We start from the raw sequence: 103,573 nt of genomic DNA, 5'->3' as shown, positions 1-103,573 counted from the left end.
GGAGAAAAGATGATATATATCAACTTAAGTTTTCTCCCTTTCAAGTATGATATTTACTTAAATTTGCCTTTTGGAATTTTTCTTAAAATTTTTGAATACGTATGGAGTCACTTGTTTTTTTTTTTAGCAATTATTTTTTTTTGTAATTTCAACCTTAACTTAAAATCGTTCAGAACACACCAAATCAGTTCGTACTAATTCGTTGTCTTCGCTAAAAATTATCATAAAAAACAGCTCTTGGCTCAACTAGGTTAAGCTACAAAATAAAACTAATATCTATCCCGTAAGACTTATGAAAAATTTTAATTTTATTAATTCAAACGTTTTTTAAAACGAGGTAATTATTTTGTCTTAATAGGCTAAATTTTGATTCTGAGAGTAATACTTAGAAATTTCAGATTTTATCTTCACGTAAGGAAGTGTAAAGAAAAAATAATTATGGAAGATTAAAAGCGAAAGTTGATTTTTAATACCTTTTTAAAGCGGTATAACCTTGTAATGTTAAAAATAATAGTAATAAGAGTATAATAAATCAGATTCTCTTAAAAGAATATGCACATCCGTAATTAGTTTATTAGCTATATTTGAATTCTACATCACCTTCGAATCCACTGTAGGAATCGCTTGACAGAAATTCTTCTACAGCTTTAACAAAGAAAAAACTACTTGACCAAACCTATTTTTACGTTATAAGATGTCATTCGTGTTACAACACTCTTTTGTCATGTTATTTTCTACATTTAAATGAGGTATTTACAAACTGAGAAAATTTTATTGTTATAATTATTTATACTACTGAACTAAAGCGGGTGGAACGCAATAGTTCACGCTAATGAATAAGTTATGTAAATTTAGTTGCACCTTCATTCTTTGTCCTACCTTAATATTTATCTTCAATAGATTTTTACTCATTTTTATAAGAAACATGTTGTAAATGTTGCTTGATGCTTTTTTTTAACTGAAAAATTTATTTTGTTATCACCACTTATAATTTCGATCAACTTCAACAAAGAAGGTGTTCTAAATTCAAACCTATGATTTTTTTATAGGTATTCAACTTTTGCAACCAAATTCGCAGACTGCGATGTTTCATTTTTTATTTTCCGGAGAATTTTTTTATGTTTTCCCATCCATTAGATAAAATTAAAGATTTTTTTCTCCTTAAAATCCTAATAAATTTTGGTTTAGTTGCTTTTATACGGATTTTAATACTAGGCAGTGGATACCGGTGTATACATTGGTGGTAGGGGTTCAATTAATCACACAACTCAAGAATGGTCGGCCTGATTCTCTACAAGACTACACCTCATTTACACATCGTGCACATCATCCATCCTCATTTCATTGGGCCATAGGGGAATTGCTTATTGCTCATAAGATTGCAATGTACGGATTAGGAATAATAAATAATAAATTTAGACGTTTGAATATATTTCATGTTTTTCATTATTAATTAGTAGTGAGGTGTTATAGAGTAACGAAATTTTACCCAAATTTATTATATTATAAAAATAATTATTTTTATTAGGAGGCGATGGGCAGACGAAGACCGGGTGACCATTGCCAACTCGCACGTTCCTCGCATGGCAAGATACCTGGGACCACGAGACCAGAGGACGATGGACCGCAAGGCTTATCCCTCTAGTCAGACCGTGGACGGAGCGACGGCATGGAGAGGTGGAGTACTACATGACCCAATTTTTAACGGGTCACGGGTACTTCCGCGCTTACCTCCATGTTATAGGGAAAGCGCCATCCCCCGACTGCCTGTATTGACCCGGTGTACGGGACGACGCTGAGCACACCTTTTTCAAATGTGCTCGGTTTGCGGCAGATCGAGGGACACTAGAGGCGGATTTCGGAGCACTGAGTCCCCACAACGTGGTTGCGATGATGCTCCGTGACCTGAGCAGCTGGGAAAGTGTAGCCCGATTGGTCGGCAACATTTTCAGGGCCAAAAAGGTTGACCTGGATAGTCCTGAAAATTAGGTAGCAGCTAATCAGGCTAGTATAGGAGGAATCGACCGGAAGTAATGTGTTAAACGGTTCCGGGTCGAGTCCTGGTAGAAAGGGGGTGGTTTTAGTCGGTAGTCTGCTGATAGTGATTGGATAATACCATCAGCAGGAGCCCGACACTCTGTGCGTAAATGCATTTCCACCTCCCTCCGCAAAAAAAAAAAAAAAATTATTATATTCAAAGAATTTTCATAAAAACCTTTAAGGTTTAGTTTAAAAATTTTAGATGAAAATTAATTCATATTTTATATAGTTAAAGTTTAATAGTAAAACATGCAACTAAACTACGTTTTACATCGTTTATCTGCATTCCTTGTCTTATTTTTATCAATATTTAGCTCAATCATCTTGGGATTTTCTTACCTGCAGCTTTTTATATTTTTTTCTAAATAATAATGATAAATGTTAACAACATAAAAAGATGCAGTTAAAAAGATAATAATATTAAATTATCTTAAATTAGACTTTTTAAGTCGACGCTAAATTAAATGATAAGTGAGATGTAAATAGTATTTCATTCTGAATCTAGTACAGACTTTAAAAAAATGTAATTAAAGAATAATAAAATTTCGGTTTAATTTTTTTCCTTAAATTTTTATTTTTTTATTGTAAAATAAAGTTTAGACAGAGTTAAAATAAACAGAGTTAAGTTAAAATAAAGTTTATTTCTCATGTTTAGACAGAGGGTTGGTATTAAGAAAAGAAATGTAAAGGGGAAGAGAGAGAGAGATCGAGGCAGAGAGTTAATGTTTATATTGATTTATTAGATTTTTTATTTGTTACAAAATTATGTCCTGCGTTACAGTTGAAAAATAGTTCATTAAATCTCTTTAAAGGATTTTGTTTGTTTGATGATCTATTCAATCAGGGAAAAAAGTCAAATCCCTAGCTACATTCAAAATTTATTTATTGTCATTAAACATCAATCCTTTCTGGGATACATTAAGCTTAAAACTAAACTATATTCAGTTATTTTAAGTTAAATGTTACTGAAAAAATTTGATTTTCCAGTAAAATTTTCTCTTATAATTTGGGATAAATAGTTACTTATAGGGTTATACTCCAGGATGAAGAAGTATCCTTGGTTATTATCTAATAATTATTCTTATTAAAAGGTATTCTTATTTTATTAAGTAAAATTTTACCGTAATACAATCTAGTTGTATGAAATGATGTTTTATTTATAAAAACATAAAAAATTACCCATTTAAAATTATTTTGTTAAAAATTAGATAATGATAATCTGACATAAGATTTATCTGTGTATTCAGAAAAATAACTGTCAATATATATAGTTTACCAGGTGATCAGAATGACCGCACAATATTTTTCTTAATCAAAAATTCTTTTTATATATTAGATTAAAAAAAAGAATTTACTGCATTTCATTTAACATATACAAATGATATTTGGACATTTTTTTTGTCTTCAGTCATTAACTGGTTTCATGCAGCTCTCTAAGATTCCCTATCTAGTGCTAGCCGTTTCATTTCAGTATACCCCTACATCCTACATCCCTAACAATTTGTTTACATATTTCAAATATTGCCAGCCTGCACAATTTTTCCCTTCTGCCTGTCCCTCCAATATTAAAGTGACTATTCCAGGAAGCCTTAACATATAGCCTATAAGTCTGCCTCTTCTTTTAACTATGTTTTTCCAAATGTTTCTTTCTTCATCAATTTGCCACAACTCTTCATTTGTCACTTTATCCACCCATCTGATTTTTAACTTCCTCCTTTAGCATCACATTTCAAAAGCTTCTAATCTTTTCTTCTCAGCTCTCCTTTCGTCCAAGTTTCACTTCCATATAAAGCTATGCTCCAAATATATACTTTTAAAAATGTTTTCCTGACATTTAAATTTTTGATGTAAACAAATTTTGATGTAAACAAATTATATTTCTGACTGAAGGCACGTTTCGCCTGAGGTATTCAGCATTTTATATTGCTTCGTCCATCTTTAGTAATTCTACTTCCCAAATAACAAAATTCTTCTATCTACATAATCTTTTCTCTTCCTATTTTTACATTCTTATTAATACATTCAGGGATACAGAATCTTGGAGAGCTGCATCAAACCAATCAAATGACTGAAGACAAAAAAAAAAATCTTTTTTTTCTATAAATGCCAAGTATGTTATTCTGTTTTTCTTTAATCTTCCTTCTATTATTAATCTGAGCGTTAAAATTGCTTCCTTTGTTCCTATACTTTTCCTGAAACCAAATTGATCTTCTCCTAACACTACTTCCACTCTTCCCTCAATTCTTCTGTACAGAATCTAGTTAAGATTTTTGATGCATGACTAGTTAAGCTAATTTTTTTGTATTCTTCACATTTATCTGCTCCTGATTTCTTTGGTATTATGACTATAACACTCTTTTTGAAGTCTGATATAACTTTATGTACTAACTTGAAGTCTGATGTAACTCTCATAAATATTACACATCAGTTTGTAAAAATCTATCTATCACTTCCTCACCTGCACTGCACAGTAATTCTGCAGGTATCCTGTCTATCTCAGGAGCCTTTCTACCATTCAAATCTTTTAATGCTCTAATAAAAGTCAGATCTTAGTATTGTATCTTCCTTTTCATTTTATTCAACTTCCTCTTCCTCCTCTATAACAAAAGTTTCTAATTCATTTCCTCCATATATCTCTTCAATATATTCCACACACCTATCAACTTTTTCTTTTGTATTATAGATCGGTGTACTATCTTTATTTAACACATTATTAGATTTTAATTTATGCACCGCAAAATTTTCCTTAACTTTCCTGTATACTCTGTCTATTTCACCAATGATTATTTTTCTTTCCACTTCTGAACACTTTTCTTTAATCCACTCTTCTTTTGCTAATTTCCTGTTTATAATATTTCTTAATTGTCCATAGTCCCTTTTACCTTCATCATTAGCATTCTTATACTTTCTACTTTCACCCACCAGCTGCAATATATCCTCTGATATCCAAGGTTTCCTACCAGTTCTCTTTGTTCCATCTAAGTTTGTTTCTGCTGATTTAAGAATTTCCTTTTTAACATTCTCCCATTCTTTTTCAATATTTTCTACCTTATTGTTTTTACTCGGACCTCTTGCAATGTCCTCCTAAAAACTCTTTATTTCCTCTTCCTCAAGCTTCTCTAAATTTCACAGATTCATCTGACACTTTTCAGGATTTTAAATGCCAATCTACATTTCATTATCACTAAATTATGGTCGCTATCAATATCTGCTCCACGGTAAGCTTTGCAGTCAACGAGTTGATTTTTAATTCTTTGCTTAACCATGATATAATCTATCTGATATCTTGCAGTATCACCTGGCTTTTTCCATGTGTATATTCTTCTATTATGATTTTTAAACTGAGTGTTGGCAATTACTAAATTATACTTCGTGCAAAACTCTATAAGTTGGTCCCGTCTTTCATTCCTTTTGCCCAGCCCATATTCACCCACAATATTTCCTTCCTTGCCTTTTTTGATGATTGTCTTCTAATCTCCAACTATTATTAAAATTTCATCCCCTTTTATGTATTTAATTTCTTCACATACACATTCTACCTCATCACAATCATGGGCAGTTGTAGGCATATAGATATTAACAATCATTGTTGGCTTAGATTTTGATTTTATCCTTATTTCAATGATTTTGTCGCTATCCATTTTGAAATACTCTACTCTCTTCCTTATTTTCTTGTTCATTACAAAACCTACTTATTTGAAGCTGTATTAATTATTCTAGAATCACCTGACAAAGTCATTCTCCTCTTCCCACTAAACCTCGCTAATTCCTACTACATCTACATTTAATCTATCCATTTCCCTCTTTAAAATTTCTACCCTATCAACCTTTTTTAGACTTCTAACATTCCATGCTCTGACTTGTAGAATGTTATTTTTTAATTTTCTGGTGACCCCATCCTTAGTAGTTCCCACTGGAGATCTGAATGGGGGACTAGCTTAATTCCAGAATATTTTACCAAGGAAGGCGCCTCTATCTTTGTTATGTGAAAATACAGAGAGTTACATTTTCTTGGAAAAAAAACAGCTGTAGTTTTCCATTGTTTTCAGCTGCACAATACTCAGAAGTTTGAGTGATGTTGATATGGCCGTTTAAGTCCTCCTGATCTTCATCCTTAACTACTGAAAGTGCTGCTGCTCTCTTTCAGGAATCATTCCTTAGTCTGGCTCTCAACAGGTACCTCTCCGATATGGTTACACCTTCGGTCCAGCTACTCTGTATCACTGAGCACTCAAGCCCCCTCACCAGTGGCAAGGTCTCCTGATTCATAGGGGGAGATTTGCACATATACTTTTCAATTAATACCTTAACAAAATTGTTGCTTTATTCTTTATTAGTTCTATTTATTTATTACCTTCAGATATTTGCATAAATATTCTTTCATATATTTATTATTTTTACACATTCCTATTAATAATTGATTTAAACCACTTCTATTTTTTGTTTATTAATTTTGTATATAGTGATGCTGTTCTGATCAATACTTTTCCTAATATTTCCTTGATATTTTTAAGTAAACTCTGCAATAGTAATTTTTCCTGCTTTGGACCTACTTATTCTTGAGATATTTTTTATAATTTACAATTACATCCTTATCTGGAAGAAAGTTATTTTAAAACTTTTATTACATGTTGGAAAATTTATAAAATTTCAAAATAAAATTATAGAAAACAGCACAGGTTAACTTTAACGAGAAAAATAATGCAGTTAAAATTTTACAGCTGATGGCTGTTGAAACACTTTTAAGTGTGGATATCTATAAAAAAAAATCCAAGCAGTTAAAATAAGTAATATGTCACATAAATTATCTGGTTCTAGAAATAAGATTCTCAAAATACTGAAAAAACCTATTTCACTTGAGGATTATATAGTGGAATGCAATTCATATTTATTCATGTATATGTTGTTACACTTTAAATCATATAGAAAAAAAAATTTCTCTTGGCTAATGTTATATCAATAAAATTAAAAAATAAAAAATAAATAAGTAAATCAAGTAAAAAACAGAAAAAAACAGCAGGTAGCACAATTATTAACATTCTAATTCTTTATCAATTATCATTAGAGCTCAATTCAAAGAACTTAGCCGTGTAATGAAAACAATGATCCTGAAAGTAACAGTAACACAATCTTTCTGAATGAGAAATTTGAGTCAATTATCTAATCTCAATATAAATTATAATTTGCTGTAAAGCCAAAATATTGCCAAGTCTGGTCAGTGATTTTAATATCATACAATATAAAGTTTATATTGCTAGTGTTTTAAATCAGGAAACTTTTGTATAGATTTAAAAATATTTTTATAGGTTTTTTTTTATTCTTTTTAATAAAGACATTTTATTGGATAGATATATAAATTTTGTTAACTACCTCATAGATACATCACAAATATATCAATTCTGTCAAACATTCATTAAATCTAGATTTTATTGTTATTAAAAATTGTTTAATTGCAAATAATATATTAGATCTCAAATGAAAAATGAAGTTAAGTAAATATGGATGTGGTAAGTAGGTGGTTGTTAATTTTTTCTAATAATCTGTAAATAGTAAACAAGGACAACAGAGTATAAAAAAAAACTATAGACCTTTACACAAAAAGATAGAAAATTGGAAAAAAGTGAGCATAAAAGGCAAAAAATGTAAAGTAAAAAAAGATTTGTATAATTCATTCCTCAATAACTGAGGAATTATATAATAATATAATTCCTCATAATATAATAATATAATTCCTTCGGTTTCACAACAGAATCAGTGTTTAATTACACAACCTATTTCAGTTGTTTTATATGCCAAAATCATTTGCTAAAAACAGGTAACAAAAATACCAGAGCTCCTTTTTTTGGGAGTAATAATTTTTATCTGATCCCACTTAGATATAGAAAGCAAATGTGTCACTTGTAGGTTTGAATATACTGACTTTGGGTAGGCTTGGTATGTTCTTGCGTAAAAGTATATTAAGTTCACTGAAGAAGACAGAAGGAAAGAACTTTCTTCTTCATTAAGCTTGAGAAGGGGAACACGTTATTACTGAAAGTGTGTAGTAACTCTCAAGAATAACATAAACTGATAACATATATTTATTTTTTTTTAATTTAGAATTTGGTGTATGATGAATTGATAAATGTATGAATTTGGACTTAATTCAATATAATATCAACAGTTCATTTGGACTAGGCAGTAGTCATTTGACTACGTTTACAAAATTCTTTAGATAACGTGTACAGCATGATGATCATCTACTCTTACAAAGAGATCCACAACAGCATCTTATGAAGAGGGTATACAGACTTCTCTTTGAAGAATGATAAAGCTGATAAAGCACTATTGGCTGATGAAGACAAGAAAACAGTCTTCAGGTTCTCTTTAAAATAATAACATACTGAGTGGCTGAAAAGTAACTTATAACTCCCTGTAACTTTTTTTATAATTGCGATAACTGGATGTGGTTTTCAACATTCTTCCTTGTACCAAGGTGCTATTTCAGTGAACATATATTTCACTCTACGATTTTTGGGTAGTGAACAACTCAAAGATTTCAAATTGGACCAATGGTCATTTTATATATAATTTTAAAGAGCTTGATGAGACAAGAAAAATGACAACCCAATTGAAAATGACAATCAAAAATGTGTTTGTTTCAGATAGGTAGAACTATGGTTGTATATTCCCCTTTATTTTTTTTGTTTTTTGAGGTATTCTGTTCTCTCTTAGGGAATCTTCTCTGATAAGAAAGACTAACTCAGTCAGCCCCGATTTGAAGTATTTGGCCTTCAGGAGTGGGGGGGGGGGGGTCAGGTATAGCTCAGAGATTTTAAACAGGATATACTCTTTTGCCATTGTTTTAAAGGTCTTTGCTAGACAAGCAAAAACAGAGTCAGAGAAAATGGATTCTAACTATTTAAACCAATATGGTGACCATAAATGTAATTATATTAATTAGAAATTAAAAAATTAATTATTAAAATATTTCAAATACTTTTTTAATTAAACTTACAGTCTTGAATAAAAATAATTAATTTAATAATTTTACTCATTTTTTAACATTAAAATTTAATTTCATAAGAGATTTTTAAGAGAATAAATTTTATTTCATAAGCTAATAATGTCAACAAATGCTCAACAGTTAAACAAAGGTAAGTTAAATTTTTCAAAATAAATATTCATGGTTGATTTTATGATAAGTAAATAACAGATGTTGAAGTGTAATTGCATAGTGTTATTTTTGGATGAGGTTTTGTGTTTTTTATTAGTAACCTAAGTCAAAAAATAAAAAAAAAGTAAAAACTTGAAGAAATCAAAATTTAAAAACCTTAATTTAGCTTAAAAAAATTTAACCTGACTTAGAAATCTGGTTTTGTTTTTTAACATAATTAAAAAACCATAATCTATGAAAAACCTCTTGAGTAAAAAACAATGAATTTTTCAATTCAAGAAACAGAAATAATATTTTTATTTGGAGAAATAAAAGCATGCAAAGGAACAACTAATGTATTTAATGCATAGCATCCTAATCATACAATTTCCAGGATCAAAGTCACAAATTTAATAGAAAAATTTCAACATATTGGTAGCATTTTATTTGATAAAAAGCCTGGCCAACCCAGCATAGATGAAGTTATTGAAGAAGGAAATTAGCAGAAATTTCTGTTAATAATCAGCAATTGGCAAAAGCAATTGAACGAAGTAATAATTTATATTGGTGATCAAGGCAAAAAGTATTAAAAAAAAAAATAAATGCCATTGGTACAAGAACTTATTGAAGATGATTTTGATAGGAGGGTTGAATTCAATGAAATTTTGACACAAAGATTAAGAGCAAGAACTATTTCTTATTTATATATTATTCGCTGATAAAGCCTCATTTACTTTATATGTAGTTGTTAACAGACACAGTAAAGAAAATCTTTACTGTGAGGTTTTTGTGGTCCTGGTCCCACGAAAAACCTCACTGGTATTGTGAAAGCCATTCTCAGCATTCAGAATGGTTAAATGCATAGGATGAAATACGAGGTGATACACTTCTTGGACCATTCAAAACTTAGATGGTGATGTACTGTGCTTTGCTGAACAAGCAGATAATTCCAGTTCCCAACAATTTGATTGAGATAGCTCGTAGACCAGACAACTTTATTCATGAGAGATGTGTTTTTCCACTTAGAGGGTGGTCCTTAGTATTATGCTCGCAACATGAGAAATGCATTGGACCATCAGTTTCCAAATCATTGGATAGGCCAATGTGGTAGTACTGAATGGCCAGCCAGGTACCTGACCTGAATTCCCTTGATTTCTTCCCGAGGAACCATTTAGACCATTTATAGCTAACAACTGACTTCTCTTGAAGAATTAAGGGAATGCATTGAGATGTAGAATGTAGGAAGATATCACCAGAAAACTTTCACAATGTGAGAGATGCTTTCAAGCAGCACCTGTATTCCTATATGAAGGAACAGGAAGGGCAGTTTGAAGATTTAATATGAGGTAAGATGTAGTAACACTTCTTAACTGAAATAATTTTATTAGGCACTATTTTTAATTCATGAGATTATAGGACTTTTTTAAAATAAAAGAAGGATTACTTATACATGAAAAATTAATTAAATTTTAAATTATTTACTTAAATAAAATTCAACAAGACTAAGTTTAATTAAAATAAGTACTTGAAAAATTTTAATAATTAATCTTTTCAATCTTTAATTAATGTAATGACATTTGTGGTCGCCATTTTGGTTTAAATAGTTAGAATTTTTTTTTCTAATATCATTTTACTTGTCTCTCAAAGACCTTTAAAACAACATATCATATGACAATATATCCCGTTTAAATTTTTTTTCCCTGGGCACACAACAAGGTGCTAAAACACTAAATTACTATAGTAAATAATTAAAAATTAACAATTAAGATTCAACTTAAAATTTAAAGGCATATAAAACTAGGTATGCCAACTGTGAAATAAAAACAATATTAAAAATCTAACATAAAGCACAAAATTTCTGTACATCAAAAGGCAAAAAAAATATTACAGTTTTAACCAAATATTTGAATTCAGATGAATGGCCTTAAGAAATCGTAAAACATTAGATAATATTGATACATTGTTGACCAAGATATTTCGGATGTTAGCCCCTACTTTAAACTTCTGACACAATGCTGCATAACAGATACAGTCCACAAAGATGCGGTGCACCATTAGTTGGCAGTTGCAGCAAACACTGATGGGTGCATCAGTCTGATTCGTGAGGTGTCCAGAATAAGTTTAGTTACAAACCCTATTTACAAATGATAAATAACTTCCTCTTGACAGTTATTTCCTGAATGAGGAGCTCCATGGTGATACAATGTTCTTAACTGGATGAAATTTATTGTTGGTGGTAGCATTCATTTCGCTTTGTCACTCATCATGAACCAACCTCTTTAGAAATACACAAACAAGATTGTTTAAATCAATACATTTAGTGAAAGGAGGCTACATACAGGCCTCTTTTACCATACGATCAGCGTGCTCATTGCCTGAAATTCCAGTATGACTAGGGATCCAGCAGAAGCTCACGGTTGTATTATGCTGAATCATTTTAAAGATTAAAGACTGTATATCACAGACTACAGGGTATCTGGAGTACATCAATAATCGCCTACAAGGAACTAATGGAATCTGAACAGACAAGTACATTCAGAATGTTGGGCTAAGTTTATTTAAGGCCACGTTAATAGTATACAGCTCCATGATGAAAACACTGGCAATGCTGGGAAGGCCAAACATGTATAGTCTACCACAAAAACACAAACAACAGAATTATCATGTCTAGAGCTGTCTGTATAAACTATAGCACCAAGAATCAAGCTATTTACAATATTAAATTTTTTTTTTGTAAGATAATTGGAGTCTTGTCCCTTTTTTGATATCAATCAAAACTAAAGCAACAGGAGGATACTGGAGGTAATTTAGAGATAGGTGTATTTAGAAATGCCAATGAGCTCTGAAAAAGGCTAGCAGAACAATAAATATCATACCTCATATTGATTAACATGCTGGTTGGAGAATACCATATCAAAGGTAGTATGATTTGGTTGTGCTTTAATATGAGCTACACAAGAGCATATCATTTGGTTTTGTCTACTCCAAAGAATTGGCTCATCACTGTCCACTCATCTATAGCAAGACATATAAGAGCATCTTTAGATTGTAGTCCATGCGGACAAACTGAAATAGCCCCTCGGGAAAAAGAAGAATGCTGCAAACTGCATCCAGGTATCTCAATTATAAGAAAAGGTTAGAAAGGGTAAGTTACTTTTCAACCACCTGGTATAAATGGTTAGTTGTTTAAATTTAACTATATCAATCACTGGTCACCAGTTAACAATTATAAGAAGTTCTAGTGTTTACTATACAAATATTTGTTAGCAACTGATGGTATTATAATTATATCTCAAATTGCTTTGTATTTTGATAGTATGAAATATTAATGATATTTGTAGTATTAAATGATGAGAAATATAAAAAAAATAGTAGTTAATTGTTCTTCAGTGGTATCTTCAAATTTGATGTAATTTAATTTTATTGTTAACGAAACTAAAAAATAAGGTAGGAAAAATAAAAATTGGGAAATGCACCATTAACATCAAATGACAAATGGCTGGAGTTGTTCATGATATCACTTTTAAATGACCAATAAAATTTTCATATAACTTACTTTTTCTTTCTTTTTCCTGTTTAGCCTCCGGTAACTACCGTTTTAGATAATTCTTCAGAGGATAAATGAGAATGATGAGTGTAAATGAATAATGAGTGTAAATGAAGTGTAGTCTTGTACATTCTCAGTTCGACCATTCCTGAGATGTGTGGTTAATTGAAACCCAACCACCAAAGAACACCGGTATCCACGATCTAGTATTCAAATCCTGGCTAGATCTAGTAAAAATAACTGGCTTTACTAGGACTTGACGCTGTAACTCTCGACTTCCAAATCAGCTGATTTGGGAAGACGCGTTAACCACTAGACCAACCCGGTGGGTTATCATAAAACTTACTGGATGAATTTATTTTTATCAGTTGTATTTTTCTCTGAAATTTGTTATATATTTATGACATTATCAAATTAAAATGAGGTTTTTTGGAATATTTCATTTTAACATAGACATAATCAATAAAACAAATTTATGAACATACGCTTTAATTACATGTTCTCATGTAATATATATATATATATATATATATATATATATGCTTTCAACATATATGAAAGAGTCAAGAGTTATCTGTTTGACCTATATTTAATAAAATGGATGTTATTTATTATAGCCAGGTGAACAACTGGATAAATTTATCTCATAAATAAATAAATATAAATAAATATTTTATTCTCATCATAAAAAAAAATAATACATATCACAGATCATGTCAGGGATGGGTAGGTAGGCAACTTAAACAAAAAAATTAATTGCTCCAGTATTTGCCTGGATGAATAAAAACAAAACTGTTTAAAAATTTTGTCAGAGCAGCATCACAGAACTCATAATTATAAAACAAAAAATGGCATTATATTAATTAAATAAAATAAAATATAGATCCCTATTAATTAATTAGAATATAAACATATGAAATAATATTAAGGTAAGTAATATAAGTATATAGATATATATAAGTATATAATAGGTATATTAAGAGATAGTAATTATAAAATTATTTGAGCACATATTTATATAGACATTGAGTGCAGATGCAAAACTTTGTTTAGGTTTTGTTTATTTAAAAATTCATTGCAGAGCAATATTTTTTCTGCAGAAGAAAATCTGTTGTGTTTTAAATAGAATTGTGAGAAGATATTTTTTTAAGAGGTTTGGTAATTTATAAAACATTGCAACAGAAACATTAAAAAACCCTTTTAGAAGTATTGAACATAAAAAGAATTCAAAGTATTGGGTTATACAAAAAAGTGTTACTGTCTTCTAATAGAAGTGGATATTATTATTTAAAAATAAGTGACTTCACTTTTGTTTTTCAGCAATAACTGCACATTGATAAATAAAAACATACGGATAAGTTACCACTTTTGATTTTCTTAATCAGTCTAAATGATCCATATTTTTAGGTTCCAAATAATGTCATAATGGTCTATTTTTACATTTTGAAAACTTGTTTTGACTTGTTTGAAGAATCTCAATATGTGGTTACATTTCAGGCAGGTAAGCATTATAAATATTTAAGAGTAATATTAAATATTTAAGCACATAAAACATTTTAAGTATAATATTAAGTACAGTATTCCATCATACATATTTAGTACATAATTATTGCATATAATATTTTTTTCTAAACATCTATTTCATTGAAATTTTATCAGATTAACATATCTCTATAGTATTTTAACAATTAACCTGATTTACCAAATAATTAGTGATAACCAGCTTACTGTATTTTCATACTGTACTATTGTTGCATGAAAATGTTTTATATTGATATTGAATTCTATTAATCTATCTATTTTATAATAATCATAATTTTACTTAATGTTTTTTTCTAACTTTCATATAAAGAATGCTTAGTATATATTATATCTACAACATAAAATTGGAGAATTGTTTGTCAAGCTTGTATAATTTTCTACAATTACATTACTGTCTCTGCCTCTACCTATGAAAAAGAGTTAGTTTTTGATATAATGATATAGAAGCTGAAAAATATCAATCATAACTAATGTTTTCAGTAAGTTATTCATTATATTTATTTCAATTTATATTACTGTAATCTGAATAGAATTATTTAAACTCTGTTTCAGTTACAAATTTTTCGTTTACTTAATTATTTAGGTTCAAAATTATTTAGTTCTCAGTGAAAAACTGCATAAGCTATCTTTCCTTTTTCGTAGTTCCGCTAAAACTGTAATTTTCCTTTACACTCAAAAGATCGCAGCACCATACGGACTAATTTATTTAGGTTATCGTTACAGAACATAAGAAATTTTCGATTTTAGAGGTTAACTCGATCATTCCTACTTTTTGCCTCATAATACGTGTATTTATTTAGCTTCTTAAAATTCAATAAATTCGTCAGTAAAATTCCAACTATTACTTATATTATAAAATTTAAATATAACCAGTCTCTTCTAAATACGATTATGAAGTTTATAAATGATAATGTTTATGATTATTTTTAATGTCTAATAAAAACTGAAAAAGTGCTCTTCATAAGTAAATATAAAAAATATCTATCATTGACTTGCTGGAATTTGATTTACACATTACACGTACATACATTGACAATATTACGATAGCATAAATTTGAAGCGTCAAACCTCCACTTAAAATGGCGGTTGGAGCACGTATTGACGATCTTGTACAATCTGTGTCATTATATACAGCTAGACCATTATTTACTCATGGAACAATTTTGCCATTTATATTTTTATATTTATCGTGGTTGTATGTGTGGATATTTGTTTGCGGAATTGAAGACTTTAATGAAGCCGGTTTTGTGGGAATGGGGTTGATTGGTTTGCTACAGATTTTTAGTTGTTTGTGCTGTTATTGGTCTGTACACGTGCAGTGTTTTCTAACGTGTCGAAAAGTAAGTACATTCATCTCCGAAATTTTTATTTGATAATATTGTGTTAGCTTTATCTTCTCATTCGATTCTTTTGTGACCATCTTTTAAATACAGATTGCAATCATAACCCTATCATTTTGCTTATCACTTAGATGATAATAATACACGTTTGGAATCTTGTGCAAGTCCATCTATTTCTTGCGTGGCATAATCTCCACTAACTTAGTAAAATTTAAATTGAATATTATGCCTATCTTGTTGCCTGTTTAGTTGAAATTGAAATTATGTTCATAAATTAGATAAATCAAACTATTGGAAATTATCAATAAAAAAAAAAATCCTTATTACATAACTTAGTTTTACATGTATGATTTAATTCAAGATTAGCGGGAAATATTAACTTGAATGATCAGAATTTATAGATTTAGCAGATTTTTCATTAATTAATTTTTTTTTCCAGTGAACAAAATTTACATGTACAATTCCTTGATTTTCTAAAATAAAGCATTTTAAACCCAAGCGTCCTGACTGACTTATTTGTTTAAATTATTATTCACAAACAATTAACTACTAAATTATTTGTGAGTTCATAATAAATGTTAGAAGTCCATATGTTATCAAAACGTATTAGGAGATTTTGTAGTTATTATTTATAATTATTTCATTATTAAACATTTGTAATATCCCTCCAACCTCACTTCACATCATTTACTTGCTGAACAAAGGTTTTGGTAATAACTGGAAACCATAAAAAAGTAACGTTTTCCTCATTTTATGTGAATAAATCCCATGTTACTATACTTTACCTATACTGAAATTGTTTTCTCGTAATATGTGTTATTAGTTACAGCACTTAATGTTTTATTATTGTTAGCAATGTGAATTAATGAATGATTCAAATATAAAATTTTTTTTTTTTTTTTGCTTCAGTCATTTGACTGGTTTGATGCAGCTCTCCAAGATTCCCTATCTAGTGCTAGTCATTTCATTTCAGTATACCCTCTACATCCTACATCCCTAACAATTTGTTTTACATATTCCAAACGTGGCCTGCCTACACAATTTTTTCCTTCTACCTGTCCTTCCAATATTAAAGCGACTATTCCAGGATGCCTTAGTATGTGGCATATAAGTCTTTCTCTTCTTTTAACTATATTTTTCCAAATGCTTCTTTCTTCATCTATTTGCCGCAATACCTCTATTCATTTGTCACTTTATCCACCCATCTGATTTTTAACATTCTCCTATAGCACCACATTTCAAAAGCTTCTAATCTTTTCTTCTCAGATACTCCGATTGTCCAAGTTTCACTTCCATATAAAGCGACACTCCAAACATACACTTTCAAAAATCTTTTCCTGACATTTAAATTAATTTTTGATGTAAACAAATTATATTTCTTACTGAAGGCTCGTTTAGCTAGTGCTATTCGGCATTTTATATCGCTCCTGCTTCGTCCATCTTTAGTAATTCTATTTTCCAAATAACAAAATTCTTCTACCTCCATAATCTTTTCTCCTCCTATTTTCACATTCAGTGGTCCATCTTTGTTATTTCTACCACATTTCATTACTTTTGTTTTGTTCTTGTTTATTTTCATGCGATAGTTCTTGCGTAGGACTTCCTCTATGCCGTTCATTGTTTCTTCGAAATCCTTTTTACTCTCGGCTAGAATTACTATATTAGCAGCAAATCATAGCATCTTTATCTTTTCACATTGTACTGTTACTCCGAATCTAAATTGTTCTTAACATCATTAACTGCTAGTTCCATGTAAAGATTAAGAAGTAACGGAGATAGGGAACATCCTTGTCAGACTCGCTTTCTTATTACGGCTTCTTTCTTATGTTCTTCAATTGTTACTGTTGCTGTTTGGTTCTTGTACATGTTAGCAATTGTTCTTCTATCTCTGTATTTGAACCCTAATTTTTCAAAAATTCTGAACATTTTATTCCAGTCTACGTTATCGAATGCCTTTTCTATGTCTATAAACGCCAAGTATATTGGTTTGATTTTTTTTAATCTTCATTCTACTATTAATCTGAGGCCTAAAATTGCTTCCCTTGTCCCTATACTATTCCTGAAACCAAATAGGTCTTCTCCTAACACTTCTTCCACTCTCCTCTCAATTCTTCTGTATAGAATTCTAGTTAAGATTTTTGATGCATGACTAGTTAAACTAATTGTTCTGTATTCTTCACATTTATCTGCCCCTGCTTTCCTTGGTATCATGACTATAACACGTTTTTTGAAGTCTGACGGAAATTCCCCTTTTTCATAAATATTACACACCAGTTTATATAATCTATCAATCGCTTCCTCACCTGCACTGCGCAGTAATTCTACAGGTATTCCGTCTATTCCAGGAGCCTTTCTGCCATTTAAATCTTTTAATGCTCTCTTAAATTCAGATCTCAGTATTGTTTCTCCTATTTCATCCTCCTCAACTTCCTCTTCTTCCTCAATAATACCATTTTCTAATTCATTTCCTCCGTATAACTCTTCAATATATTCCACCCATCTATCGACTTTACCTTTCATATTATATATTGGTGTACCATCTTTGTTTAACACATTATTAGATTTTAATTTATGTACCCCAAAATTTTCCTTAACTTTCCTGTATGCTCCGTCTATCTTACCAATGTTCATTTCTCTTTCCACTTCTGAACACTTTTCTTTAATCCACTCTTCTTTCGCCAGTTTGCACTTCCTGTTTATAGCATTTCTTAATTGCCGATAGTTCCTTTTACTTTCTTCATCACTAGCATTCTTATATTTTCTACGTTCATCCATCAGCTGCAATATATCGTCTGAAACCCAAGGTTTTCTACCAGTTCTCTTTATTGCGCCTAAGTTTGCTTCTGCTGATTTAAGAATTTCCTTTTTAACATTCTCCCATTCTTCTTCTACATTTGCTACCTTATCTTTTTTACTCAGACCTCTTGCAATGTCCTCCTCAAAAATCTTCTTTACCTCCTCTTCCTCAAGCTTCTCTAAATTCCACCGATTCATCTGACACCTTTTCTTCAGGTTTTTAAACCCCAATCTACATTTCATTATCACCAAATTATGGTCGCTATCAATGTCTGCTCCAGGGTAAGTTTTACAGTCAACGAGTTGATTTCTAAATCTTTGCTTAACCTTTCTTAATCTTTGCTTATCGCCTGGCTTTTTCCAAGTGTATATTCTTCTATTATAATTTTTAAGTTGGGTGTTGGCAATTACTAAATTATGCTTCATGCAAAACTCTATAAGTCGGTCCCCTCTTTCATTCCTTTTGCCCAGCCCGTATTCACCCACTATATTTCCTTCCTTGCCTTTTCCAATGCTTGCATTCCAATCTCCAACTATTATTAAATTTTCATCTCCTTTACATGTTTAATTGCTTCATCAATCTCTTCGTATACACACTTTACCTAATCATCATCATGGGCGCTTGTAGGCAATATTAAAATAAATGGAAACAAGTTGTTTTGTATATAAATAAATGTAGTTTTATGTATATTCCAAAATGTTTACTTAGAATTTAATTTTGGCGTATAGTTTTATATATCATTTATATTTTATATATAGTATATATATATATATATATATATATATATATATATAATCTTTATAATATTTTGAATGAATCTTGCTCCTTTGAGTTACAATTAGTTATACATCTTTTTCCTCTGTTCATGTAAAAGTTAGAATTAATAGTTGGATTTATAAAGAACAATTCCATGTATTAGAATATGATTTTTTAAACCAAAAAAATTTTTTTAAATAATTAGCTTTAAAATATACAGTTGTACTTAATAGTAATTTTTTTTTTGAGATTGGCAGTATCCACAAAGTACATATGAAACAACTTTGTAAAAAGCACTGATTTCTGTCAGTGATGGCAGGTCTTAATGTTAATGTTACCCTAATTTATATGTTTAATGAAGTTAATTTTTGTTAATTTTACTAGAAATTTTTTTTTGTAAATTTATTGAGAAAATACATTTTGGAAACATTAGTTTGCATAATCCTGTTTGCAGTGATGCTGTTTTCCTTACAGATTATATAAACTTGAATTAAAATGTACATGTTTACTTTTGTTTCTGCTTGTTGCTGGTGATCTGTTTGCTTCAGTTATGTATTTTATACCCATAACTTATTGATACATGAAAATAGCTTACTGGAATTTTAATCAGTGTTTTTTATTTATTATACTGGAAGTCAATTACTTACTAAAATCTAGCGTTAATATTTCTTAACTGAAATGACTACCAATAAGAGAATTACTTATATGTATGTGACTGAAACTTGGTGTAAGCTCTTAGTGGAGATGGGATACTCAGAATTATCTCAACAATGTACTACAAGCACCATCACTTGACTGTACAAACTTATCAAAATCCCTTGTAGGTATTTAAATAAATACTCTACCACAGATGTCTAAATAAATGCGTGTAGTGTCATTTCTTGAATACAACATTTAACAGAATTTAACTTGTGATATATTTCTTAAATATATATTTTTTAAACTCTGATTTAAGTTGTTTCTTTATTATATAAGGATGCTGTATATGAATCAGATTTACATTTAACGTTTTAAAGCAGAATCCATATTTCTTCTGTTACATTGAGTCATCAATAATGAATGTGTTAAGAAATATTTTTTATTTTTTTAAATAAGAAATTGTTTTTGTATTTTAAAGATTTTTTTGTTGTAGAAAAAATTATTCGTGTTAAAGCTGTGACGATTTTATTAATAGTAATTTAGTAATTTGTTGTTCTTCAGTAATTTAAGATGTATGTTATTGTTTTAAAATATGTTAGTGCTTCATTTTCAAAATAAAGTGCAATTTAACGACTATGTTCTTATTATGAACATAAGTCTAGTATTGTTGTGTTTCAAGACTGTTGGGATGTGAGGTGTGCTCATAGTAACAATAATCAAGAAACTAGTGTTAAATATAACATAATCTGGATAATTCAAATTTATCAATTACACTGGGGAACAAAAAATAATTTTTTGTCCCAGGAAGAAAATTGTGATTCGGATAGTATTTTTTCTCCTGAATTCAAATATGATATCGGTTTTTCCCCATCACGCAAGGTTTCTAAGAGACAGGAATTTGTATTTTCAAATATTTTAATACTTTCTGCATTCTTAAATACGCATTATTCAAACATTTGACATTTGAAACTAAGAAATGATGGTTTTCTGCTATATTTTGCCTGTGGAGCATCCCTCTTGATGGTCCAACAATAATCGGCCAGCATATTAGCATTCCATTTGCTTTGATATCTCTTTTCCATAGCTGAAATCTCCTGATGAAAATGTTCCCCATGCTCATCGCTCACTGTGCGAAGATTTTCTAGGAAGAAATCTAGATGTGAGTGCAGGAAGTGTACTTTTAATGACATATTACAACCCAAATTGTTATAACATTTGTTTGACAGTATCATGGTAATTTTCTGCCTTTTGATTTCCCAAAAAACTCTGAGTAACATTTTTGAATGCTTGCCAAGCTGCTTTCTCCAGTGGATTCAATAGTCCCTCAAACTTTTCATCATGAATTACTGATCGTATTTGTGGACCCATAAATATTCCTTCTTTAATTCTTTTGCATCACAAATTTTAGGAAACTTCTGTTTCAAGTACATGAAACCAGGAGTATTGCCCATGGCCTTGACAAAATTCTTCATTAATCCTAGATTGATATGTGACGGAGGTAGATTCACATTTTTAGGATTGCACAATGGGTCATGTTTCACATTTTTCTGTTCAGGAATGAGTGATTAACATTTAGGCCTTTCTTATCTTATGAATTGTTTTTCTCCTGCCCCTTCTATTCCATTCACACAAAAAAACAACAGTACTTTGTGTAACCAACCCGAAGACCAAGAATAAGTAATAATAAGCAATAATAATAAGCAATTACCTTAAATCACCATAAATATTCCATTCATACACTGTATATTGAAGCTGTTCCAACAGAAATTTAAAGTTTTCATATGTTTCTTTCATACTAGCAGAGTGAGCCACAGGTACTGATGGGAGTTTTTTGCTATTATGCAGAAGCTCAGCTTTTAAACTAACTTTAGAGAAATCAATGAACAAGTGTCATTCTGTTGGGTTATATTCATTACAAAGTGTCTCTCCATATGAGAAGAAATATCATTACAAAACACTAAACCATTTTCTCCAGAAAAATAGTCTTTAAATTTAGAATGGCGATTACGATAAGTACATATCTTTGTATTCTTTTGAAGAAGATTTCATTCTTTTAGCCGGGAAGCAAACATTTCAGACTGTTTTTTGGATAACTTTAAATCTCAAAGATTTTCGTGAGTCAGTAAATAAGGCTCAGATAAACTGCTTTGTTCAAAAGTTATATCACCAGAATCTGTTTCTTTTTCTTCCTTCATCTAATGTCACATGTTCTGGAGGCTTTGGTATGGGCAATTCTTCGCATTGTGGAACTGGTATCGTTGCAGATTGCAAGTTAGGGTACACCACTGTATGTTTTGATTTTTACATAATCCTTTTAATGTTTGTTAAGCAGAAATAACAGAAGAGTGATATTTGGGTTAACTGTGCGCCACATCCTTATGGTTTGCATATGTTATGCGTTCTTGCCTCGTAAATTTAAATTGCCCAGAAACATCCGTTGAATCCTGAGCAATGATAAGGAATGGTTAGGTCAAGTGTTGTTATTCCTGTGGAGTATAAATATGTTTCTTAAAATCTAATATATATAAAGTTATAAATGTAATGTTCACTAAGTTCTGGTATTTGTGTTATATTTTTTATTCTTGAGTGAAAGTTTTTTTATTATTTTATTTTATTCATTGCAGTTTAAAACTTAGAACTTTAATTTTATCTGTTTATTGGCCCCTTACACCCCTCATTGACTTTGTTAAATTTTATTTATGCTTATTTAAATTTATATTTTTGTTTTTGTTTTTATTTTGTGTTTTTTTTTTAAACAAATGTATTTTATTGTTAGGATTCTGATTTTGATATTAGTTGTAAGTTTTTAGTGGTATTAGTTTTGAGTATTTAGTGATATTTTATCTGTGGTTTTAAGTTTCAGTTGTTTTTTTTTAATATATTTTAATTTTAAACTGGCTTTAATTTTTAGTCTTTTTTAATTTATTTTTCTCATAGTATGTTTGTTCCAGGCGATGATAACGCCAAAGCATTTTTCTCCCTTCAAAAAAAAAAAATTTGAGGTTTCATGCTCATCATAGTCTTAGAACAAGCTATTTTTTAATTTTGTGTTTATTATTGTACTGAAGCCACGAATTTACATTGCTATCATTATTCAAATCAGAGCAATCATCCATTTAGTAAACATTATTAAAGTAATTCTGATGACCTCCAGGCCATTAGTTGCTGTTGTTTTTTTACAGATAAAGATCATAGTAAAAATTATCTCTCAGGATTCTTTGATAATACGTCATTTTACTTTATGGGATGTTGCAACCATGCAAATGACATCTTTAACGTTGATATGCTTAAAAACTTCTTAGGCTTTTCTTTCTTGTTCATGTTGGTGGCCGTAGATTGACAATTTTCTTTAAGAATTATTTTTTTATCCACAGTTAATTACTTTTAGTACCCCTAAGTTCCATAGGTTATAAACAAACTACACACATTAAAGGGTAAAGCAAAATTGATGCATGGGTAATAATATAACAGTGGGTTTAATCCCTCAAGATATTGTGAATTTAAACATTACATATAATTAGGCTGAATGCAAAATTAAAGACTAATTTATAATGATTAATAATAAGACTGTATTTTATTATTAATACCTACAATTTGATTTAATGTTATGCATGGATTTGTAAGTACAACATAAGTCTCTAGTATTTTAAAGTAATTACAGTACTATGTAATTTAATATAATATAATCTTTATTGAACCAGTATCAGTATCCAAACATTAAGATAACAGCTAGTAATTTTATTAGATTGTTACTTGTAAAAATAAAGAAAATTTTTATCGCTTATACAATTTCTGTTAGAAAAAAAATTAAAAAGTCATGGAAAGATTTATGTAAAAATCCAGATAAACTGCATTTTACATAGAATTATACTTTATTTTTATTTTTCAGTGTACTTTTAAATTAATTTAATTAAATTAGATATTTTTCAATATTATTAGATTCTTGTAGTTTAACTAATAAACTGTTGTAAAATATATCAATAAATAATTTCACATTTAAGTTGCAAGTTTCCTGTTGAATTTTAATTGCTCATATAAGCATTTAAAGACCTTTTTTAAATTGTTTTTAAAACTGTTTTTTTTTAAATTGCCTTTTTCCAAAATTTTACAGAAAATATTGATTTATGTTTAGTAAAGAAAAAAAGAAATATACATATATATATATATATATATATATATATATATATATATAATACAAAGAGTGTGTAATAGTGTAATATTAAATAGTGTAAACAGTACTCAGAATTTAATTGGTAAAGAAAAATTCCATATTTAGTTTTTGGTAATTTTTGGACACTTGCTATAGTTTTCTTCAATTAAAAATAAAGAAATTATAAACAAGTAACAGAATGAACCAGTAATAATTGTCAAAAAATAAAACCTTGCTTAAATTTCATTTAATGAGCCAGTAATCAGATAATAACTATCTAAGCAGAAAAGAGTTACGATTCTCTTATGACATAGTTCTTTTGGCTAAGATAAGTTAGAAATATTGAATGATATGGATTTATTTCTAAGGGGGTATTCCATTCCAATTAAACAAATTTTAAACATTTTATTGCATCTCTATTTTTGATTTCGATATTTGATATATGATAACTACCTACCTACCTTGCAGTGGCCAAAAAATATTTTTTTATATTTTTAAAAAGATTTTTCTTGAGTAACTGTTTTCTGATTTGCCAGCAGGTAAAAACAGTCATTTTTGTCACTTTTTCTCCATGAGCTGTAGCATTCTAATTTTACATTATACAGAGGTTGAAAAGAGCTTTTTGGAAAGAGTAAAGATGGAATTTCATCTTGGTGTACTCAAAATTCATTTTGTTACATAACCAATTATTGTATGTTTACTGAAGTTATATTTAAAAATTGTTGTTTTCAATTTTTTGGCCCAAAATAAATGAAGTGCTTAGGGTAACAGACCTGTTTTTTACCTTTTAACTCTTGGGTACTAGTACTAATAAAAAAATTGGACTGTTACTGAGTGTCCATTAAAAAATAATGGCTACCAAATTGTAAGATTTTGAAAATATCTCATTTTTGGTGCCCAGAAACCACATGTTGGGCAGTGGAAAAAATCTGAAATTTTTATAGTAGTAAGTACCTTTTATTTACTTTGAAAGCATATAAAATTTATTTTGTTACTCAAAGGCGTTGATGAGTAATGAAGCTATCAAAACCGCTAAAAAAACATCCTTCTAACTATGAACAATGTATCCAAAAAATTCACAGCATGTATTTTTTCAGATAATAATGTAGATCTACTATACAAAATATTTTGATATATCTATAATGAGATAGCTTATATTCTAGATAGTTTGTTATGTAAAGTATGATTCATACATACAAACTTGTGTTTAAACATGAAAGTGAATATACGTGGAAACATATATATATATATATATATATATATATATATAAATTTTTAGAAGGCTCGGTTACTGTTTTGATTTCAATATGATATGTTGGATTGTTGCTAGTGTTAATACTGTGGTATGTAATGTACACTTGTATATGAAGTAATTTTATTAGCCATGAACTTCTCTTTTATGTGATATCTTTTATTTTCAATTTTACTAATTAAAGAATTTTTTATTTTAGCTAAGAGAAACTGGGATAAGACACAGTGATTTGCAATTGTTAGTTTTATAATTTATACTATTTGTATTGTTACTGTAAGAACCCTTGCATTTTATAAAAATGGATTATGGAATGTTCAATTGGCATTCACACTGAAACAGTCTGTCACAAATTGACTTACAATAGATCTTCAGTATTGCATGATATTTTCGAGTTTACTGAACAGCAGATAACATTAATATCTTTAAGAAGTCGATGTACTGAAACAAAAAATATCTGTACTTTTCGTAAAACCGAATATTTAGATAAATATTTTCATATTAATGGGAAAAATTGCTCTTATCCATTTAGCTGTCACACTAAACCGGTTAAGAAATCTCGAGAAATTATCTTCGAGAAATATCTTTGACACATTCAACAAGCAATCCAAATTTAAAATTAATTCCAGGCAGAGCACTGTGTACAAAATGCTTAAACAAAATACAAAATCCACAAGATGATACAGAAAGCGAACTGGAATGTCAAGTTATACTTGAGCCTCAATGTGTTATAGTCGAGTCTGTGAATAAAGCTTGTTCAGCACTTGGGATTTCTCCCATTAAGGTTCAAATATTATTGAGCAGAGGAACCAATTTAAAAAAAATAAAGTACAGAAATAGCAGAGTCGGTTACCAGTAAATTAAACAATTACTTTGATTTAAATATTTCTACAGAAGAAACCAATTTAATAGCACAAAATTTTGCTGATTTAGGTAGGGAATATGAAGAATTAATCATTAAAATGAAGAATAAAATGAAAACAGTTACATTAACCCAGGAAGAAATTAATATTTCAAGTTTATTACCAAGCAGCTAGAACATTAAAAAATTCAAAATGAGTTTAGTGTGTCAGTATTTAGCCTGTCAATCCAAACAATTAGTTAAAACAAGTGGAAATTTGCCACATGCGGCAAAAAGAAAAACCCAGTGATGCACTTGATAAAAATGTTATTAAATGTGTCCAAAATGTTTACCAGAATGATAAGCACAGCCGAATGATGCCATGCAAGAAGGATTTTGTCTCTATATGACAAGCTGAGGGAAAGAAAATTAATATTAAAAAAAGGCTTATCTTTTGTAACTTAAAAGAATTGTATGCACCCTTCAAAGAAAAACCTAATTTAAAAATTGGTTTTTCAAAATTTGCTAATTTAGGACCTAAATTTTGTGTTCTGGCCGGTGGGTCAGGTTCTCGCCCTGTGTGTATGTGTGTTGACCACCAAAATGTAAAACTCATATTATTTGCTTTAAAAATGAAATTTGATTATAAAATTCTCCTTTCACCCTTAGTATGTGATAAAGAAAATGAAATGTGCATGTTGTCACAGTGTGAAAAATGTCCAGGCAGTAATGAAGTGCTCAGATTACTACAAGAGAGCTGGGATGATTTTGATTCTGAAATTATCTTCAAAACAGTGGGCTTCTGTTGACCGTTGTGAACTAACTAGTCAAATTCTTACGTTTGAAGAGTACTTAGATAAACTTACTGAAAATTTAAATAATCTAAAAAGGCATCATTTTGTTGCAAAGAAGCAAGCTAATTTCCGCAACATTAAAAAGTAAAACTTGTTGGAGGTTGAATGTATTATAATGGGAGACTTCTCTCAAAATTTGCCTTTTGTGATACAGGATGAAGTCGTCATATCACTAGTCAAAAACTTATACCACAGTACATCCATTTTTCATATATTTTAAAAATGAAGGAAAATTACAAAGCCAAAACTACTGTGTGTGATTAGTGAGTACTTGAAGCACAATACCACATTGTTATTCTGCTTCCAAAAGCAAGTTATAAATAAAGTGAAAACACTGTTACCATTTGGTAAACAATTTTTTTATTTTTCTGATGTCTCCTCAGTCTAGTATAAAACAAAAAAAATTGTGCTGCCATCAAGAAGATTTTGAAATCGCATCTGAATGGCATTTTTTTGCCTTGTACCATGGAAAACGACCATGTGATGATATTGGTGGAACTGTAAAAAGGGCTGTGACTAAAGCAAGCCTTCAACAATCAAATTGTTACACCTTCTGAAATGTACAATTATTCCAAAGACAATATTAAAAATATAACATTTATTTTCTGCTCTAATAAAGATGTTCGAGAGACTGAAGAATACCTCAGTTTTTGTTATCAGTAATCACAACAAACCCAGAAACAAGAACCTTTCACAGTTATGTTCCAACAAGTCAGAAATGTATTCTGAAAGTCCAGACAACCTCTGAATCAAAAACATTTGCTAGTATCAGCATACATGGACATTAGTGTTTCTGATTGCTTTATAGGTTACCAAAGCCAAAATGTAAAAATGATGTCTGCTGCGTATACGATGGCAAGTGGTGGTTAGGCGAAGTCATTGAAGTCAAAATACATGAAAATGAAGAGGAATATTGAATACACTTTTCCATCTTCAGGGTCGTGGTGCTTCAGTCAAGAAATCATTGAGGGATAATAAAACATGAGTTCAACTGGAAAATATTTTAAAGATTCTCATGCCTACAGAGCTTTTTTCTGTCAACTGCTGGAAGAGGACACAACATTACACCAAAGATGAATGAGGACTTATCAGTTCTACTCAATAAAAAATGGCAGGAGCACTAAGTTATGTTACTTAAATTTATTATCAAAAAGTATAAGATTTATTCATAACTTCCATTAGCAGGAGTAAAATAAGGTAAAAGTGAATTGAACAACTTGTTAATGTATTTGAATTGTTTATCATTTTGTAATTATTATTTATCATTCTGTAATTGGCTATTTATTAATTATCAATTTATTCATTCTAATGAGTTTAGTTGTAATTTTTATAATCTGCAAAAAATACATAACCTCAGCATTTTTGGATAATGTTATTTACGGTTAGAAGGAATGGTGCTTTTAGCAGTTTACTTGGCTTCATTACTCGTCAACCGTTTTGAGTAAAAAAATAAATTTTATATGGCTTTAAAGTACATAAAAAGTACTTACTGCTGTAAACATTTCAGGTTTTTTCCACCTGTCCCATATCTAGTGTTCGGGCCCCAAAAATGAGACATTTTAAAAATTGTACGATTTGGTGGCCATTTTTTTCTTAATGAAGGACACTTGGTAACAGTTCAATTTTTTTTTATAAGTACTTCTAGTACCTAAGAGTTAAAAGGCAAAAAAACAAGCATGATAACCTAAGCCCTTCATTATTTATTTTGGGCCCAAAATTTGAAAAAAAAAACAACAGTTTGTAAACATAACTTCAGTAAATATTACAAGATTTGGTTATGTAACAAAATGAATTTTGAGTACACTAAGATGAAGTTCTACCTTTACTCTTTCCAAAAAGCCCCTTTTAATCCTTTGTACAATGTAAAATAAGAATGCTACAGCCCATGGAAAAAGTGACAAAAATGGCTGTTACATGTTGGTGAGTTAGAAAATAGTCTATTACTAAAGAAAATTTTTTTTAGATATAAAAAAATATTTTTTTGACCACTACAAGGTGGGTAGTTATCATATACCAAATATCATCAAAATCAAAAATAGGTGATTCACTGATCATTTGTTGAATTAAAATCGAATACCCCTAAGAGAGAATTTTAATTTGAAAATAAAACTAAAACAAATGTGAAGAAATGTTACAGAAAAGAAGGATAATAAATTAACTATCAATCTAAGGAATAAAATATATACCAGAAGTTAACAAATTTTGTTGTTTAGGGAGTAAAATTGCAAAGGATAGATGAAGTAGGTAACAGAAGAAGACTGGTACAAGTAATGAGATCTTTCATGCAAAAACGTTTGTTAATTTATATAGAACTAATAACTGTAAAGGAATTCTTTCTAATTGTTCTTAAAATATAATTCTTTACCATAGATGTGATTCTTGAAAATATTTGTGTGTAGTTACCTCTTTTTTTGTTAGTGAAATGTGAACAATAGGAAAAGAAAATCTTTAAAGGTTTCTAAATGATTTTTTTTATATAAAAGATAAATTTGTTTATTAGTTATTTTATAAAAATATTCACAAATATTTTTGAGTAAAAAAAATATTTGTACACAGAACTAGTTAGTATTTTTACATAGTATTATGGTTGTAAATACAATTATTACCCTTTTCTTTTTAAATTACAATAATCATTTGCTTAAGTTAACTAGTGATACGGAATTATGTTTAATGTTTAGGAATGAACTAAGTGACGTTACTTACTATTAATTATTGTGCAATATCCTCAAACAGTTATTTTTAAAGGAAAAAGCAATCGTGATTTCTCTGAAGATATTTACCAAATCATTATTATCTTTAATTATTTATTTAATAATGTGTTTTCTCTTGTAGTTATTTCAACCAGTGTGCTATTGTAGAAATTGTTAAGAGTGAGTCAATGATCAAATTCCAAATTGAAAAATAATTCAGTTTGAAAAGAAATCATTTGTGCATTTCATCTGGAATACAAGAGAACTATTTTTTATTGTCTAATGCATATTATTTATTAACTAATATCCCAAGCGTTTCATTTTGATTCAAATGACAACTTATTTGCTCAAATATTACTAAAAATTAAAAAAAGGTTTGTCATAATTTACAAATGACAAAAGAAAAAATTGTGATTAATTAGTGTTAGGACAGTACTGTTTTGTTTTATTTTTTTTTGCTAATGTTTATCAACATAAATGAATGTTCAGTTCATTCTAAAATTAATTAGTGAGTGAAACAATACTTTGCAATAAATGAGGTTTAGCTGTTTGTCTTTTTACATAAGTGTGTCACAAGACAAAGTACAGTGTTAGCAACATTAACCCACCGGGTTGGTCTAGTGGTGAATGCGTCTTCCCAAATCAGCTGATTTGGAAGTCGAGAGCTCCAGCATTCAAGTCCTAGTAAATTCAGTTATTTTTACAAGGATTTGAATACTAGATCGTGGATACCAGTGTTCTTTGGTGGTTTGGTTTCAATTAACCACACATCCCAGTAATGGTCGAACTGAGACTGTACAAGACTACACTTCATTTACACTCATACATATCATTCTCATTCATCCTCTGAAGTATTATCTAAATGGTAATTACCAGAAGCTAAACAGGAAAAAGAAAGAAAAGTGTCAGCAACATCAGGGTTGTTACTGGTTTTTTTTTCTTTTTTCTATTGGTATTTCTTAATTTATTCATGTAAATTCAAATGTAAAATGTATTCTTATAAATAATTATTACTAAAATGTAAATATTGTTTTATTTATTTTATTATTATTTATGTTTTGCTTACTTTAATTATTATTATTAAATTGTAAAATTATTTTAAAATTAATGGTAGGAAGTGTAATTTATATTCTTAGTTAAAGATTAAAAACAGGACATTGTTCATTATAATGATCTTTTAATAAATGTTTTGGCTACCCTAATTGTTTGCGTTAGAATTAAAATTAAAAAAATTTAAGTTCTGAAAAATAATTTGTTTATTAGGTGAAGAAAATCATTTTTATTCTGGTGTGATACAAGAATAATAATAATCATGGGTGATAAACCTAATAGGACTGACCCAGTTGTGACACTGTAATGAGAAAGGCAGCAAGAAACGTCTTCATTAGTTTCTCCTACAATCAAATCACAAAAGACAAAATGTTACTAATCATGGAAACAAAATCTGAGAGAGGAGGAAATTTACTCTTAAACCGCAGGGCCTCCTAGGTTGTCATCCAACAAAATCTCTGTTTTATGAACAAAAAAGTATTTAATATAAGGACTGGAGTGTCATTAGCCAAGCAGAAAAATTAACATATGTAGTCACAAAAATGAATTGATTGAACATCCTAGGTTTAAGCAAAATTTGCTGGGTAGATCTATGAATCACTTAGAGATGAACCAGCTTGCATTAAAGTAAATAGATGAAGTACCTATTAGTAACATAAGATATGCCATCGATACAGTCTTGTTTGCAGAGAACATTGAAGACTTCCAAAGAATAACAGAACTTGTAAAAAGAACCACCTACTGCATGGATTAAATATGAACCCGAAGAAAATCAGAAGCATGTTTTTCACTAAATCCTCAAATAGTAACAATATGCAATTAAAAATACATAACGCTTGCATCGAGCCAGTACATAAATACAAATATTTAGGAACATTGATTAACAGTAGCAGTGAAAATAATGAGGAAATAAATCAAGGATAGAAATGGCCCTCACACAGTACATTCCATAATATGAAAAAATTATGCTGTAAGTATCTAAACACTAATGATTGATACAGTTGTATATATATATATATATATATAATTTTTTTTTTATCAGCTATTAATATTACCATAAAAGAAGACTTTTGAAATCTTTGCGATGTGGTTATTCAGAAGTGTTGTAAGTAGTCTGGTTAGTGAAGGTCATCATGAATGAAGAGCTCTTTTGTAGAATATCAACAAAAAGACACACAAATTTGTGTATTGGGCATGTGATAAAAGGGATCTATGTCTTCAACCAAAACACAGATTAAAACAGTTTGGTCTTGTGATGAGAGGAAAATATTATAGACTTCTGAAAGTGATTTTTCAAGGAAAGTTTATTGGAAAGCATGTGTAGGACAATGAAAAATATATCATGGCTGTGGAACATCAGAAATTATACTTCAAACCAATTATTTAAAGCAGCAGTAAATATGATACAAATATTCATGATGGGTTATGACCCTTGTTTGAGAATAGCAGTATAAGAATAAGGTTCAAAGTTACAATGTTATAATTTTGTTTCTTAATCCAACTATAAATTAAAAAAAATCAAATTGTAGTCTCCTAGAGAGTAAACGCTTGACTGGTAAGCATGAAAAAACTGTAACAACTCTTCACAGGTAATAAATTATAAATAGAATATTGAAAAATTAATATTGTAAATTATATTGAATATTTTTATTTGCTTAGTCCTTAACACAAACCCTAAAAGTACTACCAGAATCTGCATTTTTCAAACAGTTATACATATTAGTATACTAATAATAAAAAGTTGTCTAATATTTTATTTCATAAAAATCTTTTAATCATATGATCAGCACCTGTAACAAAGAACAATTGAACGGATATGGACATAAATGTATAATCCTCTTTGAGTAGGCACAGATGAATAGAAATAGTGTTATTTCATTATGAAACTTATCTTTTTTTAAGTGAAGCGTACAGAAAAGGTGGGACAAGGTATTTATGCATATTATCCTAGAGTAAGTGTTAAAATTAATTTTACTAAAATAGTTGATTCTGTTGTGTGTTGAATATTACTGCACAGATTGATGGAGTAGATTTTACATAAAATAAATTATAATTTAGGATAAAAAGAGGGAGGTTATTGAGTGCATTAAGTGACAGGCAGGAAAGTGCTTGTTTAGTAATCTCTCCAGCAGGAAGCTCATTTTATTTGTTTATCATCAAATCATTTGTTTTTATTCATTGTTATTAGTTCTTAATACTTGATTTTTTTTTAAATTACTGATTGTTCGATATGGTAAATAAATCAGGTAGTACACCATTTAAATGTTGCATTTTCTTTGTAAAGATTTAAATACTACTTCATCATTTTGGTGTTTATCTAAATAGAATAATTAGAATTATTAGTTATTATGTGATCGTGTACAAATTTTGTTGAATTAAATTTTTTGAATAAAATGTGATCTTATGAAACTTTATGACAATTGGACATGTAATTTAAAATTTGTTTTAGTTTATTATTATTTTTTATTATTATTATTATTATTAGTTAATTTTTTCTTCACTTAATTATTCACAATTTTATTTTGAAAAAACTATTTGATGTGAAAGTCATATTTAATAGGAATGGTTTGTATGTGTATGCGGACATACATGTATATATATTTCTTTGTTTATGACTTAATTATTCTTTTGTGAATATAGATTATAACCAATTACTTCTCTATAATTTCCTCACTTTGGTTGTTTAATATTTATCTTTATTTAATTGTGAAACTTGGTCATTATTTGATAAAAAAAAATTCTACGTGCTTTTGCTGAGGAAAAAATACCTTCTTTATAATTACCTGTCACGTGTATGTACAGTTTGTTATTGTTATTAAAAAAATTAATATTTTCTATAACTGATGTCTCATCCGGTATAAATTTCACTAAAATAAAAAATGAATTTTTTTTTCTATTACAGTAAGGTAATTATTTACAATTAGGAACTCGCCTCCAATTTTGATGAAATTTGGAATATATCTTATTTATGAACTAAGTTTTTTGTTGGAAATATCTTTCACTCGAGTTACATTCCTCATAAGTTGGACAGTATGCTTACCAAAACAAAAATGTTTCAATTCAACACTACACAAGTGTAAAATACGTTATTTTTGGACTAAATAATTTGGTTGAGTTTATTCATTAATTTAAGACTGAGGTGAGATTCACTTAAGACTAAATTAAGTTAGTTCACATTAGGTTAGTGAAGTACAAGTTAGGTTAAGTGCCGGCCTCCATGGCGCAAGTGGTAGCTTCTCGGGCTTTCATCCAGAGGTCCCGGGTTCGAATCCCTGTCAGGCATGGCATTTTCACACATGCTACAAATCATTCATTTCATCCTCTGAAGCAATACCTAATGGTAGTTAGGTTAAGCGCAATATATATTATTTACAGAGTAAATAACTTTGCTTTAGTGAAAATTTAATTTTAGTTTAATTGGCTGTAGGTTAAACCCACCAGGTTGGTCTAGTGATGAACGTGTCTTCGCAAATCAGCTGATTTCAAAGTCAAGAGTTCTAAGGTTCAGATCCTATTAAAGGCAGTTACTTTTATATGGATTTGAATACTAAATCGTGGATACGATCAGTTAACGATTTCAATTAACCACACATCTCAAAAATGGATAGATAGATAATATTTAGAGATAGATAGATATAATTGTGAGAAATTATTGTGTTTGGGAATGAAGGTAAAGATGATATTGTAAGGTTAGGAAATACGCCAATATTATACAGTGCTTTGTCAGCTCATACTTTTCTAGTGTTTAGTATGGACTTGCTCTTTGTGAAAGGTTTAAGATGATAAAAACTCTCCTGCCTAAGAGTAGGAGAAGAAGGCAACTTTCTGATGTTACATACATTTGACTGAAATCATTTGTAAAAGTTAAGTTTTAAATGTCAGTGTTGGCAGACTTGTGATTTATCTTTACAGGGTAATTAGTAAATGTTACTGCGTGTTGCTGTGGAGGGTGTATGTAATTGTTATATTTTAAAAGCAGTTAAAAATTGCATTTGAACATTCTACAAGTAGATCATTTTTTGATCAGAACAATTAAAATATTCCAAGGGTATTTTGTTTGGTGAATGAGTTCTCTGTGCAATCTTTTTGTTTTTTTTTCTGAAGGCTACATTGTATCCAGATTTTTTTAGTTTGTGAGATTCTTCTTTGTTAATTTACAGGGTGGTGTTTGAAATTATCCAACATTTGTTTTTGATAATAATTGTTTATATTAATATATATATATATATTTTAATATATATTATATAATTATTAATGTGTTTTTATGTTGCCAGAAGTGATAGCAGTTCATGTATATTAATTTCTTCTCTTTTCGACTGCGCTGTTTGTGTATCATTTCAAGATTGCTGACAAAGGAAGACTGACTGTTGAACAGCGCATTTAATAACACTGTTGAACAGTGCTTTTAAATGAAATGAAAAGTGTGATGCTTACACAAAGATGGTTTTGTTTCCCTTTTCCAACTCGGTGGTCACCCTCATTTAAAACAATACATAAACTTTATGAAAAATTTAATAGTCTTGATTCAGTATTTGAGAGTAAGTGCGAACAGCCTGCTGATGTTTGTTCTTCACAGAATGTCGAAGCTGGCAGAGCAGCATTGCTGAGGAGCCTGGGCAAATCAAGAAAAGCAGCAGCATGACTTGGGATTTCTAGGCAATCTGTGCAGCGAATTTTAAAAACTGATTTACATTTGTATTTCTTAAAAATAACAGTTTTGTGTAAATTAACAGTTTGCAACAATCATCCAGGAATGGTATTTGCTGAATAGGCCGTGTACAAAGATGTATTGTTAAACAATGTTTTGTTTTCTGATGAGACACATTTCCACCTAGATGGGGAAACAAAATAAAATGTCATTATTGAACAAAATAAAAAACAAAATGTTAATTTTGTTAATAAAGAAAATGTAATTTTTGGCGTTTTGAAAATCCATACGTGCTTAATGAGAAGGTTCATCATGCTCTAAGAATTACAGTATGGACGCTATCGCAAGTCATGGGGAATAGGGCCATTCTTTTTTGGACAGTGAATACTGAACGTTATCTAACCATGCTGTATAATAATTTTGTTCCTCAGCTTCTTGCAAAAGGGTTTCAATTAGAAAATGAGCAGGATGGAGCCAGACCGCACACAGCTGATGTTGTTTTAAACTTTCTGCATGAAACTTTTAACGCAAATGTAATTTCAAATCAATTTCCTAATCATTTTGTGCATGAACAGAACTGGCCCCTGAACAGTCCTGATTTGTATCTGTGTGATTATTTTCTTTGGGGGTTTCTAAACGAAAAGATTTTTGCTAAACGTCCTTGTACAGTGATGAAACTGCAAGAGTTGATCATTGAAGCATGCAATGAGGTAACCGAGAATATGTGTTGTTGAGTTATTAACAATATAGGAGTTCGTGTTGAAGAAGTTGCTAGACATAATGGTGGTCATTTGAACACGTGATAAGCAGAACATAATTTCCAGGTATATAGTAAACACGTTGTATTGCGATACAAATAAATATTTTTTAACAAAATCAAATGTTGGATCATTTCATGCTTCACTCTAAATGAGAATTTATAGTTTTATATGTGTTAGTGCAATAGCATTGACCCATAATTTATTTAAGAGATATTTTTCAGACTTGCTTTCTCCAAGAGAAATGATCTTTACTATATAGATAGTCCTACTAGTGAGTGGAGAAAGGTTTATGTGTAGGGTTGAATATCACTAAAGTTTGATGAGCTTAGCATGATGTCATTCAGCAATAAATTTAGTTTATGAAGAAAAAACAGGAAATCATTTGGTAGTTTGTCTTGTTGCTGATACAACAGATGGGACATTTACATCTAAGCTTCTATTTTTGACCAACGCAGTTGTAAATGTGGTATGTAATATGATTATTTTCGAGAATGACTCATTTTCAGTTGTTACTTGTATATCGTATAAGATCACACTAGTTACTGTTCAATTACGGTGTGTTAAAAGTTTTTTCCAGTATGCTGTTTCTTCTTTCTTTATGTTGCTTCTATTACGTTTTTCTGACTTAAACTTTCTGTTTAAAAATTTTTAATTTATATAATGTTTTTTTATTTGTAGGCCAGTAATCCTGAAGAAGCAAGACTGGCAAAAGTTGTACCTACTGAAAACAACGGATCTTCAGAATTAGTTAGATTACATAGATATAAAGTAAGTGGTTTGTAAAGTTTATTTTTTACAAGTAACTGTGCACAGATATTAATTAAAAATTTGCCCTCTTATATTTTCATATCCAGTTACTTTGTTAGAATTGAGTAAGTACATACTTCTTAAATAGTAGTACATACATCTGCATATCGTAACTAAAGCTGGTATAAAAAAAAACCTGAATGATTTTTTTTTTTTAAAAGGTTAGATCAATCCATACTAAATCACTTAATACAAAATTAAAATGTTATTGGTAAAATTTATTTACTTTTTATTTTTTTGTCATAGAATCTTAGACCATTTAGAGAGTTGAAAACAGAATGTTTCATATTTTTTTTATTTTATGCAGGCACACCAGTGAATTTGGCACTTTTTTAACTGTAAAGCCGAGACTTAGTTAATATAAGGACAGGATAAGTTCAAAAAATCTGATATAGTCACCATGTGACTTTCCTTGTTCCCCTATTAAATTACATATACACAATTTTTTTAAATGAAAGGTACATAAAATTTTATTTCATTAATAAATTTTGATATTTTTCATAATTTTTTTTTATCGTTAATTATTATTTATTGTAAAATTTTTCTTACAATCAGAGGTTAATTATTAATAAATCAGTATAATACTTCATTTAAAAAAAAAAGTTTAAAAAAGGAGATGAATTTGGATTTGAACCGATGTGCCTTCCCCTTGTAAGATCCAAATATCTCATTAATTAAAATTTTATTTGGCTATAACTCTGGAACCAATGAAAATAAGTACCACTTATGATATGTCATTGAAATGCTCTCAATGAGGGCTTATTACTGCAGTTAAGAAAAAGTCCAAAATCCAGATTGTTTTTTAATTTTGGGCTTTTTTGGACACATTTGGTCCATTTGATTACAATCAAAAAGGAAGGTGCACAGCTAGATGTTAGAATAATCTTAAACTCAAAATTTCAACATCCTACGGCTTATCATTATTGAGTATACAAGATACATGTACATATATACGTACTTACAGACGTCAAGACAAAACTAATCAAAATGGATATTTCTGTTGAAATCTGAAAACCAAAATTTTTCCCAATCACAATACTTCCTTTACTTAGTACAAGGAAGTAAAAATGTTATGAAATTTACACTGTAATATAAAATTTGATTATTAAATCATTTGAAAGAAGTTAAAATTGAACAGTTATTCTTCAAAATTTATTTTACTTAAAAGCATTATATAAAAACTGTATATGGTGTTTACTTATTTATAATGATACGTATTGTTTATTTATAATCTGTATCTTTTCATTTTTGAAAAATATAAAAATTCTCTTATTATGTTTTTAAAGGTGTAATTAAAATTTTTAAATTAGTATAGTTCAAACCAGGGTACAAACTCTTGGTAACATACAAATTTGAACAATCTTATCAATAAATTTGAAGGAATTAATTATAACAATTAAAATAAATATTTTGTTTTGATTAAACAATTGTTTAAATAGCTTTTTGAAATGTGACTTTCATGTCTAAAGCTGCAAATTCAAGCAGCATCATGTCACTTATATAGCTCATTTCTGAATATGTAGCTTTCCACAGCAAGTGATCAAAGTGAAGTAAATGATTATTGTTAGAACTCAGGGTATCTAAATAAAAAAATTAAACTATTTGTCAGTATCATAAAAATAAATAGCTCACAAAATACCATCATACTTTTGGAAAGAAATTATAGAGAATATTCATTAAAAAACAAAACAAATTATAAAAAAATTCCTATTTGAAATGTTTTGAGAAATACTTTTTAAGCACAAAAATGTTCTTGTTAAATTGATCCTGGGTATTTTATTACGCTCTACCAATATGAAATTGGTTAGATTTCATATTAGGAAAATACGTTTTAGGAAGAGAATTCAGCCTTTGCAGTTATTTATTTTTTTTTTTTATGTATCTTTACATATATCTCCAGCTTCTAAAATAATAAAATTAATTAAGAATTAATCAGCCAGTATTAAAAAAGAAAGAAAAAATATTGCTCAACATTAAAAAAAAAAAAATTAGAATCATCCTTTACTGAAAATGTTAATCTAGATGAAAATGAGTAAAATTAAACTACTTCAAAAACATTGTTGAATATTGGAAACGTAATTGAAAATTTGAGAGAAAAGTCTATGATAGTAGCAAGTACGAAAGTCATTAGTCTTTAGTCTTTTACCTAAAAAGGTCTAAACAGAAAATTTGAAGAACTTAATGAAACAGATTACTTAGTAAGATTAAGGACTTAATGAAAATACAAGGTATACTTTCAGACCTTGCTTATCACAGATTAAATGAAACTGTTTTAAATGATGTAACGAATTTTATCAGGATGATAAAAATAGTAGTTTATATCATCTCATAATAATAAATTTGTTGATCTGACATTAAAATAAAATTTAGCGGTCACAACTTTAAAATTGTCATTTGTATGTATAATTAAGATTATTTATTTTAATTTATTAAGATAAATCAATTTTTTTTCTACCTAAAGCTGTTTCTCATTTCATGTGATTTATTTGAAGAAATTAATTAACTTCAACCAACTAGATTAAATGTTTTACAGTTGTTTGAGGTCCTGTCTGTCATACCACAATTTTCAACCTCCTTTTTAGAGCAGTATATATAGTTACATTTATATTTTTATTTATTAGTACTTTGTTGTCGTAAGAAAACATTGTATTTATGTTTTTCTCCTTTTTCCAAAGGCAGTAACTAAAAATTCAGATTGGAAATTTTTTTTTTAAATTGCAGGTTATTTAACCAATTTTTTGCCAGTGGTGCGTAAACGCACCTTTTTCTAAAATGATTTTTTTATAAATTTCTAAATAATTTTCTTCACTTTTTACAATTTGGCCTTACTTTGTTAAGTTCTTTGATCACCCTAACATAAGTTATAATTGATTACATTTTTAGTCTTGTTTAGTCTTAACATTTTATTGAATTGATACAGCGTTTCCTTTTGCTATTAAATTTTGATTACGTATTCGGTATTAATTTTATAATTCATACAAATTTACTCAAGAAATATCTCAAACAATATTACATCGTCTTTTAATATAGTGTTTATTTACTATGTACATGCATTAGTTTTACAAGAGTCGAGTTGATTTCATTATAATTTAAGTATTTTTTAAAATGTGGAATTTTGAAAAACCGCTGACACTTGATCACTTGAGCAGTCCATTTTAGATGAAGATGAAGATAACAACATATCGCAAGCAACGGCTATTGACGTGACTTATATTCCACCTAAAGTTGATGAACTTACAGATGAAGAAGACTTTGATGACAATTTGCTAATCAAGACCAATTTGCTAATTCTACATTAACAACTGATATATAGCAGGTACATTTGAGATTCATGTACATTCAGAAAAAGACATTGATGGTGAAATATCAAATTGCAAGGATAAACCAAAAAAATCTAAAACTAAACCCAAAACAAACATTCCAAAATGGGAAAAAATTGAACCAATTTATAAAGAATTGCCAATTTCAGTAGAACATAGACAAATAGAAATTTTAGAAAATAAACTGACAGGAAAATCACCCCTTGAAATATTTTTCCTTTATTTTGATAATGATTTGCTGAATATGATTTTAGAGTTCAGTATAAAATATGCACATGACAACAATCAGCATGATTTTTCTTTAAATTGTGCGTTACTAAAAAGATTTATTGCAATTTCGATACTGACTGGTTATCATATGTTACCTCAAACAGAAATGTATTGGAGTAAGGATGAAGATAAGGTTGTTAAAATAGTCAGAAATTCAATGAGTCGTAACACCTTTAGAGCAATAAAAAGGAACCTGCACCTTTCCGATAACAAATTGCTTGACAAAAACGATAAATTTGCAAAAATTCGGCCATTTTTTGATGAAATAAACAAATGTAATTTACAGTTTGGCGTTTTTTCTCATAATTTATCTATTGATGAAGAAATGGTGCCATATTTTGGTAGGCATTCAGCAAAAATGTTTATAAGGGGAAAACCAATCAGATTTGGATTCAAGCTTTGGTGTTTATGTAGTTCTGATGGGTATTTGTACCAATTATACCATACGGAGGTGCTAAAAAAGAAAAACCTGATTATGGTCTGGGGGACACAAGTAGTACTCGATCTGTTAAATGTTGTATCCCATCCGAACGAGCATAGAATTTATTTTGACAATTTTTTTTTCGACATATGATCTATTTAAATTACTCAAGGAAAAAGGATATTTTGCTACCGGCACTGTCAGAGAAAATAGGCTTCCTAATTGCCCACTAAAGAGTTCAAAAGTATTGCAGAAGATGGATAGAGGTACATTCGATTTTGCATTTGATAAAAAAACTAGTTTTGCAGTAGCTAGATGGAATGATAATGCAGTGGTGACAGTTGCAAGTAATCACAATGGAATTTACCCATTAGCAAATACAAAAAGATATAGCAGAAAAGAAAGAAAAGATATAACTATTAGTCAGCCATTAATGGTAGCACAATATACAAAATTCATGGATGGTGTGGATTCTTGACCATGGCATTGGAAACTATAGAATAAAAGTGCGTGGAAAAAAGTGGTGGTGGCCATTGTTTACTAATGCTATCGATTCTGTTATAGTAAATTCGTGGAAACTATATCGGCTTGTAAACCATGATAAAATCAGTCAAATTGACTTTAGGTCGTACCTTGTATTATTGCTGATCAAAAGTGAGGAAATAAAAATACCACAGTGCATCGCTGAAATTCAGGGAGATAATGTTCCTTCTCCATCATTGGCAACCAAAGGTCGGCCTTTAAAAAATAGTTTGCCGGAAAATATTCTTTTGGACAAAGTAGGGCATGTTATTTCCGAACATGCAAACAAAGCTAGAAAACGATGTAAGCTGTGCAAAAACCACACTATATTTTTGTGTATAAAATGTAAAGTCCACCTGCACTCAAAATGTTTCAAAGAATTTCATTCACCAGAAAGAAAATAAATCCACAATAAACTAAAAACAATTTAATGTAGTTTATTCATAGTTGTTTTTTCTAGTTTTATAAATAGTTTGGTTTCTTTTTATGTTTTTACAAATTACATTTTATATTATGCTTTTGGCTAAAGGTGCTAAACGAACCATTTTATTACTAAGCCTTTACTGAATTTTTTGTTGATATGAAAATATTTCTAGCTTTATATACTTACAAATAGATGAAATAAAGTAATTAATAAAAAAAGTAGTGTTTATTTAATTCTGGCAATTAATGGGTTAACTTAATCATCATTAAATTATAAAACCTTTTCTTAAAGGTATTTTTTTTAAAGAATATTACCTTACAATCTGAATTATTATTAATATTACTTATAATTAGGAAAAAAAACAATTTTTCAGTGATAAAAGTTTGTTTAGAACAATAGCAAAATTTAAAAACTTAATGTTTGAAAAATTTAAGAGGTTTCACAAGGTTATATTCTTAAATGAAATTATCTTTATACACTATCGAAAAACACAACAATATAAAAATATTTCTTTAATCAAGAACTAAAAAATATACTCAGTTAAGTCTAAAATTAGGTTAGGTTGGATTATAAAATTAGTCATTTATTTCTTGAATACACTTATTGCATACCTTTTTTGCACACTCCAGACATATGGGCTTCCTATACTCATAGCATACATAAAATGATTTTCTTTTCTTGTTCGGATCATATAAGTGATGTCTTTTTTTTATTAACACGTTTTTAGTATCATTTTTAGTTATTACTGGTGGTTTCACCTTTAGAACTCTCCCCCATACAAGCTCGAAGTTCATTAGAGATAAAAAAGTCTTGAATTCTTCGTTCTACGTGAGATTGTACAAGGGCCTTAGCCAGTTTCTTCATAAAAATTAACTTTGTTATTTTCTCGTTATCATGATAACTATAGTATAATATGTAAGCATTTACAGCACTGATGTCTAAAATTCTGAAGAAAATAGCCATAGCCATTGGCCATCTAAAAGTTCTTCAGCTGGAACAATAAATGGCAAATTTCTCATCTAAACTGTCTACATCACCTTTAGTACGATTATAGAAAGTATTTACTTCAGGTTTTCCTGTCTTTTTGCAGTTCTCTGGTGTGTTGTGCATTGCAGAAAGAAAAATTTTACCTTTTTTTGGAACATAAGATTGTTTTTTTAGCTATGAATCCATATATTGAACTTCCTACAGGACGACGTCTTTGAGGTATGAACTCAGATGGAATTTCCTGCTTGTTTTGATGCATTGTCCCGATAAATATTAGCCCCTTATCATACAGTACATTAGCTATTTCTACTGATGAATACCAGTTGTCAGTCGTGATGTTCTTGTTGCTGTACATTATATTCTTTGCTAGACAGATGACTGATTGGGTCGGTTTGGAATACTGTCTTGTCAGCTTCATCAAGTGTATCACCATCGCTGTCTTTACTGATGTAGATGTAACCATTGCTAAAATAATGGGTCTAGGAATCAACTAGAGCTTGAATCTTTATTCCATATTTGTATGGCTTTTTTGGCATATAAATTCTAAATCTACACTGACCTCTAAAGCTCACAAGCATTTCATATATTGTAGCATAAACACTAATAGAGTATGAATCCTGAAAATTGTTCAAAAATTGTCCAAATAGTTCAGAAACTGCAGTCACTGGATTTTCTTGGATTCAATGAGGACGGTCAGTTTGATCATCAAAACAAATATGTGATAATAAATTTTTAAATTGTTTCTACTCATAATGCAACGAAAAATATCACGTCCTGTTCCATCAGTAGCCTACATTGGTCATGTCTCTTCATGATTAGATGTAAAAATTGCTAAGTAAAAAATCAAAACTAATAAAGGTCTTTGTTTCAATAAGGTCCACATCAAGTATACCTGTAGCATTTGGATTTTTTTTTGCAAATTTCAAACTGTTTAAAGTGTATGATTCTACGTAATAGATCATTATCAATAATTAGACCCCAAGTTTCAAATGGTTCTGGTTTTGAATCTAAGGCACGCACATGTTGTTTTAGTCCCGGATGCTAGACCATGATATTGTGCCTTTGAGTTCTGGTATTTCTCGTTTGGAAAGGTTCAGCCGACCATTTAAGCCCATTTTTGCCATAATAAAAATGATCTGTATTGTCCCGGAGATCAGAAGTTATTTCACCATTCAAACTATCTTCACTTTGTTCTGATGAAGTGATGTGATCACTTTCAATAACATAGTCTTTATCAATTTCCAGATCATTTACATCGCAAGGTCTTCATAAAACAAATTGTCAATCAAACTATTTATGGCTTCAGCATTATCAGTTGAAGCATTACTAACATTAGGATCGCTATTCATCTTATATAATTAAAATAGTTCCAAAATACATAATGAAAAATTTAATTACCTTTATTTTACATAATAATAATAATGTTTTTTACCCCTATGAAAACATATAACAACTTATAACGAAAAAAAACGACTCAACTTAAAAGTAACAAAAAAAGAATGAAGTGTTAAAAAATAGGCTATACAAAAGAGGTACACTCACTATGAGGTGTGGTACACAAACATTAAAATATAAAAGTGTACAACACGATGACCGATACAAGCAGGATGACAACACTACACTAACAAGCACTGAAGGTCATGACAACAATGGCAATTGAAAGAAGAGAACATGTGCAAAAGGTACTTGGGTGGTGGGAGCATTGAAACAGTTTATGAGTGAGGGACACTATTTCAAAATATTCAAGTGGTATGACTGACATACCTCACCTTGTGAGTTAAGGGTTAAAATTTTATTTAGTTTGTGTTTTTGCTGTATACATTTTTTTAATATGTTCTTTTCATTCTGCAGGATGAAAGTAAAAAAACTGTACATATTTGGTTTGTATTTCAAAAGACAAAATATGTTTGGGATTGTAATAAAAAGCAATTTAATGGGTTATGTTTTCCAATTAACAATATGTTTCACCAATATATGGATTGGAAAGGTTATCAGGAAGATAATGAAGTAAACAATGCAGAACAGAAGTATGGAAAAAATATGTAAGTAGTCCGTTTTCTTTGTTCTGCAACATTTCTTTATTTTTAACATCCTTTTTTAACTTTTATATAGAAAACGTGTAATTATATGTTGATGCATAACAACATATGTCTACTGAAAAAGTTTTTTTAATACTATTGAAGGTTATACTTTAGAAATTTAAAAAGTTTTGGCTGAATTCAATTTAAGAAATTCAGACATTGAATTTATAGAACATACATAAGGAATTTATTTATTTAGTAGTTCTTTTTTGTTATACTTTTAGACAATAGATTTGAGTTTTTCAGAATTCTTCTAGTGTGGAAGAAAGTAGCATTCTCAATAATTATAATTTCGCCATTTGATATAAATCTTGTATTTTATTTTGTTAGTGGTTAAATTTTATTTTGTTGGATATCTCACATAAGACTATTTGCATTAATTTTATGTATTATTTTTTTTTTTGTCTCTGAAAACAACAAATTAACTTGTTTACAATTATTTTTAACAAAAAGTGTCAATAAGTGTACTACAAATTTTCAGAAATAATTCAGCAAATTTTGTAAGGTTGGTAAAGCATGAACCTCTACAGCAGTTTTCACTCAATCGAATATTTTGAGAAAATTACTCTTTGTTTATGAAGATCTGTTTGGATGTGCCTGCTGAAAACCAGATTGGCTGGTTTTATCTTATTTTTTTTTTTGCTGAAACAAGTTGATAAATTTCTAAATTAATATTTTTGTCCGTTAAATTACTTACACAGTTGTATTATAAGCTTTTTTCTTCAAATAGTTTTTGTAAGTTTATGTATAAATATTTTATAAAGGAATATTTCAATGAATTATTGTTTTATAATCATTTCAAATTATTTAATATTAGCCTAGTATATGCAATATATACAGGGGATAATTAAAGAGACAAATTGATGTAGAAGTGAAACAGTTTGTTAGAGGAGTTTTGTACTTTCATGACTTTAGGTTGGCATCACTGGGATGAGCTGAAAACAGCTGACGGATAATTGTTTGCTTATTAACCTCAATATTGCATTTAATGATGGTGTGTCTGCTTGAAGTTTCCACATTAGTTGAACAACGTTCACTGATCCATTTTTTGCTTTCTGAAGGTGAAAAACCGACTAAAATCTTTTCTCGAATGATTTTACAGTATCGTGAAAGTTGTAAGAACTGCGGGAATTTTTATAAGTGGGTAGAACAGTTCAAAAATGGTTGAACCTCAGTGACTGATAAGCAACATTCTAGCCGGCCAGTTGAAGTGTCAACTCCTTTACTTGAAACCCGCATTAACGACATTGTTCATGAAGACCAATGTGTATTACAGTTGAATGTATAGCAAAAACAGTTGCAGCAACTGTTGGCACAGTTCATAACATTATCAGTAACAAGCTCAATTACACCAAAGCAAGTGCAAGGTGGGTCCCGAAAGAGTTAACACAACACAAAGAAACAAGACTCAGAGTGTGTATGGACTTGAAAGAACGCTTTTGTGGTTAAATTTTACTAATCTTGGTGTTAAGTTTTTATATCATATTTTGTGGCTCTATTGTAGACAAGACATGATATGTAGTAGTACGGTTACACACAACGCATTCATCAATTCTATTCAATTTATTAACATAATACTACTCAATATATTCAATGTGTTATTGAAATTACGACAAATAAAATTACCAAAATTCAATTGAAAATATTTCAATAACAAATATATTCAATCAATAAATAATGCATAAACTTAATACATATTCGTCTATAATCATTAAAATTTCAAGTAATCAACACATGGAAAGGTGATCCTTTTTTAAAAAAAGATTTTAATGTGTGATTAAATTTGGGTTCACCATTTTGAACCAGAGTCCAAAAGACAAAGCATGGATTGGAAGCACACCAGGCTCACCTGTCTGAAAGAAATTCAGAATGCAAGCATCAGTGGGAAAAGTCATGTTGACCATCTTTGCCCAAGGTGTCGTCTTTTGTGATTATTTGGAAAATCAGCGTACAATAAACAGTGTCTGCCCAGACATGCTGATGAAAAAAGTAAAGCCAGCAATGAGAGAAAAACGTCATGGATCTCAAAGAAAAGCCATGATATTGCTACACGACAATGTTTGCCCTTACACTGCCCAGCTAACCCAAGAAATCATTGGAAAAATGGATTGGGAGATACTACCACATCCTCCCTACAGTCCAGATTTGGCTGCCTTGGATTTTCATTTGTTTGCTTCACTCAAGGAGATATTACATGGAAAAAAGTTCAGCAACAATGAAGTCAAAGAATTTGTGGGTAAGTGGCTCAAACAACAAGACAAAGTCTTCTTTGCATCAGATATAAAAAAACTAGTTTGTCATTGAGACAAGTGTATTAATATTGGTGGGGATTATGTTGAGAAGTAGTAAAAGTCTCATTTTGTAAAAATATACATTTTTTTTTACATCAATTTGTCTTTAATTATTGAATGTCCCTATTATTAAATACCAGGTGATTTAACAAACAGTTGATTTCACAACTTTAAGGGCATATAAAAATGCATTTAGATAATGTAGATTTGATTGAAGCCTCATTTCATAGCAAAACACATCAATTTTTAACTCACTTAATTGATTAGTTCCGAATTTGGCCACCAGTGTTGTTGAAAATGGATATATTTACTGGTGTGGAACGTGCTATCTGTGTGTTTTTTGGTTTCACAATTTGCAGCAAGTGCAGTTCAATATAATTTTTGCAGAGAATACAATGGTGAACCTCCCAGTAGTCATACAATTTACTCTTGGCACCAAACCATCAGTGACACAGGTTGTTCTGTTAAACATACAAAATCATCAGAACGCCCATACATCCCTGAATCTGCTGTGGCGTAGTATAGTAGTACATGGGGAAGCAAAAACCTCAGGAAACTTTGCAGCCTTAAGGTCTAAGGTTATTTGTAACCCTAAGGTCAGGTTATTTATGGGCTAAGCAAACAAAGACTGTATGGCCTGTACTTCCAGGAAGCAACCTTAAATGATATCGTTTATTTGGACATGATAAAAAAATGTTTAATTCCTCACTTAGACAATGATAACCAAGATTGAGGTCATTACTATCAGCAAAATGGGGTACCATCTCACTACCATCTAGAAGTCCAAGATTTTCTTGGTACTCCATTCCCTGGTCAGTGCATTGGTTGTGAAGGACCAATGCATGGCATGGCCACCTCACTCCCCATATTTGACCCTGCTAAATTTTTTCTTTTGAGGTTTCATTAAAAATCAGGTTTATGTACCACCTTTGCTTGCTGATCTTGTTGAGCTGAGATTGAATTAATGCTACAGCTGCAAAGGTAACATCCAACTTGCTGGGTACAGTCAGGAATGAAATTGACTTAAGGTGGGATGTATGTCATACTACAAATGGAAGTCATATCAAACTAATGTGAATGTTTGGTGGCAAACTTGATGTGTTTTTCTATATATATATAGATGCTAGAAAGTTCTTAAAAGTATTCACATCATATGAATTATTAGAAACAGATATTATTTTTACCAAATCAAAATGTGTCATTTTTCATAAATGTACAAGGATGTAATTTTAAACGAGATAAACCAATGCAATTAAAATACTCATTTAAATATTACCAACATCATGAAATCTGTTTCAATTCATGTAATGACTTTTTCAGGTGACAACTATGATCTGACATTTTCTTATTGCAATTGGTTATTTTCATATACCAGTTTTCATACTCAATTTAAGAAAGCTGATTTACAACCATTTGATGAATGCTTCTTCTATGGCAATAGAAATAATAATTCCGAGAGATATCATCATGCCACTTGGGAATAGACAAATCATTAAGGTTTCTTCCCATTTAATCTGATTTCATCATAAATACCCACTTAGAATCTATAATCTTCATATTTGAAGGAATAGACTCAGTATCCCAAGTTTCATTTTTATTTAATGTTTCTTATTCTCTTTTTAGAGCTACCTTCCACCCATTATCTATTATTGCTTCCTGATAATTTTGAGGAATCTCTGTTGGTAGAATCTTTAATGTTAGGGCTATCATCAAACTTAAATTACATTCATCGAATTTGGATGATAGCTTAATTTTTTAAATTAATTTCTAATATTCTGTATTTCATCATATATTTGTATCTGTATTCTATATTCTTCGTCTTCTTTTTCTTCTTCTGTCTTCTATTACTCCATAATTTATTTGTGTACTAATAGTCTGTTGATCATTTAATTCTTTGCTAAAATCACAAATTGGTAACAACATTTTCAGTATTCCATTTATTATTTATGTTTTGCTTTTTTTCTTTTTTTGTCAAAAGGCAACTCTCTTAGTAGTGATAAATTTATATCTCTCTTGAGCCCGCAACTGATATCCATTACTTGTGTACTCTATCATATTTTCCTTTGCTAACTTTTTTTGTACATGTACGTATGTTTTAGATCCAAATATTTTCTAGATCTATTTTCCTTTCATACCATAATTCTGCAGGTACGTATCCCTTTTCTTATTCATCTTATTGATAAACAATTTATTATATACATTGCTGATTGTACTACCTCTCCCCATGACTGTGGTATTAATGAGTCGTGTAATAAATATCCCAGAATATCAGATAATCAAATATTCAGAATAGTTTTTTTTAGTCTTTCACTTACTCCATTTTCTTCAGGATTTTGGGAAACACTTTACTCAATTTATATTCTTTGGTTAATATAAAATTTTGTAAATTCCTTTGATGATATTCATTTTCTCCATCAGAGTAAATTAGAAACTTTCAGGGATAATGTGACAGTCACAAATGATATATAATCCTTAAACTTCTCAAAAATTTCAGTTTACTTTTTAATAAATAAACTCTTGTGAAATGAGAATAACAGTGTTATATGTGATATAATAATATGTACTGTCATAAATGTTTGGTTGTATAGTCCTACCATGTCTAAAGATATAACTTCTAATTACCTTTGAGGTTGTTTCTTCCGATATACTTCTGAATTATAGGCATGTTGGGTTACTCTTTAAACAGATGTCACATAAATTTTAGAAGGATACACAGATAAATTTCCCATTCTTTGATGCATGTAAAATCTTCAGTAGAATGTACAATATTTGTGTACAGTAAGGTTGAACATTACATTGTATAAATATCTATATAATTCACCTTCAGTTTTCGTCCAGAATTTTAACTCTTAGATTTTTGATTAAAACCCTCAATCCAGAATTTTCAATTCATTTTAGTGACAAAAGATTAAACTCCAAATTATCTACTTGAAGTATATGACATTGTTGGTCAGCCATTGGATAATGGTAAAAAACATTTTCTACATTTATTTGCTTTAATAGACACCCGTTTTGCTACACAGGTATCATAATACTTCCATTAAATGTTTACTCAGTTAAGAATTTATTAAATGGTTCATTGGTGAGAGTATATGATAAAAGTATACTATCATTCATTGACAATAATGAAATTAGATATTTGACATCTAATTCTTGTTTTATGTAGTGTTTACTTTCTGGGGTGCAGTAAAACTTTATCTGTTCTTCTACTTTTTCCATTTCTTGAATTGAATTTTCTACCGATGATCCATTTACGACCAGTCTCACCACAACTGTCACATTTAAATAGGAATGAAGTTTTCCTTCCTCCATTCTGCTGATTCCATTTAATAAAACTATAATTGGCTAGACTTGTTTGATATGTCTTTTATTTTTATGCTGCCCTTAAAATTTTTCCAGTAAAAGCAACACTGAAGATTCAGCCTTTGATAAATTTGTCTAAATTTGTATGTGCTTCTCCCTATAATAATCTATTTTTGACAAACTGAATATGAATTTTGTTAGTTTCATTTTAATACAAAACATTTATAGCTGAAATCACTGTTCTATATATATCTGGCATACTTGACAATAGTTTTATAACTATTTCTCAACCTTCAATTTTTTCATCATATTGTTTTAAATCAAAGGCTCTACATTCAAAATCTCTAATGAATTCACTCAGATTGCTTTTAACATATTTCATATTTCTTAATTTTTTCTGAATTCCATTTGAGTAGCAAATCCTTTCTTAACATATCTAGTTTTAAGAGCATCATACATTTCCATGGCCTTGGTTTATTTTTTACAGTTCTATCACACCATTGTCTCCATCTCTAGCGTTGACATGTTTCTTTCAGAAATCTTCAGACATTTACACTGTTTTTCCCTTAATCTTCAAGAGTTGTTAGTTAATCTTCTTTTTCGGAAAGTTTTTAAAATCCCAGTGAAAATTCTTCCTATCAAATGGTTTGAGATTAGTAACAAATTGTATTGACAATGCCATATTCAGTAATTTAAAAAAAACATGTTAATAAAATATTCAGTAGACATACACATAAAATGAGCAAAATAAAAAAGGAAAAATTCAAACACCAGTCCAGATGTTTAATAAATAATAAAAAAATAATATAAGAGTTCATTTGAAATGAAATAAAGATTCGTATATAATTAAGTAACACCATGTGGTGGTTAATGTGTTACTTAAACAGAATTGGCATTTTCTTTCATATTTCAACTTTCATTTAAATCTGTTTTAGATATTGCGATATGCCCTAGTGAGAATTTTCTTCCTTTTATTTTGCAATGGGATATTTTAACAACCTTTTGCATTTAATGTGATTTTTAAAACTATGTTAACACAATGGGTGCTGCTGTTTAAAATTTTAATTTTTTCATCAAACCTTTTATGTTAATTAAACAATTTTATGTTTAATTTTTCAGGTTAGATATGGTGATCCCAGAATTTATAGAACTTTTTAAAGAACGTGCAACTGCTCCGTTCTTTGTATTCCAAGTGTTTTGTGTATTATTATGGTGTCTTGATAAATACTGGTATTATTCATTATTTACTCTCGTTATGCTTGTCTTATTTGAATGTACATTAGTTCAACAACAGTTACGTAATATGAGTGAAATTCGTAGGATGGGCAATAAGCCATATAATATACAGGTAAAAGTGTTCGTTATATTATCATTAAATATAAATTTAAAAAACAAGCTAAATAATTTTTTATCACTGTATTTTTATTAAAGTTTTATATATGAGGCATATTCATAAAGTAAGGGCCATCGGCTTGTATTTAAATATTAGTGGGTCTGAACACAGTTACATGCATGCAGGGTCATCTATCAGCTATTTATGAAGCTATTACAGTTGTTTTGATTCAGTAGTTGTTTGTCTGCCAGTAAATGCAGATTGCAATGTCTGCAGCAATTGTTTCTCCTGCCAGTTGTGAAGTGTGCTGTGATTCGATTTTTGTGTGCAAAAGGATCTTCAGCTACTACTGAAATTCTCAGGAGTTATGCTTAGTGTATGGACATACAGTAACAAGTGAAGGAAAGGTTAGACAATGGTGTCGAGACTTTAAAGATGGCCACTCAAATGTGCATGACGAAGAGCGGAGTGGCAGGCCCAGTATTCAGACTGACGAAATCGTTGAACAAGTGAACCGAAAACTGCAATGTGATAGGAGATTGACAATTAGTGCTCTGGCTGATGTATTTCTGCATGTTGGATGCATCTTTATCTACACAATTGTCACAGAAAAGCTCGGATATCACAAATTTTATGCAAGGTGGGTACCAAAAATGCTCACTGACCAACACAAAGAACAAAGAATGTGCAATGGACAAGCGTTTTTAGACCGCTACAGACAAGATGGAGATGATTTGTTTTCCCACATTGTTACGGGTGACAAGACATGGGTATCCTGCACCAATGCCGAATCAATACAACAGTCAATGCAATGGTGCCATTCAAGTTCCCCAAAATCTAAAGAGTTTAAGCAGTCGTCGTACTTGAGTCGAAAAATGTTGGCTACCATTTTTTGGGACGAAAGAGCATCATTTTGGTTGATTTCATGGAAAATGGATCAACAGTTACAGCTGACATGTACTGGAAATGCTCACCAAACTGAAATGTGTGATCCAAAATCAATGATGTAGGAAACTGTCATCTTGCATAATCCTTCTTCACGACAATGTGCGACCTCACACCGCTGCCTTAACCAAGATAAAGATTCAAGATTTTCATTGGGAACTTTCTGACCACCCTCCGTATAGTCCCGACTTGCACTTAGCGAGTACTTCCTCTTCTTGTATTTGAAAAAGTGGCTTGGTGGACAGTGGTTTGAAAATGACGAGGAACTCAAGACTGCCATTGTCAGCTGTTTCAGTTCCTAGGCGGCAAACTTCTTTGCAGAGGGGGTTAAGAAACTGGTGCAGTGTTACAAAAAGTGCTTAGAATTGAATGACAGTTATGTGCAGAAGTGAAGTAGATATGTAGTAAATTAAAACTGTAACTAAAAACCTTTTCTCACAAGTTAATTTTTTTAATAACCAAATGGCCCTTACTTTTTGAATATGATTTGTATGTGTCATTGTAGTTGGGTTGTTCAACCTTGTTGTCCTTGTCTTTCATATTTTATACAAACTAAAAGTAGTGAAATCTCTTATTAAAAACATACTGAATAATTTAACATGGGTGAGACCAGATGTAGATGTTATTAAAATTACACAGTTGGCAGGCAGAAATTACAGATTTTGAATGAATTAAAAGTCCTATTTGTAAAAAATTTGAAAATAGGTCATAATCTATAATGAAAAATTTGTTGAAAAATTAATAAAAAAAAAAATAAAAATTGTGACTGAAGAAATACATTGAAACAGATGCAAAAGACATGTAATTAATTTTAATTTCAAAGAAACCACAGGTTGATTTGAAGTTTACAATAAGTAAAGACACATTGGAAAATGAATGATGAACTTAGAAGTGAAAATATAGTCGCCCAGAACATAAAGAACCATTTTAACGTAGACAAATTAAGATAAGAGTTAATACATTTCAACATAGTCACCACACAAATTCAAATATCAGTGTTAACATTTTTCTATACCTTTCCTATATACTTGTGTCACCAAGTAGTTCTTCAACTAATTATTGACAACTTCTTTCAGTTCATCATCTTCAAAATATCTAAAACCCATTCAACTTGGGTATAAATGATAGTTGCTAGGCACCAATTCAGCGCCGTTTAGACTCTCTAAATCACAGATAGAAAAATGACAAATGATGAAAACCTTTAGTAAGAAAATATGTGTCATTAGTGAAGAAAGAATGCTGAAAGTATGGAAAGGATTGACAGTATCCTGGGTCATTTACTTTTATAGCGTACCATATTGTTCTCTTGTAGAGTTTAGTGAATGGATGTAAGGAATAATGGTATATTGATCAAACTTATCACATTGCTTGACAGAAGGCTTACTAACTGTTATAATCATGAGTTTTTCAGAGGTGTCACACTAAGCAGTGATATTTTTTGATTATCAAAAGATTCAGCATAATGCTGAGCTGGGATATTGTCAAACTGTTACTGTTGAATTGTTAAGATTCTTTCCTTTAATGGCCGTGGTAAGAGACCATTGATGTGGAATACTGAGTATTGATGAGTCACACTTTTAAATCTATGTAAAATAGTTTTGAAGTTTTTACATGCACATTACCTTGATTTACAGGGGTCAAAAAAGTTTATTTTCTACCATTTTGAGAAATGAAGTAAATCAGTTATGTAAGACAATGTAGTAATCAGTTGTTTAAGGAGTAATGTAGTTAAATAGAAAATGTTAATAGAAATTTTAGGTTGTCTGGTATAAAAAAAATTCACAAACGTAAGAGAAAAGTTAAAATATAAACTTTAAAACCTAAATGTTTTAGTATCAGAGATATAAAAACTGTTTTTAGAGAGCGAGTTAAGAACTGATAAAAATAATACATAATGGGCTATAAGTATTAAAGAGAGGAAAGGTTGTCTGATAATATGTTGAAGGAAGGATAGATATTAGGGGTAATAAGAATCTAGTACCAAGATTGGAAATATTGGACATTAAAATTTTCGAATCACAATGCACAATGAGGTTGAATGTGATACCATTTGAATTACTGCACTGTTTAGATGATATAGGATTAACCAGGTGTACATTTTAATGTATAAATTTCTTCTGGAGATGAGTCTTCAGATTCCAATGAGTGCCTAAAGACATTGTCATCTATATGTTTTAACTTGATCTCAATCCATGGATAAAATTTAGAAGCCAAGCATAACATCCAATCTTGATTGGATTCTCAAGACATATAATGATAATTTATGGAAACTATAAAAAGCAGTTTAAGTTATGCTTACGTTATTTCTAATATTTTAGGAGGTTCAGAAGAGGCAACAGGATAGGAAAACAGTAATGCTTTAAATAATGACTAAAAACATCACTGAATATTAGTGCTTATGTTTATACTTTTAAAACTATTATTTAAAAATTATTGTAAAATCTCAATTTACATTATCTCAAACTACTGAAAAAAAAAGCTTCAGCTAATCTCTGTTTTGCCTACTAAGATTAAGTAGTAATATAAAATGTTGTATGTTTATTTGAGTCCATTTGTATTTTTTCTGTAAACATCGCTCTAAAATTGTGGGATGTTTTTATTTTATATTACATAATATTCACAGTAGCATACAGTGCCAAAAATCGAAGCAGTCAATATAAACAATTCAGTAATCTTCACTGATGTTGTATTGGACACACTCATACACATATTTTAAGCATTTATTTTATAGAACCAAATAAAGGCAAGGTAGTAGTAGTAGTGCTGCTATATTAATCTGTGTGATAAGCAGTTAATTTTTTTTATAGAAAATTTATTCATTCATTACTTAGTAATGAATGAAGAACGTTTAAGTAATGAAGTAATATTTAAGTTCTTTAATTTATTCATTCATTACCCTTAATAAGGTTTTGTTTGTGAACCTTTTTCTTTATTAATAGTTAGTTAGTCCTGTTCTACACAAATGTTTTGTAAAAATTATTCATGGTTAAATAAAATCTTTATTTAATTGCCAGGTTTTGTTGATCTTTGCACTTTTTCATTTGTATATTTGTATGTTTTAGTTTGTATTTTTGTAATTTTTTTTCAGGTTTATAGAAATAGAAGGTGGAGACCAATACAGAGTAATCAGCTTGTACCTGGAGATATAGTTTCTATAGCAAGATCTCAGAATGACAATTTAGTGCCTTGTGATATGTTGCTCTTACGTGGCCCGTGCATAGTAGATGAGAGTATGCTAACAGGTATGTATTATTTTACCTTAAATTTTTATATATTTGCTTATAAGAAATATTCGAAGATTTTTATTACAAAATTTAACACCAGATAACATAACTGCCGTAAAAGAATATGTATGTCTTAAAAGCAAGCCACCCATGAAAAGAAATTAATGATAGGAGTTGCGCAATTAAAACAGGAATTAGGCATCTGTGTACAATTATTCAGCGCAGTCATCTGAAATAAGAATGAAAAAGAATAACAGTGGAATTCTCTGATTTTCAAGAAAATTTCTAACATTGAAAAAGTTAGTACAAAAGTCCCTTACTACTAAATTATATGAAAAAACTTTATAAATTTTACCTTTAAACATCTTTTAGGCAAGTGAAATTGAAAAATGATTGTTTTATATTCCAGAACTGCTAGAAACAAAAAAAAAAACTTTGTGAAAGGCAAAACCATATACCCATTCATGAATTCCCCAAACTTACAGGTCTTCCAAAAATACATAAAAATGATAACCCAATAGGACCATTAATTAATTTAAAATTTGCTCCTTGTTATTTTAGTACTAAAATAATAGATAAAATACTCAGATCTAAAATCAATTTACTTAATAAGTATATTATATAAAGAGGTACAATTGTCTACCAATAACTCACTGAACAATTACCTGTCTTCACTCACTGTCCACACTGGAAACTCATTACTATATGCTGACTAATAATCTCACAGCACTTGCTTCATAATCATTGTCCCACTGGTTCGAGCAGTGTTTGTATACCCCGTTGAAGCATGAGAATTCTCATCGTCCCTTACATATTCCTATGAATTTCTATTACAGTCCGGTAACCCTCCTCGTTGAACAACAGCTTAGGTGTGCCATTGACAGTATTAAAGAACAATTGTTAAACGGATCTGTTAGCTTGAGAAAAGGTCCCTTTTAGTACTCTTCTGGATTCCTTTCATAAATATTTTCTCATGCCTTCTTTCTTAATTGGAAGGAATCTGTTTGTTGCTCAGGTCCATATACCTTTTTTACCTCTGGGTCTACTGTAAGGTATTGCTTCAGAGGATGAGATGAATGATTTATAGTGTGTATGAAATTGCCATGCCTGACCGGGATTCAAACCCAGAACTTCTGGATGAAAGGCTGAGACGCTACCACTCGCACCACGGAGACTGGCTCAGATCTATTATACTGGTCTTGTTACAATATATGTATCTTCAAATCTGTTATGTATTTTTACTTCCTGAAGCCCTTTGACAAAATACTTCATGACTAAATTATTAAAAAAATTGTTTGTTTTAGAATTGAAGGCAAAATGTTGTCTTGCATATCTGTTTGAGCACTTAAAAGATAATGTAAGTAGGATTTTTTTGTAAATTCACTGTTTCATCTGATGTTCCTCATGGTTCTTATTTAGATATTTTGTTTTTTATTCATTATATGATGTCTTTGTTGACATTTCTTCTAAAAGTTCTTAGTTTACTAATGTTATCAACATTTAAACATGATAGTTATACATTTCTGTGATGTTGGACAATGTTGAATTCATCTTATTTTAGTAGTGGTTAAGAGTATATTAATAGTTAATATTGGATCTTTGGTAGTTTCTGGAGTCTTACATTGGTTTTCATTCATATTTTGTTTGCCAGGAGGATGCTTAAAAATCTTTAGAATGATTTTTCTGATGTTGGTTCTCAGTTTAGATCCAGAAAAATACTGTTTCTTTATATGCAGCTGCTAGCTCTTTGATCCTTTATTGATGTATTTAGGGAAGCTAAAATTAAACCTACCTAATTGTGTGGTGGATATTATTAATTTTTTTATAAGTACAGCTTTCTGTAGGTTTAGTGAAAAATTCTTGTGAATGATCTGTTTACATTTAACTAGGCTAAATAGTTCTAAGCCTTTCTTCTTGTTTTGGATTCAGTAAAATATTTTATTGTTTATAATTGAGTAACTAAGGTCTTTTGTTTTGTGTATTAAAAATTTATATAGAATACAATTTTCTACATCAGGGAAATGTTGGTATGTTGATTCTGCTGGTTAATTCAATAAATAAATGTTCTTCACACATGTTACTGTTCGCAGAACTTAGTGTAATTAAATTTAATAATTTGTGATTGCATTGCTTTTTCCTCTCTAACATATAAATGATAATTTAGTATTTTGTGTAGGAGAATATAGGTTTTATCTTGGCAGAAATCTTGCTTATTGTTTTACCGGAAATGATCTGAATGTAATGTAAAATGATTTCTTATAGGGGAGTCTGTCCCTCAGATGAAAGAACCAATTGAGGGTTTGGATCCAAAAAAGATACTTGATATAGAGAATGATGGAAAACTTCATGTATTATTTGGAGGAACTAAAGTTGTGCAGCATACTCCTCCAAGTAAATCATCTGCTGGCCTTAGAGGTAAATATAATTTTTTGATCAAGTGAGTAATTTTATTATTTGTATGGTATAATTTGCTAAATCATCAACCACGATATCAGCATTCAGCAAAACTTTTCCTATCATTATTTAACATAAGTAAACAATAGGAACTATATTAATAAACATTGCGGCAACTAAGATTTAATCCTTACTTTACATATGTTTATTTTCAGAATGTTCCAGTTTTATTAGTCAATTGCCTGATTTCCTAGTCCTGTAGATTTTTAAAAATATCACTTTTAAGCGTAAAAAAAAAATTATAAAAAGTTAGTTGAACATTTTAGAACATGCAGTAAGCCTCTTATTGGAAACTGAAAAGTATATTTTCATTTTTTCCCCTCTTCTGTCTAGGGCAATTATGCCAATTTTAGGTTTTAACAGCATTTATAAGTTTACTATTTGACGTGGATATATGTTCTGTGGCTGTCTTGTTTTTGGTGCTGACTAATAATAAACTCATTTTTTTGTGTAAAAATATTAATGGGCATAGAATCGAGAGCAAAGGAAACCGTTATTACATGATGAACTAAGATATTTACTCTGAAGATACTATGATTTTAATTTTTCTTTAAATAACTGTTTATGAAGCAATTTTAATAAAATTGTTAATTGTAATTGTTAATGTTGTATTATATGTTTATTGCATAATAATATATATGTTTTGTATTAGCCTGGTTTTAATATCTTTCCATTCTTTCCTATTTTATGTCAACCTTATAATCCCATTTTAAAGGTTGATTTATTGATAATTGACATTCAGTTATAGTCTGCGTGTACTATAAAAGTCCTCTTTTTATAGTTTCTCCTTCATAAGGAGAAACTTCGTAGAAAATATGGTATAGGATAACTTGGAGAAATATGGTAGGACTCCTTCGTCTTACCATATGGTTGCTCAAGTCTATATTATGTAAACTACATTTTTTTCTACCGTTGCTGGAAGTCACTCTTATTGTCCTACTTAGTAATTTGGAACTATGATATGTTAACTCTATAGTTCAGTAGCAATCACTTTTGTTAACTCATACTTTCTTTGGAATTGGGTTATTAAACTTCAGTTGAAATCTGAAAACATTCAATTCATTAAATTTTAGATACCAACTTATGTACCCTTCTTGTATAGGATAATCATTCTTGTACTAACATATTAGTAATTCCTTACTCCATTAATCATGTTCAAAACAATCTTGTTATTTGAACATCTTGTTCTTGAATATCTTGTTCAAATATTATGTTGTATTCTTTTTATTAACACTTAACGGTTAATGGCATATCCAGTAAAAGCAGGTTGCACAAAAATATCGTTGGATTTTCGCAACAGTAGCATGCACAGCAAATTTTGACTCGTTTATTGCTGGATGTATCAATTGATTCCAATCTTATTCTTTGTATTGATACCAATCATTGCATAAAAACCAACTTTTCATTATTAACATAATTATTCATTAGTAGTACACAGTGGCATTATATTGTTTAGATCCTTGAAGGTCAGCTATTTGTTAGAAAGGTTTGATTGTTATTTACTTTTTCTGTTTGTAATATTGATTTACTGTTTTTAAAAAGTAATATACATACTATAAAGTGAAATAGTTAGTGGTGCTTGTTTGGATTATGATGAAGCAAAATTAAAAATGGCATTGATTTTGATAAAAGTTACTCATTAAAAAAAATACATATATGTATATTTACCTACATACAACTCGGAAGAAAAAGGAAAATTATTAGAAAATTGTTTTTTTCTATTAATTATTGTAAAAGTTGTACGTATGCATTGACATGTACATTTATTTGTTACAAAATACAATTATTGTATTTTGTAAGCTGTTAGTATTAATCAGTATTGTTTATTATCTGTTATTGCATGTGTATTTATAATACACATGCAACATCGTGTAATAATTCAAGACTAGTTTGAATTATTAAATTTTGATGTTTGAATGTACCACTTTCCAAATTTCAACATTCTAAGGATATTAATAATTCATATTTGCTTGTTGATTACTTTACTTTTGAATAAAAAATATTTCACCATGTTTAGATTTTGGTTTAGTTTACCTTAAGAATTTTTTTTAAATTTAATTTTCATCAGTAACGATTATGAACCTGAAAATGTGTGATTATAAAGAAAAATGTTTTCTGTAATTGGTTTTTTTAAAATTAATAAATTTTTCCAGTTATTATTATACACCCACCGGGTTGGTCTAGTGGTGAACGCATCTTCCCGAATCAGCTGATTTGGAAGTCGAGAGTTCCAGTGTTCAGGTCCTAGTAAAGCCAGTTATTTTTACACGGATTTGAATACTAGATCGTGATACCGGTGTTCTTTGGTGGTTGGGTTTCAATTAACCACACATCTCAGGAATGGTCGAACTGAGAATGTACAAGACTACACTTCATTTACACTCATACATATCATCCTCATTCATCCTCTGAAGAATTATCTGAACGGTAGTTACCGGAGGCTAAACAGGAAAAAGAGTTATTATTATACAAAATTTTTTTGTTATTCCTGAAATTTGTCATGCTTGTAGAAACATACACAAAAAAGAACAATCTTTAAAGCAAATAACACTTGTTCTTATATCTAATACAAATGTTTATTATTTGTGCTAGCTCAGGACAATGGGTGTGTTGCTTACGTCCTAAGAACTGGTTTTAATACATCACAAGGGAAGCTTCTGAGGACTATTTTATTTGGTGTGAAACGAGTTACTGCAAATAATCTGGAGACTTTTGGATTTATATTATTTCTCCTGGTATTTGCTATTGCTGCCGCAGCTTATGTGTGGATCAAAGGTATTAAATTTATTAAGTTAACTCGTTTACTTTTATGTTATATTACATTATGGAGTACATCATTTGACAATATTTCTCTGAATAACATCTTCATATCTTTTGTGTATTATGTATAGCAAAACACAGTTTCATTAACTAAGCTGTAAGAAATTTATGAAAGTTGACGTTCAGTTACAACAAAATGTTCTCAACTTTTACAGTTTAATACAATTAACTTTGACCTAACAATTTAAGTTATGTTATTTGTGTACAACTATATGCCAAATTTGTTCATCTTGTTTGTCAGTATCTGCACTTTGTTATAATCCAGCATATTTTAATAGTTGCTATAATTATGGTACATTCAGAAAAGCCTTTAATATTAATAAATTATTCATAATATATTATGCAAAAGTCAGAAAACTATGCAAATTAAAATAAATTCAAGCAATGTTTTCAATATTACCAGCAAGTTGGAAAGTAGCCATTCAGAATTTTTTTTTGAGTTGGAATGTTTGATGAATGAAAGAATTACTGGATTATAATTTTGATTTGCAGTGTTTTAGAGAATATAAGACGCAATTAATTTTATGACCATTTTTATTTATTGAACATTTTAGTAAATACGATTAATTTTTTTAATTTTCTGCCCTGATCTCTACTGAAAAGTAATAAGATGATTTAAAAAAAAAAAAAAAATTTGTCAGATAACCTCTCCCACCAACCCCCTCAGTCTAAATTTTTTAAATTTTTTTCTTGATCAATTTATACAATATGACATTTATAATAATGCCAAAATTACTAATGTTTTTCAATATTTTCAAGGATTGTCACTTAATCAGTTACCCCTGTTTTCTATTTTTCATTTTTTAATTTTGTTTTTGATTTAATTTTTATTTCTATTGATACAATAGTTTTTAAATAGATAACTTTTGTGGTTGTCAGTTTAGCCAGGTGACCAGTTATGTTATGTTGCTGCTGTTTATATGGAAATCCTAGTTTAATTTTGATTGTGTTTGAATTTTCTAATAAAATGTATTCACAATAATCTTACTAATATTACTCCATTAATGCTGTTTAGTTTTATTTCATCATTTGAACAAATATTTTCAGACTTTGATTATTTCAAGAACTGGGTGTTATTACTTTAAAAATACAGTAAAATAAAATTATTTAATTTGCAAGGAACTGAATATATATAAAGGTCAATGATTAATTGAGTTAAATGTGATCCAAGCCTGCAGTGAAAAAACAGCTACTAGGATTCTTGTGAGGAATGGATCATATGGATCCACAGGATCTCATATATTTGGGTTCCAGTCATTGAAAAATTTTGTACTTTTTTTCATTTATGACAACCCTTTACCAATGAGAATCATGAAAAAATTGTTTAAGTTTGTGGATAAAATAAATGGAAAGATTAACGAAGTGAAAACTGAAAATAGTTTGATAATTTTGTCAAACCTGATATATTCTTGTGAATGCATTTGTATGAATACATTTCCTTAAATTTGAATTATTCATGTGGTAATTTTTTTGTTTGTTTACAGGAACAGAGGATCCACAACGAAATAGATATAGATTGTTTTTAGAGTGTACATTGATTCTAACATCTGTTGTACCGCCTGAACTTCCAATAGAACTTTCTCTTGCAGTTAATACGTCATTACTTTCACTCTCCAAGCTTGGTATCTATCTGATTCATGAATTTTTTTTTAAAACTAACTATAATTAAGGAAAACAGTCATTAAGTGGATATCAGTTTTAACCAAATGGCTAGTTAAGTTATGTTGCTACTTACATATAAATTGTAGTTTAATTTTGATTGAATTAAACCACCACCATCACCTCCATCACTGCTCAGATGCTAATGATTGTGAGGGATGGGCAAGAGGTATATATCCTTTAGTAGGACGCTCACCTTATCATTTTGATCATCAACAAAGTATGAAGATAAACATCACTGAAACATATCTGTTATTTCATAAACACTTCAGGCTTGATTAAAATTTAATAGTTTCTGATAGGAAGATCAAATTGTGATTGGTTACAAATTTCAGAGCTGCAAATTAAGCTTAAAAAAATCTGCTTTGTTGATCTTGCAGCATTTGAACATTGTAGAACAGTGAGACAGGCTATAACTCATTCTCCAAAATCTTTAGCTGTTAAGCATGCTGTTGCTGCAGAATGTAAGGATAATTTTAGTGTCAGACTTGAGTTTCCATTTACATATTAATAGTTGTGCTGTAACTTAATGAAGATGGACCCTTAAAACTTATCTTACTAGATTTATGTATTCTTCAAGATGTTCAAATGAACGCTATTTTGTTTTCTTTTGTTTTTTTTTTTCTTAAGCACATGTAAATTTATCAAGATGTGTTAACAAGCAGAATTTTGGCAGAAAACTAATCTTTAAATGTTATCATTTAGTAATGCTGTTGTGGATTTAGGGAGAAGAGCAGATAATTAGTGTAAGTTCATTCGTAATAACGAATGAACTTACACTAATTATTATTGAGAAAATTATTAAGTTATTGAAAAGTATTAAGTTGGATGCGCTCTAAATATAGAGCGCATCCAACTTTTTTACACAAAAACTGAAGAAATAGGACGTATGCTTTCAATTAGCATTTCACAAATGTACTGTACTTCATTATTTTACAGTATGATTGGTCTTACCCAGGTTTTGTGGAGAATTTCATAATTTTTCTGAATAGTACTGCACTTATTTAATTGACCAACAAAATAAGATAATAAGCTTGCTGTGCATATTGTACTAAAATGGAATAAAAAACAAGTCACAGTATTCAAGAATATTAATCAAATATGGATATGTACAATATATACATAGATGGTTTAAAGTAGTGTCTACTTTGATTTGAACTAAGTTCTGGTACTTTTTTTTCAATAAGCAATTGCACTTCTGATATTAAAATAACACCCTCTGGTAACCCTTTTTGTAAGAAATGTTGTTTTAATTTTCTGACCTCTTCTGTTGCTTTCTTACTCTGATGGTAAATCTGGATTCATCATTGTCAGAGTCATTGACATTTATTTTGAAAGTAGTCAAGTCTGAAGCAGTTATAAGATGTCAGTCGATACATCCTCTTTGTTGAGCACATTGTCAGTATTTAGGTACTCTTTTGTAGTTTTGTATCAGTTCAATAAGTTCTTGTAATTCACTTTCTTCCACAGAATTTTCATTTGGTTTAGTAACATTTTCAATGTTGGAATTGAAGTTAATTTGTGGAGGTTTAATACTGGCTTTCATGAAACAATCTCTTACTGTTGTAGTAGTAAGTTGCTTTATTGGCATACAAATCCATAAAACTGTATCCAACACACTAATGCGTTTAGAAAGCCCATCAGCATCTGTAACCTCATTCATTGTTGACAATAAGTACCGCGACATCCGTTTTTCTATACTGAATTTTAAAGTTCTGAATGATATCCTGATCAAGTGATTGACAAACTGCTGTAGTATTCAATTATATATTTATAATTGAACAACTTTAGTAGATAAATTCATTGTCTGCGCCCGTTATTGAGAAGTATTAATACCACTATAAAACTGCCAGAAATTATCAAAAGTGTCTGGTATTAAGAGGAGTTTTGTTATTGGAAAGTGTTCATTCAGGGAAGTTTCACTGTATATGTATTTATATATATGTAAACATATATATTATTATAAACACCTTTAAAATATCCATTTTTTAACAGTATGTAATTTTTGTAAGTCTTATTGGCTTGTATGTGGTTTTCCTGCACAGCTTCAGTCAATTCCATAAAAATGAATTTAAAAATAGTAACTTGAATTTTATAAAGCAGAAAATGTAGAATGATGGTAAGGAAATCATGGGACTGTGAAAGAAATAGCTGTTGCTTGACATTTTTTAATACCTAATTTTAAATAATAACTTATTGATAAGCATCATAACAGTAGAATTATTATAATTATCAATCAAATAAAGAAGAATGATACTTGTGCTTTTTTCTTTTTTTTTTCAAGTTTCACAAACATTTTCACAGTATGCATTGCTTCATCAGGTGAATAAATTTAAAATTATAAATCAGTCAGTTATTAAAACCTTTAGAGCAATATTCTCAGTCAATAGAACTCATTTGAACTACTGAAAATTGCTCATTGACAGAGTATCTCTAAAGATTTTAACAGTTAACTAATTTTATATTTCTTCACCTGATGAAGCAGTGCGCCCTGAGAAAATGTTTGGGAAACTTAAAAAAAGAAGGAAAAAGTACACAGTGTTGCTCTTCTTTATTTGATTGACAGTTGGAACGAATGGTTTTAACACTAATTTTATCATTATTCTTGTAAATTGTTTCAGGTGTATTCTGTACTGAACCATTTCGTATACCTTTTGCTGGTAAGGTTGACATCTGTTGTTTTGATAAGACTGGAACCCTAACCAGTGACAATTTAGTAGTTGAAGGAGTTGCTGGCATAGGGTCAGTTTAATAATATATTTCATATTACAATTATCACCTTTTTTTAACCTAAAGATAGCCATTAGCATTGAGATAATATTTATTAACCAATGCAGCATAGTAAATAGAATCTTGTTTACCTAAAACACTCCAGTAGTTTTGTTGTTTATTGTTCACTGCCTTTTGGTAGACTTTTATTTCACACTTTTTACTTTTATCTGGTGTTCCTTTTTTCAGATGATCTTTTAAGTTTATTACCAACTAGGCCACCTAGAAACAAATATTTTGAGCCGTTTGTAAATTTAATATATCTATATCCAACAAATTTTATTAAAATCAATATTATGAACATTCAGAGATTTTTTATCAGTTGTGTACTTGCTTGTAGAACAATACTCGAGAATGTTTTGTACCATCAAAGGATGTAATTTATGTTAAGGTTGTGGTCAAGCAGATGATTTATTCAGTCAGTTTATTGATTATTTTCATTCATTTGTGAGTGCAGTTAATGACTCGCATGTCGTTGAGTTAATACAGTTGATAATTGGAATTAATGTAGACATGAACTTGCTCTGCTGCCATAAACACTATTGATTACATTTATCACTGTGGTTCGAGTAACTGAGTTACAAAGATGGCTTAATGAAATTTGTATTATACTTGATTTAAATAATTTTTTGATGTTCAGCTGTCCATTGAAATGTAGTTCAGTCTAGAAGTGGTTAGTGAGGAAAACTTGTGAAACAAGTTGAGCTGAGCTTTTGTTAATATTTAATTATTTCTATTTATTTTTTTATTTTATTTTTTTTTTGCCTGATATTTAGAAAAAAACTATAATGGGTTGGCAATATTTGTTTATATTTACATGATACTACTTAGGTTAGATTAGTATGTGGAAAGAAACTGAACTAGTTCTATCCAATAAGAATTTCAATTATTTTGCAACTATTTAGACCTTTTTCTAACCCTCTCCCCTGAAAGAAATGGGATTCCATGGAAAATAACATAAGATCTGTTATAGATTTTGAAGTGAGAAGTTTTAGAAACACACACACACTCTCTCTCTCTCTCTCTTCTCTCTCTCTCTGTGTGTAAGAGAGAGAAAGAGAAAATATATTGAAAATCACACTAATTATGTAGAAAATAGACAGTGGGATTTTTTAAAAAATACCTTAACCCATTGCTTGAAAAAATTAATTTTGCCTTTGTATTTTTTTATTTTTATTGTTATGATAGTTGTATATTCAAAACCCTGTTACTTTTAACACATTTAAAATTTAAAACCTACTTTTTATTTATGTTATAAAGATTAATATTTTATTAAAAATATATTATATGAAATATATTATTAAAGTTTAATTAGTTTTTTTACAGGGAAAGACCAGAATTTGTAACACTTTTAAATGAAGCACCATTAGAGAGTGTTCAGGTTCTAGCTACTTGTCACTCTCTTGCACAGTTAGATGATGGATTAGTTGGTGATCCACTTGAGAAAGCTACTTTAACTGCTGTTGAATGGAATCTTACTAAAGGTAAGATTAATTTCAACGTGTTTTTTAAAAGGCGTTTGATTACATGTAGTTTTAGTCTGAAATACTTCACTACGTGCTGAATGCATATAATGAAGCTGTACCCATTGTTGTTAAATTTTCATGATCCATAAGAACTTATTTAAACATTCATCCTTTGCAATTTTATTCTTACCTTCTATTTTCCAGCATGCTAGTCCTTAAACACTTGCAGTTAAAAATGTTCATGTTGTAAAGGATGAAATACTTTTTTTCCAGGATGTAAGTATTATGATTTGTCATTGTAGTTTTCTTTAAAATTCTTCAGATATACATTTCAATACAAGTAAAATTGTTGAAGCATTAAACTTTAACTGTTGTTGGCTAAAGAATAAGTAAAATACATTTTTTAAATTAAGTTTTTTAGTTTAAGCATCTTTTTTAAATATTTAGGGAAAATAAATATTAAATATAAAATATTAATCATTCATTTATATCTTGCAGTGTGTCTATACCTTATGTGCGTGAATTATTTTCTCCTAAACTGGCTAAATAGTATGTAATACATTTAGAGTAATATTTTACAACTACTAAGCAATATTTTTTATTTTAACTTTGAAGATGCATCTTTAAAAGTACGATTGTCAGAAATATACATTTTTTTGAGCATACAAAATATGTTGAAATATAATTTACCTTAAAAATTAGGTTATGTGTGGTAAATCTGGAAGCATTTATCTATACATAGTCCTGCTTCACATTCTGGGCACCAGTAATAGCTCTCTTTTCCTTTTTCCATTTTTGTCACAAATACCACATCTTTTCTGAGGCCTTGCTATTACTTTTTTACCTGATGAAGGAATTTTCTCTGAAAGTGTCTTTCAGTCAATCTAGATAGGGGTGGCTTGCCTACGCACGAAAGGGGAGATGGAGGGCATTGCCAATGCCGCAGTAGCAAGGATAAGCGGATGGCTACTTGAAAATGGTGTGTGGCTTGTTCCTCGCAAAATAGTGGTAGTGGCTGTTGTGGGAAGATGTTGGTTATGGAATTTTGAGATAGAGGTCGATGGGGTGCGGGATGTGGAGCAGCATAGAGTCAAATACCTGGGTGTTTGGATCGGCAGATTGGAACTCTTCACCATCCACCTGCAGGAAGCAACAGCAAAGTGTGAGAAGGTAATTGCGACATTGGGATGGCTGATAACGGCACAACAGGGACCGAAGGCGAGCAGATGAAGATTGATCTTGACGGTTACACTGTTGTCACTGATGTACGCAGTCCTGGTCTGGGTGGAAGCCCTGGACTGGATAACGTAGAAAGGCTGACCTTGCAATGCAAAGCGTTGATAAAGGTGATGGCTGTATACCACACGATATCAGGGGACATGGTCGAGGTGATTGCGGGAACCCCCTGATAACGCTTTGTGCCCAGGACTTGATACATATGCAAAAAGGGGATCAGTAATTCTGGCAGCTATGGGACCTTGGTGGGATGTACTGTGTGTTTTTAGTGGTATGCTCTCTTTGTGACTATTATGAGTGTTTGTGTTTAATATTAAGAGTTGTTGATGGTGTATCCGGAGCTCCAGGTTGTGCAGATTGTGGTTATGTTTTGTGACGATGACTACGGAGCGGTGTGTTATTCCAATTATAGTGGGATATCTGTATGGTACGAGACCTGTGTTGTATTCGTGTTTAAGCTTAAGGATATAGTAACGTAATGTAGTGTAAGGACTGCTGTGTGTTGAGCTTTTATATATGTGTGATGTGTGCTAGATGGAAAGTCATGGAAAAAAAGAGCTTAAAAAATACTGAAGTCTGGGTCAAAGCATGTGGTTATGTGTAGAGCCAGGGAAGTAGTCTTTTTGCCGAGGACATCTTGGCTCAACCACATGCAAGAGTGGCTTGGGTCGGGGTGCTTCCGAGGACGAATAAAGAACCCTCATGGGATGAAGAGTGGGTGCACGCAGTGGGGGACAGGTGTGTGCAATGCATGCTCGAACCCTGGTTAGGTGTTAGGGCTGGGAAGAGTAGCTTTTCTGAGGAGGAGCATTTCAGCCATCCAGAAGAGGAGGTCGGGATGCTCTTACGATCCAGGAGAGATCCTGATGGGCAGTTCCCGATGGGAACTATGACAGGGAGTGAGCAGTCTACTGCCACAACACTTGGGAGCAACTGATGTAATGGCTTCTGGCAAGTGTCTGTTGCCCCCGGGGTGTTTAATAAGGTTGAAAAAAAAAGATGATGATGGCGGGAAGAATGACCAGGTTTTGGTGACATTTTATTTGGAAACATTTTATGTTTCTCAGTAAGTTCAGTAATGAGAATTAACCTAAAGGAAAATTGGTCGGCTGTAGGGTAAGTTTTTTCCATATTGTATTGGAATTATAATAAAATTTAATGCGTTGCACATGTATTTCTTTAGAAGTATGGAAAATTTATTCGCTAAACTTATTAAACAAACATATTTCATATCACACACAACTATTTCTAAACAAAAATTCAAAAACAACAAAATAAATAGCAATTAAAAAGAAGTAAACATGATAAGACTCAGTGGTTGAATTTCTAACCTTTAAACTTTCAAACTTGAAATCAAACAGCTGATTTTGATTAAGAAAGTAGGTCACACAGGGAAAAATATATGAAAATATTTGTCAATCCTTGTAACACAATACTGTATTTACTAATTGTTCGTTTGTTGAAGAGTAAAGTCAGTAGATAGCACCATATGACTGTATGTTATTGTGCGTTAATATATCAGCAAAACACGGACCCAGTTGTATTTGACATGACGTTAATGTAACGCCATAACACACTGAAGGGTTAAATATTACCTCATGAAATCTAATTAATGATTTCAGATTACCTTATTTAATTAAGAATTGTATTTTTAATGGAGTATGACTTTCACAACTGCAATATGGGTTTATTACTATTTTATGTGTAAGTTTTTTTTTAATTTTAGGAGATGCAGTTATTCCAAAACGTGGTAAAGCACCTGGAATGAAGATCTTTCAACGTCATCATTTTTCATCTGCATTGAAACGTATGTCAGTAGTTGCTGGATATACACTGCCTGGTACAACAGATACTACTTATGTTGCTACTGTGAAAGGTGCACCTGAAACATTAAAATCAATGGTAAATTCTATTAATAATGGATAGAAACTACTATTAATATGTGTTAAATAGCTACAACCAACTCTACAATAAAGTGATAGCATCTTTACCTTTCATCTGGTTGGTCCTAGGTTTAAGTTCCAGATAGGCTTGGCATTTTTCACGTATTACAAAAATTCATCTATCATCAACAGCTGTAATTGGGCAGTTAGCCTGTAGTTGCTTAATAAAAAGAAAGAGATAACTATTATAAATCAGCTATATAGTTTGTGGCAAAGTAATCAGCACAATTTAGTCATGCTTGCAAAATAACAATTCTGAGGTTACTGTTGTTATTCTTTATATTCTTTTTTAAATTTATTTAGTGACATTAGTATTGATAATAAAGTACTCAATATGAACAATATTCTTCCAAAATTATGGCAACTCCAAGCAATAGGCGATAAAATTAAAATGCATTTTAAAAATCCAGACTGGTTAAAATCTTAATAAAAGAACATTATGATTGCTTGTTGAAGCTTAGTGAAGACTGATTAGATGTTAAATAAAACTATTGTGTAATCCATGTTACTGTTATTTCTTTCAAACAAAAATAAATATTTTTTTGGAAAAGTACAGATCTAAGAAAACTACTGTTTACAGCTATTTATCCAGCTGTATGCTTCATCGGATTAAAATATTTTACCAATAGTTAAACAAAATAACATGATAACCTGTACATCCTGGAATGAAAGTTTTGTTTACAAGCAGGTTTCACAGATGTATGGCAGTCTTGAGTTCCTTGTCGTTTTCAAACCGTTGGCCGCTAAGCCACTTTTTCAAATGCAAGAGAAGGAAGTAGTCGCTAGGTACAAGGTCAGAACTATATGGAGGGTGGTCAAAAAGTTCCCAACAAAAATCTTGAATCTTTTTCTTGATTAACAATTGAAGCCAAAGCTCAAAAACTTTTGGGCTGACTGAAATATCTAACAGACAGAGGCTAAAAATATTCAGGCCATTGAATTTAATTTTATATAAAAATTTCCACGTCTTATTTTCATGCTTTACGGTTTCGTAAACCATTCACTGAATACTTTAGTTGAAGTCACTCTGTTATTACTGTGCTCTAGCGAGGTTTATTGAAATTATAGAAGAAAAACAAACTATTTGCACATTGAGGTTATAAGTGTTGTTTACTGTTGAGTTTGGTTCATGAGGTGTGTATTTCACAGTTTTTTCAACTGTATCAGAGGTGATACAGTAAGGTTTTTCTTTATATCGGTATTATTTATGTAGTGTGTGTTTATTTGTTTTTTGGTAAGGTTATGAGATTGATAATTCTTTCTTTTGTTTTGTAATAACAAAGACGTTTGTAATTACGGATGTTTTATTTATTTTTTTCTGTATTTTATTACCGACAGCTGACTTCATGAATGTTTTTGTTTAATAGGTTAGGACCTATGTACAGTTTCTTGTTGTCACTGTATGTCAATTTTTCTGTTAGTTCACATTAGTGTAAATTGACAGATATATAATTTTGTCAGTTTTATATTATATTGGATGAGATAAAAAACTGTCAGCTTAGTAAATTAAACTCTCATGGAATCTGATTCAGAATCATTTGAGTCTGTAGAAAATTCTTTTAGTTAAGGTCAGGAAAACAATCCAAATATTCAAATTGCTTTTGAAAAATTAGACGAACCTATTTTTGAAGGGGAGTTAGATGATTCTGATTGTGATCCTGATTATATTGAATCTACTCCAACTGGTAGACCTATTAGTTTCTCTGATGGTGATACTGATTATGATTATCAAGCTAATGATATCCTAAATAATGAAGATTTTGATAACCCCATGTCATCAGCCAGTAATGTGAGAAATATTAGGACATCGAAAAGAAAGTGCTTTTTGTCAACAAACAAAGTGATACAGACTAACGGTGGTCATTTATTGATAATCTGACATCACTGCCAGTGTTCAATGAGCACAGCAGAATTACTGCTCCTATTGATGAAACTTCGACCCCTATGACCCCTATGTATTTTCATTTTTTTCCAGAATCGTTCATTGCATTAATAAAATAAGATACAAGCAGATATTCAAAATCTATTACTAATATGCTAAAAAGAGAATCAATTGAAGAAAAATAGCATATGGGGAAAAATGGGTTATAGTGAAACTATATGAACTTTATTTATTTTTTTCTACTATAATTGATGTTTGCATTATAAAGAAATCAAAGATAATTGGGCTAACGGAAAATTTGTGCACTCTTCATAAGCCGCTACATGTATGTCAAGGGATCACTTTCTTTCTATTCTCTCGAACTTTCACCTTAACGACAACAATCTGTATATTCCTTACAATAAAGTTGGACATGATCCGATTTCAAACTAAGTTTATTTCTAGATCAATTGCTTTCACAGTTTGCTGCTTGCTTTTCCCCTTATAAAAATTTGACAGTAGATGAAGGAATATCTGGTTTTTGAGGAAGGCTTCGGTTCTGGGTTTATAATAAAAATAAACCTGACAAGTACAGGATAAAGCTGTACATTGTGTGTGATCAACTGGATATGCTCTTCAGCTTGACTGTCAGCTTTACTGTCAAAAGGGATGATAAGTCAGTTATATCACTATTCCAGATACTACTGTTTCAGTATCTTGATAAGGGGCATACTATATTTATGAACAGATTTTTTTACTTCACTGGCTTTATTTGATTTTTTATGGCAGAGAAAAACAAAAGCTGTTGGCACCTTTATGCCGAATCGCAAAAGTTGCCTAAACAAAATGTAGTATCAAAAAAATTGAAGAAATCTAAAAATCTGTTTTTATGAGACATGAACATCTTCTATATCTAAAATGGAAAGACACAAGAGATGTTTTAGCATTGTCATCAGCTAACAATATGACTCGAACAGATGTTCAAGTTCTTTCAAAGAAGGGTATGATTACAAAATCCAAACTTGATGTCATCGTTGACTATAATAAAAATAAAATCGTGTTGATAGAAATGACCAAATCATTTCTAGGGTTCAATGTGTTAAGGCAGCAGTGTGAGGATGTGCGTAGTCATAAAGGGGGATTACGCCAGACTACAGTTTCCCATGTCATTGATTTTGGATCACACATCTCAGTTTGGTAAGTGTTTTGCAGTACACGTCAGCTGTAATTGTTGATCCATGTTCCAGGAAATCAACGAAAATGATGCCCTTTTTTGTCCCAAAAAACGGTAGCCAACACTTTTCGACTTGAATACAGAGATTGCTTAAACGTTTTTTGGTTTTGGGGAACTTGAATGGTGCCATTGCATCGACTGTTGTTTCGATCCTGTGTTGGTGTAGTATATCCACATCTCGTCGCCCGTAAAAATGTGGGAAAATCAGTCATCTCAGTCTTGTCAATAGCAAAAATGCTCGTCCATTGCAAATTCTTTGCTCTTTGAATTGGTTGGTGAGCATTTTCAGTACCCACCTAGCACACAATTTGTGTTATTCAAGCTTTTCTGTGACAGTCTTGTAGTTAGAGGTGTGTCCAACATGTAGAAATTCATCAGCCAGAGCACTAATCATCAATCGCCGGTCACATCGCAGTTTTCGGTTCACTCGTTCAACAATTTCGGTGGTCTGAATACTGGGCCTGTCAATCCGCTCTTCATCATGCACATTTGAGTGGCCATCTTTAAAGTCTCGACACCATTTTCTAACCTTCCTCTCACTTGTTACTGTAAGTCCGTCCATACATTAGGCACAACTCCTGATGACTATCAGTAGCTGAAGAACCTTTTGCACACAAAAATTGAATCACAGTGCGCACTTCACAACTGGTAGAAGAAGTGATTGTCGCGTACATTGTGATCTGCATTCACTGGCAGACAAATGACTACTGAATCAAATCAACTGGTGGCTTCGTAAATAACATTTTAACCCTGTAATCTTGGAATATTAAACAATTTAGAATTTGGTTTTTAGATATTCAGTGAGAAGATTACTCGCACCCAAAATCTAGTTGTTAAATTTTACAAAGTAAAAACTGAACTTTTAGTTTGTTGTTTATAAATTGTTTAGCTAATGTACAAGAACACTTCTTCATGTGATTTTTTTACCTTTTTTTCTATGTGGTATTAATCAGTATGTTTTGTTGTTATAAGGGAATGTTATTTTTGAACATTTAAAAAGAAGAAAAAGAGTTCAATATCCGTATCCTATATATATATATATATATATATATATATATATCGATATCGATTATATGCAAAATTTATATAAATAATATATTTTTTACCATTTTTATATTAACTCGCTCTTAGATTATGTATGCGAGTTGTATGGTGTGAGCTTGTTTTGGTAAGTTTGGATTTAAAATTCACAATCGTTTAAAATACATCATTTTACCTACTGTAACAACTGACGAGCTAATGATAACATTCTATTAGTTTATATATTAGGTTATACAGTTGTTACTAGAAATTTAGTACAATAGTGACCTAAGTTTTTGAAAAATGTAGTACTTTTTAACCAGATCTGAATTTTTGGATGAAAATCACAAATATCTCGAAAACGATCGGTTCTAGCACACTGATAAATTTTTTCAACCTCCCCCCAAGATGATACCTCATCCGCCCCATCTGCCGGGTACCACCTGTCAGATGATAATATTTCCAAGTGCGCTTGGGACGCTTTTCAGAATTGGGAAGGGGATGCAATGAGGTGCAATCATAATATCTCAGCAACTGCTCGTCCGATTTTCATGATTTAAATGGTGTATGTATCAGCATCAAGCACTACTGTTTAACGCATTGGGTACACTCTCAATCAACTGAATTTGGTTATCCGGGAATTAAATCTTTTAGCCCTATGTTTTGATTGCACTCGCCCACCATAAAACATACCGACCTGATCTTTCGCTAAATACACTCAAAGCTGTGCACTAGCACAGCTGTAAAGTATAAACTTATAAAGACTAAAAGTAGAAAATAAAAAATATGTAAAAAAAGATTTTTAAAAACAACTGTTAATTAAATGTGCTAAAAAGTAGAAAATAAAAAATATGTAAACACAAATCTTAAATTAAACACACCAAAATGTAAAAAATATTTTTAGGACAGTATTTCAGAATGGATTTGATAACAAGCTTTGATGGTGATATCTAAGATTATATGAAAATCATAGCTTCAAATTAAAGATTTGTTGTTTTTGCCAATTTTTTCTTATGTGTGACGAATGACCTAAAGAGTGTGTGCAGTGCAAACGTGCATAAGAAAAAATTGGCAAGAACATCAAATTTTTAATTTGAAGCTATGACTTTTACATAATCTGACATATTACCATCAAAGCTTGTCAAATCCATTCTGAGATACTGCCCTAAAATAATTTTTTACCTTTTAGTGTGTTTAATTTAAGAGTGGTATTTTAAAATATTTTTTTGCTTATTTATGAGATTGTTTTTCTTCATAAAATAATGAACTATAACCAAAAAGTAGGCACTGGAATGTACCGATCACCAGCGGAAAGTCCTGATTTGTTAATGCCAATTTCTGGGGTTAAATTTCTAATTTAACTTTCGTTATATCAATTTTCATCATTCAAAAAAAATATTTTTATGCAAGAGGTAATCAGTTTTGGTCACCTAATAATCCAATTCCGAGATGCTGCCTGCCAGGGCAACTCGTCTGGAGGGTCTAGTTGTGAAGGTGTGCTGTAGGCAAACCCTGCAGCTAGTATGTGTACTATATTAATGTCAGTAAACTGTATCTTATCTCTCTATATTTGTTTTGATTAAATGTTAGATTATTTTGTTTTAGCAATACAGTGATTATTGTATATGTGTTTTCATTATGTTTTAGTTTCACTCGGTGCCAGATAGTTATGATGCAATATATTTAACTTTATCAAGGCGTGGAGCTCGTGTTCTTGCTCTAGGTTGGAGAGAACTTGGTCGTTTATCTCATCAGCAAGTCCGAGATTTAACAAGAAATTCTATTGAGACCGAACTTAAGTTTGTTGGGTTTGTTATAATTTCATGTCCATTGAAGACTGATTCTCGAGCTGTTATTAAAGAAATACTTCATGCTTCTCATATGGTTTGTTTTTATTTTATTTTTAGATTTATATTACAATTTTTCTTTTAGTTCAGTTAATTTCTTTTATCAGTCTAAATATTAAAATATAATCTTTTTTTAAGATATTAAATCATGACTGGTTTTCTGGGGTTTTGCTTGGGAAACAGTATTAAGTTCTTTTGTATTTGATGTATTAGATGAGTTAGATTTTGGAATAATAATCTTTCTGCCATAATCTCTTGTTATAATAGAATTCAACTGAAGTGTGCTGATGTTTTGTAATGCGTTTTCTTTCCTTCATTTTACAGGTTGTTATGATTACTGGTGATAATCCATTGACCGCATGTCATGTTGCTAAAGAGCTCAGATTTACTCAAAAAAAAGAAGGAGTTCTTGTCTTAACAAAATTCCAAGAGGATAATTGGTGCTGGGAATCAATTGATCAGTTGCAGAAATTACCCCTTTGTCCTGATAAGTCATATAAAGATCTCATACATGATTATGATCTCTGCCTTACTGGAGAGGTAATTTTTACACTAATTATTGCTTTTTTTAGCATAAAACAGGATATACATTTTTAATTTGAGACCTGTCTATTTCAGAGTTTTATAAGATTTTGATTTTTTTTAAATTGTTGAATTGATTTATAATTTTTTTACAGGATTAAAGTTGATTAATGGTTATAATTTTTAAATTGTTTTTAAGTTATTAAAACATTAGTCATCAGACTGATAACTGAAATTTAAATAATAATTTTGTACCAATGCATTTACTGCAGGGAGTTGAAGGTTTAGTTTTTTTTCTCATACTGGTATTTTATTTAATTTACTTACTCCGCTTTATATTTACTTATATTTTAATGAAGAAAATGAAGTAACTTAATGACTAATAAGTTATACCATTATTGGGGTTGAAAATGTATGCCAACTTCTTTAAGTTCCAATTTACTTCCATAAAATTTAAACATTGGAATATTCAATATTTCTTTTTCAGAGTTCTGCCTCCAGGAAAGATATTAGTATTGTAAACAAAGAGAAGAGGTTCAGGCTCCTTACCTCCATGGGTTTTTATCTCCCAGTTCTGAAGAACTGCTTTATTGTAAACCTTTTTTCAGAAAAGGTTTACCCGCAGGAAAAGTTAAAAAGTGTAGAAGAAGAGGTTTTGGCATTCATCTCAAGTTCTCAAGTCTCCAATATCAACAAAAATTGAAATATTGAGATATCAGAACTGTCTTTTTTTTCCAAAAAGCCACTATCTTCAAGAGAACTTGAAAAAAAAATCTCCAAGAGGCTCTTACTCTCTTACCTGTCATGGTCTCTAATTTCTTAGCCATCTCAGTTAACAAGTGTTCTTAAAATTATAATTATTACTCTGCAGAATGACTTTTAACATCAAACAGATTTGAAACATTTATAAATATGCAGGAGGATCCTTTTTGCCACTAAATGACTGTTTCTCGTTAGCCATCTAAATTAACTAACTTGAATTATTAAAATTATGGTTCAAAATGTGTTTACTTTCAACAAAATATTTGTTAATTTAAAACTGGTAGGTTCATTCATTCTTTTCTCCAAAGATGGCCATTATTGGAGACATCTGTTTGAAAAAATGTCGTTTATCTTCAGAAAAAGTTAAAAAACTAATAATTAAAAATTATTTGAGTCTGTTGCTCCACCTCAGTGCTTTTAAGCTCCTTATAAGTAAAAAAAATTTTTTAATATTCAACCTTAGAACATATAGAACCTCAATGATGTAAAAGTGGTCGGAGAGAACTTCTTTCAAATCAAAATTAAATTAAAATTGAAATTATTTCCTCCCTCCTTTATGAATATGAAAATATTTTGATGTTAGAGTAATAAATCTTCTATTTTTGAATTTAGTAAAAACTTGATTCGTTTGGATCTAAATTAAAAAACTTTTATTGTGTTTGGATCTAAAATTCATTGAATTAAAAATTCAAAGGGGCCTCGCATTAGCATAAAATTAATTTTAGAAGGAATTAATAGTCAAGTAAATTACATTTTATAAAATTAAACACGGTGTTATACATTTCATGTTAAGAAGAAAAAACTTGATTCAATAAGCCTGGTAGTATCTCCCATTTTGTACTATTTCTGTCAGATAATCTTTTCTTAAGCTAAAAGAAGTACCAGTTAACAAAATTTGTATGGGGAGTTAAATCATAAACCATCCATGATTGAAGTATATACTATACAAAATATTTATGGGAAGGCATTCTCATATCTAAAAAATTTCACATGATCCTTCCTGTATGTAACAAATTTTAAAGATTTTACTTTTCTATATAATTTTTCTTACTAGTTTTTTCTGTTAAGTGTTTACCAATTCTATAAGTAATTATCATTTCATGCATGACCACTTGAGTAAAAATGTTTATTCCTGCTAATAAATAAATGTATAATTTTGTTCTAATTATTCTCATTCACTTATCAGACACAGACTACCTTTTTCAGCTTGGCATGGTTATTTATCTAATGGTTAGTCTTATTTGTCTAACAGTTGAACGCCTAATATGGTAAGATTCATGTAAAAGATAAATTAAATAAAGCCAGTTCTGTAATTTTGTTCTTGATCATGTGTGTGGATAAAACTGTTTTATTTTCATTTTACTTTTATATTACATATTATGGGGAGACTCCAAAGACAGACAGTTTTCTCATATTTATATTGCAACAAAAGGTCATTAAAATAACGAGTAGGCAGAACAGTAAAACTTCCTGTAGACAACTTTTAATATCAGTAATTTCAACTTTTATCAGTTATCGTCAACTTCCTTGCATTTATATATTAGTCCAGGAGGCGGTATTTGTTTTGGGTTGGATTTTTCTATGTGATCACTAATTTTTGCTTTAATGTCTCCAGAATGTCATCAGAAATGATCATTTCATTATGTGCCAGTTGAAAAAGGTATGCTGAAAGTTTTGTTAAAAAGTAATTGCAAAAATATCAAATTTTTTCTCCTATTTCCCTAGATAATTCGATAACTGTTCATTTTAGAGAAAAGATCGAGAGAGAAAAAAGTTTCGTTATTAAATTTTACACACATTATCATTGGTTGCAAATTGAAAAATACATTATTATGTATTTTTGTAATTAAAAAAATAGCAGTAACTGTCAAAAAAAGGAAAAAAAGTTTTTGGGAATTTTTTCCAAGTACTTATATATAGGATCTTCAGATTTTGTCTCAAAAGACTTTTTGGTATGATAAAGCCACATACCAAATTTCAAAAAAATCTGTCGACAGTTTTTGCACAATAATTTTGCATCCAGATTAAAAAAAAAAAAATACAGTTTTTCCAAATTGTGTAGAGCTTGAAATAAAATCTCTAGATACTTGAAAATTTAGTTACATCATATACTTTCAAATGCATGTTTGAGAGCATTCAAACTTTGCAATGCATTTTGAAAAATTTGAAACGGTTAAATAGGAGAGCCTATGGAATTTTTCAAACATACTTGCATTTTTAACAAACAAAATTGTTGTTTATTTTTTTAAAAATCGATGTCTTGTTAGGTAAAAAGTCCAAATATCATATTGGCAAATGTGAAGTACTGCTAAATATCAGTCTATTAATTTATTCGAAAATTTACACAATGGTGGTCAACTTTGATGGGTTATATCTCTGGAGATAATTAACAATTTGAAACTTTTTTTTTTTAAAGAAGTGTCTTCCAGAAGTACTCTCAAGCCCTGCTTTTTAAAATTAATTTAGATAAAAATTCATGAAGCAAAAAAATTGCAAGTATGTTTAAAAAATTCTGTAGGCTCTCTTAACAAAAAAATTTAAAATAGGAATAAAAGGATATTTTTGCGATCTGTTTTTTTTTTCTTCACTTGGTGCATAACAAAATAATAATTTCTGATGATATTCCAGAGGCATTAAAGCAAAAATTAGCGATCATGTAAAAAAAGTCAAACATGCCCATTTTAGAACAGATACCTGGACTATATATCTTGTATGCGATTTTGTCAAAGATAATCTTAAAAATATTTCTTTGGTTGGCGATAATCATAACTACTGCCAAGGCAGAAAACAGGAGGATTTATGCTTATACTTTTTTCTGTTCCAAATCTGATTTTTCTGATCATCAGATTTATACAGTTGTTTCAATTATAATATATTTTATATTGGTTTCATTATTTCAACTTTTTTTCTGTCAAATGATTCCTTATTCAACTATTCCTTCACTAGTATGTATACAATTAGTGGCATTTTTTTTATGATAGCTGTTTCTAAAAGAATAAGTGAAGTGAAAGAAAGGTTATAAATCCACTTTGGACATTATAACTACAATATGAAGATATTGAATGAGTTGCATTTATTATTTGTCTGTAATTGGATGAATGGTGTTTTCATAACGTAATTCAAAGCATTCCTCAATGTTTCTCACTATATTTATTTAAAATATTAATTAATAATCTTTTGTAAATATGAATTATGTAACATTGTCAGTAATAAATCGGTTAACATTTATCACCAGATAAGGGGGGCTAAATTTGAGTGATATTTATTGATGGAACAATTAGTAGTTCCACCTCTTGCTGATCAAATAAACAGGATTACTTATTTCAATGTTAAAAATTCACTAGTTAAATCAAAATGTTTTGTAAGCTAAACTAAAATGTAGGAATATGTCATATCAGTTTTCTTCAAGATAAAAAATAAATGCACAGTTAGACTTTAAAAAGAAAGAAATTGTAGTGTTTCCCAGTAAATGTCCTACAGAGTACAAATTTTCTGGTAATGGTAAAATGTTTTATTGGCAGTTTATGTTTTTTTTCTTTAATTTCTCAAATGTAAAACTATTACATCTGTGAAAAGTATTGGTGGTGTAAAAATCTTGAAAGAAAAATGAGTTTAGTAATTTTTAGCTTAAAAGTCAGGAAGCGTTAACTAAAAGAAATAAAAATGTATGCAGAAGGGAATAAGACTTGATAGTAAAGAAACTAGACAATTTGATGATGAGATATTTGAAAATTAAAAAAAGAATAAATGTTATAAAGGTATGTTAAACGTTTCTGTTTAGTGAAATCAATAAAATTAATTATTTTTATAACATAATATTTTCTGAATTTATTTTGTTTAGGATTTTCTACTAACAGATTATTTTAATGATTTCATTTTTAATTTTATTATTAAATGAATCTGTTACTTTTCTTTTCAGGGACTGCAGTTTCTTTCAGATTCGCACAAATCGTTTTTGATAAGCATACTTCCTCATGTTGCAGTTTTTGCTAGAGTAGCACCAAAACAAAAGGAAATGGTAATTGTTGCTTTGAAAGCACTTGGCTATACTACATTAATGTGTGGAGATGGGACAAATGATGTTGGGGCATTAAAACATGCCCATGTTGGTAAGTGTTAATTAGTATTATTAGAGAAGATATTTAACTTAAATTATTTACTTTTTTTTGAATTTTTTTCTACTCCTCTGTTTGGTGTATAGTATTAGTAATTTTATTAATCGCTTGTCTTCTAAACATGTTGATTATGAATTATGCTCTGTGTATATGGTATTTATAACTTTGCAGACATTAAAAGCATTAATGTCATAGTTAAATGAAATTATCTTTTTTCAACTTAACCAGTCATTTAAACCAAATGTTTTTTTAAAATTCAAGTCTATTTACCTATTGTTAACTATTTTTCCTGGAACTAAATCTTCATTGTATACAAGAAGGTTCCATAAGCAGGGTCATTAAACTTCTAGGTCTTATATATGTTCGTTCTCTTCATGAATTTACACTGCTTTAATTTTTAATGTCACATAATCATATTTACTCATTAAAATATCATGTGTATACGTGATAGACATATACACTTAAAAAAAATTTATCTGATAATTTTTTTTTTTCTTAATTTATGTAATTGAACCAAATTTTTACATAACAGTAAATTTAAGTATAAAAGAGAATTTTTTTATTTTCATCAAAACACTTCTTTAAGCTGTTGAGATCTTCCACGCTGACTCAACAGTACTATTTTGTTCTACTTTTTTTTGGCAGAACGTTTCACTGTCTGTTAAAAGGATACGTATTTAGGATATGGTCAGATGTGAATTTGATTTGAACCTCTGTTCATTATTTCTCTCAATATTTATTTTATTTTTTTATACTTTGTGTAATTTTTAGGTTATTTTATGATTATGTACTCTCTTCTGATTATGATTATGTAATCTCTTTTTGTGAAGTGTTTAGGCAATGTTGGGTTTTATGTGTTAATAGTTTCTTTCAAGCTGGGTCCTGTTTGTTCCAGGATTATTGAGTTCATAATGAGATGTGGAATTTATTTTCTTAGTAGCTAGAAAGAATGGTAGCCAGAAATATATTGTATATTACTTTTCAACCTAAAGAATATTCTTTGGTTGGCTTAATTTTCTCTAAGACTTAAGAGGAGATGTTACTACACTGCTGTTTTAATAGGAAAATGCTCAAAATCAGTATATACTAAATATTTTTTCAGTACTGTTGCTAATTAATATAATAAATAAGATGTGTAAAAGAAAGTTCTTACTTCCTTCAATCATTCAAAATGAATTTGTTTTTTATGAATATTTAAAAAAAAATTATTTTTTTTATTACAGAATGTTTTTTTTATTTGGAAATTGTATTATAGAACTAGCCAGACAAGTTCAAAATCCTGTTTATATATTTCAGATTATTAAATTTTTAAGATCCTGATCCCTGTAGGGGAAGACACCCTCCGCCACCCACTCTGTTCCTAGCCCTTATGGTCTTTACCAGACGTCATCTTTGAAACCTCGGCTTTTGACATATTCCAGTCAACCTCAGCTTTTTACATATTCCAGTCCACCTCGACCAGGAAGCCACTGATGTGAATGCTACGAGTGACATTCCCATTGGTATATTACTATTTAATGAACTCAAAACAAAACATATCTTACAGAGTCTTAAGTAAGATTGAAAGGACTGAACTACCTATCTAAAGTGGGTTAAAGTGAGTTCAACACACTACATGTAACAATAACAACACAGTAACATTGAAACAAAACAAAGGACAAAAACATAATTAATAAAACAAAACAGAATAAAAGAGAAATCTAAGCAGGGCTCTAGATCCTCTCAGTAATATTTTCCTCTGATAACTTTTATATTTTAGCCTATCCATCCAAACAGACACCACGTGTGGCTTAATACATGCTTTTATACAGGATGCTTATGGTCTTAAAATTGATGACCCCCAATCAGGATTGACTACATGTAGAATACTGAAGAGGGCATTACAGGTCTTCTCCATGACATATTGAAGGTGCTTCTTAAATTGCAGTTTCTCATCAAGAAAACACCCTGAGTTACTTTTAACCTGAACATACATTATATGCTGGTCTGCCATCGAAACACGGACTCACCAACTCGCTGCCAAACAGCCTTTGAGGAGCATCATTGTAGTCTTTCCCACACAATGACAAATGTCATTGTGTGTTGATGACCCCACACTCAAGCATCCTGCAAGCCCAAGTGGCTCGGAGTTCATATCCCTCCGCAAGCTTCCTTCAACCAGCAGGGGGCCATCGTCAGCATAAGCTACGATGCAACACCCACTGGGCAACCTCAACCGCAGGAGAGAATCAAACTCCACCATCCGCACAATAAAGGACCCAACATGCTGCCCTAGGGACATCCCTTAGACAGCACCAATCTCATGGCTGCCCTCGTGAAGCAGCACATACTGATGATTGAAGTAACTTTGTGTAACTTGCAATTCACTTATACTACATTCTCTTTTTTGGAGTTGATAAATAGCAGAAGGCCGCCATAAATTAAATGCTGTGAAAATGTCCAAGAAAATTCTCAGGACATATGCTGTCTCATTGGTTGTTACTACACTCATCACACAGAGTATGGGGTCCTCAGAACCCTTTCCAGGATCAAACCTGTACTGATTCTCCATCAACAATCTTTGCAAGGTTAACCTTTCATTTGTACCAGATACAGAACCTTTTCAAAGATCTTACCAATAATCAGAAGCAACGTCAAGGGCCTATACAAAGAAGTAACAGCAGGAACCTAGTTGCCGCCTTTCAACAACAATCAAAAATTTGTGTGACAACTCACACTCACCCCAACCGAATGAACAAGAAGCTCTGCCGTTATTCCATCAAACCCTGGGGCCTTTCCCCTACCTTAACTACAGATAGCTTCATGGACCTCAGCCGTGGTAAGCTCTAAGGACACAGCACCCCCACAGAACTAAGTGACCTCTCACTGCATATGCAGATTATATGCGGTCTCTCCAGCTTCACTATCATCAGGTAGTAAATCATCTAGTAATTTGTGTAAAATTTGGAGAAGTATGCAAAATTACACCAAACCTGGTTGAGTTAACAGACAGAAGAACATCCTTTCGTTGTTTGTATCTCAAGATCCTGTACATTATGCCCCAAGGATCCCTGTACCCCTGCTCATGAACAAAGGAACTCCAGGAGTCCCTTTATGCAAACCGTACTTTATGAAAGTAATGAGATTTCAGAATTCTGTATTCAGCAACAAGGACTGCCATCGTTTCGCATCACCCTCCTGCTGAGAAACACTCTGCAAACGACAAACAGCCTTCTTCATGCCAGACAGTTCCCTATTCCACCATGATGCAATCCTCTCTTGACCAGAACTTCAGGAAATTGAACACACTCAGTGGCATCAATCCAATCCATCTGCCCCTTTGCCAATGCCCATGTGTAGAGCAAAATAGAATTATTTTAAAAAACAGTGCTTGTAATAATACAGGCCAAATGTCAATAATAGCCTATAATGTAAGATTAATTGACATTTAGCTCATTTGAAAGTTATAAATAGTTATTAAATAACTCCACATATAACATTCATTAACTTATGTTTTTTTTTTATAATAAAGGCCATGAGCTTGTCTAATTTGTCAATCTGTGCGCATAGTTATGTATATTCATAGGAATATTTGTTTAGTTGTGTTAAATTTATTTTCATTTTTTCAATTGATGGATTACGCTGTTTCGTGTCCAGCTCTCTCCAAAAAAAAAATATAATTATACATTTTATGACCACATTCATTAACTTTGGATGAAATCGTCACATATCAGCTGTGTAAACATGCTCTCAAATAGATTAAAGTAAATGAGATATTACTGTCTTAATTATCATAGTTGTCTTAAATTAACAAATACTTTCTTTATCAATAACTTAAAATATAATCAGTACTATAAATTTTTCTATGTGGAAGATGTTAGAAAAATATGCAGTTGACATCAGATTTTGTTAGTATTTACTAATATTAATGGAATTTTGTACTTACACAGGAGTAGCCATACTGTCAAGTGCTCCAGAACGATTGCCAGAGAAAAAGAAATTAGAAAGAGAAAAAAATAATGAAAAAGAAAAGAAAGTATTAAATTCTCATTCAGGACACAGATCTCATCTTGACCATAGATCGGTATGTTTTTTCCTATATGATGCATATTAAAGATTTAGTGTGTTATGTTGGATACAGTTATGTGGGTGGAATGTTTGTCTTTGTCCTGGTTCATTCATTTACTATATTTTAGATAATGGCTCAGTTTTAATATTTATCAGATTTGTTGGTTGGTCCTCATAGAGAAATGTTAGAAAGCACAAATACAGATACATAATAGACTTGTTACCAAATCAGTGCAGCTTTTTTCCCAAGTATCAGAATTCTTTCATTATATTTGGCTTTGATTGTCTACATTATACTGTGTAGCCTTATGGGTTTAAATTAACTCATAGAACTGGTATCATTTTGGGCAGTAATGTAGCCAAAATTGAAAAAAATTTCAAATTCATAAAGTCAGTATGAGGTTTTCTTTTTTTGATTTTCCAGAGAGCCTATTGCATTCCTAATTGGTAACTAGGAATTATAATTTATGTTTTTTTATCCTTTACATTTCTAAGTATATTATGTAATTTATTTTACTTACAGTTACCTATTACCTAATTTTTTTTATGACATCACCACAATAAGCTTGAAGCCTGTGCATGGGATATGAAAAAATGCCATGCCTGACCGGGATCGAACCCAGGACCTCTGGGTGAAAGGCCGAGACGCTACCACTCGTGCCACGGAGGATTTATAAAATAATAATTTTACCTAATTTACATGTAGTGTTCTCAATGCATTAGATAATTCAAAGGACATTATTATATCACATTATTACTTAATGTTTAATATATTTTGAAAATTTACCTTGTTATCTATAACTATTTCTCATAAATTGAAAGTGTTATTTCTCATAACTCTTCAAAGAAGTGTTAAATTCTAGTGCTTGTGTCACTGAGAGGCAATATTATCCTTGTCTGGAAAATTATTGCCTCTAAAACAAAAATTATAGTTTAGTTATAATAAAGATTATAAGATAATAACAAAAATTTATTTTTTTAAACTATTTTCTTGATAAATTCATTAATACATAAATGCATTATAAGGTTTTAGTTTTTTTGTTATGCTCTGGTATTGTGGCTGAAAAATTTAATTAATGGTATATTAATATTAATTTGTGTTTTAATGCCCATGTTGTGATCAGTCAGTAATTCGCACCACTAGAAAGTTGTATATATATATATATATATATATATGTATATAAGAACTGTCAAATTGTAATTGGACTTGAAGAATGCAGTGAGACTGTGTCCAGTTAACATATAATCAATATGTGTTTATTCTTATGAAAAAAAAAAATTATTTATACTCTATTGTTATTTTTCTTCTACAGAATGCAGCAAATTCAGCTCATTCACATCTACAGAAGCTGCTAAAAGATCTTGAAGAACAAGACCAAGCACAGTTCGTAAAACTTGGAGATGCCAGCATAGCAGCACCATTTACCAGCAGATTGTCATCTATACAGTGCAGTAAGTATTTATTTATTTTTGAAGTTATTTATGTAATTAAACAATTATTTTTGTGTAAATTCATGAATTTTTTTATTTCTTTTCAGTTTGTCATATTATTAAGCAAGGTAGATGTACATTAGTAACTACATTACAAATGTTCAAGATTCTTGCGTTAAATGCACTAATTTTGGCTTACAGTCAGTCTGTACTCTATTTGGATGGTATTAAATTTAGTGATATTCAAGCAACATTACAAGGACTCCTACTTGCTGCTTGTTTTCTTTTTATTTCACGATCTAAGGTACCATTCATTTATTATTATTTTTATAAAGATTTTAGAAGTAATCTGTATAATTATTTTGAACATAAATTTTGTTTCTTAAAGAATAATTAATAATGCCTCATTCAATCTCTTAGATTCGTTTGCTGACACAGATAAAGCACAATCAGCGCTGAATATATTATTACATTTACTAGTTTAATAAAAAGTAAGGCTAACTAATGATTAGTGTTCCCTTTTTTTTAGCAATGAATATTGTTATATTCTGCTTTTCAAACCTTACTATTCTGAAACTGTGTTGATATTATTTTTATCTCTTTTAGTTTAATTTTTTCTTCATTTAATTGTACTGTCAGCTGAGTGTTAGATCTGTTGTAAAAATTATTAAAGGTTAGAAATAATTCACCTTTGCATATACTGTAAAAAGTGAATAAAAACGTACATAAAAACATGAATAAACTTACATGAATAAAAACGGCATTCAATCGTACATTGTCATTTAAAAGTTTGCTGTTATTCTTGGACTTGTGCAGGGCAAGCAGAGTGAACCTCTGTATCATGGCCACAATTCTGTAGTCTAGGATATTTCTGTTTCCATCGAATTTGATTGGGAGGTCAGCAAATTTGAAAGGCTTTGTGGTTACAATATGCACTGAACCATTTTGTTAAAGTGTAATTTATTTTATTTTTTATTTGTACTTTTTGTGTAGTTTTTTATTTTAGTTCGTACTTCTCTGTTAAGCAAGCTTTTTCTTTTTCATTTAAAAAATGAATTATTAAGAGTTAAATTAGATTTTTTTTCAGTATAAATAAATAATTAAACTTTAGTAAATAAAATTAGCTAATTATATAGTGCTGCCAGAAAGTTTAGAAACAGGCCTACATTTTTTCAAATCCACTTTTGTTCTTAAACTAACAGCATTTCAATCAATGTTTTTACATGATGTTATTGGGCATCTAATTACGGGTTTTCAATAAAAATTTCACTGCTCTAGCCCTAATAATTTTGGAGATAGAATGATTTTTTTTTTTAAACAAGGTTAAAAAAGACCTGTTTTTCTGACAAGTTTCTATTCTCAAAAACGGCAGGTCCTACAGCTATAAAATTTTTACTCAGCTTTGTTATGACAACAATAAATAATAATACAACCTGGGGACAAAAAATTCCAAATGATTTGGTTGCCTATTAAACAGATTTTCTTTTCAGGGAAATTCTTGGCAAAATTGGGCATTTTCGTCTCACGATAGCTCCAGATTGGTAATACTCAGACCTGTTCTGACTGCATAGTTGTTTTCTCCATGTCTTGTTTGTGATGGATCAGCTGCGTACACATTCTTCTTGTGGCCTTGTTCAATCATATCATTGTTTATAACTTCACTACACTTTTTACAGTTTTGTGAAAATAAATTATGTGGAAATGGGATGATCTTCTGTGTCTGAAGATACCAAGTGCACATTATCGGTGTGCACAAGTAGGATAACTCATAGCAATCAATACTGTGTTGAAAACACAGTAAAACGTTTTAAGGAAGCTGACACTTTGATCGAACTCCACTAAGTGGCAGACTGTGCAAAAACTTGCCTTGTCAGGATCGAAAGCTTTTCATTTTGAGTTATAAAAACCAAAATGCAAGTTATGCTTTATTGTCTTTTATAAAGGAAAATAACAATGACTTTAACATTTGTGTGCCTTCAAGGCTTCGAGAAGTAGAAATTTTAGTTTTATTTATCTAGTATTTTTTCAGTTTTATCTATCTGTGTAAGTTTACGTTAAATATGAAATGAAATGAAACAAGTGATTTACGTGATACCATGACTATTATGCATTCAGCTAGTAATAAATTTCTAAATTACCATTTAATGTCACAAGCAGTACTAGATAATAGCTTTAATGTTCATGACAGTATACTAAAAGAATGGATCTTATTTTCATACATTGTACATTATTTAAATCCACACTTGAAAAAATTTGTTCTTAAATATATGAATTCTTTTCTGTTAATATATATCTTGTGTTTATATATATATATATATATATGTGTTTATATATCTTGTGTTTTTCTGTTTATATATCTTTTGCATTATGGTTTTGTATTATCTTTATATTAAAGTTCTGAAAATACTTAAATGAGCTTTTTCAAATAATAATTGTGAACTTTTTTGTTGTATTATTTAACGAATATTTTATTTTTTCTGTTTACAGCCACTGAAAACCTTGTCAAAACAAAGGCCACTACCAAATATATTTAATCTTTATACAATAATGACTGTATTATTACAATTTTTTGTGCATTTCTTTTGCTTAGTGTACCTAGTTAGAAAAGCTTCAGAAGTGTCTCCTAACAAGTAAGTTAAAACATGTAAGCATATATTTACTTAATTATAGTAATTTGTATGAAGTTAATATATGAGGTATATTATTTCTGTCCAATTTTTTATAATTTTCAGAACTGATCACATAGTAATGCATGTCATATAAGAATCACAGCAGTGTTTGTTATTTTCTTCAGAAAACTAAGATCAGCTGTTGTTTTAATATTTATTTATAAAAGAGCCAACTGAAGTAATTTTGCCTAATATTCAGTTAGTATTTTTGATAAGTGGAGGCAATAACCTTTGGTTTAGTGATATTTAATCAATATGAACTGTTTGAGTGATATTGACTGAAATTATTGCTTGGTGGATGAGATAAACTTGGCACAAAATTATTCTATAATTTAATCACAGATAAATATTATAGATTATAATTTGGGTGTTTGAAAACTGATTTAAAGAAATGAAATCATTTTGTTCATAATGAAGCAATTATCTAATAATGAAGTTTTTTCTAATAAACATTTCAGATCACTAGCAATTCTTGTAGTATTTTGAAGGGGAAACTAAGGGCTGCAATTTTGAAATTTACAAACATAAAATTACACATTTAATTAATTTGTAGAGAACATTTATAAAAAAACATTAATTTCATTAAAGTAGCTCAATCTGATCTGGAGATATAAATAAGAAAATGGCAGTTAGATTGTTTAAAAGGCATCTCCTGACATATGTAATATGAGAATTTTTTCTTGTACTGAGATGATAAGTGACCTAACATCTCAGTATAGATTTACTTGTAATTACATTATATTTTATATATTTCAGACACTTCTGAAGAATTGGATGATCCTTTTCTTTTTTGTGTAAAAATATATATTGGGGAAAAATATATTTTGTGTACATGGAAGTCTTCACCATCATTATTCAATCTAAGTTAGCTAATTAGAATTGTAATTAATAATAATTTATGTAATAAAAACTAATTTTTAAAATGGTTAAATATTTGAATTACTTGCTTTTATTTCAGGGAATCAAAACCTTTTAATCCAGAAGAGGAGACTGAATTTGAAGCTGGTATTTTGAATAGCACTGTGTATATTATATCGATGACATTACAAGTATCTACATTTGCTATAAACTATCGGGTAAATTTTGTTTCTGTGTTTTTTTTAATAATTCATTGATCAACGTGATTGAATATGGTTTAAATTTAAAATTAATTTTAGACCTATTTACAAATTCATGGAAATATCTTTCAGATCTTTTTGTAACTAATATCTAGTTTCTTCATCAGTGAGCCATAGTTCTGAACAGATGTTTCACAAATTTTATTTGCTAATGTTAAGAAAAAAATTTGATTTTAAAATTTAATATAATTTTTAAAACCATGCTTGTTTATAAAGTATCATTCTAGTTTGTACTTTCAAATTTTACATAAAATTGTTCATAATTAACGTAATGAATAAATTTGTGTATTAAAGTTATTGTATTTGGTTTGGAGTGGCACAAACGGTTAGCCTTCCATTGCTTGAAGATTTAAGGCCTGGCTAGAGTAATTTTATTTTAACGATTATGCCTCTGTGCATTATTTGCATGCATACTTCTGTTCCGTTGTTGGTTGTAATTAAAGACATGTCCTGGTCTGATAATCCTCTTTGAAGTCAAGAATTCTAAGGTTCAAATCCTAGTAAAGGCTGTAACTTTTATACGGATTTGAATACTAAATCGTGGATACCAGTGTTCTTTGGTGGTTGACTTTCAAGTAACCAGACATCTCAGGAATGGTCAACCTGAGATTTTACATGATTACACTTCATTTATTTCAAAATACTTAACCAAAATACAACTAAAGATAACTCGTATTTCTTCATTTATAAAATTTTTCACTTGAAGTATTTGGATTTTTGTATAATAATTTATGTACGTATTGTTATTATGTAGCTTAAAACATATATTTTAAATTATAGGTATTTTATTAATACAACAATTTTCCCTTTGGACAGCTTAACTCAAAAAAATAATGCCTTACATGTAAACTCTTTCTTTCAAATAACTTAATGTGTTTCCTCTAGAAACATATGCTGTAATACAAAGAATATCCTCCGGTATTTAGCTAACTGAAATTCAGTTGTACTTGTACAATTTTATAACAGATGGTCATAGTCGGTATAGCCAAAAAGAAAATAAAATAAATATGGTATTCCTAAATATAATGATAATATTTCAAGATTAGTTATATAAAGGAGCAAAGAAAAGTACAACAGAATGTGACACAAAAATGTTCCTATCTAGGTTTGTGGAATCTGTAGAAGAAATGAAGAAATACTTTATAGAGTAATTTGAGATTGTTGCAGGAATTCAAAAGAAAATAAAGAAAGTCTATTAGGTTGATATAAAAAAAAATTAAGAGTTGCAGTATAGAGTTTAATGAGAAAGAGAAAGGTTGTGATATAGAATATTAGAAGAAAACGGGGCAGGATCAAAATTAGTCGTGTAGAAAACTTTTACAAACATTTTGAAGCAGTTACTTCAGAGATTGTAGACTAGAAAAGAGATCCGATTGAAGAATGCAAAGATTGTATCACAAAGTTCTCCCAGGACTTAATAACCTATTCTACTCATAAAAATAATGGAAAAAAGTTTGTATAAACAATGTCCTAAAATGCTTCGTTTGCGAATTATGGCTAGTAAAAGATTTTGCTCAGATTTCAGCTACCCTGGGGAAATGAGATCATAGTGAAATTTTTAGAATGTTAATTAAGGGAGAGAATTAGTGATTTCTTATGTTTTTGACCTGAAAATCAAATAAAATAGGTCCCAGAACCGTATCTGCAGTATTTGAGAAATCTGGGTTGAAAACCAATAAATTAGGGAGTCCAGGCGTAAGCTCACAATGTCTTTCTAAGCAGATTGGAGTTTTGCATTCGATGGTTTGGAGGACAATTAAACAGAAAACACAGCCAGTTCAAAATATACACCCAGAAGATTGTCCACTTCACTTGGATTTCTGCAACTGGTGGAATACGACAACATACAGTTGTCATACTTGACAACTGTACAAGTATATTTTGTTTATCAATGAGACATTTCACTTGAGATGGCATCAACAACTTATGCAATGAGCATACATATAAATCCTTATGAAACAGTGGAAGGCAGTTTTCAACACTGATTTAGTGTTAATGTATGGTGCAGCCTTCTTCACAATCAGCTGTTTGGACCATTCATATTACCTGGCCACTTAAATACTGAGGTCTACTTGCACTTTCTTCAAAAAGAAATGTCACAGCTGCTTGAAGATGTTCCTCTAGCACTGAGACACAAAGTATACTTCCAGCACGATGTCATGCCTCCCCACTTCTCATGTGCCATTCCACTTAAATCATCATTGCCCTGAGAAATGGATCAGTCGTAGAGGTGCACATTCCTAGCTATTAAGATCGCCTGATCTAACACCTTTAGACTTTTTCATTCGGGGGTAGATGAAAAATATTGTACACAAAACAAAAATACATTATAATGAGGAATTAACTGTCTGCAATATGATTGCGGCTGAACAACTTAAGGTCAGCCCTGAAGAACTAAAAAGAGCAACAAAAGCAGTACAGAAGCATACAAAGAAATGTGTTGAAAATGAATGGTACATTTTTGATCATTTATTTAAACTGGTACACATAATGCACTTTGGTCTATTGTACTGTTTCTAAATAAAATTGGAATTTATCCATTTTTTCTTTGTTTTATTCAATTTATCTTACACCACTTCATTCAGAATTTTCTACAAGTTTAGTTTAAATATTTTATGTGATTATTACCCATTTAACAAAGTTATTTTACGTCAAACATAAAAATCAGGGTTTTTTTTTACCTCATCTTATTGGTTTCACTCCAGATTTCTCGAAAACTCTACTACATATGGTTCTGCAACCTATTTTATTAAATTTTTTAGGTCAAAACAATATGAAGTCACTAATTCTGACCCTTAAATAACATTCTAAAAATTTCAGATGACCACATTTCTCTGGGGTAGCTGAAACCCAAGCAAAATCTTTCAGTAGTCATAACTCATAAACAAAGCTTTTTAGGACATATGATTATATAAACTTTTCCATTATTTCCATGAATAGAATAGGTTATGAACATCCCAGTAGAACTTCTTGATACACTTGTATAATGGTTGTAAATTATTTATACCTGTCAGTCACATCTTTCTCACTCTTGTTTTTTTATCCACAAGGACACCATGATAAATATTGGATTTCAAGATCAAGAGAAAGACTCTTAACAAATAAAGAAACGATAAAAGAGGGACTTATGAGAAGGTGAGAAAAGATCAGGAGATTAAATTACACAACCTGATAACTTTGTAGAAATTTATATCAGACACAGTGTTAATGATAACAAAGAGGTTTTCTTATATTTAAATCATATATAGTTATTTTATTAATATAACTAAACTAAATAGAATATTTAGCTTAATTAATATTAAGCCTTAAAATTTTTAAATACTGGATAGTTTTATTAAAAATTGACATATTTGTAATATGAGTGGTAAAAATGTTTAACTGTTCTGTAAGCTTATTGAGGGTAGAATATTTATTTTATACCATTGTATCTCCATTCGATAAATTTATTTTAAAAAAATTAGCTGTTACAGTGTGGATAGCATAGATGTTAAAGTTAGTTTGGATGTGAGATTTGTATGACTGCCATTCTAAAGTTGGGAATAATATTTACCTGCTTTTCACGTATTTTGTATACACAGTCCCCTACAAATAGATTTTTTTTTTAATTACAATTATAATAAAAAAGAATTTCTAGTTTTTGTATGAATAATTAGAATTTAATCTTCTGAACTTAATATATTAGCTTCTAATTTAACTAAATTAAAAAAATAACTATAATGTTTCAGTGAAATTTAAAATTCTCCAACTGTCCTTAATTACTTAATGTTCGAGTTAAATGTCTAATTTCATTATTTTATTTTTATGATGATTATTAAGTGATAAAGATACCAAACCTCTGGAATGAAATCCAGGACTGATGTGTGGTAATGTTTTTTATTCATAATTTCATATAGTTGTGTAATACGTGTAATTCAGTTATATGACTTTAAATATTATTAGAATATAAACTGCAGCGAGTTACTTTGTTCTTATTACAATTACAGTTTTTATCCAGCCAAGTTTCTATAAAGTAAATGTCAAGTTATATGATTTTGTTTCATAACTGTGATATTTTTCTTTTATGTAATAAGTGATTTACTGAAGTATCTAAATTAGTCAAATTTAAATAAATAATTTTATTTCTATTTGTATGTTTATATATGAATATGCTTTGTGTTTTACCTTTATTATAGGGTCACCCATTCATGGAGAGTCTATCGGAGAACAAAGCGTTATTATATAGTATTATATGTTCTGCTGGTGCTATTTTAGCATTGGCAATGGGTATTGTTCCAGATATAGCACAACAGTTCGAAATTGTTGAATTTCCATCAGAAGTGAGTTAAATTTTTATTTTTTTAGATTTATTCTTAGTCTGACTTGACTTCTTTATTTTTCTAATGAACAGTGGCAAAGATTCAAAAAAAAACTGACCACCACTTTAGTGTAGACTAAAGTAGTCAACAAATCAACTCGTCATTCTTCTCAAATAAATTTAATATTTGTTTGTGTATAACTGTCTAATAAATTGATACTAGATTTTTAATGAATTTTGTCTTCTAATAGTAAGGTGGTGAGTTTTTAATAATAAGTGAATATGGTTTTTTATGATAATTTTATAATATTCATAGATTATCAAAATCTAAATGTATTTTAATGCTAATGGTTTTATGGATTCAATAGAGAATACATGATTTTGTAATTCAGATTTCTGTTGACTATTTGTTTTGGTTGATTTTTTTAAGTTAATTGTGCTTTTGAAGTTTATTTTTATAGTACTTTTGTTTGTTAATATCTTATTTATTAATGAGTTATTTCAAACATTTTCAAGAACAAGCTACAGGGCTTCTAATTTTAGGTTGTTTATTTTATTGTTATTATTTGTGGCAATATCCAAAAAAATTATTGTAAATTAAGTGAAAATTCAGTTTTCACCATTTTTCAGTTCAATTATTGTAAATTTAGTAAACATTTATATACAAGTGATTCCAAATTCCATGGCAGTCTCTCAGGAGATGATTCTGTGGCCAAAAATAAGAAAAAAAATCATATAAACATAGGTCAGAAAACAGTTCAACATTTCCAGTGCTGTGCTGCACTTTATCCCATCTTACAGAAAAATTTAATGCAAATTCAATGTCTGTGATTTTTAAATTGTGGAGAAAATGGAAGTTAAAAATCACAGACCATACAAAAACACATGTAACCTTTTCGACAACCAACAATAAACTAAGGATCCAATGTGACTACCCATGTAAATTTACATTAGGGATAAGTGTACCTACACAACAAAAAAAGAAATTGTGACATTTGGAGTTAAACAGGCTGGGAAATTTAGAAATTCCATGTATATTTGATCAAACCTCATGTGTTAGTGTGTGTGTGAGTCTTTATGTATATATACATACGTATATATATATTAATATTAAAAATGGACTTAAAAAAATTCTAGTGATTATATTTTACTGATTTTGAGGTTAACGATTTTAATGACTTCAGATTTGATTGTTTCTGAGCAAAGAAATTTACAATAATAATAAGATAATACAGGAAAGCCTGAGTGTGTAGCAAAAAATATTTACTATATAAAATAATATAATTGTTTTAAAAAGTTTTATAGTGTAGCTTTATTTTGAACAAAAACAGAATGCAGGTTTATAAGCGATTAGATTTTATCACTAAAAGAACACATAAGAAATTAATGGTGAAAACTTGCAATATAAGCTGTATACTTTGTATATGGTTAAAAAGTATTGCACAAAAATCATAAAATCCTTCATTCTACGAATTTAATTTAAAGTTACTTCAAGGGTTGAAAGACCATTTATGAGACTTGGCAAGTTCTGCTAGATCACATGGATCCATATGCCAACAATATGAGCCTAGAGATGTACCTGGAGCATCCATTTTTGTTCAGAAAGTTTAGTCAGGTATAGATTGTTCAAGCCAAATTAGCACAGATCTGATCTAGGCGATTATTGCCTAGCTAGCGCGGGGATATAATATGCTACTCGTGGAAGACAGTATATATATGATATAATAAATTTTACAGTACATATACAGAATAATTTTTTATTTATTTTGTAATAATTATTTTTTATTAATTTACGGTATAAATTTTTTTTTAGTATTTTTTATGCTAATGTTTATTCCAATCAATCAACAAATTCACATAATAAATTTTTAAATTATTTTTAGTCATATTTATATAAAAAAGCAAATAAATTCATAACCAAGTAAAACAATAAATAAATATTTACCTGACAAATTTTTAAATACTTAAAGTAAAAAAAAAAAATAATAATAAATATAATAATTAATTACCTTGAAATGTAGGTATTTCTTGTTTTTTTCTCGTATAATTGTTTTTACTAGCTTGACAATACTTTTTTCAGTAGAACTGTTACACTTTATGTTATAATGTATTTCATTATGCATTTTGTAAGTAGCACTAGCATAACACATATAACTAAAGTAAAAAATTACAACATTACTGAATATAAAGCACTTCACTCCCTACTGCATATTTTCATCTTCTTCTGACGATTCCGATGAATTATTGCTTCCCAGATTGATGATGACATGTTCAATTTGTTGTTCTAGAGATCCATGCAGCTTGCGATACTCATCTTAGTTTTTTTTTTTAAATGTTCGCAACATTTTATCCAGTCCTCGACTGAGTTCTACTAACTTTTTATGACAAATTTCCATTGTTGCAGCTGTTGTGAATTGTACATTTTCAGCTATGGTTTGGACCCATGTCCATATCATCCGATGGGATTCAAATCGGGATGATATGGGAATAGGTGTAAAACAGGGAACCCACCTTCTTCCAATAACTTATCTGTCTTATATGTTTTCAGATGAGCTTATCTAATATGAATAAATTACTTTTTAAGATTTCACTTAAGACTTTAGCTACTTTCAAGAATTGAAACTCAAAGAATGCTATAATTGAACAATAACCTTACTCTTCAGACACAGAATTAACTGGACAGGTTTTAATAAGTTGAGTTTCTGATGGCTAGTACTAGACTGACCAACGACATTAGAAAAATTCATTAAATAAGAGTAACAAAAAATATGAGAACTTATTTAAAGAGAGACCAAAGTCTTAACATAACTGCCCACCAAAAATCATATAATTCATGTTATTGTTTTGTAATATTTTAATTTATAATATAAAAAAAATATATATATCACTAATATAAATTAGAACAGAATCATTTACAAAAACAAATTAGTCTCGAATCAGGAACGGTTTGTATAAATAGAGATTTAATGTTTCATTTGAATTTTTAGAATGACAAGATTGTTCGGTTATTATTTACACAAACCTGAGTAAAGAAATTTTTCTTATGTATGACTCATTGCCTAGGCTAGCATACAGTTGATCGCCACTCCCAGAACAAAGGGCGAAGAGTGTAGCAAACAGTAGACATCAATCTTGTATTTGTTTGACTTTGATATTATATACAGTTATAAAATTAAATAAATATATTTTGGTTTAAACACTAATCAGTAACAGTCAATTAGTCTGCATTATATTTTATATCTATTTTAGTATCTAATAAAGAAATAAATTATTAATTTAATAATGTATAAACTGAGGATTAAATAAGTAGCTAATAAAAATATAAGACGTGAATTTGTTTATTGATTGCAATAAACAATAGTCGTACCATATACATACATACTGTCTTTAATCAAGTAGTATTGTTAGGCATTTCCATGCTTGTTAGGCAGCAAGATATATACAGCTATGCTGTTCATCATATCTGTGCCAATTTGGCTTGAACAAGCTATATATTGCTACAATCTTTGACTAATGCTGTATGGTACACTACAGTCAGTTTTATAATACATTTACAGTCAGTTTTTAGTTTCTTTTATTAACATTATACTTTTAAGAATTGAAATTATTTTTTTTTTAGAGGGATATTTTATTTCTTTTCTAATGTATGAATTTTGATAGCAGTAGAATATTATTTATTTTTTGCTTTTTCAGCTTATTGCAATAATTTCTTGTGAAGTATTTTATCCGAGATAGAATTTTCTTCTCCCTCCACCAAATGAATTGAAATTCATTTTGGAATAATTTATTCAGCATACTTTAGAATTATCACTACAAATACTAACTTTTTTTATTCTAAAGATTGGTGTCCTCAAAACAGTAATTGTACCAATTTCCCATTTTGATAGTTCTGAATCTCTTTTTCTAATTTTATCTTTGACAGTATTTCTATTTCAATTGTCTTCCTTTATATCCTATTTCTTTCGTTCCATTTGAATATTTCTATAAAGCACTGGACAAAGATTTTTCTGTATAAAATATTCTGTTAATATAAAAATTAGTCTTCTGTTATTTATAAATATTTCTAAACTTTGATTATTTCAAGAACTGATTGTTTCTACTTGAAAATAAACTAAAAATCTTTGCAACGTAACCAAAAATACATGCAGCTCAGTCATGCAGATTCAATGTGATCTAGGCACATAGGGTGAATGCAGCTCAGTTATTGTGAGGTAAGAAAAGAAGGAATTGTAACGGTTAGACAAGGAATAAAATAGACTTCTTGCAAGGAATAAAATCTCATTTTCTGGCCAGTTTGGAACAATGTTTAAACTGTTTTTATTCTGTGCCTTCAATCCTGCTACTATTCAGATTCAAGGAACAGATTATTTAGATTGATGGATTAAATAAATGAAAATCATCAGTAAAATGTTAATTGATGAATCTTTTTCTTTTTTTTTATACAATTTTGTTTGTAATATTCATGATATTAATGTTAGGTAATATGATTAAAGATTTATATATTAAGGTTTCTATAATTTTCTTTGTTTTTATAAATATCTAGAATTTGCTTTAGAATTCACATTTAAATGAATCTTATCCACAAACTTTAATAACATTGAAAAAAGTACTTTTCTTGTTAGTACCAGTCAGAATTCTTCTTTTATTTATTAACAGGGTTGGGTAACAGGGATTCAGTAGATCATAGCAACAAGGTATTAGGCATGTTTTGAAAAATTGAAAACTTTATTTTAGAAATGCTTACACAAAAACAACGTAATAGTGTCAACATTTAAATGAGAGAATATTTTATCAAAACAGAAACCATGCAAAAGACCACCAGCATCACCCATGTTGAATAAATTAGTGTTGGGTGGGTTATACATTACTGTAATTAGTTGTATAGATAAACTTTCCCATTCCTTATTCAGTGTGTCTTTTTTCACTTCAATATACCTCTCACATTCTAATCTATGCTCTTCTATACTGTTTTTACCATCTGTACTTTCTTCCAGAACCAAATTTATTAACAATAGTTGCCTTAATAAGAGGTCCACAATTCTTGCCTTCTTAAAAGAGTCTTCTTCAAACATCTCTTTTTTGCAATTTTTGTTTAATTTTACTTATGTCTACCTAATTTTCAAGTCATTTGTTACCCAAAAGATGTTTTTATTAAATCTTTTCAATATTTTCAAATGTCATTTTTGTAATATCTTTGTTTTTTTCTTAAACGTTTTCTAAAACAAATACTAAAATTAAACAGCTAAAATTGCTTCTCATTCATGTTTGTTACCTTTTTCTGAAACTAAATAGTCTATGCCTAGCATGTTTTGCTTTCTACACTTCTTGCAATTTCTTCTATAAATATTTTATTTGTTGAACGTTAATATGGGTAATATTCCCACACTTTTATCTGTTCCTGCTTTAACGAATCTAAAAATATGAAATATACTTAAATTAATAATTAGAACACATAGTAAGTTGTGTATTTTTATTTATTTCATATACAAAACCTCACAGTTATTTTACATTAATCCTGTGTTATGTGCTCTGCTAAAGTGCATTAATTACCATTTAAATTTAGCTTGTTTTAGGTGAAATTAAGAATGATTTTACTGCACTAAGTTATTTATGTAATTTGTATTTATTGTATTAGTATGTGTTTATTTTTACAGTTCCGATTAATTTTGGTGAGTGTGCTGTTTGCTGATTTTTTCTTTTCATTCCTGGTCGACCGAGTGTGCCTGTTCATTTTGGGAGAAGGTCATCTTCAAATACAGAATTCTTCGTACCACTGATTGTGACAAATGATTTAGTGTTATTCAATTGCACATAGTTGTTATATTCGATATTGTCTTAAAAAATACAAAATTTGTATTAATTATTGGTTAAAACTGTTATTTCATCTAATATACAGTTTTAAAAACTGTTATACTATTCCAGTTATAATTTTATAAATATATTTATACATACGGTATATTTGTGTTATTGTATATTATTTATTTATTTATTTTAATGTGCAATCTGGACGTGTGTGTGATAGTCGCACATATATTTATTGTATGGATATACGTGTGAAGTTTTATATTATTGTAAATGCATTTTTATTAAACCTTGAAACTTTAAAAGAAAGACATCAGAATAATTAAAGTGAACCGTTTAAAATATGTTGTCTAATTATTGGTGTTGTATTTGGTTTTGATTTTTTTTAATCTAAAAAAAAATTAGGTGGTTTATGTATTATTTGTACAAACAGATATTACAATTGTATTTTTTTTTATATTTAAGTTGGTTCACATATATAAAAGAAGGATTTTTTTATGTAACTACTGCAGTGTTGTACTAAATGATAATTTACACTAAACTGTTTGTAGCTTTTTGTTTACAGTATTTTAGTTGGGTTTAAAATAGTAAGTATAATTATTTCATATCTCTAATTATATAATTTTAAGTAGTGGATGTTTATTTTTAATAACTATGAATATCCTGTTTCGTTTTCCTGTACATAAGTAAATATCTCGTGTAATTTTTTTTTTAATGTTGGGAATATTTTTAAAAGTAAATTAAAAATTTTTTGATGAAATACAGAAAGATAATAAAAATATTTTATGCTCAATTTTTAACCGTGTATTTTTTTTAGTTGATAAATTAAAGACTGGTAACATTTGGTGAAACTGCAGTTTATATATTTTGTTTTGTTTTAAAGACAGCACCTTCTAACAGAGGAAATTATTTTTCTTTTAGCAAACTTGTCATGATAAAGACTTAAAAGTTGTTCTAAAACATGTTGATGTCATCATGATATAAATACTGATGCCCTAGTATTTATATAATATACCACTGATATTATTATATAATATATTTACATGATATAATACTGATGCCCAAGGTGTTTTTTTTTAAGCAAACCATTGGGTGAGTTGTCACTTGAAATTCATTACAATTTTTTGTTTTTTCAGTTACCTAATTATTCAAACACATTGCAGTTATCAAATTATTGAAAATAAGTATACAGAGGGGTCCAAAAAAATGCACTCACTGTTTGTAATTAAATAATATCTAAACAAAAAGGCTTACTAACCTAATGTGTAGTATAATGTAAGGTATTAAATTTATCATGGTAGGCGAAGCTGGCAACTTATGCCGTACATGTACGGGTGGTTGGTGGTGGAGTGAGCCAGTCATATTAGCCAGTGCAGCAGAAGACAGTTGGGTAGCAAATGAGTGAGGTTTGCTTATCGTTTGTTGAGCGCAAGGCTATACTGAATTGGTTCTGGAAGTACAAGAACATTCATGAGGTTCAATGGCAGTGGCAGAGAGAGTATGGAACACCACCATCAACATGTCGAACAATTGCTTGCATTTGTGATAAATTCAAAGCCAACAGAACTATTAAAGTATGCAAGGAAAGATCTGGCCAACCACGAACAGCTACAAGTCCGGCGTCCAATGCTGCGATGTTGCAACATTTCACCTGATCACTGCAAAAATCAGGGAATGGGGTGAGCCAGTCAAGAAGAAGACACATTCTGAAGAATGCAAAATGGAAAATGTACATTACAAGACTGCTATACATGCTATGAATGAGGACAACCCACATCGAATGATGGAGTACTGTGAATGGTTTCAGCACATGGTTGGTGAGGATGAGGAATTTGCAGGAAAGTTAATATGGACTGATGAGGCGCAGTTCAAACTTAACAGTACTCTGAACCATCACAATTATATCTACTGGGCTCCTGAAAATCCTCACAGTCATGTGGACAGGGTAGTGAATTTACTGGGGAATTGCTGTGAGGTGCGGTCTGGTTTATCAGTACATGGTTTGCATGTTCCCTTCTTTTTCGAGGGTACTGTAACTGGTGTGGCGTATCTTGATATGCTTCAGACAAGGATTTTACCTGCCATCCAAAACCTGTATGGTGATGAACTTTTTTAAGTGCAACAAGACGAAGCCTAGCCTCACTACCATAGAGATGTCATGTTGTATCAACTACCCGGACAGTGGGTGGTTCAAAGAGCTGTTGTTGAGTAAACGCATCTAAGTCTCTTGATTTGACACCTCTGGGTGACTTCAAGAATGACTTCTATTGACAAAAATCTGCCACAATTGACAAGCTATGTGAAAAAATTTTAGTCATATGCTGCCATTACACCAAATACAATAACAGCTGTAGTTTGGTGTTCAGTTCAGCACCATGGGCGTTGTATAGAAGTTGCTGGTAGTAATTTCAAACACATACCATAACACTCTCTCAAGAACCAAAAATTGTCACGTCAAATCAAATTTGTCTGTCACAAGTATGGACTAGCAAACAGTGAGTACATTGGTTCCTAATCGACTTAATATAAGAGTGCAA

The 103,573-nt window shown here is 29.9% G+C and overlaps 1 protein-coding gene across 1 annotated transcript; it reads left to right on the top strand.

The window, feature by feature from the left end:
* Positions 1-15,330: 15,330 nt before the first annotated feature.
* Positions 15,331-101,378, top strand: LOC142319145 (endoplasmic reticulum transmembrane helix translocase). Its single transcript, XM_075356109.1, has 21 exons — positions 15,331-15,604; positions 36,718-36,807; positions 44,642-44,832; positions 51,585-51,813; positions 55,832-55,985; positions 58,230-58,382; positions 61,014-61,196; positions 62,726-62,863; positions 65,522-65,642; positions 66,996-67,153; positions 70,098-70,273; positions 76,077-76,313; positions 76,601-76,816; positions 81,480-81,669; positions 85,605-85,738; positions 87,036-87,174; positions 87,261-87,457; positions 89,641-89,783; positions 90,781-90,898; positions 95,113-95,256; positions 100,889-101,378. Exons 1-21 carry the CDS (start codon positions 15,344-15,346, stop codon positions 101,009-101,011), a joined length of 3,495 nt encoding a protein of 1,164 aa, XP_075212224.1. The 5' UTR covers positions 15,331-15,343; the 3' UTR covers positions 101,012-101,378.
* Positions 101,379-103,573: the final 2,195 nt, after the last annotated feature.

The sequence above is a fragment of the Lycorma delicatula genome, chromosome 2 (genome assembly GCF_047948215.1).
Source record: "Lycorma delicatula isolate Av1 chromosome 2, ASM4794821v1, whole genome shotgun sequence".
NCBI classification, from domain to species: Eukaryota; Metazoa; Arthropoda; class Insecta; order Hemiptera; family Fulgoridae; genus Lycorma; species Lycorma delicatula.
Note: the sequence above shows the minus strand (reverse complement) of the source record. Positions and strands in the feature narration are given on the sequence as shown.

What these genes read in the sequence shown, in the direction of transcription:
- LOC142319145 (XM_075356109.1), top strand. Translation starts at nt 15,344, where the DNA reads ATGGCGGTTGGAGCACGTATTGACGATCTTGTACAATCTGTGTCATTA. An exon ending in TCAGAAGTGTCTCCTAACAA is followed by an intron (nt 89,784 to 90,780) that starts GTAAGTTAAAAC and finishes CTTTTATTTCAG; the next exon opens with GGAATCAAAACCTTTTAATC. An exon ending in CATTTGCTATAAACTATCGG is followed by an intron (nt 90,899 to 95,112) that starts GTAAATTTTGTT and finishes CCTTTATTATAG; the next exon opens with GGTCACCCATTCATGGAGAG.